The sequence below is a fragment of the Micrasema longulum genome, unplaced genomic scaffold (genome assembly GCF_059751315.1).
Source record: "Micrasema longulum isolate JH-2025_06_02 unplaced genomic scaffold, ASM5975131v1 h1tg000842l, whole genome shotgun sequence".
Taxonomy (NCBI): domain Eukaryota; kingdom Metazoa; phylum Arthropoda; class Insecta; order Trichoptera; family Brachycentridae; genus Micrasema; species Micrasema longulum.
The window spans coordinates 256,053-367,383 of record NW_028278034.1 but is presented as its reverse complement, the minus strand read 5'-3'; the positions used below and the strand labels follow the sequence as shown (position 1 = coordinate 367,383).

The window sequence follows — 111,331 nt, the reverse complement described above, 5'->3', positions numbered from 1 at the left end:
CTGTCCAAGGAAACCCTTGCTTTAATGTGTCAATCCGTCAAAAAATGTACCTACATATGGAATAAAAATAAAACTAAAGTGTTAAATATAGTCCTTAATATTTCGTTAATCGTACAAAAATAGACAATCACTTCATTTTCCCGCATACAGGATAGAACGCCACATTATTCTGTCTTTTCATGCGGAACTGCTTCTTTTATATTTATAACCAAATCGGTTCAGTTTTGGAGTGCGGAAAACGGGACAGTGAAACGATGATTTTGTCGGTTTTCGCTAGGCGTAATCAGTCCGCACAGTATCAGGGAGGCATTTGGGAGTGAGTGACACAAAAAACAATGGTCAAATGCCTGTTTATCAAAATTCTCAATTTAGAAAGTTAATTCCTGATACACCTGCTTTCTCCCTTCGTGTCAAGAATTTTTGACAACTGGAAACATTATTAGAAAATGACGTCTACTGTTATATTGGTCACTCTGCTAGCACATGATTTTTCGGTTGCCAGGTCTAAACTTTTATTTTTATTTTTATATTCAAACCTAATGGTACCTACGTAAACATTTTTTTAAATTATTTTGATTTTGAAATTGTTGTATTTCTTTATGCAAAAAATAATGAATAACGTTGTGATATTTCACAAAAGAAAAATTAATTCGAATCTCTGGCCTGCGGATCTGGAGTCTACGTCACTAGCGCCTCTATCACGGAGACTTTTTTTCCATATAAACGTATTCCCGTATTTTCTCCATGGATTAGGACACTATCTCCATTTTTTATATACATATATATTTTCTCCATGGAGCAGTGATTTTTTTACAAACTGCAGATATTCACGATTGACGTGTCTTTATGGTTCGTTTTTATTGTAAATGTTTTTTTATAGGAGCTTAGACTATCCGAAAACACTCCAAAACGTTTTGTTTTGACTGCAGTCTTTGGAGGTACATACGGTATTTAAATATGATGAACCATTTTTTTTAAATACGCCAACATGAAAACATTCAAGTTTTTGTGTGAAAATTCTTGGTTCAGACATTGAAAAGTGAATTCAACCATGTAACAGAGAGGGAAAACATTTTTCAGAAATAAATATGTAAGCTTTATGACCTAGTTGTCATTGGTTGGTTTGTGTAGCCACTTTACACTCAGAGTAACATTTACCATTCTGCCTATGTTTAAACATCCACCGCAACCTCTTCCATATGCTGACTTTTGTGAAGTAAAATAGCTGAAACACTTTACTGACGTGGGTGAGATCCATCTGGCTGAGTTGTTTTACCTACTAGGTAACGCCTGCAAACACTTTTTCAATTTTTATACCTGTAGCTTAATCACACATAATTATCGACGTGCTAAGCATTTAAACGATTACAATAAACAATAATGAATATACTTAAGTTGTCGCAGTCATAAGTCAACGCATGTGTAATCTCTAAGTCAACGCTCGTGTCGATGTGTTTTAGGAGTATCTAATACAATAAAGTGGAAATTAAATTACAATTACTATGGCGACTGCTTTTCTTGACATTTGGCTCGCCAACTGCCGACTAAGTGGAATAAATAGCGTAATAAATAAAATAAAAATAGGAGTTTAGGAATATTTTCCATATTTACACGGGGTAAATTCAAATATGTGATTGCGCAGCAGGATTACACGTCGCGAAACGTAAATATTTTGCCATTTAATATTAGTTGTTCACGGATGTTGCATTGTGATCGCGAATACGATAAGCAACCACCGGCACCGTGAGAAATTGTTATCACGTCGCTTATTGGCACGTCGATAGTTATTTGTGATTGAGCTACATTTAGCACATGTCAAAACATAGTTGACGACGCATATATTTATTTTTGTTATCATAATTCCGTTTCTTTTTCTTATGGTGCTTAATGCACTGTATTGGTACACCAATCGCAGCGTATTTTGATATTTTTTTGTGATGTAAAGGTAAGTTTATTAGCCTTACGCTTCCGTCCAAGGACTCTAGTATTGTAGTGTAAAAATGTTTTTTTATTTTTTTATTTTTCCATACAGATAAACTATAATACAGATAAATATAAAAATAAATACAGATAAAACATAAAATTTTAATTACAAAAATACAATTTAAAAAAAAAAAAACTTTAAAAAAAAAAGGAAATATTTGCGTTCTTATTATTTACCCAAATATTTCGTTTTTGGGGCCATTTACAACGACTTGTAAATAACTCACTATTAGAAAATGGAAATCAAGTTGGGGTAGAGTTGAATTCGAACCTCGGACTTCTGATCCGTGAGTCCGCAACACTAGACACGGGAATACAACCCACAAAGACTTCAGCGTCTGAGCGTGGGCCATTCCTTTTTTAATGATTTAAAAGTGTATGGCATACAAATCTGGTTTAATAAATGCTTCATGTCAATCATGTCGGGAATCGAAAACGAAACCTCTAACATGGTAGGCGAACGCGCTGATTACTACACCACGAGGCCGACATTTTTGTTAAAATTGCGAATTAATTTCGAGTCTGGCAACACTGCGCAGTTTTCCATGAGATGAGAAATGTCACAATAGGTTAGGTTGGGTCATTTGACATTTTCCTTCCTCGGGTCGAATTGCGACGGGAGTCCAGGATCGGCCAATTCTCTCGCCGACTGTCTGGAGATTCGTGAAATTATACGCGCAGGTGCCGCCCCATGAGTTTCAGGTGAGACGCGCGTGTTATGTCACCATCCGCCCCAGTTAGCGACCTGTTCCTTGCCAAATAGCCCGCAGCACAATGTAATTGCAATTGGGAAAATGTGAAATACATTCCTATCTTATTTATGTACACACAAGATTAAAAATAACATGTTATTCCATCAATTTCCCTGGGCAATTTTCATTCTTTCGTTCTTACTTATAATTTTCTGGACATTGCGAATTTTTACGAAGAATTTATATAAATTTCGTACTGTAAACAGCTGAAAAAGATCACTGGCCCAGTAATGATTTGTTTTTTATATGTTGATAGTAAATTGTTCGTAAAAAAAACATGAACACAACAAATTCAGTGCAATTTCATTTTTTATTTATTTAACTTTTTGTACATCATATTTATTTATTTAACTTTTTGTACATAATGTTATTTGTACATTGGCGGGCTTATTGCCAAATGGCAATTTCTTCCAACCAACCAATAAAATAAAAGTTTTATTTTTATAATTCAAGTTACAGAACATATTCATTAGACAACATTATTTTTGGTACGTGTATTTTGTACATACACAAATCTGGATTTCTCCCAAGGGGGAGTAGATATATATTTTTTTATTAATATCCCTACAGAGATGAGGTAGAATTTTTTCAAATTCAGGATTATGGATATTCGAGCGTTTACAGGGCTTATGACCTGTCATTGGCTGGGTTAAGGTCATTTAATAACATATATATACAAAAATCAAAAAAATGTTACCTGTGTCGATATTCACTAATAAGCGGAATGGGGAATGTTGTAATACGTAAAGTGGCCACTTAACCCAGCCAATGACAGGTCATAAGCCCTGTAAACGCTCGAATATCCATAATCCTGAATTTGAAAAAATTCTACCTCATCTCTGTAGGGATATTAATAAAAAAATATATTCATTAGAAAAAAAAAGATTAAAAAGCTAAAGATATATAAGTAAGTGTTCAGGAGGGTGCATCATTAAATAGTAAGTGGGATTGTATCGCAGCCAGAAATAATAAGTCTTAATTTATTTTTAAATAAATTAAGGGGCATGTAAAATATATCAATAGATGAAAAAAAAACATTATAGTTTGAGCAAGAATATATAGACAGAGGAAAGAGTGTTGTGCGTAGTTAGCGCTACAGACTGGCAGATGGAATAAATACTTATTTCTTGTCACGCGAAAGGGGACATTGAGATTAATTTTGGAGAGTAGGTTAAAAGAGTCTACTTTATTATTTAATAATTTATGGCCAAAATTAACGGTAACATGAGATGAGGACGACCGAGGAAGACGTGGAATGATCAGATTAACCAAAATATCAAGTCTGGTCATGTCAAAAGCAGGCAGAACCGAAGGGCGCGCATGACAAGATGTATGAATGTGGAATAAACTAGGAATGTATGCCAGGATAGACGTGTGTGGCGGTCCATTCTCTCTGCCTACCCCTACGGAGAAATGGCGTGATGGTAGTAGCAGTAGTAAGGAACCGGCTTCGATTGCAGGATACTGTGGCAGAGCCTGGGCAGGCGCTGGGCAGGGCGCCGGCGGCCGCCGGTGCCCCCGCGCCCGGCGCGCCGCGCCCCCCGGGCGCTCCTCCTGTCCTCGCTGGCCGCTGCCCATTCGGCGGCCGGCTGCGACATAGAAGACCGCAGAATGGCCGTAAGTACGGAAGACTTCATGCTGAAATCGAAGATCATCTTCATGCCGTCATTCGCTTCACATGTCCAAACCAACACTGCTTATCCAGAGACCGACATACGTATAATGAGTTAGAAACTACCTTAAATATATCTTCTCTTCGAGACCGTCGAAATAAATCCCTTCTTCTAGTCCTATTTAAGATGCGCCTAACTACTGAGCTCGATAAAATGAAACATCCCAACTAGAAACCTCAGACAAAACTGACTCTTTCACACCGATAACCATAGAACTAACTATGGTTTCCATTCCCCTATGCCCAGAGTTCTCAGGTCTGCCAACAAACATACCAGTCTTGATTTCTTTGACAACAAGTTGTCTTCTTTCAAAAGATCACTGAGTCAAATTCGATTATAAACGCCTCTCTCCCGCTTCCACTCCCACCGAGTCTACTATATACCATTGTGTCTTTCTACTTTCCTTTATAATCATTTTCCATGTGTAAATATGTCCTTAAAAATGCCCATTGGGCGTATATATAAATAGATAAATAAGTTTGATATGCGCTGTTCGATTGACATAAGTATTTCGGTGTTAATACATATGATTTTTCATCAGGAGTTAGCCAAGGAGATGTCAGATCTAGAAATGCTGAAATCTTCCACTCTGATATGCAAAAAATGCCAGAAGAGGTTACTCATAGACAAAGCCATCAAGAAAAGAGACTACTGCCAGTAAGTATAATCCCTTAAAAGCAATATTTTGAGTATGTCCAAATGTTTGCAGGCTGGCTGGATTTCCTCCTTAGGGAGTTATTGAGAGATCAAAATTTGTTGCAACAGAGTTGTAAATGCCTAGACTTTCATATTCTCGACTCAAAAATGTTTTTCCTCTCTGTTGCAACAAAGTAAGATCTTTTGAAAGAGTGAATTAAAAAAATTCTGAACGCAAAATACTTTTAATTATTAAATGCCACGAGGAAGTATAGTTTCCTGCTTCTGTAAATTGGTTTTTCAGCATCCAGTGGTGTACAGGGCACTGCATTTGTAAACTAAATGCACGTAGTTCAGTCGTCTGTTGCGTGGAGGTAATGTGATCAGTCTTACTCTTCAGTTGCCAGTCTGGAAACAGTGAAATATCGTCATCATCATCATTCCCTTTCCGCACCATTAGCATAGTGGCCGCTTAATGTTTGTGTAGCCACTTTACACTCAGATCCAGTGGTGTACAGGGCACTGCATTTGTAAACTAAATGCACGTAGTTCAGTCGTCTGTTGCGTGGAGGTAATGTGATCAGTCTTACTCTTCAGTTGCCAGTCTGGAAACAGTGAAATATCGTCATCATCATCATTCCCTTTCCGCACCATTAGCATAGTGGCCGCTTAATGTTTGTGTAGCCACTTTACACTCAGATCCAGTGGTGTACAGGGCACTGCATTTGTAAACTAAATGCACGTAGTTCAGTCGTCTGTTGCGTGGAGGTAATGTGATCAGTCTTACTCTTCAGTTGCCAGTCTGGAAACAGTGAAATATCGTCATCATCATCATTCCCTTTCCGCACCAATAGCAAAGTGGCCGCTTAATGTTGCCAAACCGCAAACATTGTATTATCATATCATAAAATTTTGTGTTTTACCACAAAAAATATTTTACTGACTGGACCATAAAAAAAACAGATTCTTTTACTAGGCAAATGTAAAAAAAAAAACATTAATTAATCATTTACTTATTAAGTAAAATGAATACAGATTAATATTATATTAAGGCTTTTTAATACAAAGCCGGGTGAAAAATTCGACTACCCTGGCAATACTAACAAAATGTCCGCCTCGTTTTATTTAAAATCTGACAGACGGTAAAATAATCGAATTCTGAAATTAAATGTGACGCTATTCCTTTTCAATGCCAGCAGTATTTTGACATTTAAAAGCGACTCAACACGGCGTAATTGAATTCAAATTGGCATCTACAGAAAAACTAATGACTAAAACGTAAAACTACTCATTGAATATGAGCAGTTTTATGAGTGTTTTGAAGTGACTTTTGCCTTGTTTAAATATGCAACAATGTTTGATTATGTCCAAATGCTTGCAGACTGGCTGGATTTCCTCCATAGGGAATTGTTCATATTTAAATTTATTTCAACAGAGAGGGAAAATTTTTTGAGAAGGGAATATGGAAGTCTAGGCATTTACAGGGCTTATGACCTGTCATTGGCTGGTTTAAGTGGCCACTTTACACACTGTAACATTCACCATTCTGCCCAAGTTTGAACATCCACATTTCCTCAACTCTTCCATCTGTTGACTTTTGTGAAGTAAAAGAGCTGAAACCTTTATCACGTGGGTGAGATTCATCCGGCTGAACTTTTTCATTGAAATTTTTCCCTCTCTGTTGAAATAAATTTAAATATGAACAACTCCCTAGGGAGGAAATCCAGCCAGTCTGCAAGCATTTGGACATAATCAAACATTGTTGAATTACTACCTGGTAAAAGAAAAAGTATAAAAATTGAAAAATTGTTTTCAGGCGTTGCCTAGTAGGTGATTTGGTTCAGCCGGATGAATCTCACCCGCGTGATAAAGGTTTCAGCTCTTTTACTTCACAAAAGTCAACAGATGGAAGAGTTGAGGAAATGTGGATGTTCAAACTTGGGCAGAATGGTGAATGTTACACAGTGTGTAAAGTGGCCACTTAAACCAGCCAATGACAGGTCATAAGCCCTGTAAATGCCTAGACTTCCATTTTCCCTTCTCAAAAATTTTTCCCTCTCTGTTAAAATAAATTTAAATGTTTAAATATGTTTCGTTTTCAGCCTAAACTAAAACATTCAGTTTTGATCGGTCATTCTTAATTGTTCAAATATTTTCTCGCTCTTTCTGAACTCATAATTTAGAGATGCCAGGCCGAGGAACCGATCGATAGCTATTTTCCATCTGGGTAATCGACCTGTTTCGTCCGCAGGTGTGAGAATAACAGGGCTGTGAAGGACGAAGGCAGCCAATGGCAGCCGTTCCTCGAGACCGATGATATTGTCATATGGAGGAGGGAAGAGAGCGATGGACTGTACTCCTACAAGGGTAGAGAACTATTTTTAATAAATGTTATTAAATATTTGTACATAACCACTTACCGACTTTTCTATATCTACCGGTTTCGAGACGTACCCGTCTCTTCAAACCAACATGCAAAACCTTCACCATTATTGTTGCACAAAAATATAAAACTAACACTAACTGCTTTCTTCTTCAATCAGACATTAACTCTTTTAACCGATGGTGTAAAGTCAATAAATTAGAACTAAATATTAAAAAATGCAAAATAATGTCATTTCATAGAACAAAACAACCAATTTTCTTCGAGTACCTATTAGAAAACTCCAAAATTGATGTAGTCAAGTCCATCAGAGATTTAGGAGTTGTTTTGGACTATAAACTGACATACAACGAGCATATAGATAATACAGTCAATAAATCACTGAAATTACTCGGCTTCATTAACAGAATATCCTCTGATTTTACTAATGTCCGTACAATCAAAACTCTTTATTGCTCGACTGTTCGCCCTCTTCTAGAATATGCCTCCTAGAATAGTGGTCTGGTCTCCATTCCATGTCAATCGCATAAATCACATTGAATCAGTCCAACATCGCTTGCTTCGAAAAATAGCGTGGATGCTCGGACTAGAGAGATGTAATTATTCTTACGCTGAAATAGAGTCAATGTTTAATATTTCTAGTCTACAAAAACGTAGAACTAATATTGACTCCATATATATGTTCGGCATACTAAATGGTATAATCGATGTTCCATCATTACTGGGACAAGTAAAATTCAATATTCCGACTTGTAGATTGAGAAACAATGAAGTACTGTTCATCGATCAGCATAGAACAAGCTATGGCCTTAATTCTGCTGTCGTATTGTTAACTCGAGACAAGATCACCTGGACTTTTTTGGCTTAAGTTTACAAGGATTTAAACGAGCACTAAATAAATAGTCCAGATCTTGTCTCGATGTCCCTTATGTTTGTCAATGCTTCTTTCTTTTTTCTTTAAATGTTTTAAACTACTCTTTTATTGTAATATTTAAACCTTATAAATTGTAATCATGGACAATGTCCGTTAATAAATAAATAAATAAATAAATAAATAACACGACATGCATTTTAATAAGCACATGCACTGATCAAATTATGAAAATATTCTTTTGTTTGAGAATTAATGAAAAAAGAAGAGGGGATGGAGGGAGGGGGTAAGCTTAATAGGTTGAATAGGGTGACCATTACAGTGGAACATCGTATAAAGCTGTTAAAGGAGTCAGTTTTCACAGGGAATTGATTCCCAATATTTTCCCATGATTTACATTGATTTTTGGCATTTGTTGTCCCGACACGTGTATTATGTTGCTTAAAAACTTTCCTTACATCAACATATTTACTTCACTACTACTACTACTACCATCACGCCATTTCCCCGTAGCGGTAGGCAGAGTGAATGGACCGCCACACATGTCTATCCTGGCATACAATCCTAGCCTCGTCCACATTCATACATCTTGTCATGCATGCCCTTCGGTTCTGTCTGCTTTTGACATGACCAGACTTAAGATTTTGGTTTATCTGATCGTGCCGCGTCTTCCTCGGTCGTCCTCGTCTCACGTCGCCGTTCATTTTCGCCATATATACTTGTTTCACCATTCTTTCGTCGTCCATTCGTTCCACGTGACCGAATCATTTCAGAGACCCTTTCTTAATTTTACCAATTATAATTGTCTTAGATTTTTTTTTTACATTTTTTTTTTGCACCCCAACAGGCCAGGAGGCCTAATTACAGTGGTGAATTACATCACAGAGCACCCAGGCTTGAGAAAAATCACATTTTAATTTTTGTGTTCTCACCGGGAATCGAACCCGGAACCTCCCGTGCGTGAGTCAAGCGTCTTGACCACTACACCACGGAGGCCGCCTGATTTACACTCTCGCCTGATTTCATAATTCGTAACCCTGTCATACATTGATTTCCCACACATTCGTCTAAGAGATCGCATTTCAACCGCGTTCACTCGGCTTTCATCCATCCTTCCTCTGCCAGTTCCATGTTTCACTTCCATACATAAGTGTCGGGACTAAAACTCCGTTGTGCACTGCCAGTTTAGCTTCGATTGGCATATTTTTATTAGAAATTACTGTGCTTAGTGCTCCGTTCATTTTGTTGCCCGCATTCACTCTTCTTTCAACATCTTTTTCTACTCTTCCATCTCTTGAAAACACGCTTCCCAGATACGCAAATTCTTCTACTTGCTCGAGACATTCGTTGTTTACATTTATTATGCAGTCAGTAACCTCACTTCCCCTTTCAAATACCATCACTTTTGACTTACTTTCGTTCATCGCCAATTCGCTCTCCAGGCATACATCATACATTCTAGAGACTATTTGCCGCAAATCTACTTTACTTCAGATACTATTTTTTCTCAATTTAAGGGATAAATTTGTGAATTAAAGTATGTTTACTGTTGATAATGACAGTTGATTACGGGCAATATGTCGGGGCCGCACTAGGCATCCATATTTGAGTCTTTATCGAGTAGAGGTCGATTAAAATTTTACTCGAAAATAGCAACAATAACCTTGAAATCGCATCTTAAATGACGTGTCCAAATTTCGGGCCGCTACGACTCGGCGTCTCGGAGATGTGACGGACAAACAAACAAACTCAACACGGGACTTTGGCTCCACGGAGTTGGGATTTATGTCTCAATAAATGTAACATAAGTATATTGTGAATAAAATTAATAAATAAATAAACACACACATGTATTTTCAGTTTTATAAAATAAATATAGGCGAATTATAGAAAAAATAAATTAAAAAATACACAGGTACATATTTAAAAGTATTTACAATGCAAATTAATATCCATTTGGCGATTCTCGACCTGAGTACGGCCTATTTTTTTGCTGCGAACTGTGGCTAATTTAACACCCAATAGTCATAGAATGGTTTTCCTACGTTTAGGCTTCTCTTTAGGTTACGCATTATTGCTCCGAGAACGAGTCTACTTTATTATTTGATAATTTAAGTAAATATGTAAATACAGTGCGTCTATTTTCAATTTCTATGATTTTCTCTGTCCGCAGTGTACGGGCGCTACGCGGAGGTGCGCGCGCAGGACTTCCTGGCCATGCACACGGACCTGGCGTACTGGCGCAGCTGGGACGACTCGGCGCTGGCGCTGCGCACGCTGCCGCCGACCGCCGGGCACCGCCAGCAGCAGGACGTCATCCACTGGGAGACCGAGTGGCCGGTAACAGATCGCAATTGTAATGAAGAATGCAGTTCTTAACTTATTACAACTGAGATGGTGAACGTTTGGAATCGGGTTGCGGTCCCGTGGCCAGCGTTGCCGACTCGCGGATCAGAGGTCCGAGGTTCGAACCCCGCTCTACCCCAACTTGATTTCCATTTTCTAATGGTGAGTTATTTACAACTCGTTGAAAATGGTCTCCAAAATTGAAATATTTCGGTAAATTATAAGAAAAATATTTAAGTATGTCCAAATGCTTGCAGACTGGCTGGATTTCCTTGTATTTAAATTTATTGCAACAGAGAGGGAAAACATTTTTGAGATTTTTGAAAAGTCAACAGATGGAAGAGTTGAGGAAATGTGGATGTTTAAACATGGGCAGAATGTCGAATGTTACACAGTGTCTAAAGTGGCCACTTAAACCAGCCAATGACAACGATGTATGCAAGAAAAGCGATTTGCTTATGAATGTTGATAAATCCAAAGTGATGGTTTTTGAAAGGGACAAATGTTTATCGCAGGGGGCTAAACTAGCAGTTCACAACGGAGTTCTAGTGCCGACTCTAATGTATGGGAGCGAAGCATGAAATTGGAAAAATAATTATGAAAGTAGGTTAAATGCCCTAGAAATGCGATCCCTCAAGTGAATGTGTGGCAAAACGATGTACGATAGGTGTACAAATGTCGAGATCCGTGAACTGTGTACGGCTGAGACATGCATTATCCACAGAATCAAGAAAGGGGCGCTGCGTCAGTTTGGACATGTAGAGCGAATGGACAGCGAAGGAACGGCTGAAAGGATCTACGATGCGAATGTTGATGGACGCAGAAGACGAGGAAGGCCGAGAAAGACATGGCACGATCGAGTCCATCAAATAGTTGAAGATGGACATGTCGAAAGTAGGAATGATCGGCGTGCGTACATGAGGAGATGTATAAATGTAGAGGAAGCGAGGTCTGTATGCAAAGATAGAGTGTTATGGCGTTCTATCTTCTCTGCCTACCCCTACGGTGAAACGGCGTGATGGTTTGTTTGTTTGTTTGTTGTATTTATACATCAATTATTTTAAAGGAAAGTAGAAAGACACAATTTTATGTAAAACAACTTTGACTTTGTTAAATAGCTAATCTAAGGCATGTTTCACATTTTGTAAAATGTTTCCCTCGGCACGGGACACCCCGCTGAGGGAACATTATTCTGTATAAAAAAAAAATAATACAAACATTGTTAAAGTATAAATAAATATAGTAGACTCGTGGGAGTGGACGCGGAGAGAGGTGTTTATAATTGCATTTGATTCAGTGGTCGTTTGAAAGAAGACAACTTGTTATCAAAGCAATCAAGACTGGTATGTTTGTTGGCAGACTGGAGAATTCTGGGCACAGGGTAATGGAAACCATAGTTAGTTCTATGGTTATCGGTATGAAAGAGTCAGTTTTGTCTGAGGTTTCTAGTTGGGATATTTTATCGAGCTCAGTAGTTCAGGCGCATCAAAGAGCGAGTTGTTCTATCCTCTCTGCCTACCCCCACGGAGAAACGGCGTGATGGTTTGTTTGTTTTGTCACGCTCGCAGTACGTTTCGTGTGTTCTTTCGCGCGCGTTGCGTTCGCGACTCGCGTCAGGGAGGGGGAGGTTCATCGGAATTCAAAACACGGACCGTAAATAAATGAAAACTGAATCGCGTGTGCATTTTGATTCCAGCGATTCTTCGCGAATCGGGACTACGTGTACGTCCGTCGCTACGTCCACCTCGGCGGCGACTGCGGCGACCGGGAGAAGCTCATCGTCATGAGCTCGCAGTCCTGCGACCATCCGGACGCCCCCGAGTCCGGGACCCGCGCGGTCAGGGTCAAGCGCTACTGGAGCAACCTGATCATCCGGCCGTTCACCGACTTCGACCAGGTAACGGGCACTCTCTCACCTCTTCTGGTTTCGATCCCAGCCCGGAAAACGCCCATAGAAGAGGGTTTGACAATGATTACTGGATCCTTTTCTAGTATAAAGGGCATTCCAAATAATATAGTTGATTCGCTATACTAGATTAAATTACCTTTTTTATGTACCAACTTGTAAAAACAATTATACCTCGAATTCATTCATTAGACGTGCCTGTAGAAATTATAACGGACTCAGTATTGATGTAGACATTTCTAACTGCACGTTGCATTTGTACAGAAAATTTCTTCATGGGGTCGATTATTTGGGATAGTTGCTGAATGTACATCTTGAGTGGTTTATGCTATGTATATGTGCCGCATGTAATGTATATGTTTGTGTTTGTTTTATATGTGCGTTCGTGTGTGTGCGTGGATGGCTCGGAGTGTACATTCGGTATTTTTATTTATTTTAATTTATTACCTCCATGGAAAACGCAAATGTTAACAATTATTCTTTTGTCACTTGAAATTCTTATTTATTTATTTTTTTTTTTTGTTACATTTAATGTTTATTATTATTTATTATTTAAATCTTAAAATAGGGCACACATATCATACATATTGTTATGTGTGTTCTAATAATAACATTGCAAATATATTTAATTTATAAATTGTTTATCACATATGTCTTGACCATTATTTTAAATTTTGATATGTTTTTTTCTTCATAAATATTTTTTTCCATTTCGTAATACTTTTTAATTGCTTTAAATAAAATGGAATTTTGTGACTTTGCCTTTTTCCTAAATGGAAGTCTAATTTTGTTATTTTCTAGTATTGTGATCGTGTTCACGCTGGTTCCGATCAATTTTTTTCCAAAATTCTGTTTTTTTATTAGAGTTTATAATTTTATGAACAAATATCATTGTATTGTAAAATATTCTTTGTTTATATGTTAATAATTTCATATTTTATATCAAAATGATTTATATAAAATGATGTAACCTTGTAAGAACGTCGTTAACAATTAGGTTTATTTTAGTTTTAAAGCTGATTTTATATATTTATGTTGATTTATATGTCAAGCATTGTATTAAATATCAGTCTCTCTCCTATGTCCGGTTCCTGGAGAATAGATGCATTCGTACGTCTGGCCGTCCACGGAATCCGCAGCACTCGCCGCTAACACCACATCTCGAAAGCTTCAAGCTTAAGCTTAACACATTGTCGTCGGGACACGGCATTTGCCGTTTTTCGCGGACTGTCGGTCAACCGCGGGACACGGCAAATGCCGTTTTTGTCGACTGTCGGTTGTTGGCGGGAAACGGCATTAAACGGGTTTGTTATCAGCGTGAAATAAAACGCCTTGAAGGGTGATTTGCTACCTGGGGTGCTAGGCGACAGTCTGTCGACGTTATTTGAGATGCCTTGTCCGGATTGGCTAGTGTGCCACTTGTAAAGGCGTCGCCAGAAATCTAGAGTTTTATGCGATCTCAATCTCCAGTTTAGTTTGAGTCATTTCACGTATTGGACTATTTTTCATACCGCTCGCACTGTTTTGTTTACTGTTTGGTATTTTCTTATTTGAATATATTAGCATTGTATAGGACGTTACCCCTACAAAAATGTCTTTACAAGCCAATGATAGTGACGATGAAGTGTATGCCGACAATTTATCTAATTGTTCATGGAATGATGACATTGAAGAGTTGTCAGACAAAGAACCGAGTGATGATGAACAAATACCAAGACCTAGAACGTTTCACCGTCGCACTATTGAAAGTGATTCTGATTCGGAGACGAGCTCAGATGAGGATGTGGACGAGTGGTCATCGTTTGATAATCCTCCAGTTCTGGAATCGTTTTTAGGCCGCCGCGGTTTGAATTCAAATGTCCATTGTCCTCAAACTGTAAGTGATGCCATAGAGTTATTTATCGGTGATGATTTGTTTGAATATTTTATAAACGAATCTAATAGATATTACCACCAAAACTCACATAATTACAAATTATATAAAAAATCGGGAAAGTGGAAAAATATTACTTTGAAAGAAATGAAAAAGTTTTAGGGGCTGATTATTTTGATGGGACAAGTTCAAAGGATATAAGGGACGAGTACTGGTCTACTGAACCAACAACCGAAACTCCTTATTTTGCTAAAACGATGTCCAGAGACCGGTTTCGGCAGATATGGAAAGCGTGGCATTTTTCTAACAATGAAGAAATCATAGATAGTTCCGACCGATTATGCAAAGTAAAACCAATTATTGACCACTTTTTACCTAAATTTATTTATTTTTGATGATCAAATGTCAAATATGATTTCTTTGAAAATTTCGATCGAAAATATTATTTGGTTTAGAAATTGTGTCAATTTTAAGAAAGCGATATATTTTTGCGCTAATCGCGAAAAACACCCGCTATAGGCTAGAGTCTATTGTTCGAAGCGCCCGACTACAATGTGTTAAGACAATTATTCACTAAAAATAAGACGTTAAATACTTTTTTTCATGAACAACATCAAAGGAATTATTTTTTCATTCGATCGATTTACATTGATCAATTTGTCCCCTCTCTAGCGTTTTTGCAAAATGATGTAACCTTGTAAGAACTTCGTTAATAATTTAGTTTATTTTAGTTTTAAAGCTGATTTTATATATTTATGTTGATTTATGTGTCAGGCATTGTATTAAAAAAATTAATTATCATACCAAATACAAATGATTTTTCGTGTGTCAATATAAATCACTCCTTAGACGCTATAACAAAGTTATGCTGTCACTTTTTCTGACAACTGTCATTCTAATCATGCTATATTTTAAGAACCAAAGCGATTACACACGCGTTGACTTATGGCTGCAATAACTTAAGCATGTTCATTGTGATCGCTCAAATGCTTAGCATGTAAAACATTTAAGTTTGTAAGTGAAAATTCTTGATGGAAGTTCATTGTAATTTATTATAGAAATAAACGCGAGTGATACTTTGATCCACAAATTTGGAATATCCAGTGACCGGTTTCATCGCTTTCGCGACATCTTCGAGACTGGTATCTTTATTAAAGAGTTAAATGTATTTATACAGAACAGAGGTAAGGATAGATAATTCAAAGTTATATGTAAGTAAATTAAATAAAGTTATTTTTATCTTAAGGATCATTATCAACAAATTTTCTATGGGTTAACTAATGAATTGATATAATGCTATTTTAATGAGTTTAAGTATTTTATTTTATTTTTGGTGTCTCATCCTTCGTGAGTGTGGTTTTGTAAATAATGATTTCTGAAAAACAAAGGGTAAAAAGTCATTAGTAAATTAAACTCATTAAAATAGCATTATATCAATTCATTAGTTAACCCATAGAAAATTTGTTGATAATGATCCTTAAGATAAAAATAACTTTATTTAATTTACTTACATATAACTTTGAATTATCTATCCTTACCTCTGTTCTGTATAAATACATTTAACTTTTTAATAAAGATACCAGTCTCGAAGATGTCGCGAAAGCGATGAAACCGGTCACTGGATATTCCAAATTTGCGGATTAAAGTATCACTCGTGTTTTATTTATATAATAAATGCTCGGCATGTTTTTAAGCACGTCGATAGTTATCCGTGATTGGGCTACAGGTAGCATTATATTCGCCGTCTCGTCCCCAGCCCGGCATCGAGTTCAGCCTGACGTACTTCGACGACCCCGGCACGGCCATTCCCTCGGCGATGCAGGCCTGGGTGGCCGGGCACGCGTGCCCCGACTTCCTGGCCCGGATGAGGACCGCGGCCGCCGGCTACAGGAAGGCCCACAAGCAGGTGGGCAGCTTGAACAGCGCTTATTTGGTAGTTTTAGCAATGTATTATAATTTTTAGAGTAATTAACACTATTGATGATTGTATTACTATCCAACATAACTTAAATAAACTATTTTCGTGGTGCTCAACAAATAAACTCCAACTAAATGTAAAAAAATGCCAAATCATGAGATTTCACAGGACTAAGTTTCCAATAATGTTTAATTATTCTATTGGCAATTCTGAACTTGTATCCGTTTCCGAAATACGTGATTTAGGTGTTATTTTCGATACCAAATTATCATTTATTGGTCACATTAAGAGCATTAGTAATAGATCTCTAAGAATGTTGGGTTTCATTATCAGAACCACTAAATATTTCAAAGATATTGGTGTACTTAAAATAATGTACACGTCACTTGTAAGAAGCATTTTGGAGTACAACTCTACAATCTGGGCTCCTCATTATTCTAGGCACCAATATTGTATTGAAAAGGTCCAAAATAAGTTTTTACGATTTATAAATTTTAAATTAGGTGTTGGTATTGAATTTTTAAATTATGATTTGTTACTGTTTATTTTGAAATTATTAAGACTAAGTGACAGGAGAGTTATAACTGATTTATTAAATTTATATAAAATAATCCATTCCATGTTTGAAACCCCTGCACTTTTATCACTAATTAGTTTTAATGTACCAAAAAGGACAACTCGGCAAACCTACCGATACAGTGGCAACAATACTTCGACATCATATGGTCAAAATGCAGTCATCAATAGACTTCACTCTCTAGGCAATGAGTACCAGGACATTGGTGACTCATTTCACATGAAATTTATTACATATAGAACAACGGCTCTTCTTCTTTATTTTATTGGTAATAGTTCTAGGTAACTATTTGTTACTTTTGTTAAAAATTTGTTTTAAACTTCTTTATTAGTGTTTTTTTTTTCCTTTTTTCGTTTCTTTTCTTAATTAATTTATAAGTAAAAAATATTTCTCTTTATCATTTTTTTTACATCATTATATATTTTTATACATAAACATATACTATTTACCTAAATATTAGTTTTCAATAATAATACATATATATATATTTTTTTAATGTTATTCAAAATTACTTCTTAGTTATTTTTTTAACTGGTTCAAAGTATTTCTAATACCAAATTATCTTTTTTTATCAATAATTCTACACAACATTATTTTTTGGTATGTGTATTTTTTTGTACATACACAAATCTGGATTTCTCCCGAGGGGAAGTAGGTATATATATATATATATTTTTTTTTATCATTGTCGATATTCGCTAATAAGCGGAATGGGGAATGTTGTACGTAAAGTGGCCACTCAACCCACCCAATGACAGGTCATAAGCCCTGTAAACGCTCGAATATCGATAATCCTGAATTTGAAAAAAAAAATTCTACCTCATCTCTGTAGGAATATTGATAAAAAAAAAAATATATAAATAATTCTACAACTGGTAATATTTTATTATTTTATATAGTTTATATTTCTTAGACTTTCTAAATTAATAATATTGTTTTAAATGCTCTGTATTACTTATAATTATGCTTACATGTATGTATATTTAATTGTATTTGTAACTAATATGTGAAAGGCACTAAGTGCCGTTTATTTCAATAAAATAAAAATAAAATAAAAAAATAATTAATGATCCACTAAAAGGCCATTTACTAGTAGACCATAGAATGGATATAACAATACTTTGTTTACAGATTATCGCTTTTTTAATTTCTAAGATTTCCAAGCTGTCTAATTTTTTTATTTTTTTATTAATAAATTTCATAAAACGTACATGTTGTGGGGGTGGTCTGCGGCCTTTGGCTTACCTGTCGGGGTCTCTGCACACGCTGTGTGTAACTTTTATACGCACAGGCGTGTGCGTGAGGTAGGATTAGGCAATCGTCCTTTTTACCTGCATCTGTCCGCTCGGGGCCTTGTGTCCCTTCTGGAGCCTGCAATCGGTCCCGTCGGTACCTTATGACCTCTCGCTCGACACCCTACTACGTTCTTTTCAGAAGGTGGCGGGGAAAAGGATTCACATATATATTATCACACAAGAAATAAGAACGGCTTACTTACACGGATAACACTATTTATTTTATGAGAAAACTGGCGTGTAATACAAAGATATTTTATTACACGTTCGATAAAATCTAACTTACTTCGAATTTATATCTAACACGTGTTTTGTAGAAGACTAATTTTATGTGAGGAAGTACTGCAGTCGAGTTTCGGACAAGGAGAGAAGGACGGGCCTTGAACTTCGCGCCTTTTATAGCCTTTGTTCTTGTCGCCCTCTACTTCCGGCTGGGTATCGAACCGCAGGCTGGTAACTTAACGAGTTGCGTTCGCTTGCGTGGTTTCGCTCCTCGGTAGGTCCTTGAGGATTGTTTATGACGGAGGCGCCACAATGTTTTTAAAAATTCTATACATATCTACTTTTACACATCTGGTAAATGTTATCACTGTAACTCTCCAAAAAAAGAGACTAACTCTTGCGCTTGGAGAGTGACTTACACTGTTTTAGTTGTTTATCCATAAGAGTTTATATAATTTCAAATACGAGTACATGAGAAAAAAAAAACAAAAGACATATAGACGATATTCCAACTTTTTTATACCATCTGAATAATACGATTTCGGGAACCTCTCAAAATACGCGTTAGTTTCGGTAATCGCTTCTTCGTTTGAGCTGAATCTTTTCCCTGCGAGCCATTATTTCAAGTTTGGAAACAGGAAAAAGTCACTAGGAGCTAAATCTGGACTATAAGGCGGATGATCAACCGATTCGAAGTGTATTTCACGTAATTTCAGCATCGTATCTAATGCTGCGTGAACCGGTGCGTTGTCTCGAAGAAAGAGCACTTTTTTCTCCTTTAAATGTGATCGTTTTTCCTTGATTGCATCATTCGATTGATCCAATAATGCGCGATAATACTTGGATACGTGGATCTTTTTTCGAGATAATCGATGAGCAATATTCCGAGTGCATCCCAAAATACAGAGGCCATAACCTTGCCAGCCGATTTCACTGCCTTTGCCTTCTTCGGAGCACTTCCACCAGCTTCCACCCATTGTTTGGATTGATTTTTGGTTTCAGGTGTACAGTGGTGCACCCACGTTTCATCGACAGTTATTAATCGACGCCAAAATTCAACAGGATTACGCTTTATCATGTCCAAACACCGCTGCGAAGTGGTCTCTCGAACTCGTTTTTGTTCGACACTGAGCAAACGCGGCACCCATCTTGCCGATAGCTTTTTCATATGCAAATGTTCATCCAAAATGTTGAACACACGCTCATATGAGATGTTTACCATTTCAACAATCTCACGCAACTTCACTCGGCGATCATTCATAACTATATCGAGGATTTTCTTGATATTTTCTTCAGTAACCACCTCCTTTGGCCTTTCCGTTGATGGTATTGTTGCAGTGCTCGTTCGGCTGCGTTTAAATTCAGCAATCCAATATTTGACCATGTAATCTGACGGAGCAGACTCACCGTAATGTTTATCGAGCTTTTCTTTTGTTTCTTTCGCCGTTTTCCCCTTCAAATAATCGTGTTTAATCACTGCACCAAATTCGCTTTTTTCCTTTTGTCAAGAAACACAAAAGTTGTTTACTTCAAACGACTACAACAAATAAACTAATCGATGAATTTGGGTGACATTTTAACAGCTGCCGTTTGACAGATCGCAATTTGGAAAAAAAAAATCTTTTTTGTGTTTGTGCTGCCATCTAGCGCTAGGTAGCTTCATTATCGATCCGCCCTCGCATGTATACTGTAAAAAAACAACAATACAAAGCTCACATGACACCTAACTTAGATTGACTCGAACAACATAATCTAATAAAGCCATAATTTCCTTACAGAATACTCCGTCACCAGCAAAGGTGGACGTCCAGATCACAATAACAGACCCTGCGCCACTTTCTGCCTTGAACCACTTTGCTACAGAAGTAAGTCAACCCATTTTAAAAATTATTAATAAAAAAATATTTTATCTTTTGATATATAATTCCTCTGTACATGTGATGTCACCATATTCCTAAACGGCTTAACCGATTTACGTGCGGTTTTCAGAGAAATATAGATCTTTGCGCTGTGCATGTTCGTAGATATTAAAATCTTTAATCAAACGTGTAAAAAGTTTACCAGAGTTGCATTCGAGGAGAACGCATTAGCAAAAAAAATTGAAAGATGTGTTTTTTTTGCGTATAAAAAAGTTTGTTTTTGAATGTTTACAAACAGCATTTGTTTTTTGTGGATCTCAATCAGATTCTTTTCTTAAATTCCTTATAATTTCTACCCATTTATATATATTTTTTGGATTTTCGGTAACACTAAAATAATATAAAATTCAATACATTTAAAACAAACCGCATTCCTACGTAAGTACACCCCTCTGTTGCTGAGAAGACCGGAGTTTGACGTTTGCAAAAAGAATGCCGTATTTGAAAAAATATTTATTTTATGTTTTGGAATTCAACCACAAACAAGTACCTACTTAAATTCAATATTTGTTTAATATCAACAATTTTTAGTTATGGAATCAAATCACAAACAAGTACCTAGATGAAAAGTTTAATTTTCAAGATAATAGCAGGCAAGCCAACGTTCGGGCAGGACAACGTCTGTCGCAAGTTTATTTATAAAAATTACATATTATAACAGCGATTGAAAACTTCTAAGAGAAGAAAAGGGAATTCTAGGCACTCACAGAGCTTGTGGCCTGCCATTAGTTTATGTGGCTAACAGTTTTGTAATCTATTACAACGGAGATGAAAAACATTTTAGAGAATTTAATACAGAAGTCATCTACAGGGCATTTACAGGGCTTATGACCTGTCTTTGGCTGGTTTAAGTGGCCACTTTACGCACTGTGTAACATTCACCATTCTGCCCATATTTGAATATCTGTATTCCTTCAATTCTTTCATCTGTTGATGTTTGTAAAGTTAAAGAGCTGAAACCTTTATTTATGCGGGTGAGATTCATCTAATTGAATTATTTCACCTGCATACTAGACTAGGCAACGCCTGAAAATGTTTTTTTTCCATTTCTATACTTCTTCATGGACCAGGTGGATTTCTTGACAATATTTTGAGTTTGTCCAAATTTTTGTAGACAAGGACTGGATTCAACTCCCTGGGGAGCTGTTAATATTAACATATTACAACAGAGATGAAGAATATTTTAGAGAAGGCAATATATAAGTCTAAACATTTACAGGGTGTATGACCTGTCATTAGCTGGTTTAAGTGGCCACTTTACCAACTGTGTAACATTCATCATTCTGTCTATGTTTGTACATCCACGTTCCTTCAATTCTATCATCTGAATGTACATTTCGCCACATTATTTCGCTGCCTTATGTTTGTCAACGCTTTTTTCTTTTTTAAAAGTGTTATTTTATTGTAATATTTTAGCCCTATAAATTGTATACATGGACACTGTCCATTAATAAATAAATAAATAAAATCGACAACTTACTTTCACTATCCATTAAAACCATTAAATTGAGAAAATGTTTAAAAAGGCTATAAAAAAATGGATAGTGGAGCTGGGTAGAAGTAAAATGGATTGTCTCATTCGCCCAAACCAATATTGAATCAACTGCTCCACAAGTGTATAGCTTATGTTAGGTTTTTTGTTCTTTCATTGTGCGTTTTGTAAATAAATAATATAGATGTACATAAATTAATTATTAATATAAATACGTAGTGTTTAAAACTGTCTGAACATTTTGTTAATTATCTCTGTTTATTAAGTTAGTCTTCTGTGTTTATTCTCAAATGTAAAAATATTTTTAAAAAAAGTATATTGTTAAGTGTCCTCGGCACGGGTAACCCCAGTGAGGCACATTATTTTTATTATTAACAAGCGGACCCGACAGACATTGTCCTGCCCGAACGTTAGCTTGCCTGCTATTAGCTGGTCGAACAAACATTTTTTTCGTAATTAATTACACACGATATTTATTTTGGACTTGTTTAAGCTATTTATGTATTCGTATGATTGGCTAAGAGGCCTCATCGCACTCAAATCAAAGTCGTGCAAAATCACTACTCTAGTGCCTAAATCTATGGATAAAATACGTGAATGCGTGTTGATGAAGAAAAGTCAGACAGCATTTTACCCTGAGCCTTTTAAAATTCACCTCATGCCCAACGCGAAATTAGTCATTCTTTAATCGCCAGCCGTGTTTTGATGTGAGCTTGACATTTAATTCGAAACCAAAACAAAGAACTAAGACAGACCAGATCTTGTCTTGTAGTAATTTATTTATTTTTTTGTCCTAGCTTTAATTTTATTTTGTTGTATTTTATTTCATTAATTTGTACCTGTATTTAGTATAAGAAAATGTGTTTACCATTGTGGAATGGACTGTATAAGTCCGTCAATACATAAATAATAATAAAATAAAAATGACCGTATCCTTAAAACGCGCAAAAACTTTCCGGATAAAAGGAAAAATACTTTTCATTGATATGTAAGTACCTAATTACTTGTTTATGATTGGATTCCAAAACGAAACATTTTTAATATTCAAATATTGGATTTAATTACATAGGTAGGTACCTTGGTACTTGTTTCTGGTTGAATTCCAAAACATGAAATAATAATTTTTCAAATAAAGAATTCTTTTTGCAAATGTCAAACTCTATGCCTGTGGTGCATTCCGTGTAAGAATCTGTTTTTCAAAAATGTCTCGAATGTCTGTTAAAATTGTTTAAACATTACTAAAAATCCATTAAAAATATGTTGATATGAAGAAATTGTTAGGAAATTAATAAATTCAGTATCCATTGAAAATGATTGATGTTTGAAAACGTTAAAATACAAAGTTTTTTAATTTACAAAAAAACAACATTCTCCAAATTTTTTGGAATTTGCATTTCAGTCGAATGCAACCCTGGAAAATCGATGAAAACACATATTTGCTTCTAACTTTTTTTCTACTCAATATATTGAAGATGTTATTGTTTGTAAACCTCGAGTATGTAAATTAGAAAATTTTGCAAAAAACCGCACGTAAATCTGTCAAGCCATTTTCGAGTTTTTGCGAGACACAACACGGCGATTCATTTATATATATAGATTATAGTTTGTAAGAGAAAAAACAAAGAATTAAGAATAGTCCATAAGGATCGTAGAATCATATTTGAATACATCGAACTGTGTCCAATAATTCCCCCACTTAGACACACTTTCGCCGCGAGTAATATTGCCAGATCGCGAAGAATATAACCATAACACAAATGCAAGGTAAAAAAATAAATATTTGTTAATTTTTCTAAAATTTTATTGTGCACTCGGAAAAATTGATTGACACAACAGAGTAGTTAAGTAAAGGGTCATTTAATAAGAGTAATTGAATTAATGAATTTTAAACTTAAAATATAAAACAAATTTTATTTTACATAAAACGGATATTTTTATATCATGTTAAATAATATTTTATGTTTTAAAGATAATGTCGGCCAAATTTCCACCACGGCGTTGTTTAATCCGAGGTTCAATTTTCATTATTTCTCTTATTATATGAGCAAAGTAGGGTTAGCATTTTTACTACCCTGGCAACACTCGCGAAATTTCCATTTTGTTTCTTCGACAATCTGACAGATGAAAAAATAATTAAATTTATAAAAATTAAGTAATGCATTTGTGACAAACACATTCATTTGATAATTACACGTGAAATGTGATTGCATCCTGTTTCTTTAAGATCCTAGCAGTATTTCACAACACGGCATAGTTGAATTCAAATCAGGAGTTGCGTACAGATCGACGTCTACAAAGAAACTAATGGGTCAAAACGTAAACCTACTCGTTTATGAGTAGTTGGGTTGCATTCTGTTTGATTTGCGTATGCGGTTTCTGGACTATTCTTAATTCTATGAGAAAAAATATGAATAAATAAATAAATAAATGTTGGTGCATGAGAAGATCTGCAAATGTAGAGGACGCAAAGTCCAGGTAAAAACAGTGGCATCTGTCTTCTCTGTCTTCTCTGTCTTCTCTGTCTTCTCTGTCTTCTCTGTCTTCAGCTCACGGAACAACGCAGTGGTTTTTTTTTGCGTATTTGGATTCAAAATATTAATTTTTTTTTCTAGGCACCGCAAGCTGATTTGGACCCGCCAATTATCACTTCGGAAACCGAGAATGATCTTTTTAAATTGGCGCAGTCGGATGAAGAGCATCCCGAATCTAAAGATGAGGTAATTTTTAGCAAGTTTCAACAGAGATGGAAAACATTTTATATAAGGAACAGAATGAAGCTATCGGACCTTTGTATAAGGGAAAATAAATGTCGAAGAAAATCGATTCAGGCAGAGGAAAACTTGTGAAAATCCAGCGCTCCCCGAACACTAGATTAGAATGACAGTTGTCAGCAGAAGTGACGACATAACTTTGTAGTAACGTCTAAGGAGTGATTATTGACACACGAAAAATCATTCGCATTTGGTATGTTAATTAATTTTTTTAATACAAAGCTTGACATATAAATCAACATAAATATATAAAATCAGCTTTAAAACTAAAATAAACTAAATTATTAACAAAGTTCTTACAAGGTTACATCATTTTGCAAAAGCGTTAGAGATGGGACAAATTGATCAATGTAAATTGATCGAATGAAAAAATAATTCGTTTGATGTTTTTATTTATATCACTACAGAGATGGGTAGAATTTTTGTTTCAAGATTATGGATATTCGAGCGTTTACAGGGCTTATGACCTGTCATAGGTTGGGTTCAAGTGGCCACTTTTATGTAGGTACTACAACATTCCCCATTCCGCTTATTAGCGAATATCCATATCGGTGACATTTTTGGTTTTTGTATATATGTCATGAAACAAGGAAAGCTTTCGCTAGCGCGTTTGGAGCGCCATCTATGTATTTGATATTGAGGTTAAGTATTAAAGCAAATTACTTTATTTATGTAGCTAAGACTCTATCCGAGTTAAATTAATTACTAGTAATCGCCTGCAGATGACTCTGCAATTTATTTTTACTTAATTTTTTGACCAGATCTTGTTTACACAATATTATTTTTGGTATGTGTATATATATTTACATATTTATACACACACAATTCTGGGTTTTATCCCAAGGGGGAGTAGGTATATTTTTATTTAGATCACTACAGAGATGGGTAGAATTTTTGTTTCATTTGATGTTGTTCATGAAAAAAAGTATTTAACGTCTTAATTTTTAGTGAATAATTGTCTTGAGCTTAAGCTTGAAGCTTTCGAGATGTGGTGTTGGCGGCGAGTGCTGCGAATTCCGTGGACGGCTAGACGTACGAATGCATCTATTCTCCAGGAACTGGACATAGGAGAGAGACTGATATCCATGTGCGAGAAAATAATCCTGCAGTTCTTCGGGCATATTTCCAGGAATTCTCCTGGGAAGTGTCGAAGGGACAAGGTCGCGTGGACGTCAACCGACAAGATGGAGCGGCACAGTCACCGAGTTATCAGAATCATCGCTGACGAATGCCTATAGAAGAGCACAAGACGTTCCAGATGGAGGGAGACTGTCCACAGACGAGCCGTGCCTGGAGTCAGGCGTAATCACCATCCTCAGACATGAGGCCCGGATTGAATAAAAAAAGAATTGTCTTAAACACACTATAATAGGCTTGTTTTAGCGTTTTTATATCAATTTATGAAAACAGAGTTTCATGTTTGCATAAAAAAAAAAACTGATTAAATCAATTTGATCGGTACAGGACATCTATCTCCCTTTGTTAACCATGGAGTTGAAACAGTGTTTGATTTATTTAGTTTTTTATTGCTTAATTCTTGGTATGAACACTTGACCAATTTACTACTATACTCTATTTTTTATAAATTTATTGATATTGTTTTAACTTTGCTGGAATTCCTCTCATCCATGCGCTTTGTAGCTGCACGATGATTGGTTATCTAGCTATCATTCATTCAACTTTAAAATACCTTAATTTTGTAAACGGGGTCTAGAATTTCAATCGTCTATGCGCTTAGTAGCAGCAAGGCGTGTTGTAATCTTACTCCTTTTTACTATTCATATTATTATTATTTTGTAATACACTAAATTTATTTGTCAATTTTTAAAATGTGTAAATGAGGGCTAAATTTCTAACTGTCTATGCGCTCTGTAGCTGCAAGACGTCCTGTAATCTAGCTCCTATCTATTATAATTTTTGATTGATCTTAATTGAAAACGAGGAACTAGAATCCCAGCCGTCCATGCGCTCTGTAGCTGCAAGACGTACTGGGATATTTATTAATTGTACAGCGCGCTTGAGGTGATTTTCACAAAAATGGCGCTTTATAAATTATCCAACTATATATATGATCAGTGATCAGTGATTTTGTCGCTGTCAATAGAAGCTCAGTTTGTAATAGTGACAAATAATGTTTGAATAAGTATAGATGTAAATATTGTGTTGTAAATATATATTAGACTATGTTAATCATAGAACTAAATAAAATAAATAATAATAATAATAAAAAAATAAGATCAAACTGATAATATTGTTATTTTTTGTTTCCAGCCCATCTCGCTCAAGTCCTACATACAATCGGATTCCGCGGTTCGTAAAGACGATTCGAAGTCAAAATCGCAGAGTGACCGACACACAGAAGAGTTCCTACGGCTTCTGAGCGGTCTGAAAGAACAGGAAATCGAAACGGCGCCCGGACAAGGCCAAGGAGCGTCGAAATCCGCCGAGAAGGAGCTCGCGGCGGGCGCGAAGGTCGCCGACCTCGACGCGGAGAGGCCGCGCGCGGGCGCCGGCGACCGGTGCCGGAACGTGGCGGCGGAGCGGACGCACGAGCAGGGCTACGAAGCGCCGACCAAGGACATGAACTACTGGCACATCTGGCCCCTGTACTACTTCGCGTGACCCGCGAGGAACGCGTGATTTGCACACGATTGACGCAGATTTCTCATGCAAGGGAACACAACATGCCACTGAAAACGTACCGGGATTTCATTAAAAAAATTAGTCCAAATTCCTGTAGACAAGGACTGGATTCGACCCTAGGCAGCTGCCAATACTAACATTTTAGAGACGGGAATTTAGAAGTCTTGGCATCTACAGGGCTTATGATCTGTCATCTTTATTTAGTTTTTTATCATTTACTTTTTGTGCTGTTCATGTTCACTTAATTGCCATACTTACTAGTTCTTTGATCGATGTATTATTATTGAATTTTTAAATTATTTATTTATGTTGTTGAAATTCCACTTGTCGATGCGTTTTGTAGCTGCAAGACTTTTTGTGATGCTAGCTATCATATTATGTAAATGTTATCAACTATCGAATATCTAAATTTAGTAAATGGGGTCTAGAACTTCAACCGCCCATGCGCTCAGTAGCTGCAAGACTTGTTGTAATCTAACTTCTATTTTTATAAATTTGCTTTTTATTTAGTTTTTTTAAATATCACTTAAACTCTAAACTTCATTGTCAAATAAAATTTAAAAAATGTAAATGGGGGCTAGATTTCTTACTGTCCATGCGCTCTGTAGCTGCAAGACGTGATATTATCTAGCTCTTTAAACCCGCCAACGACAGGTCATAAGCCCTGTAGATGCCTAGACTTCTATATTACCTTCTTTAAAATGTTCTTCATCTCTGTTGTAATATGTATGTGTTCATTGTTTATCATTTGTCAATGTCGAAAACATTCCAACTTTTGTGTAGATTTGATTATTCACACTTTTCACAAAGGCGCTATTATCTCAGTTTTATTTTTCTATCGCGCGCTGCTTTCCGCGTAACCACGTTCAATTGAAGGAATATGGATGTTCGAATATAGGCAGAATGGTGAACGGTACACAGTGACAGGTAGATGCCGAGCCGAGACTTTCGTCTCTCTAAAATGTTCTTCATCTCTGTTTGTGGGTCGAATGCGTTCCTCGTCTTCAGGAATTTGGACAAGCTGAAAACAAAAATATGTGTATTCTTTCGATTTACCCAAATATTTCCATCTTGGGACCATTTATAACGACTTGTACGAACGATGGAAGTTAATTTATTATAGAAAGCCGAGTGGTACATTAATCCACAAATTTGGAATATCCAGTGGCCGGTTTCATCGCTTTCGCGACATCTTCTAGACTGGTATCTTTATTAAGGATTAATTATCAATTCAAAATTGAACGGCAGTCAACAGGCCGTCCGTTCTTTGTGCCCTACATTGGTTTATTTCACCAATGTCCTGCACTAGCTTGACCACGTATGATACTACCTCTCGAGTGAGTTCTTTATGAACTATCACCGATGGAATATCGCGTAGATCTTCGGACAAAAGACAAAAGGCAGTTTTGACCTGGCGAGTGTGTTTTTTAACAATGCTTGATTATGTCCAAATGCTCGCAGACTGGCTGGATTTCCTCCCTAGGGAGTTGTTCATATTTAAATTTAATTCAACCGAGAGGGAAAACATTTTTTAAAAGGGAATATGGAAGTCTAGGCATTTACAGGGCTTATGACCTGTCATTGGCTGGTTTAAGTGGCCACTTTACACACTGTGTAACATTCACCATTCTGCCCATGTTTAAACATCCGCATTTCCTCAACTCTTCAATCTTTTGACTTTTGTGAAGTAAAAGAGCCGAAATCTTTATCACGTGGGTGAGATTCATCCGGCTGAACCAAATCACCTGCTAGGCAACGCCTGAAAACAATTTTCCAATTTTTATACTTCTTCTTTTACCGAATTTTTATGAATCTCACCCACGCGACAAAGGTTTCAGCTCTTTTACTTCACAAAAGTCAACAGAATCTCTTCGCAACAATAAAGGTTTCGGCTCTTTAACTTCACTAAAATCAACAAATGGAAGAATTGAAGAAATATAGATGTCGAGGATCAAAGTTCTTATGAGCTGTCAATGGCTGGTTTAAGTGGCCACTTTACACACTGTGTAACATTCACAGTGACATAAGTGTGTAAACAGCTCCCCAGGGAGTTGAATCCAATCCTTGTCTACAAAAATTTGGACAAACTCAAAATATTGTTGATAAATCCACCTGGTCCATGAAGAAGTATAGAAATTGAAAAAATAATATTTTCAGGCTTTGCCTAGTCTAGTATGTAGGTGAAATAATTCAATTAGATGAATCTCACCCGCATAAATAAAGGTTTCAGCTCTTTAATTTCACGAACATCACTAAAATCAACAAATGGAAGAATTGAAGAAATATGGATGTAACATAGGCAAAATGGTGAATGTTACACAGTGTGTAAAGTGGCCACTTAAACCAGCCAATGACAGGTCATAAGCCCTGTAAATGCCTAGACTTCCAAATTCCCTTATTTAAGGTATTCTCCATCCCTGTTGTAATTTGTTAATATTTCTTTTTACTCAAAACAAATAAGAATTATATCAAATATTTTTCATCATGTTATTTTTTAATTAGTGTGTAAATTATGAGTTAGTAACGCGTTCTCTACCCCCCCTAGAGAGTGGTTAGAATCATACTGCATGTCAAAAATATCTATACTAGCATCTTGAGAGTCTCAAATCTCGAATGGAAGCCTTTTTACTGTCAATATAAAATATGTTTTTTAATAGTTAATTTTAAAAAAAGAGGCTAATAAAATTATTTCTATAATTAATCAATTTTCAATATGCGCAGTGATAATATCACCCTCATAGAATTAAGATTAGTCCAGAAGGAGCGTAGAATCATATTTGAATACATCGGACTGCGTCCGAAAATCCCCCCACTATGCCCCACTTTCGCCGCGCGCATTCGCCAAGTCGCCGCGTAATGTTGCCAGATGGGAAAAAATATGATCACAGCACAAATGCAAGGTAAAAAAAAGCAATTTGTTAATTTCTCTCAAATTTTATTGCGCACGCGGAAACATCGATTGACACAACAGAGTAGTTAATTAAAGGGTCATTTAATAAGAGTAATTTAATTAATTTTAAACTTAAAATATAACACAAATTTTATTTTACATAAAACGGATATTTTTATATCATGTTAAATAATATTTTATGTTTTAAAGATAATGTCGGCCAAATTTCCACCACAGCGTTGTTTAATCCGAGGTTCAATTTTCATTATTTCTCTTATTATATGAGAAAAGTAGGGTTAGCATTATTACTACCCTGGCAACACTAACGAAATGTCCATTTTGTTTTCTTCTACAATCTAACAGATGGAAAAATAATTCAATTTTTAAATAATGTATTTGCTATTTACACGATCGTTTGCTAATTACACATAAAATGCGAACGTATCCTGTTTCTTAAAGATCCCAGCAGTATTTCTACACTTTAAAACTACACAACACGCCATTGTTGAATTCAAATCGAGAGTTGCGTACTGAGCGACATCTACAAAGAAACTATGCGGTTATGGACTTTTCTTAATTCTATGATCACGCTATTAATATGTTTGTTCTGTACCGATTCAATTGCATAATCTTTATTTAATTTTCTTTTTATATAATTGTTTTTATTAATTAGAAATAATTATTGTTAAATAATTGTTAATGTACATGATAAGAGATCGGCCCTTTGGGTTCGTTTAATCGGCCTCAGCCGACGGGTCGTTCATATGAAACAGTAAATTAAATACAATTTTTCACAATGTTTGATTATGTCCAAATGCTTGCAGACTGGCTGGATTTCCTCCCTAGGGAGTTGTTCGTATTTAAATTTATTTCAACAGAGAGGGAAAAAGTTTTCGAGAAGGGAATATGGAAGTCTAGGCATTTACAGGGCTTATGACCTGTCATTGGCTGGTTTAAGTGGCCACTTTACACACTGTGTATAAAGGTGACAAAGGTTTTCAGCTCTTTTACTTCACAAAAGTCAACAGATGGAAGAGTTGAGGAAATGTGGATGTTCAAACATGGGCAGAATGGTGAATGTTACACAGTGTGTAAAGTGGCCACTTAAACCAGCCAATGACAGGTCATAAGCCCTGTAAATGCCTAGACTTCCATATTTCCTTCTCGAAAACTTTTTCCCTCTCTGTTGAAATAAATTTAAAAACAATTTTTCACTGCCGCTTTATTGTTAAAATGCACCACTGTTAGAAGCTGTCACTGCCGTACTCGTGCAATAGAAATTAGTGTTGAGGCAGTGGCCTATGCACCATTAGACACAGATAAGGGTTAAAAGAATTGCTAGAATTTTAGCTCAAAATAAATGTATCCTCGAATAATCATAATAATCGTTGTGGCCGTGCGAAGGTCGTGAATCCGCCATTTTCACATGTGCGAATCGTGGGGAGCATGCGATTCGCACATGCGCATCGTGGAAAATAGTGTAATGTACGTCTCCGATTAGCCTATGCAGCAGGGGCGAACCGTGTATAGAAGCGATTATTCGCAGCTTGCCATTATATTTGACTAACCATAGTAATGTTTTACTGTAACTTTATTTACAGAAAAACAAATAAATAATTTTCATTAAATTCAAATCTTTTCGCCGTTTGTATTTTTATCCTAATCTAAATATTAATATTAATAAAGGGCGCCCAGCGCCTGCGGTGAGCCAAGAAACTAGCCGATTATTCCAGCTTATTTTTTCATACAAATAAGTATACTATATTTTGAATGTATTAACCCCAGTGCGGGTTTTTTCTCCTAGATTAAACTTGCAGATTACACAAATTATTTGAAGATTCTTGATTTGAAAACAGTATTTCAAACATTATTTCTTAAGGGCTATTTTTCCTTGAGATGGTACTTTTGACATAAGATCATAATTACTTTCATGCGTCATATTGCGGAACATATGGCGCTTGACGCGGCCGTTTTTAGCACTATTAATTTCTAGAACAATTCGGCCAGTTGACATTTCAATTGAATACCTAATATTGACTGAATGCACACTGTTATTTTTTATTGAGTTAAGTTACATATTAAATTAATGGATAATATATCTTTATAATAAAATACATCACAAAGTTTCATCGTTTGGATTGTTTTCGTTGTATCACACAGAACCACAGAAAAATATCAATTTATAGTATGTATTACTTGCATTATATTATGTACCTCCTATGAAGGTACAAAAATATGTTTTTTTTTTTAGCTTACCTGTAAATAAAATCACCATTCGCCACCGCTATGCAGATGACCAGACCTAATCTCTAGAATTGTCCCGGGGTCAAAAGATGATTTCTTAAAGCTTGAAATGCATCTAAGACCAAATATATGTTGGTGAGAAAGTCACAAATAAACTATTTGCAACAGACAATTGGCGTTGGGTCACACCGCATAGACAATGTCAACCCCTTTAAATAGTTAGGTACTGAAATTACTAATAATAACAATTATAGTACCGAGATCAGAGAAAAGCTATTGGCAGCAAACAGGTGTTATTATGGGATGTTTAAAAATCTGGGATGCAGAAAACGAGGAAGACCGAGAAAGACATGGCACGATCGAGTCCATCAAATACTTGAAGATGGACATGTCAAAAGTAGGAATAATCGGCGTGCGTGCACGAGAAGATGTATGAATGTAGAGGAAGCGAGGTCTGTATGCCAAGATAGAGTGTTACGGCGTTCTATCCTCTCTGCCTACCCCTACGGGGAAACGGCGTGATGGTTTGTTTGTTGCTCGTGTTGCATTTTGATTTCAAAGATATTAATACCATTTTGTTCTCCTGAACTCTTCACCATCATCATTCCATGTTCTCGTCCAGAAGTTCCGACATGTACTGCCGACGGACAGTCAGCAGCGGACGCCGGGAACCTGGTGCCCCGTAAAGTAGGCGAGCGCGGTTAAGGCTCTCAGGAGGCGTCTAAGTGAGGAAATTAAAAATGTATGGAAAACTGAAATTACATAAAAATATCATTATTGTATTAGACCATACTAAATATACGGCAGAAAAATTGTAAAAACTGTCATCATAGGAGATTGTGAATATTTACCTATGATTTAATTAAAAATATATGTATTTTTTTTTTAAAAACATGTATTAATAATTTTATGCAGGTAATTACCCTTAAAAACACGAAAATAAAAAATTCATACAATGATTTTTCCCCTAAATATTGGGAAATTTTATTTATACGGTATCACTTTTTTTAGTATGGCACCACAAAATTTCAACTGTCATTTACATCGCGGCAAAATTGTTTCACACTTTTATGATAACTGTTTGAACTATCTTCTTTTCACATTATGTTTAAAGCTTCAAATAATATTTGTATTGCCACCTTTTTAAACTTTCTGCATCCTAATTTATTGATGTGAAGACTCTATTCTTCCTAAACATGCGTAAACTGCACGTCACTATTTAGTAAAATGTCAAAATTAGACACTTAAACAAAAAGGTCAATTACACTGCACCTACTTTGAATTTAGTTTGAGACAATAATTCACACATTTTTTTATTTTCCTCGATTTTATTCTCCGTTCGCGCGGCGGCGCGCGGCTCGTCTTTTGACGGATCGAATGAGTTGTGAAAATATTTCGACGTAAAACCGGGGTTATGAAAAACGTAAAAAACGTTAATTGGGGGGAATATTTGAATGAGAATATTTGGAAAAAATGATAAATTCTGTTAAACGGGACTTTTGTGTACTAAAATGAGCATATATTTTAATAACATTATTTTGGTACGTGTATTTGTACATACACAAATCTGGATTTCTCCCAAGGGGGAGTAGGTATATATTTTTATTTATATCCCTACAGGGATGAGGTAGAATTTTTTCAAATTCAGGATTATCGATATTCGAGCGTTTACAGGGCTTATGACCTGTCATTGGCTGGTTGATGGTTGGTGAATGGTTTCTCGTTTTTTTTTTTATCAACATTCCTACAGAGATGAGGTAGAATTTTTTCAAATTCAGGATTATCGATATTCGAGCGTTTACAGGGCTTATGACCTGTCATTGGCTGGGTTGAGTGGCCACTTTACGTTTTTTACAACATTCCCCATTCCGCTTATTAGCGAATATCGACACTATATATACCTACTCCCCCTCGGGAGAAATCCAGATTTGTGTATGTACAAAAATACACATACCAAAAAATAATGGTTTCTCGTTTAATAACATATATACAAAAATCAAAAATGTTACCTGTGTGGATATTCGCTAATAAGCGGAATGGGGAATGTTGTCGTACCTACTTAAAGTGGCCACTTAACCCAGCCAATGACAGGTCATAAGCCCTGTAAACGCTCGAATATCCATAATCCTGAATTTGAAAAAATTCTACCTCATCTCTGTAGGGATATAAATAAAAATATATATTTTAATGTCTGATTCACTTCACTTTTCCACGGTCCGACGATGAAATAATAATTAGTTCTAGTCTCTACACAAGATAGAAGTTACCTCGTATGTTTGTTAGTAAATTTAGTTATAAAAAAATATATTTTTATCTTTTTTAATGTTGTGTTTGATTTGTAAATAAATTTACCGCATATAAACATTTGTTTTAATTTAATCTTGTATATGTATTTTCATAATTTTACATTTCAAATATTAGGTATGAGAATTTGTATATCTGGGTAGTATGTTTACTAGAGATGGAAATATGGACGAGGATATTGAAAGGAGGGTTAGTGCCGGTAACAGAGTTAATGGTGCCTTAAAGTCTGTCGTAGCAAATAAGTGTCTATCGCAAGAGGCTAAATTAGCAGTTCATAATGGAGTTCTGGTACCGACCCTAATGTATGGAAGCGAAGCATGGAGTTGGAAAAAAAGGGACGTTTTTGAAAAGAAGGTTTTTGGGTAGTATTAAGTTTAGTTATAATGAGTAATCTAACTGTCAGTTGCCTTCTGTACGCCGATGACGCAGTCCTCCTAGCTGACAGCGAAGAGGAACTGCAATCCTCGGTTACAAAGGTTTACGAAGTGTGCAAGGAGAGTGATTTGCTAATGAATGTGCAAAAGTCGAACGTCGTGGTCTTTGAAAGAAATGTAACTATGACTGAATGTAAGATTGTAGTAAATGGAGATAGTTTGAAACAGGTCGAAGAATTTGTATATCTGGGTAGTATGTTACTATACTAGAGATGGAAATATGGACGAGGATATTGAAAGGAGGGTTAGTGCCGGTAACAGAGTTAATGGTGCCTTAAAGTCTGTCGTAGCAAATAAGTGTCTATCGCAAGAGGCTAAATTAGCAGTTCATAATGGAGTTCTGGTACCAACCGTAATGTATGGAAGCGAAGCATGGAGTTGGAAAAAAAGGGACGAAAGTAGACTGAATGCTGTTGAAATGCGATCCCTCAGGCGAATGTGCGGAAAAACAATGTATGATAGGTGCCCTAATGTCGAAATTAGAGCAGAATGCAAGGCTGAGTTAAGCATTATCGACAAAATTAAGAAAGGTCTTTTGCGATGGTTCGGTCATGTGGAGCGAATGAATGATGAAAGAACGGCTAAAAAGATTTATGATGCGAATGTGACCGGTTGTAGAAGTCGAGGAAGGCCGAGAAAGACATGGCATGATCAAGTACAACAAATTCTTGAAAGTGGTCATGTGAAAAGTCGGAATAATCGACGTGCGTGCATGAGAAGGTGTATGAATGTGAAGGAAGCAAAGGAAGTGTGCCAGGACAGAGTGGTGTGGCGTTCTATCCTCTCTGCCTACCCCTCTGGGGAAATGGCGTGATGGTTAGTTAGTTAGTTAGTTAGTTATGGTATTTCCAGTTGGGGCCTTTCTTGTAAAACCAACATTAAAAAATCAGTCTTTACAAAACTCGGCTCTTAAATTGATCAACAGATCAGCTAGAATTGATAAGGAGAGGCACTCGAACTTTTTAAAAAGAAAAGGTAAATGCTATTCTATGGCTCAAATTTGTTACTAGATATTGATTTGACGGTAACCACCAGAAAAGGTATTTTAGTTTCAGTGCTGCAAAGCAGCGTTTATTTTATAATTAAAAAATACATATAACAATTTGTTACCCACTAAGTCTAAAGACTTTTCGGTGGGACATTTTTTTTTTAGACAGGTTTATATTACATTTATTTATATTTTACAAATTTATTTATAAACGGGCACTATAAAGTATCTAAAAATATTTCTTCAGTTCTTTTTTTTTCATTTGAAGATCTTTCGTGCTGATGATGCTTTGTGGGAGATCATTGAACAGTCTTGGAACAACGCAATTTAATGTTCGCTCTCCGAAGTAATTTGTAATTCTGGGAACAAACAGGGAGCCCTCAGTTTTCAATCCAGTGTCGTGAGTATGGGAAACTCTTTTTTTATATTCCGGATCAACAGAGTGATCAATTTGTAGTCACAAAGTTGTTTTACCGGCAGGACATTGCAGAATTTAAAACATACACCTTCGCCCATATGTTTCGCCTCACGGATTATGCTATACGGTACAATCCCCCTCGATAGTCTCACCTGAATATCATAAATTTTACCCAGATGAGACCGGAAGGTGAGACCCCAGGCCCAGAGCCCAGACACGCACTCCGTAAGATATAATGGATTCAATGAGCGAGGTATATATGTATCTTAACGTTTTGAAAGGGACTATGCTTTTGATTTCATAAATCACCTTAAGCCAGTACCTTAATCTATCGCAGATTCCATCAATATGAACACCCCAGCTTCGAGCCGGCGAACCAGATGGTCAAGTGCGACCCGCACCACGGCAAGTACATGGCGTGCTGCATGCTGTACCGAGGAGACGTCGTCCCCAAGGACGTGAACGCCGCCATCACCACCATCAAGACCAAGCGCACCATCCAGTTCGTGGACTGGTGCCCCACCGGCTTCAAGGTCGGCATCGACTACCAGCCGCCCACCGTGGTCCCCGGCGGCGACCTGGCCAAGGTGCAGCGCGCCGCCTGTATGCTGTCCAACACCACCGAAGGGAAGGACTACGAAGCGGTCGGCATGGACTCCGGAGAAGGTGAAGGCGAAGGTGCCGAGGAGTATTGAATGAATGGATGAATAAATAAATCGTCGCGTTGCAACCAATCTAATGTATTTTATAACAGTCTCCTTAACTCCCTTCATTACTTACACCGCTGGATGATTTCAATATCTACCAGTTTCTTTGTTTCTAAGGGAACATACGAGTCTGGGCTGGCTCTCGGCCGGCTTATGTGGCCCCTGCACACTGCGTGACGTGCGCCGTTCTGCCTGTATGAGCGCGGGCGGAGTGGCGAATGTTGCGCAGAGTGTAAAGTGGTCACTTAAACCAGCCAATGACATAAATGCCTCGACTTGTTTTTCCTCTTGCGATACTTAGATTTTGGCAACTCCCTGGGGAGGAAATCTGGTCTGTCTACGAGCATTTGGACATACAAATGTCTTACGTTTTGTCAAAATGAGTTAAATTATTTTGACTCTTGTACATTTTGTCGAAAATGCAACAATTAATTAATATTATTTCTATCAGTAGGGATAGCAATATTCTAAAATGGCCATCGAATGGTTCTAAAACATGTCTATGTGCCTGTCATTAGTTGGAATTTCTGTTTCAATTACCGCTGTTTTAAGTATGTCCAAATGTTTGTAGACGCGCTGGATTCTACTCCGCGCTGGATTCTACTCCGTTTCCAAATGCTTTGTAATGGCATACACAAGAGCATCCAAAACAATATGCTATCGTCATCTCATGGGCGGAGTGAGGCTTGGAAGAGCTTCAATGTCCAGAGATCTCGGGGTGTTGTTTGATGCTCAGCTATCTTTTAATTTATTTATTTATTTGTTAACGGACATTGTCCATGTATACAATTTATAAGGTTTATATATTACAATAAAAGAATAGTTTAAAACATTAAAAAAAAAAGAAAGAAGCATTGACAAACATAAGGGACATCGAGACAAGATCTGGACTATTTATTTAGTGCTCGTTTAAATCGCTGTAAACTTAAACCAAAAAAGTCCAGATCTTGTCTTGAGTTAACAATACGACAAAGGCGGGTCATTGGAGAATTTAGGCCATAGTTTGTTCTATGCTGATCGATGAACAGTACTTCATTGTTTCTCAATCTACGAGTCGGAATATTGAATTTTACTTGTCCCAGTAATGATGGAACATCGATTATACCATTTGGTATGCCGAATATATATATGGAGTCAATATTAGTTCTACGTTTTTGTAGACTAGAAATATTTAACATTGACTCTATTTCAGCGTAAGAATAATTATCTCTCTCTAGTCCGAGCATCCACGCTATTTTTCGAAGCAAGCGATGTTGGACTGATTCAATGTGATTTATGCGATTGACATAGAATGGAGACCAGACCACTGAGTTAATCTTCATATAGTTAATCTATGTAATGACTCCCTTAAAATGCTTGGTTTTGTTCTTAGAAATGCCAAGATCTTTTCTACGACTATGAGGACATTGTATAATTCCTCGGTAAGAAGTCGTTTGGACTTAAGTTCCATTATTTGGTCGCCACACGAGGCTCGATACTCTTTAATGGTGGAGAGAGTCCAGAAGAAATTTCTGCGCTATCTGTACCTAAAAGAGTGTGGATATTATCCTCGGCTCTTCCCAGCCGACTTTTTACTGGGGACGCTAGGCTATCAGTCATTATGGAGGAGGAGGGACGTTCATTTGGGTGTTCACTTTTTCCGGGTGATCGGTGGTCGCATACACAACTCAGAAATTCTGATGGATGTAGGTCTGTTCGTACCTGATAACTATCTTCGACAAAGACAGCGTCGATTGTTTTACCTACCACGATGCAGAACCAATCTGCCAATGGTTATGCCGGTCGGTAGAGCGATCTTGCTACTTAATCGCATCGCCTCGGATGTCGACATATTTCACGACAGTGGGCCTTCCCTTAGGAAAGCACTTTCTAACTTTTAATTTTTCTTTTTACATTTTGTTATGTTATTTTAATAACATAACTATCTGCTGTAATTTGTGATCTATTATTGTATTTAGAATGAATTGGATCTTTTTCTGTAATGTTCTAAATATCTGAATAAATAAAATAAATGAAATTCCTGTCTACGAAGATTTGGGCAAACTCGAAATATTGTTTTTATAATGACTTGAAATTGACACGCATACATGTCGAAGACTTTCGGAGCCGACGTAAAAATAAATAAATAGCCAATTATAAACAAAAATGCTGATGATGACATTTTTATAAGTCCGTTTTGATGGCATCGATTAACTCATAATTAAGGCACGCAATTTTTTCGCTTACATTTCAAATTTCAATTTGTATTTAAAAAACATATTTGATACCAAACAAGATTTATTTGCGAGCCTCTGCGAAAAGCCAATATCTCATTTCAACCCTTTCCAAGGCAAACGTTTTTACAATTCAACTAAATTTGTTTCAACAGAGGGAAAACATTTTAGAGAAGGCAATATTTAAATCCAGGCGTATACAGGGCTTATGACTTGTCATTGGCTGGTTTAAATGGCCACTTTACACCGTGTAACATTCACTATTCTGCCCATGTTTAAACATCCGCATTTCCTCAACTCTCTCATCTGCTGACTTTTGTGACGTTAAAGAGCTGAGTCGGCTGAACCCAATTTTTATACTTTTTCTTTTACCAGTTAGTTTGATCAACTTTTTCTTTTACCAGTTAAGTTGATCAACAATGCTTTGAGTATCCTCAAGATGTCCCTCACCTGTTGATGCATTGCCCCTTTTTCAGCTTTCAAAGACAACAGCTGGAGGCGCGATGCAGAGGCCTGGGTGAAGATCTATGCGACATCCCATCGGTGATAGGTAATAAAGGACTCACACGAGAGGTAGTATCATACATGATAAACATAGCGCAGGAAATTGGTAAAATAAACCAAAGTAGGGAACAAAATGCCGAACACTCCTCTAGTGGAACGGCAGGCCTGTTGACTGCTGACTGCTGCCAACAGGCCGGCTTCTCCTGAAGAGTTTTAAGTGGTTTCCTCTCCACGTGAGCAAATGCTGAGAAGTTCCTGATTAGCCCACATTAATATATCCCTCCTGATCCCAATAGTTTAGATAAATTTTAAGATATTTAATTGCAGAAAAATCCACTTTTTGAAATATAAACCTTGTATATTATAAGCAAGGTAAATAATAAAGCAACTCCCATATAAAAAAATAAAATAAAAATGCTTTGAGTATGTTTAAATGTTTGTAGACAGGCTGGATTTCGTCCCACCTCAATCCAATCACAAATAACTATCGACGCGCTTAAAAACATGCTAAGTATTTGAGCGATCACAATGAAGAATAATGAATGTGCTTAAGTTATCACAGTCATAAGTCAACGTGTGTGTAATCTCTAAGTAACGCTCGTGTCGGTATGTTTTTTGCTCTCCTCGTAAATAAATACAGTTCACTGGCGAAAAATCGGCGTTTACTATAAAAAATAATACAATATATCGCATTTGCAAAAAACTAAAAATTAAATTACAATTATTATGGTGACTGCTTTTCTTGATATTTGGCACGCCAACCGCCGACTAAATAAAAATAGCAGTTTTAGAATATTTGTGAAATTCAAATATGTGATTGCGCAGCAGGATTATACGTTGCAAAGCGTAAATATTTTGACATTTAATATTGGGTATTCACGGATGTTGCATTGTGATCGCGAATACGATAAACAACCATGGTGAGACATTGTTATCACGTCGATAGTTATTTGTGATTTAGCTACTGGAGAGTTATTTAGAACTAAATTTTTTCATCTGTTTTTATAAAATTCAGATCTAAATAATCATTGTGAGATTTGTAATAATGCTTCGCTGACTCAATGGAGAATGCTAAGTTTGCGGTGTCAAGTAATATAATTCAAATATTTTTTTGCAAGATTTAGAGACGGTTTTGAATTACGCTATTATTTAAAGTTTTTATGTATCTTTTATTTTGGCATCAATAACTAATTTTACGTTTTTGGTGGAGATTTCTAAGTTTTTTCCTAACACCCTCAAATATCCTAAATGACCTTCTATAGTTTCAGTGCAGTGCCTTATGCACCATTAGATGCGGAAAAGGAATGATAATAATAGGGACTGCTCATAATAGAGAAGTTTAATACAAGATTGCTTATAAAAATAATAAAATTTAGAAAGGGTTAAAAATGTGACAAAACGAATTTTATAGAATCTTTTAAAATATTTATAGATAATAAATATGGTATTTAAACTGTGCCAGTTTTTTTCTTGGGTTATTTGTGTGTCATTTATTGTAATAGTTATTTACAAAAGTTATCTGGGTCGAGTTATTTTCGTATGTGTATTTTATCATTGAAAATGTTAAAGCCAATGGTCTTATTGGCTATCTGTGCTTTAGCAATCACAGCTCAGGTATTAAATACTTATATTATTAAAATATTTCAACGGAGTTGGAGAACTATCTCAATTACTCCCTAGGGAGTGAAATCCAGCTTGTCTACAAACATTTGGACATGTTCAAAACATTGTTGAGTATTTTCCATCTGGCTGAATTATTTCACCTACTAGGCAACACTTTAAAACCATAGAATTTATTTATTTATTTATTAACGGACATTATATATATATATATATAGATGGATAATTTATATAGCGTCATTTTTGTGAAAATCACCCAAGGGCGCTGTACAATTATTAAATATCCCAGTACGTCTTGCAGCTACAGAGCGCATGGACGGTTGGGATTCTAGTTCCTCGTTTTCAATTAAGATCAATCAAAAATTACAACAGCTAGGAGCTAGATTACAGGACGTCTTGCAGCTACAGAGCGCATAGACAGTTAGAAATTTAGCCCCCATTTACACATTTTAAAAAGTGACAAATAAATCTAGTGTATTAATGATACTAAAAAAAATAAAATAATATGAATAATAAAAAGGAGTAAGATTACAACACGTCTTGCAGCTACTAAGCGCATAGAAGATTGGAATTCTAGACCCCATTTACAAAATTTAGGTATTTTAAAGTTGATATATGAAAGCTAGATAACCAATCATCGTGCAGCTACAAAGCGCATGGACGAGTGGAATTCCAGCAAAGTTAGAATGATATCAATAAATTTACAAAAAATAGAGCATAGTAGTAAGTTTGTCAAGTGTTTATGCCAAGAAGTAAGCAATAAAAACCTAAATAAATAAAGCACTGTTTCAACTCCATGGTCAACAAGGGGAGATAGATGTCCGAAGAGAAGCTTTTGTAGACAGTGGGTAGATACCGTCACCATGTGGCCCACTGGCTGCTGGATAATTTCTGGAAACGCACGTGTGTAGACTGGGGGATTATGCCTATTGTTCCAACGACTTGGTGTCCATTTTGGTCCGTATTATTTCATTTTATGAGACGCAACATTGTCCATGTATACAAGTTATAGGGTTTAAATATTACAATAAAATAATAGTTTAAAACATTTTAAAAAGAGAAAAGAAGCATTGACAAAAAGGGACATCGAGACAAGATCTGGACTATTTATTTAGTCCTCGTTTAAATCCTTGTAAACCCAAACCAAAAAAGTTCAGATTATCTTGTCTCGAGTTAACAATATGACAAAGACGGGTCATAGGAGAATTAAGGCCATAGTTTGTTCTATGCTGATCGATGAACAGTGCTTCATTGAAGAAAAATCGGAAAATTTACTTAAATAATAAATGGTACAAATTAATATTGTATAACTGTATAATAAATGAACTAGTAGGTAGTCGTGTTATTGTTTATTTTGCATAAAAATGTCTGCCTTAAAACAGGTTGTACCTAGTTAGGCTGACTAGACATGATGCAGAGAAATCTATTACTATTACATAAGTGTGTATGAAGTATTATTATTATTTATTTCTAGGTTAAGGGAGTTTTGGCTGATGGTGAAAAAATGGTTGAAGGTGATTTGAGAACCAAAGAAAATTTAGCAGCGTCAGTGAGATGGCTTCAGTCATTTTTTGACCTGTGGACTAATACTCCCAAATACTTCCGACCACATTCTCAAAGCAATTCGCCTCCAAAGATAAGCAAGTGTGACACAGATCCTGGAGCCTACGAGGAAGGCGAAGAAAAAATACAAAAAAGCAATAATATAACCGTACCAGATAGTGAGAATCGAAACACGTCAATTTTGCTCAAGCAATTGCAAGATCTGTTGGAAAAATGGTCTGATGAATCAAAATATAAAGGCGGAGGAGTTAAAGTAAAAGCAGACAAAAACAGTGAACTTAAAGATGAAGACAGCAAACATGTAAATAAAGCGAATAAACCTGCAGACAAAGACAGCGGAATTAGATATGAGGGCTGGGCAGACAAAGAAAGAACCAAACGCAAAATGTCAATCAATACGACTGCTGTGTTGGAAAAATTGAATGATATACTGGAGCAACAAAATGACGAATTAGAAGCTCTTAACGAAAGCAAGATCGCGGACTATGATGAAGATAATAATATTTCATCTAAATTTGCGAGATGTTTTCGCAAGAACAAGTTCGGACTGAAACTGCAGAACATGACAGCAGTTAGAAAGTTTGCTTGCCGCTGTCGACCCATTCATCGATCCGTCTGTCCTAAGTGTCTGCCACCCCCACTTCTTCCCCCAAGATTCGTATGTCCAACATGTCCACCAGTTACCGAGAGGCCTATTTTTTCATCATTATTGCCTGTTTTGTCACCAGGACTTACATTACCAACTGTTGCTTCAGCTGTATCAACCCCAAACTTAATGAAAGTTAATCAAACTGCATCTGTATCTTCGTCACCGACAAATCCAACTCAAAAAGTTATAAGTTTGGCTATCAGACCTTCGCTTTTTAAACAAATTGCAAAAGTTTTGACGGTAATAAATACAAATTCGTCAACTATTTCTCCCTTTTCATCTGATTTGTCATCAATTGCTGCTTCTCCAGTGGCCCTGCCGACCACTCAAATCACACCATCATTAGCAGAACCAATAGATACTCACCGAGAGATTTTACCTTCGACTATCAGAGCTTCACGATCAGAAGAAACTGATAAAAACGTTTCATTTTCTTCAAATGTTCTTAATTCTAAACCACCGACAACTCTTAGTCCTTCTTCTTTGTCAGTTTCATCTTCAACATCGGCTGAACCAACAGAGTCGTATGGAGGAACCATCAGACCTTCGACTGCACACACCGAACCACCACCGATTGTCTCTTCTTTTTCATCGCCTCCATCATCAGTGCCGCCAATTACTGCTTCTCCAATAGCTTCAGTAATCACTCAACCATCGCCATCTTCTTCATCAATAGAACTACAAGATCCATCTCGAAAAGTTTCACCTGCAATATCTCAAGAAATTGCGGAAAAATCTTCTACTGGACCAAATACCAAAGCACCAACAAACATTTCTTCTATATCAACTACATCGTCAGTATCACCAACTTCTGCTTCTTCACCATCCTCTTTACCATCAGCAGCATCAACTGATGTACCTCTAAAAGAAAAAACTATGAATGGTTCAAATGACGAACCGTCAACAAGTCTTCCTCGATCAGCTGCTTTGTCAATATCTCCAACCACTGCTCCCCCAATTGCTTTCACAACCACTCAAACACCTTCATCAACACCCCGAGGAATTACACCTTTGGTTATCAGACTTTCACTATCTGAAGAAACTGCAGACAATCCTTCGATGGTTCCAAAAATTAAACCAACAACAACCCTCGCGCCTTTCACATCAGCAGCTTCAGCATCGCCAACTGCTTTAGCTTTGGCGATTTTTCAGACTATGTGGCCTTCATCATCAACAGAACCCGCTTCGATTGTACCGAGGACAGTTCAGCTATCAATCGTTCCTCCGGCTTTGACTCAACCCATTCACCAATCCGCATCGAAATCAGTTTTAACACCTGAAAATATTCCATCTTCTGTACCCGATACAGCGTTACCACCTCAGCCAGGCGTTCCGCTTTATCTGGTACCAGTCACTTTGTCGATAGCTCGTACGCTCCCATCGCTGTCGAGGACCTTGAATGGTACACAGGAAGAGAATCTCCCCAAGCTGACAGATGTCCTTTCGCCGGATCCAGCCGGAACTGTCCAGTTGCCACCATCTCCAGAAGTTCGTGCAAACACAACTTTGCCACCAGCTGTGACTTTGCCAACTCCTCCTCCAGCGTCTTCTGCAGCAGCAGCTCCGAGTGCCGTTTCTTTAACACAGCCGGGTCGATGTCCACCTATTATGTGCCAGCCGAATCCTTGTCCGGTTCAGCACTACCAGTACCAATACCCTGGGCAGCCTTATCCTGTCTGCCATTGTGTTTCATCATCATAAGTTCCTTTGGAACAAACCTTTTAACTTTTAAAAAGATGGCGAGTGGTAATTAAACCTTCAATATAATTATTGTTTGAAACAGTATATTGTATACTTTATGATTTCCTAGCTATATTTTATTTGATTTTTAATCTTCTGCTGACTGTGTTATCAATTTTTTGGGTTTCATTTTTAGGGCAAAAAGTAATGTTTTAAAAAAAATAATTAAGCCAAATATTAACATTTAAATTTATTGCAGCAGAGAGGGAAAACATTTTTGAGAAGGGAATACGGAAGTCTAGGCATTTACAGGGCTTATGACCTGTCATTGGCTGGTTTATGGCAAGAAGACATATTGGCACATGAAAATATTTAGAACGACTAAAATCTTAAGAAAAAAATATGGAAAAAAAACAAATGGTTGCTTACTCCTGCAGGGGAGAAACGAGGAGGGGGAGGGGGAGTCTAAACCGCACGGCCGCGCCCCCCTCGCTTCTGCCCTGCAGAAGTAAGCAGCCATTTGTTTTTTTTCCATATTTTTTAGCAAACGAAGGAAATTTAAATAAACTAGAAATTTTACAAAATAAAGCGATGAGAATAGTTCTTAAGAAAAATAAATATAGCAATGTAAAAAAAATGAGAGATGAACTAAAATGGTTATCTGTAAGAAGGAGACTTAAATTTAATATGTTGATATTTATACATAATTTTTTTCACGATAAATTACCAAAATATTTTAAGGATAAAGTTGTCTTAAACAAAAATTGTCATGAATATGCTACCAGACAAAAGGATGAAATAAGACTACCATTATTGAAAAGAGCCGAGTCGCAAAATTGTTTGATGTATAAGGGTTTAAAAATGTATGATGAGATGCCTGAATGTATGAAGAATGAAAAGTGTCTGAAAGAATTTAAAAATAAATGTATAAGTTACTGTAAGGAAATGTAAATATATATGGATGGTGTAAATGTATATAATAGTTTATATTAGTTTTAATATAAGCTAACTTAAGAAATAAATAAAAAATAAAAATATATATATTTTTTTTTTTTTTCTTAAGATTTTAGTCGTTCTAAATATTTTTTTAAATATGCTAATATGTCTTCTTGCCTATACTGATCATCGTGGTTTTGGATGTGACAGGGTTTAAAGAACACCTGTATAAAGTGTTTGATAAATAGTCCCTATAACAAATTTATTGCAGAAAAACATTTTCAAAAAAAAAAAAACAGGTTACGCAGTAATGCGGTATTATAAATTAACATTATATAAATAAACTAGCAGACCCGACAGACGTTGTCCTGCCAGAATGTTGGCTTGCCTGCAATTAGCTTGAAAAAATACTTTTCATTGATAAGTAGGTACTTATTTATGATTGAATTCCAAAACTAAAAAATATTAATATTCAAATATTTAATTTAAGTAGGTACCTAGGTACTTGTTCATGGTTGAATTCCAAAACATAAAATAACTCATTTTCAATTTTGTAATTATTTTTGCGTATGTCAAACTCGGCATTATATGCGCGAATGCGATTTTCAAAAATGTATTTAACCCTTACGCTGCTACGCAGTTTTTCAAGAATCTAATAAGAAATCTTATTATTAATACATTTTTAAAAAATTTATCAAATACGTTGTTTTCCAAACACACTACTGTTTTAAAAATTAATAGCAATTCCAAGAAAAAGCTTCCATTTCATAAATATCTAATTCAAGCCCGGTGGAGTGAGCAAGATAGACAACTCGTGCCGCCCGCAACACATTCTCGTACAGCGGTTGTAAACCCTTTCTTAATCGAAAATAAAAACAAACAAAAATGATCTCGCACGGCAATCTCAAGGCGCATTGTTTTAATAGTTATTATTGAAACGACAGTATTATGATGGTTTTTTTGTTGATTGCGGGGCAAAGTGCCCTTATTATCAAACCTACCACTTCCATCAATGCATGCTTAGCAAAATTTGAGTAAAATATATCTTGGATGACTCATATGAAGAAGTGACGTCGTTCAAAGTAGTTCGTTTTTATTAAAATATTTTATATTATTTTTAATTAATTTTCAAGAAACTTTGCTGTACAATTTAATGTTCTAATTTTTACCGCGCGTAAGAAAACATTTTTTGTATTAATTTTCCGTAGGGCTGAAATAGGTACGAAACTGAATAATAACTCGTCGAATAAGTCATTTGTATGTTTTGAAAATGTTTTATACCACTGACGGTTAAGTGCAACAAGCAGTTCCCGAATTCATTTACCCTTTTGGGGATTATGACGTCAGCATCAGTCTAGTTAGAACTTTATGATAGGGATTAACAACAACGATATATCGTTGTTTAGCAGTCTAAGGGTTAATGCCAGTTAATATTATTTTAGTATTACCAAAAATCCAGTAAAAAGAAATTCGAATTTCAATAGATGAAAAAGAATCTGATTGGGATTTATAAAAAGCGAATGTTGTTTGAAAAAATTCAAAAACAAACTTTTTTTAATCACAAAAAAAACTACATCTTTCCATTTTTTTTGTCTATGCATTCTCGTCGAATGCAGCCCTGGTGCGTCGATGAAAAAAAGATTTATGCTTCTAACTTTTTTTTTACATCCTTTGGAAATTTGAATATCTACAAACACGCGCAGCGCAAAGATCTACATTTCGCTGAAAACCGCACGACAATCGGTTCAGCCGTTTAGGAGAAGTTCAGTGATATCACACGTACAGAAGAATTATATATATAAAGATATATTGCAAATGAAACAATTTTTTAATCTTAGCCTACAGTATGTATATTTTTTTTAATTTACACAGAATTCCTCTTTGATACAATAACATAATTTAAAAAAAGAAATGTATTCTTAAATAACGATTGCTCTTAAAAACAGTTGAAAAACAATAAATTCAAAATAATGTCAAACTGACAGTTGTAAAACGTTCCAAATTCCATTTTCAAAACCGAAATACAATAATTGAGGTCTTGACCACATAGATGAGTTATAAAAAAAAGGTTTTTTTCTGTTTTTGTTGAAAGAATTTCAAAGGGTCCAGTGCATTTTTTCTTTTGAAAAGGTGAGTTTTCTCTTCCACTATAGGGCAGCGATTAGCCGATTTTCCTCTGAAAGATAAAAAATAATTAAGTTTTTAAGTGATGCATTTAAATGTTACGGAAAATGCATGTCGCAGCTTTCAAAAATAATAAAAATAACACAACCTAAATCCAACTCAATGTTAAAAAATGTACAATTCATACAACAAATAATACGGGCCAAAATGGACACAAGTCGCTGGAACAATGGGCATAATCCCCCAGTAACACACGTGCGTTTCCAGAAATCACCAAGCAGCCAGTGGGCCACATGGCGACGCCGACGGTATCTACCTACTGTTTACAAAAGCTTCTCTTCGGACATCCATTTCCCTTTGTCGGGTAAAACGAAGACTGACCTCCAGACCAGCCCTAATCGCTTTAGAAAGAAGAAAAAGTCAATAAGATATTGTCTTAAATTGAATATTACAACCAGAACTATCTTCTTTTTCCAAAAAAAGATAATACAATCCTATACAAAAAGGTTTCAACTAAAGCATTCAATTTTTTTAAAGTATTACCGAAGGCATAATTTTGAGTAGAAATAAAGGCGAATGTCACAAAAATGTACGTGATTTAAAATGCTTGTATTTTATTTCAAAAACAAAAAATTAAAATTTGGCCGCGGCCACTTTAATGTTAAATGTATTATCTTCAAATTATTACACGAAATTTTTGTTCAATACTTAGTCTTTGTTGAGATCCCAGATACCCAAGTTTAGTCTAAATTTGAAAGGGCGTAATTTGCCGGTCTAAAGTAATTATATTTTTAAATTCATTTCAACAGAGAGGGAAACATTTTTGAGAAGGGAATATGGAAGTCTAGGCATTTACAGGGCTTATGACCTGTCATTGGCTGGTTTAAGTGGCCACTTTACACACTGTGTAACATTCACCATTCTGCCCATGTTTGAACATCCACATTTCCTCAACTCTTCCATCTGTTGACTTTTGTGATACTTCATATTAATGTTACTACATGGGTTCAAACATGGGCAGAATAGTGAATGTTACACAGTGTGTAAAGTGGCCACTTAAACCAGCCAATGACAGGTCATAAGCCCTGTAAATGCCTAGACTTCCATATTCCCTTCTCAAATTTTTTTCCCTCTCTGTTGAAATGAATTTAAATATGAACAACTCCCTAGGGAGGAAATCCAGCCAGTCTGCAAGCATTTGGACATAATCAAACATCGTTTAATTATATTTTACTTGCATAAAATTTTTAAGTATATTTTTTAACAGAAATACCTTTAAAAAATATTATTTTTATCTAATTTATGTTTTTTTTATTATTGCGCAATTAAAAAAAACATTCATTTTAAAATGGAAAAATCGTATGATTTCCTAATTTTGCGTTCGTTTACTGACTACAGCCTTAACCATGGAGTTGAAACAGTGCTTTATTTATTTAGTTTTTTACTGCTTACTTCTTGACATGAACACTTGACAAATTTTCTACTATGCTCTATGTTTACATTTACATTTTGTAAATTTATTGATATCATTTTAACTTTGCTAGAATTCCACTCGTCAACGCGCTTTGTAGCTGCACGATGATTGGTTATCTAGCTTTCATATATTACTAAACACACTAAACTTTCTTTTACAACTCATATTGAACATGTTATCAATAAATCCTTAAAACTCCTTGGATTTATCAACAGAAGCACAGCTGACTTCAAATATATCAATACCCTTAAAGCTCTCTTCTGTTCCCTGGTTCGCCCGCACCTAGACTATTCCTCTGCTATCTGGTCTCCATATTATGATGTTCACATCAAGAATACTGGATCAGTTCAACATCGATTTTTAAGAAAGATAGGCTGGAGGTTGGGCTTATCCAGAGACCAATATACGTATAATGAGTTGGAAACAAGCTTAAATATATCTTCTCTTCGAGACCGTCGAAATAAATCTGGCCTTCTAGTCCTATTGAAATTCTCAACTCACTCTTTGATGCGCCTGAACTACTGAGCTCGATAAAATTAAATATCTCAACTAAAAACCTCAGACAAAACTGACTCTTTCATACCGATAACCATAGAACTAACTGTGGTTTCCATTCCCCTATGCCCAGAGTTCTCAGGTCTGCCAACAAACATACCAGTCTTGATTTCTTTGATAACAAGTTGTCTTCTTTCAAACAATCACTGAATCAAATGCAATTATAAACACCTCTCTCCCGCTTCCACTCCCACAGAGTCTACTATATACCATTCTGTCTTTCTACTTTATTTATAATAATTTTCTGTGTCCATAAAAATGCCCATTGGGCATATATATAAATAAATAAAATATATAAACTTTAAAATACCTAATTTTTGTAAATGCGCTTAGTAGCTGCAAGATCTTACTCCTTTTTATTACTCATATTTTTTTTAAATATCATTAATACGCTTAATTTATTTGTCAATTTTTAAAATGTGTAAATCTAAATCGCTAACTGTCCATGCGCTCTGTAGCTGCAAGACGTCCTGTAATCTAGCTCCTATCTGTTATAATTTTTAATTGATCTCAATTGAAAACGAGGAACTAGAATCCCAACCGTCCATGCGCTCTGTAGCTGCAAAGTGTGCTGGGATATTTATTTATTGTACAGCGCCTTAGAGGCGATTTTAACAAAAATGGCACTATATAAATTATCCAACTATATATATATATATATATATACAGTTCTTCATATCGGCTCAAAAAACCCCAAACTTAAATATAGTCTAAATGGTGTAGATTTGAAATCTGTGAAAGACCAGCGAAGGTTCTAAATAAAAATCATACAAAATTGAAATAATAGGTATATGGTGTCGGCGATTACCTTCTACGGCCTTCTTCTTTTCCTCGGCGAGTTTGGCGTCGCGGATGACCTTGAGACGGGCCTCCTCGGCGCGGATGCCGACCTCACGCTTGGCCAAGCGGTTCTGGTGGAAGGCTCCGTAGGCCACGCCGAGTCCTAAGAAGCTCCATCGACCGAACTGAATAAATAAATAATATTTATAAACGTCGTGGGATCGGCCAGAGTCTCTTCAATAATAACCAGAGACGGATACAAATTATATTTATTATCGGTGACAACAATCTGTTCTAGTGAGAATAGATGGTGCCCAACATAGAATCAAGAATAGTCCAGAAACCGCATACGCGCATCAAACAGAAGGCGATTAAACTACTCTTAAAAGAGTAGTTTTACGTTTTGACCCATTAGTTTCTTTGTAGACGTCGCTCAGTATGCAACTCCTGATTTGAATTCAACTATGCCGTGTTGTGTCGCTTTAAACTTTAAAGTTTAGAAATACAGCTGGGATCAAAAACAAACAGAATAGGATCACAATTTATGTGTAAGTAGCAAATGCATTACTTAAAAATTGTTTTTTTTTTTTAAAGTAAATATGGAAGTCCGGGCATTTACAGGGCTTATGACCTGTCATTGACTGGTTTAAGTGGCCACTTTACACACTGCGTAACGCATTACATATTTCCTTTTCAATAATGTTTTCCCTCTCTGTTGCAATAGATTTAAATATGAATAACTCCCTAGGGAGGAAATACAGCCAGTCTGCCAGCATTTGGACATACTCTAACAAATTACAACAGGGATGGAGAATACCTTAAATAAGGGAATATGGAAGTCAAGGCATTTACAGGGCTTATGACCTGTCATTGGCTGGTTTAAGTGGCCACTTTACACGCCGTGTAACATTCACCATTTTGCCTATGTTTGAACATCCATATTTCTTCAATTCTTCCATATGTTGATTTTAGTGAAGTTAAAGAGCTGAAACCTTTATTGTTGCGAAGAGATTCATCTGACTGAATTATTTCCCGTACTAGGCAACGGCTGAAAACAATTTTTCAATTTTTAAACTTCTTCTTGGACCAGTTGGTTTCATTACAATATTTGAGTTTGTCCAAATGTTCATAGACAAAAGACTGGATTTCTCATAGGCAAAATGGTGAATGTTACACAGTGTAAGGTATTCTCCATCCCTGTTGTAATTTGTTAATGATACTGAGATGGTTAAAACTCTAGGAAATTCAAAGACGATAATTTTTTCACTGTCATGTATTAGAGGGCTTACACGCTATACTTGACCCGTCGTGTAGAACAAATTGATGGCAAAAGAATGGTGAAACAGATATATACGGCGAGAAAGAACGTCTCGTCATGGCAAGAGCGGACACAACCGAAAGGCACATACGACAAGATGTACGGATGTGGAAGAAGCTAGGGACGTATGTCAGGATAGACGTGTGTGGCGGTCCATCCTATCCGCCTACCCCGAGGGTAACGGCGTGATGGTAGAAGGTAGTATCGGCTAAAATTTGTAAAAACTATTCAGTTACATAATGACGTTTCGCAGATAACCTAAAATGGTACACTGCAAGGTTTTGACGGCGACGTTCTTAATTGAAAGGGTAGCAGATTATAACATTTATTTCTTACTCTGATTAAGGGCGAGACGCGGACGGGGGGTCCCAAGGGTAGGTCGGACATTTTTACGAAAATTTAGAATTGCCCAGAAAATTTGACAAAAACCTAGGCGAAGGCGGCCGATAACGATGTTACCAGGAGTAAAGAGTATTTTTTTTAAATCATAAAAATTATGCATAGGTAGATACTTAAATTTATTGACATTTTTGAGAAGGGAATATGGGAATATACAGGGCTCATGACCTGTCATTGGCTGGTTTAAGTGGCCACTTTACACGCCGTGTAACATTCATCATTCTGCCTATGTTAAAACATTCACATTTCCTCAACTGTTCCATCTGTTGACTTTTGTGAAGTAAAGTAGCTGAAACCTTCCCTTCTCAATAATGTTTTCCCTCTCTGTTGCAATAGATTTAAATATGAATAACTCCCTAGGGAGGAAATACAGCCAGTCTGCCAGCATTTGGACATACTCTAACATTGTTGTAGGAATTATCGGCGTGCGTACATGAGAAGATGCATAAATTAGAAGAAGCGAAGTCTGTATGCAAAGACAGAGTGATATGGCATTCTATCCTCTCTGCCTACCCCTACGGTGAAACGTCGTGATATGATGGAAGTCTAGGCATTTACAAGGCTTATGATCCGTCATTAAATATTAATAACTCCCTAGGGAGGAAATCCAGCCGGTCTGCAAGCATTTGGACGTACTCAAACATTGTTGAATTAACTACTTGGTAGAAGAAGTATAAAAATTGGAAAATTGTTTTAGTAGGTGATTTGGTTCAGCCGGATGAATCTCACCCGCGTTATAAAGGTTTCAGCTCCTTTACTTCACAAAAGTCAACATATGGAAGAGTTGAGGAAATGTGGATGTTTAAACGTAGGCAGAATGGTGAATGTTGCGAATGCGCGGTATGATCGATAATTTTGAGATTATGACGAGCATTGGTTTGTATGTTCCCGATAATTACCAAAAACAGCGTCAGCACAGATTGTTTCATATTCCGATAAACAGGACCAACCTGCCGTAGGAAGGGCTAGCGCTACGCGGAACAACATCGCTCTTGATATTGATCTGTTCCATGTATGTAGGTAGGAAGGTGAAAAAGCAAATGAACAAAGAAGAAGAAGAAAATTTATACTAAAGTTATTGATGGCAACACTGAATCCCAGAATTTGACGTTTTACCTTATTTTTAACAATTGCATAACCTCAAATTGGAGCTCGTAGTTACTGGGTTTAATTTCATCAAGAGGACGCTTAAATAGCGGCAGAATGTCTAACTCCCGCTTGTTTTTGCAGTCCGGCTTCTTGAGAGCTCCGCTGGAGAACGGCGTCGGTAGACACGTGTGTCAATTGCAGAGAATCGTGATAAAATTTTGTAAAAATCATGGTTCCAGTCGAGGCGTGCGGTGAGTTAAATTAACTAACTAACTAACTAACCATCACGCCATTTCCCCAGAGGGGTAGGCAGAGAGGATAGAACGCCACACCACTCTGTCCTGGCACACTTCCTTCGCTTCCTTCACATTCATACATCTTCTCATGCACGCACGTCGATTATTCCGACTTTTCACATGACCACTTTCAAGAATTTGTTGTACTTGATCATGCCATGTCTTTCTCGGCCTTCCTCGACTTCTACAACCGGACACATTCGCATCATAAATCTTTTTATCCGTTCTTTCATCATTCATTCGCTCCACATGACCGAACCATCGCAAAAGACCTTTCTTAATTTTGTCGATAATGCTTAACTCAGCCTTGCATTCTGCTCTAATTTTAAAATAATAATTTATATTTATAACCCTCGGGTGAAAGGCGGTCTGACTTTTTATTTATTTTATTGTTATAAACGGCAAATGTGCCTTTTACAAAAAATTATAATACTAATATTTGGCTTAATATATTTTTTTATTTTATAAAAACATAAATTTCCCTATACCCAAGATTTATAAAAAAAATCAATATTTATATTTTTACTTTATTAGAATTCAATTATTTTTCCCCTCTCCTGCATTCATAATAAATTAGTGTGAAATCTGTAATTTTTAATTATTCTTTTGTACCTTGTTTTATATAAAGATTGTATGATTTCATTAAGAAATAAATAAAATATAAATATATTATGTTTGAAGTCCGAATCGATTCAATGTTTTTAAACAGGTCACCTGACTATGAAGCTAAAACCGACAAATGTCAAATGTGACCTGTTAAATTGGCCTACTATACAGTCCTTAAAATATAGCTTGATTAGAATGACAGCTGTCAAACTAATTTCATTAGTGATGGGAAATTACTGATCACTGATCAAATCGATTTTATCAGCAAAAGTTTTTGCACAGGATAAAACACATATTTTAAAGACTAGTGGCATACTTCGCACGATTTTGAAAAAAAATATAATTGTCGTTGCACTGGATGAGCGGCTTGTTTAATTTTTTTTTTTTTTTAATTTCAGGGAATTCCTGGAAAACGACCTCATAAACTTTGCCAGGGATCAGCCCGGCGTCGCCGTTTATGTCAAACCGAGGAGACATCGATCGCCCGTCTTGGTAGGAGAATACTGTACGTATTGCAAATGTCCTTACTTTAAATTAGCCTGTAACTTTATTTTCTTTATTTATTCATTTAAAGATATGTATTACAAAAAAATAAATCATTAACAACATATCCCTATTTTTTATGAGGATACAACATAATAGAAAGTGGAAGCATGCATATTATTAAAGAACATAATTAACATACTACAACAGAGATGAAGAACATTTAAAAGAAGGTACTATAGACGTTTAGGCATCTACAGGGCTGGTTTAAGCGGCCACTTTACAGACTGTGTAACATTCACCATTCTGCCCATATTTGAACATCTAAATTTCTTCAATTCTTTCATCTGTTGATGTTTGTGAAGTTAAAGAGCTGAAACCTTTATTTATGCGGGTGAGATTCATCTAATTATTATGACCTGTCAATGGCTGGTTTCAGTGGCCACTCTACACACTGTGTAACATTCACCATTCTGCCCATATTTGAATATCTAAATTCCTTCAATTCTTTCATCTGTTGATTTTTATGAAGTTAAAGAGCTGAAACCTTTATTTATGCGGGTGAGATTCATCTAATTATTATGACCTGTCAATGGCTGGTTTAAGTGGCCACTTTACACACTGTGTAACATTCACCATTTTGCCCATATTTGAACATCTATATTCCTTAAATTTTTTCATCTGTTGATGTTTGTAAAGTTAAAGGGCTGAAACCTTTATTTATGCGGGTGAGATTCATCTAATTATTATGACCTGTCAATGGCCGGTTTCAGTGGCCACTCTTTTATTTATTTATAAAGGTTTCAGCTCTTTAACTTCACAAACATCAACAGATGAAAGAATTGAAGGAATATAGATGTTCAAATATAGGCAGAATGGTGAATGTTACACAGTGTGTAAAGTGGCCACTTAAACCAGCCATTGACAGGTCATAAGCCCTGTAGATGCCTAGACTTCTATATTACCGTCTCTTAAATGTTCTTCATCTCTGTTGTAAAGTGTTAATATAAACGGCTCCCCAGGGAGTTGAATCCAGTCCTTGTCTACAAAAATTTGGACAAACTCAAAATATTGTTGATAAATTACCTGGTCCATGAAGAATCATAGAAATTGATTAAATAATATTTTCAGGCGTTGCCTAGTCTAGTATGTAGGTGAAATAATTCAATTGGATGAATCTCACCCGCATAAATAAAGGTTTCAGCTCTTAGACTTCACAAACATCAACAGATGAAAGAATTGAAGGAATATAGATGTTCAAATATAGGCAGAATGGTGAATGTTACACAGTGTGTAAAGTGGCCACTTAAACCAGCCCTGTAGATGCCTAGACTTCTATATTATTGTTTCTTCATCTCTGTTGTAAAGTGTTAAGTAATCCTGTATGATATATATCTATATGGTTAAAAAAGCTGTCAAAAGTGGCACACGATCTGTGTTAAAACTAATTCTGACAATAGTTCGTATTGGCGCTAGGTATTCGAAAGGTCGGGTGATTTCGTAGGGCACGTGATGGACAGTTAATTTGAATTTTATTTAGGAGCTGGGACAAATCAGTAAGACTGTTAATAATTTTGTACGGGAAAATGAGGTTTATTAATGTTCTTCTTTTTTCAAAGTTAATAAGTTTGTGAAAGTTTGTAGGACATTTCAAAAGTGTCATTATTCAATGGATAACCCTGTCGTGATCGACTGGTTGGCCACTGCTCCACAAAGGGTCTAATAAAATGATAGTCCGGGGTATTCATTCCCTTTATTTTTAGTGAACGGGGACCGCAAATGGCTCAGCCTCAACAACAAAGACCGCGGAGAGGTCGGCGGCTGGATAAACAACCTCCTCGGCGCCCCGGGCGACGACGCCCTCCGCTGCCGCAAGCCGTCCGCCACCGGCGCGCCGTCCGTGCAGGGCCCCTGGCTGCCCCGCCAGAACCTGGCCGACGGGACCGCCCCCCGCCGCAGCACGCACAGCCCGGCCATGAGGAAGCTGGAGGCGCTGGCGAAGGAACAGGGGATCCCGGTGCCGGAGGAGCTGAAGAAGATATTCGCGCAGTAGCATCCGCGTTCAATAATGTATAATGTTTGAGTTTGTCAAAATACTGTCGGACGGAAGACTGGGTTTTACACAATATGTAATTATTAAGATTAACAAACTAGAACAGAAATGGATAGCGTTTAACATAAGTATCATAATTTCCTTTCCACACTTAATAGTGCATAGGGACTGCATTGGTTCACCAACTCCAGCGTATCTCGATCATTTTTACTACATGAAGGTACGATGATCAGTCTTGCGCTTCGGGTGCCAGTCCTGGGATTAAAAAACATTCTGGTGTAAAAACACATTTTTAAATATATTTTCAATCTCGACCATCTGGGGAATTGAACCCGAGACCTCTTGCATGGTAGGCAAACGCGTAACATAAGTATACATTGAAATAACAATAGTTTATTAACAAAAACAACAATTATTTTATCTAAAACATTTAAGTTTGTAAGTGAAAATTCTTGATGGAAGTTCATTGTAATTTATTATATAAATAAAACACGAGTGATACTTTAATCCACAAATTTGGAATATCCAGTGACCGGTTTCATCGCTTTCGCGACATCTTCGAGACTGGTATCTTTATTAAAAAGTTAAATGTATTTATACAGAACAGAGGTAAGGATACATAATTCAAAGTTATATGTAAGTAAATTAAATAAAGTTATTTTTATCTTAAGGATCATTATCGACAAATTTTCTTTGGGTTAACTAATGAATTGATATAATGCTATTTTAATGAGTTTAATTTACTAATGACTTTTTACCCTTTGTTTTTCAGAAATCATTATTTATAAAACCACACTCACGAAGGATGAGACACCAAAAATAAAATAAAATACTTAAACTCATTAAAATAGCATTATATCAATTCATTAGTTAACCCATAGAAAATTTGTTGATAATGATCCTTAAGATAAAAATAACTTTATTTAATTTACTTACATATAACTTTGAATTATGTATCCTTACCTCTGTTCTGTATAAATACATTTAACTTTTTATTAAAAAACCAGTCTCGAAGATGTCGCGAAAGCGATGAAACCGGTCACTGGATATTCCAAATTTGTGGATTAAAGTATCACTCGTGTTTTATTTATATAATAAATTCCAGATTTAAAATTGAGGGTATGATAGTCTAAAGAAGTGGGATTTTAATTGGGATCTGAACTGACTGGGACTGTCGATGATTTGCAAGTTTGAAGGCAATCGGTTCCAGGCAGAGGGGCCGGCGGCGGCAAAAGCGCGATCTCCAAATCTGGCGTTTGGGGAGCGCCGGATTTCGACAAGTTTTCTTCTCCCCGAATCAAATGCTGACCTCAGAGTAGATTTTCTTTGCCATGTATTTTCCCTAATACAAAGCTCCGATCGGTATTTCGGAGCCATTTCATGAAGGGATTTGAATGCTGTCCAGCACAGCTTGTATTTTATTCTCTCTGGGCTTTTGACCAGTGCAAATCTCGAAGATGTCGCGAGATGTGATAATATTTGCTTACTCCCGTAATAAGCCTCGCCGCTGCATTGAAAACAGATTGAAGTTTGTGTATTAAATAAACTTGTTAAAATTGTTCTTGTATAGAATTTTGCCATTATATTTGTGTTCATTTTAGGCCGGCGTCAAACTTCGAGGTTTAAATTAAAAACACAGATACTCAAAAAAATATATTTATATTTAAAATAAATTAAAACAAAATATTTTACAATTTAAATAAAAAAAGTACTTAAACATATTCAATGCATTTTTGTAATTTTTTATACAAACTAAAGTATGTCGGATGATTTGTCTTATTCCTAATTCAGCCTACTTTTACGCAAAGTAAGATGGATGACTTGTCTGGTTATTCCCCCGGTGAGTCGACCCACATATCGCACTCCGCCCCCGTCAAGGGTGCTATAAGATATTTAAAAGAATTCAGAATGCAGTACACTGCGCCAAACTGCCATAGCTAAAAAGTTCATAACAACCGCATACAGAGTGGATAATGTCACTCTGAAGTGATATTTATCTACATATAATGTTTTGCAATTCCGTAATACGAAATTTTTGTATAAAAACGCACGGTAAAAATTAGAGCATTGAATTGTACGGCCGAGTTTCTCTAAAATGTATTGATAAATATATGATAACAATGTCAATACAATGTGGAAGTTCAGTGCCTAGGGAAATTGGATATAAAAATGTTTTCTTGAAAATAAGAGCATTTAATTGTATGAAAAATTAATCAAAATAAACTACGTCACAAGCTCTTCTGAATCAAATAATGTTTTGCGATAGATCACCGGTTTGCGGGAAGCCAACTCAACAATCAGGACAACTCACCGAAGAGAGCATGCGACGTCACACGCGGGGTAATTTCAAAATTACGAAACTTGGAGCTGATAATGATGCATAAAAAATTTTGGACCTTTTTCATTACATAGAGTAAATTGTTTTAAATTGATCTGTGGTCAAAAATTGTTAATGTCAATATCTTCCAAGTAATTTTTTTTTTTGGATTGACGCATTTAGACTTGTGGCACTTTTGACGGGGGGGTGCGATATTATTTTAATATTCCCATTCTCCTGGTAAGTTGACCTGTATCTAATTCTAATTCCCGTTCTATAAAAACAATCTCTTGTGCCCGATTCCCTTTTTTAAAAAGTACAAATGGTGACTTCTGCGTGCTTTTGATTCTCGTTCGGGGGACACAATGGAATGCTAAGGAATAAGTAGACTCGTGTATGTTCCTAATCCCCCCTCTGTTACATAAAGTACAAATAATGACTTGTGTCTGATCCCAATTCCCATTCTCCCGAGTAAGTTGACCCGTAACTGATTCTAATTCCCATTTTCCTGTAGTCCTTAAAACAAAGCTCGATTAGACTGACAGTTGTCAGCAAAAGTGACGACGTAACTTTGTAGTGACGTCTAAGGAGTGATTTATATTGACACACGAAACATCATTTGTATCTGGCGTGTTCATTTATTTTTTTAATACAATGCTTGACATATAAATCAACATGAATGAATCAAATCAGCTTTAAAACTTAAAAAAAATAAAAATTAAACCTAATTATTAACATTTAAGTTTGTAAGTGAAAATTCTTGATGGAAGTTCATTGTAATTTATTATATAAATAAAACACGAGTGATACTTTAGTCCACAAATTTGGAATATCCAGTGACCGGTTTCATCGCTTTCGCGACATCTTCGAGACTGGTATCTTTATTAAAGAGTTAAATGTATTTATACAGAACAGAGGTAAGGATAGATAATTCAAAGTTATATGTAAGTAAATTAAATAAAGTTATTTAACCCATAGAAAATTTTAGTTAACCCATAGAAAATTTGTTGATAATAATCCTTAAGATAAAAATAACTTTATTTAATTTACTTACATATAACTTTGAATTATGTATCCTTACCTCTGTTCTGTATAAATACATTTAACTTTTTAATAAAGATACCAGTCTCGAAGATGTCGCGAAAGCGATGAAACCGGTCACTGGATATTCCAAATTTGTGGATTAAAGTATCACTCGTGTTTTATTTATATAATAAAAAACTAATTATTAACGATGTTCTTACAAGGTTACATCATTTTGCAAAAACGTTAGAGATGGGACAAATTGATCAATGTAAATCGATCGAATAAAAACTAATTCATTTGATGTTGTTCATGAAAAAAGTATAAATGTCTTATTTTTTGGTGAATAATTGTCTTAAGCGCACTATAATAGGCTTGTTTTTGCGTTTTTATATCAATTTTCGGAAACAGAGTTTCATGTTTGCATGAAAAAACTGATAAAATCGATTTGATCAGTGATCAGTAATTTCCCATCACTAATGAAATTAGTTTGACAGCTATATATATATAGTTGGATAATTTATATAGCGCCATTTTTGTGAAAATCACCTCAAAGGCGCTGTACAATTAATAAATATCCCAGTACGCCTTGCAGCTACCGAGCGCATGGACGGTTGGGATTCTAGTTCCTCATTTTCAATTAAGATCAATAAAAAATTATAACAGATAGGAGCTAGATTACAGGACGTCTTGCAGCTGCAGAGCGCATAGACAGTTAGAAATTTAGCCCCCATTTACACATTTTAAAAATTGCCAAAAAAGTTTATTGCATTAATGAAATTTAAAAAATATGAGTAGTAAAAAGGTGTAAGATTACAACACGTCTTGCAGATCACTGGTGACATCAGTTTAACAGCTGTCATTTTAATCACGCTATATTTTAAGGACTAAATAAGTAGGATCAGACTGTATTTTTCACCTTCCTAGCAAGCTGACCTGTATCTGATTCCAATTCCCATTCTCCCTAGTAAGTTGACCCGTAACTGATTCTAATTCCATCCTAATTCCATCCCATTCCACGACCCGTACTCGAATCTACTTTCCGACCCCCAGTAATTTGACCTGTATTTCTTTCCGATTCCCCCCTCCCCAGTAAGTTGACCTGTATCTCATTCCCCTATATAAAGTACGACGGACGTCCCCCATATGATACAGACGGTGTATGAAGCTAGCGGCGTATATACAGTGAAGAGTGATCGCGCCCGTCCCTGTCCCCCGTTTCCAGTTTTGTACAGTGCGAGAAAGAGACCGGGAGACCAACAGAGTGCGTCCTACTCCCCCTTCAGCCTCCGACTGAACTCCTCTTGCTGCATCTCTTTCCATTCCTTTTTCGCCTTCATTCTCTTCAGCTGCCCGTCCCTGTAAGAAAAAAATTCACAAATTAACGAACGGCACGCTATTTTTATTCAGTCTATTTACAAATAACTTCCTCATTTGACCCCATATTATTTATGTAATAGCTGTAAAAATCTCAAATAAATAAAAATATATTTAAAAAAAAATATTAAATAGAATATTATTGCAAAAAATTATTTTTTTTATTTTTTATTTATTTAATTTTACAATACGCCCGAGGGGCATTTACAAAAAATATACAGGTAAGTACAAAACTTAGTAAGTAAAAATATAAAAGATAAACAACGCTTTTTTGTATACATGTAAAAACAATAAAAAGCATAAAATAAAATTAAAGATTTTAAACCAAGAAAGGAAAAAATTACAATGTACGAAGCCTATGTCAAAAGTAAATTGAGTTACATGATCGCCTTCTGCGGAACTGGCAACAAGACAGACATAACAAGAATACAAAGACAACAAAATAAAATTCTTAAACTAACATACAACCTACCCTACCTGACCTCTACGACTGAACTGTACAAAAAAACACACCAGTTTGACATAAACTACTTGACTAAAATTGTGCACAAAATAACACTGGGAAACATACAAGACGACGACATAATATTAGTCAAAAATGCTGACATACACAAATATAACACCAGACAACAACAACACTATCATATTGAAAAAGCAAAGACAAACACAGGGCAGTCAAAAATACTACATAATGGACTTAAACACTACAACGACCTACCTTACTACTTGAAAACTTTTAATGGAGACAAATTTAAAATCAATCTGAAAAAGCACATTATGACTGAACTAACTAGACTAGACGAGACATAAAATGACTAGACAATATACAATTTCTAATGTAACCCTAACGGGTTTTTTAAAATTGTAAATAAATAAAAAAATATATATATGGATATAAGAAAAGTAATTGAATTAAAAAGCAAATTGTCAATTACTTGTAAAGAATTTAAACAAAAAAATAATTATATTTACATATACTTATAAGTATAAAAAAAATGGTACCAACAAATTATTAACATATTACAACAGAGATGAAGAACATTTAAGAGAAGGTAATATAGAAGTCCAGGCATCTACAGGGCTTATGACCTGTCAATGGCTGGTTTAAGTGGCCACTTTACACACTGCGTAACATTCACCATTCTGCCTGTATCTGAACATCTATATACCTTCAATTCTTTCATCTGTTGATGTTTGTGAAGTTAAAGAGCTGAAACCTTTATTTATGCGGGTGAGATTCATCTAATTGAATTATTTCACCTACATACTAGACTAGGCAACGCCTGAATATGTTATTTTTTCCATTTCTATACTTCTTCATGGACCAGGTAATTCATCAACAATATTTTGAGTTTGTCCAAATTTTTGTAGACAAGGACTGGATTCAACAGAGATGAAGAACATTTAAGAGAACTTTAACTTCTTTAACTTCACAAACATCAACAGATGAAAGAATTGAAGGAATACAGATGTTCAAATATAGGCAGAATGGTGAATGTTACACAGTGTGTAAAGTGGCCACTTAAACCAGCCAACGACAGGTCATAAGCCCTGTAAATGCCTAGACTCCCATATTCCCTTCTCAAAAATGTTTTCCCTCTCTGTTGCGGTAAATTTAAATATGAACAACTCCCTAGGGAGGAAATCCAGCCAGTCTGCAAGCATTTGTGCATACTCTAAACATTGTGAATTAAAAAGCTAAAAATATATAAACATAGATATAAATGTATTTGTTTATAAATGACCTTAAATAAAAACTATGACTCAATGGGAAAAGGGAAAAAACAGGAAAGAGGAAAGGAGGAGAGGTTAAGGAAGAGAAAGGAGATGTTTCTTCAGACGTGATTTAAACAGAGATAATGTAGTAACATCTTTGATGGTGGTTGGGAGATGATTCCACAGTGGAGCCGCATGGACACTATATGAGTCAGAGAAGAAAGAGGAATTGTGGATGGGTATTAAGAGAGTTCCTCGAGAATCAGAACGAAGAGGTAAACCATGAACTGATAAGCGTTGAAATTTTTCACGCAGGTATATAGGAGCGTTAGGACTATAAAGTACATTGAACAGAAGTGAGTCTAATTTTGAGCCATTTCAATTGCCTTTTCATTTTTTTCATTACACTATTTTTGCATTTCACTAAAATCTACTTTGGCAAACAAATGTTTATCGCAGGAGGCTAAACTAGCAGTTCACAACGGAGATCTAGTTCCAACTCTAATGTATGGGAGCGAAGTATGGAATTGGAAAAATAATGATGAAAGTAGGTTGAATGCTGTCGAAATGCGATCCCTCAGGCCAATGTGTGGCAAAACGATGTATGATAGGTGCACAAATGTCGAGATCCGCGAAGTGTGCAAGGCTGAGACACGCATTATCGACAGAATCAAGAAAGGGGCGCTGCGTCGGTTCGGACATGTAGAGCGAATGGACAGCGAAAGAACGACTAAAAGGATCTACGATGCAAATGTTGATGGATGCAGAAAACGAGGAAGACCGAGAAAGACATGGCACGATCGAGTCCATCAAATACTTGAAGATGGACATGTCAAAAGTAGGAATAATCGGCGTGCGTGCATGAGAAGATGTATGAATGTAGAGGAAGCGAGGTCTGTATGCCAAGATAGTGTTATGGCGTTCTATCCTCTCTGCCTACCCCTACGGGGAAACGGCGTGATGGCTTGTTGTTGTTGTTGTTTGTCAATTGCCTTCGATAATCAGAAATGTGGTCATATTTCCTAAGACCAAAAATGTACCTTATGCATGTATTCTGAAGTCGTTCAAGTTTATCGAGATGCTCACAGCTTAAATCAGTCGTGGAAACATCAGCGTAATCCAGAATGTTATATTACGATGTTCACATCAAAAATATTGAATCAGTTCAACATCGATTTTTGAGAAAGATGGGCTCGGGAGATTGGGCCTATCCGGAGACCAATATAGGTATAATGAGTTAGAAACTGGCTTAAATATATCTTCTCTTCGAGACCGTCGAAATAAATCAGACGTTCTAGTCCTATTTAAAATTCTCAACTCACTCTTTGATGCGCCTGAACTACTGAGCTCGATAAAATTTCCGAGCCCCTCAAAATTTCATTGGGAGTACCACAAGGATCGGTTCTCGGACCGGTTTTGTTTATTATATACATAAATGATATTGTCGAAACATTATAATATTCAAAAATAAGACTCTTTGCAGACGATGCCTTAATATATATATCGGGAGAAAATTATAAAACAATTATGGACAGACTAAATCATGATCTTAATAGTGTATCACTGTGGCTAAAAATTAATAAATTAAAATTAAATGTTAACAAAAGTAAATATATGAATATAGGAAACAAAAGAATAGAAATTACACCATCAATTGTAATAGAAAATGAAAAACTTAATGAAGTCACTGAAATTAAATATTTAGGTGTAATGTTGGATTCAAAACTTACATTTCACCAAAACGCTAAGATGGTAATAAATAAGATTGCAAAAACAATATCAACTTTGGGAAGGATCAGAAGATTTATTGATAAGGACTCCTGCAAAACTATTTACAGAGCAATTATTGAACCACACGTTAGCTACTGTAGTAGCATTTTATTTTTATCAAACAAAGAAAACATAGATAAACTAACTGTATTACAAAATAAAGCCTTTAGAATCATTTTGAAAAAAAACAGATACACGAGGGTAAAGTCGATGGTAAATGAAATGAAATTATTAACATATAAACAAAGAATATTTTACAATACAATGATATTTGTTTATAAAATTATAAACTCTAATAAAAAAACAGAATTTTGGAAAAAAATTGATCGGAACCAGCGTGAACACGATCACAATACTAGAGAAAAGAACAAAATTAGACTTCCATTTAGGAAAAAGGAAAAGTCACAAAATTCCATTTTATTTAAAGCAATTAAAAAGTATTACGAAATGGAAAAAAATATTTATGAAGAAAAAAACATATCAAAATTTAAAATAATGGTCAAGACATATGTGATAAAAATTTTATAAATTAAATATATTTGTAATGTTATTATTAGAACACACATAACAATATGTATGATATGTGTGCCCTACTTTAAGATTTAAATAAAAAAATAAAAAAATTAAATATCCCAACTAGAAACCTCAGACAAAACTGACTCTTTCATACCGATGACCATAGAACGAAGTATGGTTTCCATTCCCCTATGCCCAGAATTCTCAGGTCTGCCAACAAACATACCAGTCTTGATTGCTTTGATAACAAGTTGTCTTCTTTCAAACGATCACTGAATCAAATTCAATTATAAACACCTCTCTCCGAGTCTACTATATACCATTGTGTCTTTCTACTTTTTTTTAACAATTTTCAATCTATAAATATGTCCTTAAAAATGCCCATTGGGCGTATATATAAATACATTTTATCGATAAATTAAAAATCCATGTTTGGGCGAACAAAAAACACAGATGTGCGTGTGAAATAGAACCAGAAAAAAATCATTCCTCCTCGTAGACTACCGGGTGTGGACAAGGGTGCAGAAAATTCGGCATCCGTCATCCGTCAGGTGAAGGTAAGGTGGTCAGTCTTACGCTTCAGGCACTCACCAAACGAGGTCGACGAGCCCGCCCTGCCGCGCGATGACGGCCTTGACGCGGTTGGCGAACTCGATGGCGCCCTCCGCGGGCCGGCGGTGCATGGGCGGCAGGTACCACACGTCGCAGACGATGGCCCAGGAGGTCATCATCATGTACAGGTACTGCAGCATGGAGAAGCGGGACGAGTTCCAGAAGGCGTCGCCAAACTTCGGGTCGTACCTGGAGACGGACGTTATACGATAGACATTAACTTGGGTATATTCATATTTTTTTTTATTTTTATTTTATTCAGTAAACATACAGTCATACAAAATAAGTATTAAAAACAACAAAGAATTGAAGGAATATAGATGTTCAAATATAGGCAGAATGGTGAATGTTACACAGTGTGTAAAGTGGCCACTTAAACCAGCCATTGACAGGTCATAAGCTCTGTAGATGCTTAGACTTCTATATTACCTTCTCTTAAATGTTCTTCATCTCTGTTGTAATATGTTAATATAAACAGCTCCCCAGGGTGTTGAATCCAGTTCTTGTCTAAAAAAATTTGGACAAACTCAAAATATTGTTGATAAATTACCTGGTCCATGAAGAAGTATAGAAATTGAAAAAATAACATTTTCAGGCGTTGCCTAGTCTAGTATGTAGGTGAAATAATTCAATTGGATGAATCTCACCCGCATAAATAAAGGTTTCAGCTCTTTAACTTCACAAGCATCAACAGATGAAAGAATTGAAGGAATATAGATGTTCAAATATAGGCAGAATGGTGAATGTTACACAGTGTGTAAAGTGGCCACTGAAACCAGCCATTGACAGGTCATAAGCCCTGCAGATGCTTAGACTTCTATATTACCTTCTCTTAAATGTTCTTCATCTCTGTTGTAATATGTTAATACAAACATAAGTTGCTCTTAGAAGATACTATTAATTTATATCGCACTCACTTGATGGCGACGGGATATATGACGCCGCCGACTTCGAAGCTGCCCTTCTTGAACTGCATGACCGAGGTGTTGTTGATGCAAGTGCCTTCGGGGAATATCAGGATGGGAGGGTTGTTAGGATCGGACACGTGCTCTTTTAACCTGAAAAATGACTTAAATTCATACGGGAACAGAGATTCGAGGGTGCAACCTCTTAGTGTACAATTTTGCTTCCTCCATTGTAAGCAGTGGTCGAAAAATAAGTACAGTAAAACCTCCTCATTTTTATATTTTCCCGCTTTTCACACCGAAATGTTCAGGACCCATTTTTCTTCACACATTCTCATACAAATATTCCCCACAATTAACGTTTTTCATCACCCCGGTTTTACGCTTAAAAATTTTCGGAATTCGTTGGATGCGTCAAAAAAGCCAAAATTATGCCGTAATAATGATGCCGCGGCGCGCGCGGTGGCGAATGAATAATATAAACAGATAAACAGTTAATAAACGATAAATTATTGTCTGTACCTAAATTCAAAGCAGGTGCAGTGTAATTGATCTTTTTGTTTAAGTGTCTTCTTTTAGGGTTAATCTCAGTTTGCATTTGAACAAAAACCTCACATTGACTTATACAAATCATGATACGCAGTTGACAAACGTTTGGAAATTTAATATCATCGAATGGCTATGGTAAAAACATAATAGAAATATTTAAAGTCATGAAAAAGATGGTTTAAAAAGTTGTCATAAAAGTGGAAATAATTTGCCGCGATCTACGAGGGCGGATTGATAATGAAGCTACCTAGCGCTAGATGGCAGCACAAGCACAAAAAATATTATTTTTTTCCAAATTGCGATCTGTCAAACGGCAGCTGTTAAAATGTAACCCAAATTCATCAAGCTACCTAAGTAGGAAAAAACATTTTTTTTTTTCAAAAACCATTTATTTCTCAACATTGTCTCCTTTTACTTCGACACGCTTAGTAAGACGATATTACAACTTGTTTATACCATCTGAATAATACGATTTCGGGAACCTCTCAAAATACGCGTTAGTTTCGGTATCGCTTCTTCGTTTGAGCTGAATCTTTTTCCTGCGAGCCATTATTTCAAGTTTGGAAACAGGGAAAAGTCACTAGGAGCTGAATCTGGACTATGAAGTGGATGATCAACCAATTCGAAGTGTATTTCACGTAATTTTAGCATCGTATCTAATGCTGCGTGAACCGGTGCGTTGTCTCGGAGAAAGAGCACTTTTTCTCCTTTAAATGTGGTCGTTTTTCCTTGATTGCATCATTCGATTGATCCAATAATGGACGATAATACTTTCCTGCGATTGTGGATCCTTTTCGAGATATTCGATGAGCAATATTCCGAATGCATACCAAAATACAGTGGCCATAACCTTGCCAGCCGATTTCACTGCCTTTGCCTTCTTCGGAGCACTTCCACCGGCTTCCACCCATTGTTTGGATTGATTTTTGGTTTCAGGTGTATAGTGATGCACCCACGTTTCATCGACAGTTATTAATCGACGCCAAAATCAACAGGATTACGCTTTATCATGTCCAAACACCGCTGCGAAGTGGTCTCTCGAACTCGTTTTGTTCGACACTGAGCAAACGCGGCACCCATCTTGCCGATAGCTTTTTCATATGCAAATGTTCACGCAAAATGTTGAACACACGTTCACATGAGATGTTTACCATTTCAACAATCTCACGCAACTTCACTCGGCGATCATTCATAACTATATCGAGGATTTTCTTGATATTTTCTTCAGTAACCACCTCTTTTGGCCTTCCTGTTGATGGTATTGTTGCAGTGCTCGTTCGGCCGCGTTTAAATTCAGCAACCCAATATTTGACCATGTAATCTGACGGAGCAGACTCACCGTAATGTTTATCGAGCTTTTCTTTTGTCACTTTCGCCGTTTTCCCTTTCAAATAATAGTGTTTAATCACTGCACGAAATTCGCTTTTTTCCATTTTTCAAGAAACACAAAAGTTGTTTACTTCAAACGACTACAACAAATAAACTAATCGATGAATTTGGGGGACATTTTAACAGCTGCCGTTTGACAGATCGCAATTCGGAAAAAATAATCTTTTTTGTGTTTGTGCTGCCATCTAGCGCTAGGTATCTTCATTATCAATCCGCCCTCGTAAGTAATAGATTTCTCTGGATCGTGTCTAGTCTGCCTAACTGGGTACAACCAGTTTTAAGGCGGACATTTTTATACAAAAATAAACAACTACATGACTACCCACTAGTTGATTTACTATACAGTTGTACAATAATAATTAATCTTCTTCTTCTTTTTATGGTTCCTCTCCCCGATGGAGGTTGGAAATCATCATTGCGATTCTTACTTTATTGGCAGCTGCTCTGAACAAGGACTGAGTGCTGCAATGGAACCAGTCGCGCAAGTTTTTAAGCCAAGAGATGCGCCTTCTACCTGCACTGCGTCTCCCTTCAATCTTTCATTTATTATTTAAGCATGTTTTTGAGTTCATTTTCCGATTTTTCTCGACCTAAACCCAGTAACCAATTTTTTACAAATTTATTAAATTGAATCCCGCTTCAAATTAGTCCGCGTTCCTTACGTCATTGACATTTAAAATAGTTCTCGTTTATATTTTAAATAGGCTTCTTTGATATATCAAAAGTGCTCACTTCAAAGCGATTATAAACTCCGATAAATCCCAATTCATGCTACAAATGCTCGCTTGAACATGATTTTTATATGACTTTTATATGACCATCGCCAAAACGATATGCTTAACGATCGTCATCATTTATCTACCGAGGTAGCGATTACAAAGCCGGCTCTCGATACGTTCTCTCAGAAAGATACTTAAACAGATGGAAAAAATATAATATCTACAATATTTTTTTACAGTGGTAACTTTCTAACTATAGGACAGAACCTAGCGAGATTATTTTTGCATCTAGCCGCTCGTTTCTCGTAATCTGACAGTTATGTCGGAATACAATTTTACTTCAAAATTGACTTATTTCTATCTCATATTTTTAATAGGCTTTAAGAAAAAAAGCGCCATCTTTAAAACGATTAATTTTTTTAATAAATGATAATTAAAAGAAAAATTGCTCGGTGTAACAAAACTTTTGTCACTTTTAATGCGTAGATAAACGTATCGAGGGGTTCTAGACCCGTCGGTATAAAATGATGTACTTACATCAAAACTTGATGGTGGGGGGTATCGATACTACACCATTGTAGTCGGTCGGGAGACTTTTATCTTCAACTATGACGTTATACTGAAGCTTTATCATTTTAGAGCGTAGATATGTGTACCGTGACGTACGCTTCCCTTTGATTCATATCGATGTACCTACCCAAAATTTGAAGGCGGGGGTCGGTAGTGTATCTTAATCGCTAGAGGGAATTAATTTTTTTTATTTAAGTGACAGTTATATCGGAATTCAATTCGACTTAAAAACTTACTTATTTCTATCTCATATTTTTAATAGGCTTTAAGAAAAAAAGCGCCATCTTTAAAACGATTAATTTTTTTAATAAATGATAATTAAAAGAAAAATTGCTCGGTGGAACAAAATTTTTTACACTTATGCGTAGATAAACGTATCGAGGGGTTCTAGACCCGTCGGTATAAACCGATGTACTTACATAAAAACTTGATGGTGGGGGTATCGTAGTATACCTTTATAGTCGGTCGGGAGACTTTTATCTTCAACTATGACGTCATACTGAAGCTATGTCATTTTAGAGCGTAGATATGTGTACCGTGACGTACGCTTCTCCTTGTTTCATATTGGGGGTCGATAGTATATCTTTGTAATCGCTAGAGGGAATTTGTCTTCAACAATACCGTCAAGGTGAAGGTATGACGTCTTTATCTTCCCATCATAATCGAGGCCCCGGTCGTATGAAACCTTTTACATGCCCGGATATTCAATATGACTATTTTTTAAAATATATAATTTACCTGTTAGTGACAGCGTTCCTGTCTTTGACCTCCGACCTCTCGAACCAAATGTGCGGCGAGGCCCGCGCGAGCGCTCTTTGTAAAAGGCCGAGGAAACCTCCATGCCTCTGTCCAATCTAAACATTGAAAAAACGATAAGCATATAAAAATACGTCGTAACAACGGATGAGCACCCCATTACAATGCTCGCGCGGACTACTAGTTGTGCAGGGTGTAAGATATAACTTAATCACATTACAAATTCGAACGCGTTTTAAAACTACCGAAACGCAAAAAGTTTACACTCCGCGCAACTGATACTGTTGAGCGCCTGGCTAATATTGACGAAAACAATGGCGCATTAAAACAACGCTACGCATTTATTACAAATCAAAGTGAGACTCAAACCCTTGGATGATTATTTAATAAGGTTTAATGCACATTATAAAATTTAATTTGACTGATTTTCTTACTTCACCCTTAGACTGCTAAACAACGATATATCGTTGTTGCTATTCCCTATCATAAAGTTCTAACTAGACTGATGCTGACGTCATAATCCCCAAAAGGGTAAATGAATTCGGGAACTGCTTGTTGCACTTAACCGTCAGTGGTATAAAACATTTTCAAAACATACAAATGACTTATTCGACGGGTTAATATTCAGTTTCGTACCTATTTCAGCCCTACGGAAAATTTAATACAAAAAATGTTTTCTTACGCGTGGTAAAAATTCGAACATTAAATTGTACGGCAAAGTTTCTTGAAAATAAATAAAAAATAACATAAAATATTTTAATAAAAACGAACTACTTTGAACGACGTCACTTGTTCATACGAATCATCCAAGATATTTACTCAAATTTTGTTTAGCATGCATTGATGGAAGTGGTAGGTTTGATAATAAGGGCACTTTGCCCCGCAATCAACAAAAAAACCATCATAATACTGTCGTTTCAATAATAACTATTAAAACAATGCGCCTTGAGATTGCCGTGCGAGATCATTTTTGTCTGTTTTTATTTTCGATCAAGAAAGGGTTTACAACCGCTGTACGAGAATGTGTTGCGGGCGGCACGAGTTGTCTATCTTGCTCACTCCACCGGGCTTGAATTAGATATTTATGAAATGGAAGATTTTTCTTGGAATTGCTATTAATTTTTAAAACAGTAGTGTGTTTGGAAAACAACGTATTCGATAAAATATTTTTTAAATGTATTAATAATAAGATTTCTGATTAGATTCTTGAAAAACTGCGTAGCAGCGTTAGGGGTAACTAAGCAAAAATATTTTATTTTTTTCTTGCGTTATTTACAAAGATATGATTTTTGAAAGTTACATTTATCAAATACGGCGCCAAATGACTGTAATCAGTGTGTCACTTTTCAGTAGTGACGTCATTAAACGGTTGGCGTTCTTACTTTCACTGACCTGACAAGAATCTATGGAATATTGCTTTGATTACTTCATTTAGTTGGTCGTAATTCGCTCATTTCTGTGTTATGGCTGTTTTTACGAAAGTTTCGATTTAGAAAAACCTAGATCGAATATTTTTTTTGATATTTTTTGCATTCCGAGTAATCCAAAAGGCAACTTTTTAGACCCCTTTCAATTCGAAATTCGGAAAAAAAAATGTCGGCCCACCTGGTGCGAGACTACGTCACGATTTACGATTTGATTTTTTGAAGGTTTTTTCTAAAAATAGTTTTTGATTTAATTATTTTTTTAATACTGAAATATGTCCTCTTGTACCGATCATTGTCGTTTCGGATGTAACAGAGTAACAAATACCCTGTTTAATAAAAATAAAAAAAAAATGCTTGTCACAGAGGCAAAATTGGCAGTTCACAACGGAGTCCCGGTCCCATCCCTGATGTATGGGAGCGAAGTATGGACTTGGAAAAACAGGGATGAAAGTAAGCTGAATGCTGTCGAAATGCGATCTCTCAGGCGAATGTGTGGTAAAACTATGTACGATAGATGCACAAATGTTGAGATCCGTACATTATGTAAGGCTGAGACAAGCACTATCGACAAAATCAAGAAAGGAGCTCCGCGCCGGTTCGGACACGCAGAACGAATGGACGGCGAGAGAACGGCTAAGAATATTTACAATGCGAATGTTGATGGATGCAGAAATAGAGGAAGACCGAGAAAGACACGGCATGACCGAATCCAACAAATACTTAAAGATGGACATGTCAAAAGTCGGAATGATCGGCGCGCGTGCATGAGAAGATGTATGAATGTGGAGGAAGCGAGATCTGTATGCAAAGATAGAGTGTTGTGGCGTTCTATCCTCTCTGCCTACCCTCACGGGGAAAGGGCGTGATGGTTTGTTTGTTTGTTTGAATAAAAAAAAGAGAAATACCATTTTTTTACAAATTAAAATTAATAATATTGTTGAGTAAAAAATAATATTTTTAAATTGCCCCGAAAATGGTCATCGCATTGGCCACGCCCCCAATACGTCACGATTCATGTAAAATTTAAACTTTTTTGTGACCGTTTAAATAGAACATCGTCACGTACCTTCATATCACAATGGGGAAATCAGTGCCTTTTATTTATTTTTATATTTCGTATTATCAGCGCTTTGATTTTATTGCATTGAAAGTATTGTACTTCTGAAATGATTCCGCGTGTGACGCGAGAGGTTCTTCTCCGTCAGGTCTCCCGATTGGTTCATTCACGGTGAGCAAGCCGGATATCTTTCACAGCTCTCATATCATTGGCCGGTTCGTACGAACCAGTGACGTCGTTCAAAGTAGTGCTTCATTTATTTATTCATATTTTTTCCATTACAAAGAATAATTAATAATAAAAATAATTTGTGACCATACTGGGGTTACTCGTGCCGAGGACACTTAACAATATGCTTTTTTAAAAATATTTTTACATTTGAGAATAAACACAGAAAACTAACTTAATAAACAGAGATCATTAGCAAAATGTTCAGACAGTTTTAAACACTACGTATTTATTGTTATAATTAATTTATGTACATCAATATTATTTATATTATTTATATTACAAAACGCACAATGAAAAAACAAAAACATAACATAAGCTATACATATCACTACAGAGATGGGTAGAATTTTTGTTTCAAGATTATGGATATTCGAGCGTTTACAGGGCTTATGACCTGTCATAGGTTGGGTTCAAGTGGCCACTTTTATGTAGGTACTACAACATTCCCCATTCCGCTTATTAGCGAATATCCATATCGGTGACATTTTTGGTTTTTGTATATATGTCATGAAACAAGGAAAGCTTTCGCTAGCGCGTTTGGAGCGCCATCTATGTATTTGATAATGAGGTTAAGTATTAACCCATCCCTTCTACCCATCTCTGTAGTGATATAAATAAAATATACCTACTCCCACTTGGGATAAAACCCAGAATTGTGTGTGTATAAATATGTAAATATATATACACATACCAAAAATAATATTGTATAAGCTATACACTTGTGGAGCAGTTGATTCAATATTGGTTTGGGCGAATGAGACAATCCATTTTACTTCTACCCAGCTCCCCTATCCATTTTTTTATAGCCTTTTTGAACATTTTCTCGCTACTAATTGTTTTAATGGACAGTGGAAGAAGGTAATAGATTTTAATTGAATAATACTCAAAATCCCTTTGTCCGAAAGTGGTATTAGTTTGTATTTGTTAAGGTTGTCTTAATATCCCCAAAATTATTTACACTTGCTCTGGAAGATGTCTTCAAAACTCTTGACTGGAACGACAAGGGTATTATCATCAACGGCGAACTCATTAGCAATCTCAGATTCGCAGATGATATAGTCCTATTTGCTCAAGATGAGCAAGAACTCTAAAACATGATAAACGAAGTTGATACAGCATCCCTGAAAATAGGCTTGAAAATGAATGCTTCAAAAACTAAAGTAATGAGTGATGCAAACCAATCATGTAACATCTTAGTAAATGGAGAAATAATTGAAAAGATTGATAGTTATGTATACTTAGGACATGAAATAAAGCTCGGCAAAGATAATCAAGAGGTAGAAATAGAAAGAAGGCGAGGTTTAGCATGGACCGCCTTTGGTAAGCTCTCATATATCTTAAAATCTCCGAAGTATTCACATTACTTAAAGAAGAAACTTTTTGATGCTTGTGTTCTCCCTGTACTGACATATGGCTGTGAAACTTTTGTGTTCACGAAAAAAAAATACACAAATTATCAGTGACACAGAGAGCCATGGAAAGGAGAATGCTGGGTATTTCATTGAGAGACAGAAAAACCAATACATGGATTAGAGCGAGAACAAAGATCGCCGATGTGGTCCATAGGGCTGCCAACCAGAAATGGAGCTGGGCTGGTCATATAGCCAGAATCACAGACTCTAGATGGACCAAAAAAGTCCTGGAATGGCGACCCAGAACGGGTAGAAGTGTCGGCAGGCCTCAGACAAGGTGGTCTGATGACATAAGACGAGTGGTTGGATGCGGTTGGCTCAGGATAGGGAAATATGGAGACTAAAGGGGGAGGCCTATGTTCAACATTGGACAAGAGATGGCTGATGATGATGTAGGTTGTCTTTGTGTTGAGGATATAGCAAATCTATTATTTGTATGTGTTGTATTGTGGGGGTTATGTCTTTCATTTGAGTGAGAGCAGTTTTTGAATCTGTAAGCGAGTATTGTTTTAGCGTATAATTGTTTCGGTGTCATAAGTTGCGATTTGTGGAACATTGAAGGTATTTTGTGAAAGGATAAATTGGATCGCCTGTGCACATCGACTTAATTCGTTAATTTATGTGTACTTGAATGTCTCGCTGAGAGATGGCGGGATCGTTTTCGCTCGGTCGGCAATGTCGCATGATTCGCGGCCGACCAGACAAAGTTGTGATTTGTGGAATATTTCTTCAGTAGATGTCTGCATCGGGACTCTAGGTATTATTTTTGTGCAGCAAATACACTATTTAAAACTGTGTCACTCGCACCACCCCATCCCATTATGTATGAAAACATTTCTCCAAAATATCTATAATGAGATGTCTGTTAAAAGCTTTATTACCACACCGTGTTAGTTTGAAACGATAGCGTAATAAAAAAAAAGCAGTAAAATGTTAATTAAAGCAGAAAAAAAAAGGAAATATTTTACCAAAATAATTGTTCTAGACAAAGTGTTAATTCCGAACAAATTTTTATATTTTCCACACATTTCTACTAGTTGATGGCTCAATCCAGTCCTTGTATGAGAATATTTGGACGCACTAAAACTACTGTCGACGAACCAATATGTCATCAACATACCCTTACCGCAGATAGTGGTGCATGAATGACCAGAATCTGATACGAACATCGAATGTTAAGGATCTGGGCGTTAGATTTGTAAGCACTCTGACATTTCACAAACACATAGAGACAATCAGTGGTAATGCATTGAAGATGTTAGGATTTGTTCTGCGTACTGCCAGGGTTTTTGAAAATACCCGCGTACCGAGAGCTCTTTACAAGTCCTTGATGCGAAGTAGACTCGAGAGTGGCTCGATGATTCGGGGGCCACATGAACTGAAGTACTCTCTTATGATAGAGAAAATCCAAAAGAAGTTTCTGAGATATCTCAACATGAGAGAGTGCGGGTATTATCCTCGGCTCTACCCGACCGAGTTTCTCCAGGGTATGCTCGGCTACAACAGTTTAGAGACTAGAAGGAATGTGTATTTGGCTACACATTTTTATCCATTGTTGCGCGGTATGATCGATAATTCTGAAATTATGGTGAGCATTGGTTTATATGTTCCTGATAATTGAGTAAATGCGGAGAAGCTCCTAAAGAGGCCACAGCTGAAACTCCCACCCGATCTTCGCATATATTACAAACTAAGCAAGTTTTTCATTGAAGTAAATTTAATTATTTTTTTATTTTTTTAAAGTAATCTTAAAAATTTCCATCCTTTTGAAGTAAATATAGATCTTGTACATTACAAGCAAGGTATAAAAAAATGCAACCTACATATAAAAAAAAAAAAAAAGGTTTCCGATCTTTTACTTCGCTAAAAATCGACAGATGGAAGAATTGATGAAATTTGAATGTTCAAACATAGACAAAATGGTGAATGTTCCAGTGTGTTTTAACACCATTTATGGTCACTTAAACCAGCCAATGACAGGTCATGAGCCCTTTAAATGCCTAGACCTCCATCTTCCTTTCTCTAAAATGTACTCCGTCTCTGTTGATAATTGTATTGTCTACAAACATTTAAACAAACTAAAAATATAGTAACATTAAATAGTGTTAGGTGAAAAGCAGAAACATAATATTTACAAAGTCTAGTTGGCTAACAGCAGAATACTTTCACTACAGTTGTTAGGTAGCGGCATGCACACACACGAACAAAAGACAGACCAGCGAATAGCAGTTGTCGCACATCAGCACAAGCACGTCGATCGGCGACGTGTGGTTGGCCACGCAGATGCCGCGCGGCGGCGGCGCGCCCTTGTACGTGATGACCGCCGACAGCGAGCGGCTGAGCAGCGAGAAGCACGCCGCGCTCAGGCGGCGGTTCAGCCGGCGGCGGGCGGCGCCCTGCGGCAGGCAGCCCACCATGGCGGTGCACGTCGTGAGCAGCACCACCTGCTCCCAACACTCCAGCGGTGAAAAAATGGCCTTGGAATGATGGCGCCCAACGTGGGGCCAAAACATCCTGTTCATAGAATGACCTCGAACTTGTTCACAGTTTAAAACATGGCTTAAATAATCTGAAGCGTAGACATCATCCAATATAAGCGTATACCAATACGGACCACCTGCACCCAACACTCCGACGGTGAAAAAATGTCCTTGAAATAATGGCGCCCAACGTGGGGCCTAAACGCCTTGTTCAAAGAATGACCTTGAACTTTTTTACAATTTAAAACATGGCTTAAATATTCTGAAATAAAATGAAATTTAAGGCGAAGCGTAGTCATTATCCAATATAGACGCATACCAATACGGACCACATATAATTATTTATACTTGTATGTAAACCAAACCGAGACAGTTACAAATTAGAGTGCGCAATGCCCTGATACTTTTTAAATACATACGTTGAGTCCCATAGAATTAGGAATAGTCCAGAAACCGCATACGAGCATCAAACAGAAGGCGACTAAACTACTCATAAATGAGTAGTTTTACGTTTTGACCCATTAGTTTCTTTATAGACGTCGCTCAGTACGCAACTCGTGATTTGAATTCAACTATGCCGCGTTGTGTCCTTTAAAAGTGTAGAAATACTGCTAGGATCTTAAAGAAACGGGATACGATCACATTTCATGTGTAATTAGCAAATACATTACTTAAAAATTGAATTATTTTTCCATCTGTCAGATTGTTGAAGAAACCAAATCGAAATTTCGTTAGTGTTGCCAGGGTAGTAAAATTTTTACCCTACTTTGCTCATCAAATGAGAGAACTAATGGAAATTAGACCTCAGATTAAACAACGCTGTGGTGGAAATTTGACCGACATTATCTTCAAAACATCAAATTTAACATGATATAAAAATATCCGTTTTATGTAAAATAAAATTTCGTTTTATATTTTAAGTTCATTAATTCAATTACTCTTATTAAATGACCCTCTACTTATCTACTGTGTTGTGTCAACAATATTTCCACGTGCAGAATAAAATTTTAGATAAATTAACAGATTTTTTTTCCTTACATTTGTGCTAAAATTATATATTTTCCCATCGTGCAACATTACGCGGCGATATCACGAATGCGCGCGGCGAAAGTGGGGCATAGTGGGAAGATTTTCGAACACGGTCCGATGTATTCAAATATGATTCTACGCTCCTTCTGGACTATGCTTAATTCTACGGTGAAGTCCATTCAAATATTTAATACCCTCTGCTTACTCCTAAAGCGTCAGGTGAGTAGTTCAAATAGCTTATTGTGCAGAGTTATGACGATGTTTTTTAACTTTGACACAGAAAATATTGTATGCTGATCGTATCAAGGCATTGCGTTCTCCGGTTACAATGTTTGATGTAGTGAAATGTTGGTGCAACCATGAACACATATGTATGGAGTCGATGTGGCGATATTCTGTTATCATTCACCAAAGTCCGGAGTCCTCCCGGCTTTAGTCACAAACACAGTTTTAAACGTGAACTTTTAACCGATTCGTAATGGAGATCCAATCAAACGTCCATCTACACATCAATTATTTTACTATGCTAGGCAAGCCCTTATCAAGTTACCTCTCAAAGCCGTGAATGAATTTTTAAAGCAGGAACTGCTGACGCTACATCCATTTAAAGTAACAAATCCAATAGCCTGATCCATCGAGATAGTCAGTGCCAAGTTTGAGCAAGTTGTGACTTGTCAGTTACAAGCAGATTCGAGTATTTGAGTAAAATGAGAGATATGTAAACAGCCGAATGATTGGATCGGAGTGTGACGGGTCGAAGGACCAACCAGGCTGAAGCAAGTCTCGGTGGAGAGCACGACCACGTCGATGGGCGAGGTGTGGTTCGCGACGCAGAAGCCGCCCCTCTTCGGCTTGTACTCCAGCATGTGGAAGGTCGGCACGCAGGACAGGCTGCGGGCGAGGATGCGGAAGGCGATCCGGTACGAGGCGTTGCTGACGAAGCGCTTGAAGCGCCCCTGCGGGAGCGCGCCGCAGACGCCCAGGGCCGTCACCATCCAAAACACCTAAGTACACGCGCAGCCAACAGCTTCGTTATTTTTTGAATTATTTTATTCTTCATTCATCTTGGCGCCCAATGAGGAGCCATACACAAACATCATCATCATATTTCCCTTTCCGCACCTAATGGCGCATGGGGCACTGCATTAATACACCAATCGCATCGTATTTTGATCTTTTTTCTGTTACATGAAGGTAAGATGATCAGTCTTACGCTTCAGGACCAGTCCAGGGACTATGAAGTATTCTAGTGTGAAAGCATCCTTTTAAATAAATATTTCATATCAACCATGTCGGGAATCGAACCCGGTACCTCTCGCAGGGTAGGCAAACGCGCTGACCATTACACCACGAGGCCGACATACACTCAATCGCCCTCTCATTTTCAGACAACTGGAACACCAATTGAAGCGTATCTTCATTTTTGTTACATGAATGTAAGATGATCCGTCTTACGCTTCCAGGGACCATGAAATATTCCAGAGTTAAACGCCTTTTTTGATAAATGTTTCATGTCAACCATGACGGGATTCGAACCCGAAACCTCTTGCATGGTAGGCAAACGGCAGCGGACTAGTTAGTTATTTACAGCTCGTAACAATTTGGAAGTTCACTAAACTCTTATCCGCGTTCAACATTTGCTCACAGTTAGTAGATAGAGATGTAATACGTACCCCTATGAAGCAGATGAGTATCCTCAGAGGAAGTAGGAAAAAATATCTGACGAAAAATCCCATCACCCATATGACGGTCAGGCGCCAGGACACGAACTCGTAACGTCTGCAAAATTACAATTCCATCTAATACAACGATTAACACTTTTTACAGATTTTTTTTAAAATTATGAAGACAGAAGATTTTGACGGTAAAAAGGAGAATGAGGAAGTTCAGCGCTACGGGAACGTGGATATAAAAAATGTTACCAGTTTCGTTAGGACACTCACTACACCATCATGCAAATGTGAGGTCCGTAGTCCATAATCGATGACACACACACATGTTAAATTAGTTCACTTGAAATAGACTAATGACCGATGATGCAATGTCATAATTTTCTATCGAATCCAATACATTCGTATGATGCAACTGTTATAGTATTGCACGTTAAACCGGAAGCATTGTTTTGTACATTCTCATCGTCCATGAAGAAATTAACTACAAAGGAACGTCGTCTATAAAGAGACCACGGGACGCAACGCTAGTCAGTCAGCTCAATCAGTCAGTCAGCCCAACAAGTTCGATTCGCTCAGCTCCAGCGTGTAGTTCAAGTGCAGTCTCTTCAACTCATCATCGCCGCTACGCTCGCGCTACACAGCCAAGTGCTGTATCTTATTCGCCATGTAATAAAAACGCATTAAACAGCAACCTCGTGTCTTCTCTGTCAATCTCCAACTGGGGTAGGAACTCCAACCAACACTCGACTACCTAAATCCTACACAAATATTGATTAGACAACTTAGAAATCTTAGTAATTAAAAAAGCGATTCATAATAAGACGTTTGTTAAATCAATGGATTTATATGGCACATTTTTCTTACAAATTGTATTTGTTTTGGACGCGTTGAAGTACGAAGCCCAGTTTGGAACCGCGGTATCAATTAGCTAAGTGCTGGACCCTCAATTAAAACAAAAGTTCTGATTTCGGTATTTATTCACATCGCCGATGCGTATCTTACCTATTGGTTCTGGTGAGGAGGTTCCAGCTTCTCAACTCCTCGGCCTCGAACACGGAGGTGACCTGGTCCTCGATTATGGACTCCACGCCGGCCTTCACGTAGTAGAAACACGAAGACAGGTCAAAGTCCAGATTGGGTGGTCCGTTCTCCTGAAACATACCGTGAATTAAAAGCCTGTTGGATCGGAATCAACATTTGGAATAAAATTTATAAATAAAACGTCGATATTATATTAAAACTATGCGGCAGACACAAGAAGCGCTATTTCATATTAAACTCTTAGACTGCTAAACAACGATATATCGTTGTTGCTAATCCCTATCATAAAGTTCTAACTAGACTGATGCTGACGTCATAATTCCCAAAAGGGTAAATGAATTCGGGAACTGCTTGTTGCACTTAACCGTCAGTGGTATAAAACATTTTCAAAACATACAAATGACTTATTCGACGAGTTATTATTCAGTTTCGTACCTATTTCAGCCCTACGGATAATTTAATACAAAAAATGTTTTCTTACGCGCGGTAAAAATTAGAACATTAAATTGTACGGCAAAGTTTCTTGAAAATTAATAAAAAATAATATACAATATTTTAATAAAAACGAACTACTTTGAACGACGTCACTTCTTCATATGAGTCATCCAAGATATATTTTACTCAAATTTTGCTAAGCATGCATTGATGGAAGTGGTAGGTTTGATAATAAGGGCACTTTGCCCCGCAATCAACAAAACAACAACAACAACAACAAACCATCACGCCGTTTCCCCGTAGGGGTAGGCAGATAGGATAGAACGCCATAACACTCTATCTTGGCATACAGACCTCGCTTCCTCTACATTCATACATCTTCTTATGCACGCACGCCGATTATTCCTACTTTTGACATGTCCATCTTCAAGTATTTGATGGACTTGATCGTGCCATGTCTTTCTCGGTCTTCCTCGTTTTCTGCATCCATCAACATTTGCATCGTAGATCCTTTTTGTCGTTCTTTCGCTGTCCATTCGCTCTACACGTCCAAACCGACGCAGCACCCCTTTCTTAATTCTGTCAATAATGCATGTCTCAGCCTTACACACTTCACGGATCTCGACATTTGTGCACCTATCATACATCGTTTTACCACACATTCGCCTGAGGGATCGTAATACTGTCGTAATAACTATTAAAACAATGCGCCTTGAGATTGCTGTGCGAGATCATTTTTGTTTGTTTTTATTTTCGATTAAGAACAACCGCTGTACGAGAATGTGTTGCGGGCGGCACGAGTTGTCTATCTTGCTCACTCCACCGGGCTTGAATTAGATATTTATGAAATGGAAGATTTTTCTTGGAATTGCTATTAATTTTTAACAGTAGTGTGTTTGGAAAACAACGTATTCGATAAAATATTTTTAAAATGTATTAATAATAAGATTTCTGATTAGATTCTTGAAAAACTGCGTAGCAGCGTAAGGGTTTTTCAACAATTTTTCAAATTCTCGCGATTACGAACGTCGACTACGGAAGGCGGCCTTCCTTAGGACCGCCATCATGTTAGAATATTTAAGACAATTAGAGACCTCGGTATGTGTTAGAAATGTGCTGGCCACTCAATAGACTAGTATTTGTTACCCACTGACCTTTTCCATATCGAGGCATACACTAGAATATGATTTCAACTTCGATAGTATTCATCATCATTCCTTTTCCGAACCTAATGGTGCATAGGACACTGCATTGGAACACCAACTTTAGTTCCACATTACAACATTATTTCCATATAAACGCTTATCGTACGAAAATAAAATAACATAGTTTGAAAGTATTTTGAACGCTGTAATATGCAATTTGCCTTGGCATCCAAACTTAAGAAGCTCATAGCTCGGCAACCAAACGTCCTAGGACAAAAATGCATAGAATTAGCACAATCCCCACAAAATCACGATTTTAATAAGGAAACAAGAGTAAAAAATTTACATTCAAATAATTTATTATATAAATAAAACACGAGTGATACTTTAATCCACAAATTTGGAATATCCAGTGACCGGTTTCATCGCTTTCGCGACATCTTCGAGACTGGTATCTTTATTAAAAAGTTAAATGTATTTATACGGAACAGAGGTGAGGATACATAATTCAAAGTTATATGTAAGTAAATTAAATAAAGTTATTTTTATCTTAAGGATCATTATCAACAAATTTTCTATGGGTTAACTAATGAATTGATATAATGCTATTTTAATGAGTTTAAGTATTTTATTTTATTTTTGGTGTCTCATCCTTCGTGAGTGTGGTTTTGTAAATAATGATTTCTGAAAAACAAAGGGTAAAAAGTCATTGGTAAAATTATATTACAATGGGTAAATACCTCAGTTCTGTATAAATACATTTAACTCTTTAATAAAGATACCAGTCTCGAAGATGTCGCGAAAGCGATGAAACCGGTCACTGGATATTCCAAATTTGTGGATTAAAGTATCACTCGTGCTTTATTTATATAATAAATTACAATGAACTTCCATCAAGAATTTTCACTTACAAACATAAATGTTTTAATCAAATTTTTTTTTAAAAAAAGGGAATATGTAAGTTTGGGGATTTACAGGGCTTATGACCTGTCATTGGCTGGTTGGTTTAGTTTAGTGGCCGCTTTACACACTGTGTAACATTCACCAGTCTGCCCATGTTTAAACATCCACATTTGCTCAACTCTTCCATCTGTCGACTCTTGTGAAGTAAAGGAGCTGAAACCTTGATCACGCGAGTGAGATTCATCCGGCTGAACCAAATCACCCACTAGGCAACGCCTGAAAACAATTTTCCAATTTTTAACTAACTAACTAACTAACCATCACGCCATTTCCCCGGAGGGGTAGGCAGAGAGGATAGAACGCCACAGCACTCTGTCCTGGCACACTTCCTTCGCTTCCTTCACATTCATACATCTTCTCATGCACGCACGTCGATTATTCCGACTTTTCACATGACCACTTTCAAGAATTTGTTGTACTTGATCATGCCATGTCTTTCTCGGCCTTCCTCGACTTCTACAACCGGACACATTCGCGTCATAAATCTTTTTAGCCGTTCTTTCATCATTCATTCGCTCCACATGACCGAACCATCGCAAAAGACCTTTCTTAATTTTGTCGATAATGCTCAACTCAGCCTTGCATTCTGCTCTAATTTCGACATTAGGGCACCTATCATACATTGTTTTTCCGCACATTCGCCTGAGGGATCGCATTTCAACAGCATTCAGTCTACTTTCGTCCCTTTTTTTCCAACTCCATGCTTCGCTTCCATACATTAGGGTTGGTACCAGAACTCCATTATGAACTTTATTTATTTTTATACTTTTTCTTTTACCGGGTAGTAATTCAACAATGTTTGAGTGTGTCCAAATGCTTGCAGACTGGCTGGATTTCCACCCTGGCGAGTTATTCATATTTAAATTTATTGCAGCAGAGAGGGAAAACATACATATAGTTGAGGAAATGTGGATGTTTAAGCATGGGCAGAATGATGAATGTTACAGTGTGTAATGTGGTCACTTAAACCAGCCAATGACAACAATAAGCCCTGTAAATGCCTAGACTTCCATATTCTCTTCTCAATAATGTTTTCCCTCTCTGTTGCAATAAATTTAAATATGAATAACTCCCTAGGGTGGAAATCCAGCCAGTCTGCAAGCATTTGGACACACTCAAACATTGTTGAATTACTACCTGGTAAAAGAAAAAGTATTAAACTTGGAAAATTGTTTTCAGACGTTGCCTAGTGGGTGATTTGGTTCAACCGATGCTGGTGTAGTGAGTGTCCTGACGAAGAGACAAGAGAAAAAATTCTTTCGAATGACGTATTATCTTTACAATTCTAATCGACTTTTGGCGCTCATTTGTAAATCTGGAAAAAACGGACACAACACCCAATATTATGATAAATAACCACAAAATTGGTACTTCGATACTTGCAAGTTTGAAAGTAGACAAGTTTGGCTCACCTCGAGCGGCGAGACAGCGTCCCCGTCGGCCAGCGGAGCCCTGAGAGGGGGGCCATCGCAGCCCTGCGAGCGCTCCTGGGTGCCGTCAGGCGCCAGGAGGTTCTCTCGGTGGATCACTTGGCCCCCTGTCAAAAGAAATATTATGGAATAGGAGAACAGAAAAAAATGACACAAAGAAAACCGCACTACGTACCTATCCGAGAACTGGTTACATAACAGTAGCTCAATCACAAATAACTATCGACGTGCTAATTAGCGACGTGATAACAATTTCTCATCATGGTTGTTACTGTATTCGCGATCACAATGCAACATCCGTGAACACCTAATATTAAATGTCAAGATATTTACGTTTCGCGACGTATAATCCTGCTGCGCAAACACATATTTGAATTTCACCGGTGTAAATATGGAAAATATTCCAAAACTGATATTTTATTTATTTATTTATTATTTATCATTTAAGAGAAGGTAATATGGAAGTATAGGCATCTGCAGGGCTTATGACCTGTCAATGACTGGTTTAAGTGGCCACTTTACACACTGTGCAACATTCACCATTTTGCCTATGTTACATCCCATATTTCTTCAATTCTTCCATTTGTTGATTTTAGTGAAGTTAACTAAAGATTAATTAACAATATTTTGAGTTTGTCCAAATTTTTTCAGACAATGACTGGATTCAACTCCCTGGGGAGCTGTTTATATTAACATATTACAACTTGTCTACAAAAATTTGGACAAACTCAAAATATTGTTGATTAATTACCTGGTCTGAGATGGTTCGGTCACGTAGAACGAATGGACGACGAAAGAATGGTAAAACAAGTATATATGGCGAAAATGAACGGCAACGTTAGACGAGGACGACCAAGGAAGACGTGGCATGATCAGATAAACCAAAATCTCAAGTCTGGTCATGTCAAAAGCAGACAGAACCGAAGGGCATGTATGACAAGACGTATGAATGTGGAAGAGGCTAGGATTGTATGCCAGGATAGACGCGTGGGGCGGTCCATTCTCTCTGCCTACCCCTACGGAGAAATGGCGTGATGGTAGTAGTAGTAGTAGTAACTTACACTAACTTAATTAAATTAACTTAAATACAAACATAGATTTAAGAAATAATTTATTTATAATTTCGCCTCGTAGTTGATGGTTGATAGAGGTTCCTGGACTGGAACCTGAAGCGTAAAGCTGATCGCCTTACCTTCAATGTAACAAGAGAATCTTAACGAACTGATACGGTGCTATATGCACCCCCGAGTGCGGATAGAGAAATGACGATGAATAAAGATATACATGTCGAATAAAACGTCGGGTTCGATTCCCGGCAGATGTGAAATATTGATCTTTAAATTTAATTCTTCGCTGCAGTGTTTATATAGTTCCTCGACTGGAACCTGAAGCGTAAGGCTGGTCGTCTCACCTTCATACATACGAGTGACCGGAATATCTGTCGACCGCGTTAGTGCCCTATGCATCTTTCAGTACGCAGATAATCCGGGCAAAGTTTCTCACGTTCCCGAAATGGAAATTTTTACATTTTACGACGGGGTAGAATTAAGTCCGGTGCTTTGGAAGAATTTCGGGGTTTACTCCGCTGGACAGAGTCGTGTTTTATTGACCCCTGTTATAACTTACATTTCACCAAAACGCTAAGATGGTAATAAATAAGATTGCAAAAAAAATATCAATTTTGGGAAGGATCAGAAGATTTATTGATAAGGACTCCTGCAAAACTATTTACAAAGCAATTATTGAACCACACGTTAACTACTGTAGTAGCATTTTATTTTTATCAAACAAAGAAAACATAGATAAACTAACTGTATTACAAAATAAAGCCTTTAGAATCATTTTGAAAAAAAACAGATATACGAGGGTAAAGTCGATGGTAAATGAAATGAAATTATTAACATATAAACAAAGAATATTTTACAATACAATGATATTTGTTCATGAAATTATAAACTCTAATAAAAAAACAGAATTTTGGAACAAAATTGATCGGAACCAGCGTGAACACGATCACAATACTAGAGAAAAGAACAAAATTAGACTTCCATTTAGGAAAAAGGCAAAGTCACAAAATTCCATTTTATTTAAAGCAATTAAAAAGTATTACGAAATGGAAAAAAATATTTATGAAGAAAAAAACATATCAAAATTTAAAATAATGGTCAAGACATATGTGATAAACAATTTATAAATTAAATATATTCGTAATGTTATTATTAGAACACACATAACAATATGTATGATATGTGTGCCCTATTTTAAGATTTAAAAATAAAAAAAATAAATAAATATGTGCCAAACCCAAGTATTTAACCGTGGCTAGTTGCGAGGAATTTACTTTAGCTTTCAAAATTTACCAAAACCCACGTGTATGATTAATTAATTTTGCCAGCATCCTTATTTAAAACCCAATTTTAATAGTTACTTATTTTTGCCAATGGTTTTATTGGTAAACACCGCTTTGGTGTTTTTCCATACATCACCCTTATTTAAGGTATTCTCCATCCCTGTTGTAATTTATTTTATTTTATTTATTTATTTATTTATTATTTACATACGATATTACATTTTAGTTATTTTAAGACATTTTTGAAAAATTTTTTTTTTTTTACAGGACTCACCAAGCCAATGAATATGGCTTGTCGGTAAAGATCCTTTACAATTAATCGTATGATAGTCCTACGTGGTTTTATAATAATAATTACTACTAACTTAGATATAGGGAGCGAAAAAAAGTACATGTAATTGATGCTTTCAAAAAAAATATTTAGAAGATGCAAAAAAAAAGCAAAAAATAAGTGAATGATCACGCAATTTTAAGATAAAAAATAAATAAATACAGAACCGGAGTACCAAAATTTTAAACAGAAGTGTGTACATATTTAATAATTTGTTAAATAAATAAATAAATGCTACACTGAGATGCTTCTATCAGATTACCAACGATATTTTTCACAATACACTTTGATCTCCCGATGTTATGATTGTGTCCTAAGGCACATGATCCGAATTAAGATATTAAAATAATATATAAATAGATTATCCTTATCAGAACAAGCCAACAAGATAATGTTAATACATACTGCAAAATATGTTTTTTTTTATTTTATTTAAATCTTAAAGTAGGGCACACATATCATACATATTGTTATGTGTGTTCTAATAATAACATTGCAAATATATTTAATTTATAAATTGTTTATCACATATGTCTTGACCATTATTTTAAATTTTGATATGTTTTTTTCTTCATAAATATTTTTTTCCATTTCGTAATACTTTTTAGTTGCTTTAAATAAAATGGAATTTTGTGACTTTGCCTTTTTCCTAAATGGAAGTCTAATTTAGTTCTTTTCTCTAGTATTGTGATCGTGTTCACGCTGGTTCCGATCAATTTTGTTCCAAAATTCTGTTTTTTTATTAGAGTTTATAATTTCATGAACAAATATCATTGTATTGTAAAATATTATTTGTTTATATGTTAATAATTTCATTTCATTTACCATCGACTTTACCCCCGTGTATCTGTTTTTTTTTCAAAATGATTCTAAAGGCTTTATTTTGTAATACAGTTAGTTTATCTATGTTTTCTTTGTTTGATAAAAATAAAATGCTACTACAGTAGTTGACGTGTGGTTCAATAATTGCTTTGTAAATAGTTTTGCAAGAGTCCTTATCAATAAATCTTCTGATCCTTCCCAAAATTTATATTTTCATAAAAGGCATTCCGCGTAAACAATAAAAATTATGTGAATTTTTATTGTTTTTTGCCCGACAAAGCTTTTCCATTACTAGATTTGAGTACACACTAGCGTCCTTAAAATAAAGCTCGATTAGAATGACAGCTGATATCATTTTAACTTCGCTAGAATTCCACTCGTCCGTGCGCTTTGCAGCTGCACGATGATTGCTAATCTAGCTTTCATATATCAACTTTAAAATACCTAAATTTTGTAAATGGGGTCTAGAATTCCAATCGTCTTAGTAGCTGCAAGACGTGTTGTAATCTTACTCCTTTTTATTACTCACATTATTTTTTTAAAAAATATCATTCATACAATAAACTCATTTGTCAATTTTTAAAATGTGTAAATGGGGGATAAATTTCTAACTGTCTATGCGCTCTGTAGCTGCAAGGCGTCCTGTAATCTAGCTCCTATAACATGGTGACGATATCTACCTACTGTCTACAAAAGATTCTCTTCGGACATCTATCTCCCTTTGTTAACCGTGGAGTTGATACAGTGCTTTATTTATTTAGTTTTTTATTGCTTACTTCTTGGCATGAACACTTGACAAACTTACTACTATGCTCTATTTTTTATAAATTTATTGATATCATTCTAACTTTGCTAGAATTCCACTCGTCCATGCGCTTTGTAGCTGCACGATGATTGGTTATCTAGCTTTCATATACCAACTTAAAAATACCTAAATTTTATAAATGGGGTCTAGAATTCCAATCGTCTATGCGCTTAGTAGCTGCAAGACGTGTTGTAATCTTACTCCTTTTTATTATTAAAATATTTTATTTTTTTTAGTATCATTAATACACTAAATATATTTGTCAATTTTTTAAATGTGTAAATGGGGGCTAAATTTCTAACTGTCTATGCGCTCTGTAGCTGCAAGACGTCCTGTAATCTAGCTCCTATCTGTTATATTTTTTTATTGATCCTAATTGAAAACGAGGAACTAGAATCCCAACCGTCCATGCGCTCTGTAGCTGCAAGACGTATTGGGATATTTATTGATTGTACGGCGCCCTTAAGGTGATTTTCACAAAAATGGCGCTAACTAATTTCATTAGTGATGGAAAATTACTGATCACTAATCAAATCGATTTTATCAGTTATTTCATGCAATCATGAAACTCGGTTTCCGTAAATTAATATCAAAAAACGCAAAAACAAGCCTATTATAGTGTGTTTAACACAATTATTCACCAAAAAATAAGACATTTATACTTTTTTCATGAACAACATCAAATGAATCATTTTGTTATTCGATCAATTTACATTGATCAATTTGTCACATCTCTAACGTTTTTGCAAAATGATGTAACCTTGTAAGAACGTCGTTAATAATTAGGTTTATTTGATATACAAAACGCAAAAACAAGCCTATTATAGTGTGTTTAACACAATTATTCACCAAAAAATGAGACATTCATACTTTTTTCATGAACAACATCAAATGAATTATTTTGTTATTCGATCAATTTACATTGATCAATTTGTCACATCTCTAACGTTTTTGCAAAATGATGTAACCTTGTAAGAACGTCGTTAATAATTAGGTTTATTTGATATACAAAACGCAAAAACAAGCCTATTATAGTGTGTTTAACACAATTATTCACCAAAAAATGAGACATTCATACTTTTTTCATGAACAACATCAAATGAATTATTTTGTTATTCGATCAATTTACATTGATCAATTTGTCCCATCTTTAACGTTTTTGCAAAATGGTTTATTTGATATACAAAACGCAAAAACAAGCCTATTATAGTGTGTTTAACACAATTATTCACCAAAAAATGAGACATTCATACTTTTTTCATGAACAACATCAAATGAATTATTTTGTTATTCGATCAATTTACATTGATCAATTTGTCCCATCTTTAACGTTTTTGCAAAATGATGTAACCTTGTAAGAACGTCGTTAATAATTAGGTTTATTTGATATACAAAACGCAAAAACAAGCCTATTATAGTGTGTTTAACACAATTATTCACCAAAAAATGAGACATTCATACTTTTTTCATGAACAACATCAAATGAATTATTTTGTTATTCGATCAATTTACATTGATCAATTTGTCACATCTCTAACGTTTTTGCAAAATGATGTAACCTTGTAAGAACGTCGTTAATAATTAGGTTTATTTGATATACAAAACGCAAAAACAAGCCTATTATAGTGTGTTTAACACAATTATTCACCAAAAAATGAGACATTCATACTTTTTTCATGAACAACATCAAATGAATTATTTTGTTATTCGATCAATTTACATTGATCAATTTGTCCCATCTTTAACGTTTTTGCAAAATGGTTTATTTGATATACAAAACGCAAAAACAAGCCTATTATAGTGTGTTTAACACAATTATTCACCAAAAAATGAGACATTCATACTTTTTTCATGAACAACATCAAATGAATTATTTTGTTATTCGATCAATTTACATTGATCAATTTGTCCCATCTTTAACGTTTTTGCAAAATGATGTAACCTTGTAAGAACGTCGTTAATAATTAGGTTTATTTGATATACAAAACGCAAAAACAAGCCTATTATAGTGTGTTTAACACAATTATTCACCAAAAAATGAGACATTCATACTTTTTTCATGAACAACATCAAATGAATTATTTTGTTATTCGATCAATTTACATTGATCAATTTGTCCCATCTTTAACGTTTTTGCAAAATGGTTTATTTGATATACAAAACGCAAAAACAAGCCTATTATAGTGTGTTTAACACAATTATTCACCAAAAAATGAGACATTCATACTTTTTTCATGAACAACATCAAATGAATTATTTTTTTATTCGATCAATTTACATTGATCAATTTGTCCCATCTTTAACGTTTTTGCAAAATGATGTAACCTTGTAAGAACGTCGTTAATAATTAGGTTTATTTGATATACAAAACGCAAAAACAAGCCTATTATAGTGTGTTTAACACAATTATTCACCAAAAAATGAGACATTCATACTTTTTTCATGAACAACATCAAATGAATTATTTTGTTATTCGATCAATTTACATTGATCAATTTGTCCCATCTTTAACGTTTTTGCAAAATGGTTTATTTGATATACAAAACGCAAAAACAAGCCTATTATAGTGTGTTTAACACAATTATTCACCAAAAAATGAGACATTCATACTTTTTTCATGAACAACATCAAATGAATTATTTTGTTATTCGATCAATTTACATTGATCAATTTGTCCCATCTTTAACGTTTTTGCAAAATGATGTAACCTTGTAAGAACGTCGTTAATAATTAGGTTTATTTGATATACAAAACGCAAAAACAAGCCTATTATAGTGTGTTTAACACAATTATTCACCAAAAAATGAGACATTCATACTTTTTTCATGAACAACATCAAATGAATTATTTTGTTATTCGATCAATTTACATTGATCAATTTGTCACATCTCTAACGTTTTTGCAAAATGATGTAACCTTGTAAGAACGTCGTTGATAATTAGGTTTATTTAATATACAAAACGCAAAAACAAGCCTATTTTAGTGTGTTCAACACAATTATTCAACAAAAAATGAGACATTTATATTTTTTTCATGAACAACATCAAATGAATTATTTTTTTATTCGATCAATTTACATTGATCAATTTGTCCCATCTCTAACGTTTTTGCTAAATGACGTAACCTTGTAAGAACGTCGTTAATAATTAGGTTTATTTGATATACAAAACGCAAAAACAAGCCTATTTTAGTGTGTTCAACACAATTATTTAACAAAAAATAAGACATTTATATTTTTTTCATGAACAACATCAAATGAATCATTTTGTTATTCGATCAATTTACATTGATCAATTTGTCCCATCTCCAATGTTTTTGCAAAATGATGTAACCTTGTAAGAACGTCGTTAATAATTAGGTTTATTTGATATACAAAATGCAAAAACAAGCCTATCATAGTGTGTTTAACACAATTATTCATAAAAAATAAGACATTTATACTTTTTTCATGAACAACATCAAATGAATCATTTTGTTATTCGATCAATTTACATTGATCAATTTGTCCCATCTCTAACGTTTTTGCAAAATGATGTAACCTTGTAAGAACGTCGTTGATAATTAGGTTTATTTAATATACAAAACGCAAAAACAAGCCTATTTTAGTGTGTTCAACACAATTATTCAACAAAAAATGAGACATTTATATTTTTTTCATGAACAACATCAAATGAATTATTTTTTTATTCGATCAATTTACATTGATCAATTTGTCCCATCTCTAACGTTTTTGCTAAATGATGTAACCTTGTAAGAACGTCGTTGATAATTAGGTTTATTTAATATACAAAACGCAAAAACAAGCCTATTTTAGTGTGTTCAACACAATTATTCAACAAAAAATGAGACATTTATATTTTTTTCATGAACAACATCAAATGAATTATTTTTTTATTCGATCAATTTACATTGATCAATTTGTCCCATCTCTAACGTTTTTGCTAAATGACGTAACCTTGTAAGAACGTCGTTAATAATTAGGTTTATTTGATATACAAAACGCAAAAACAAGCCTATTTTAGTGTGTTCAACACAATTATTTAACAAAAAATAAGACATTTATATTTTTTTCATGAACAACATCAAATGAATCATTTTGTTATTCGATCAATTTACATTGATCAATTTGTCCCATCTCCAATGTTTTTGCAAAATGATGTAACCTTGTAAGAACATAGTTAATAATTAGGTTTAATTTTCATTTTTTTTAAGTTTTAAAGCTGATTTGATTCATTCATGTTGATTTATATGTCAAGCATTGTATTAAAAAAATTAATTAACACGCCAGATACAAATGACAATTCGTGTATCAATATAAATAAGTCCTTTGACGTTACTACAAAGTTATGTCGTCACTTTTTCTGACAGCTGTCATTCTAATCATGTTACATTTTAGGGACTTTAGTCCATAGGTTAAATGAACACAATCGAAAGTTTGATATCAATAATTATTGTATTTAGTCTAAATTAGATATTTATAAATAACTAGCGGACCCGACAGACGTTGTCCTGCCCGAACGTTGGCTTACCTGCTATTAGCTTGGAAAAAGACTTTTCATTGATAAGTACGCACCTAGATACTTGTTTATGATTGGATTCCAAAACTAAAAATAATTAGTATTCAAATATTAAATTTAAGTAAGTACTTGTTTATGGTTGAATTCCAAAACATAAAATAATTCATTTTCAAATATAGAATTCTCTTTGCAAATGTCAAACTCGGCTCTTCTCACCAACAGGGGTGCAGTTTAATTATTAATGCGATTTTCAAAAATGTATTTTTTTATTTATTTATTTTTTTTATTTAAATTTTATTGATAAACCCTTACGGGTTACATACATTTAACAAAATTATTTCACTTTTAAAATTCACATTCTACTGTTAATAATAATATTTTTAACATCTTTTGTAAAGGTTGCCTGAGTCTTTTGTTTAGTTTTGTCTGGTAGTTTATTGTATAATTTCAGTCCATGGTTTATAAGTCTCGATTGTCCTTTTCTCGTTTTAAAAGATTGTATATGATATTTTTCTGATATTCTCGTATTGTGTTCATGTTTACTACAATTTTTTTCAAGTTTTAATTCTTCGTCTACAATTACATCAGTGGCTAATTTATGAATAAATTTTAAAGATTCTAGTTTAAAGAGTTCAGTTACGTTTAATTGTTTAGTTTGTTCAAAAAGTTCTTTAGTTGCTGTTAGATAGGGAAGGTCATATACTAACTTTAATATTTTATTTTGCTGTCTTTGTAGTCTGTTTATGTCATTTTGATATCCTGTTCCCCATAGTAGTTGTATATAACATATTTTAGTTTTTACATATGCTTCATACATTAAAAAATTTTCCTTTATTGGAACAAAGTTTTTGATTTTAAAAAATAGACTCGATAAAGTTGCCAATTTGCTAATTACATTGTTGATATGAATTGTCCATGTCAATTGTCTGTCTATTGTTAGTCCTAAGTATTTAACATGTTCAATTTCAGTTAGTCGTATTGAATGTCAGTTGATATTATTTTAGTATTACCAAAAGTCCTGTAAAAATAAATAAATAGGAAGACATTAAAAGGAATGTGAGGAAATAATCTGATTGTGATCCATAAAAGCAAACGTTGTTTGTGAACATTAAATTTATTTTTTTTAACATAAAAAAAAACAACATCCTTCAATTTTTATTGTATGTTCATTCTCGTCAAATGCAACCCTGGTAGGTCGATGAAAAAAGATTTATACTTCTAACTTTGCGCAGCGCAAAGATCTACATTTCGCTGAAAACCGCACGTAAATCGGTTAAGCCGTTTAGGAGTTCAGTGACATCCACACGTACAGAGGAATTATATATATTAAGATGTATTGGTAAGAATACATAAATAAATGTAATTTATTTATTTTTATTTATTTATTTACACTCTTTATCAAAATAAAATTTTACGTTCGCTTTGCCCAGCTAACAAGGGTACATACCCCGTTCCAAGCTAGGCAATTACATTCCAATATATGATAATAGTAAACAAATTAATAGAGAGCGCAGACAAATAAAATATAAACTTATTCGTATACACATTTTGATACATATAACTAACTAACTAACTAACCATCACGCCATTTCCCCGGAGGGGTAGGCAGAGAGGATAGAACGCCACACCACTATGTCCTGGCACACTTCCTTTTCTTCCTTCACATTCATACATCTTCTCATGCACGCACGTCGATTATTCCGACTTTTCACATGACCACTTTCAAGAATTTGTTGTACTTGATCATGCCATGTCTTTCTCGGCCTTCCTCGACTTCTACAACCGGACACATTCGCATCATAAATCTTTTTAGCCGTTCTTTCATCATTCATTCGCTCCACATGACCGAACCATCGCAAAAGACCTTTCTTAATTTTGTCGATAATGCTTAACTCAGCCTTGCATTCTGCTCTAATTTCGACATTAGGGCACCTATCATACATTGTTTTTCCGCACATTCGCCTGAGGGATCGCATTTCAACAGCATTCAGTCTACTTTCGTCCCTTTTTTTCCAACTCCATGCTTCGCTTCCATACACATATATATACACATATTTACATTCATAAAAACATAAACAATTTATTTATGCGAAACTTCATGGTTGCCATCTATAAATATATTTTTTTAAATTATTCCTTATTTTCATATTTTATTTTCGACATCCAGTAAGAATCTCCAATCCGCGGCGTGCATCAACTTTTCTGACTCCCTACGACCAAAGTAACGAAAGAGCGAGTTTCCGCAACTTGACGACACTCCCGTCTTTCCACGATTCTGGCGAAAGGTTATGGACCCTTTTGCCTACGTAATAGTGTTGTCTCGATGCCAGAACAGTGTTGACCCCTTCACTTAGTATCAGATCCCTATTAGAGTATCTTGTATTATGGTTGTGGTTGACGCTCGGGTAAATGTCTCTATTGATGTGTGTAAATACATAAAATTTCAAATATCTGCCTTCTAATAACATACAAAATGATAAATCAAACTTCTATAACTAACTTATACAAAAAAATATTCATTTAAAAATGTGAATTGAACAGGAATGTTGCGTCTCATAAAATGAAATAATACGGACCAAAATGGACACCGAGTCGTTGGAACAATAGGCATAATCCCCCAGTCTACACACTGCGTTTCCAGAAATTATCAAGCAGCCAGTGGGCCACATGGTGACGATATCTACCTACTGTCTACAAAAGATTCTCTTCGGACATCTATCTCCCTTTGTTGACCATGGAGTTGATACAGTGCTTTATTTATTTAGTTTTTTATTGCTTAGTTCTTGGCATGAACACTTGACAAACTTACTACTATGCTCTATTTTTTATAAATTTATTGATATCATTCTAACTTTGCTAGAATTCCACTCGTCCATGCGCTTTGTAGCTGCACGATGATTGCTTATCTAGCTTTCATATACCAACTTAAAAATACCTAAATTTTATAAATGGGGTCTAGAATTCCAATCGTCTATGCGCTTAGTAGCTGCAAGACGTGTTGTAATCTTACTCCTTTTTATTATTCATATTATTTATATTTTTTTTTAGTATCATTAATACACTAAATTTATTTGCCAATTTTTAAAATGTGTAAATGGGGGCTAAATTTCTAACTGTCTATGCGCTCTGTAGCTGCAAGACGTCCTGTAATCTAGCTCCTATCTGTTATAATTTTTTATTGATCTTAATTGAAAACGAGGAACTAGAATCCCAACCGTCCATGCGCTCTGTAGCTGCTAGACGTACTGGGATATTTATTAATTGTACAGCGCCCTTGAGGTGATTTTCACAAAAATGGCGCTATATAAATTATCCAACTATATATATAACCACTACCGTTCTCAATATATACCGTTGAATAATATTCGGTACTCTGAATTCTTTGAAGAGCAAGTCACTTGAATAACGATTTTTTTTTTAAATTGCACTTACCGTCCGCTTCTTGGGTTTCCCACACCCCTCCCTGATCATCGTTAGACTCCACCCTTTTAAGTTTCTTGGCCACTTCAATATGTTGACGCCCATACTGCAAATTAAAAATTAAAAACATTGAATTAAAATCGTTTCATTACAAGATCAACATGTCTCAACAGACATCGGTAACATTTAAGATAAGAGAATCTTTTTCTAACCCATATCTAAACACAGGCAGAATAGTTAATTATTTTTATTCGATTGAATTAATTAATCAAATGCACTAGATTATTTTCATCAGATCGTTATTAGTAATCGAATACAATCGAATATTTTGATTTGAATTAACTCCCCCTTCCCGGTGATGTGTAGCTATAGTCCTTAAAATACAGCTCGATCAGAATGATATTATTTGTAGTAACGTGAAAGGAGTTATTTATATTGACACACGAAAAATCATTCGTATCTGGCGTGTTTGTAATGATATTTTGAGTTAGATTATCAGATTTTGAGTTAACATCAACATCAACAGATGAAAGAATTGAAGGAATATAGATGTTCAAATATAGGCAGAATGGTGAATGTTCACAGAGTGTAAAGTGGCCACTTAAACCAGCCATTGACAGGTCATAAGCCCTGTAGATGCCTGGACTTCTATATTACCTTCTCTTAAATGTTAATGGAGTTCTGGTACCAACCCTAATGTATGGAAGCGAAGCATGGAGTTGGAAAAAAAGGGACGAAAGTAGACTGAATGCTGTTGAAATGCGATCCCTCAGGCGAATGTGCGGAAAAACAATGTATGATAGGTGCCCTAATGTCGAAATTAGAGCAGAATGCAAGGCTGAGTTAAGCATTATCGACAAAATTAAGAAAGGTCTTTTGCGATGGTTCGGTCATGTGGAGCGAATGAATGATGAAAGAACGGCTAAAAAGATTTATGATGCGAATGTGTCTGGTTGTAGAAGTCGAGGAAGGCCGAGAAAGACATGGCACGATCAAGTACAACAAATTCTTGAAAGTGGTCATGTGAAAAGTCGGAATAATCGACGTGCGTGCATGAGAAGATGTATGAATGTGAAGGAAGCAAAGGAAGTGTGCCAGGACAGAGTGGTGTGGCGTTCTATCCTCTCTGCCTACCCCTTCGGGGAAATGGCGTGATGGTTAGTTAGTTAGTTAGTTAAAATAAAGCAGTCAAGAAAAATTATGAAATCGTAACAATTAAAATTAAATCAAGTTTTTGTCTAAAGAACGTGTGTCACCGAACACAACCAAAACGCTTCTCGTCCTGTCCGTCGCTCGGACCTGGCGCGCCACGTCGCGTGTGACGTCTTTAGTGTTGCCACACAATGCTTGACACATAAATCAATATTAATATATAAAATCAGCTTTAAAACTAAAAAAAAAACAAAAATAAACCTAATTATTAACGACGTTCTTACAAGGTTACATCATTTTGCAAAAACGTTAGAGATGGGACAAATTGATCAATGTAAATTGATCGAATAACAAAATGATTCATTTGATGTTGTCCATGAAAAAAGTATAAATGTCTTATTTTTTATGAATAATTGTGTTAAACACACTATGATAGGCTTGTTTTTGCGTTTTGTATATCAAATAAACCTAATTATTAACGACGTTCTTACAAGGTTACATCATTCTGCAAAAACGTTAGAGATGGGAAAAATTGATCAATGTAAATTGATCGAATAACAAAATGATTCATTTGATGTTGTTCATGAAAAAAGTATAAATGTCTTATTTTTTATGAATAATTGTGTTAAACACACTATGATAGGCTTGTTTTTGCGTTTTGTATATCAAATAAACCTAATTATTAACGACGTTCTTACAAGGTTACATCATTCTGCAAAAACGTTAGAGATGGGAAAAATTGATCAATGTAAATTGATCGAATAACAAAATGATTCATTTGATGTTGTCCATGAAAAAAGTATAAATGTCTTATTTTTTATGAATAATTGTGTTAAACACACTATGATAGGCTTGTTTTTGCGTTTTGTATATCAAATAAACCTAATTATTAACGACGTTCTTACAAGGTTACATCATTCTGCAAAAACGTTAGAGATGGGAAAAATTGATCAATGTAAATTGATCGAATAACAAAATGATTCATTTGATGTTGTTCATGAAAAAAGTATAAATGTCTTATTTTTTATGAATAATTGTGTTAAACACACTATGATAGGCTTGTTTTTGCGTTTTGTATATCAAATAAACCTAATTATTAACGACGTTCTTACAAGGTTACATCATTCTGCAAAAACGTTAGAGATGGGAAAAATTGATCAATGTAAATTGATCGAATAACAAAATGATTCATTTGATGTTGTTCATGAAAAAAGTATAAATGTCTTATTTTTTATGAATAATTGTGTTAAACACACTATGATAGGCTTGTTTTTGCGTTTTGTATATCAAATAAACCTAATTATTAACGACGTTCTTACAAGGTTACATCATTTTGCAAAAACGTTAGAGATGGGAAAAATTGATCAATGTAAATTGATCGAATAACAAAATGATTCATTTGATGTTGTTCATGAAAAAAGTATAAATGTCTTATTTTTTATGAATAATTGTGTTAAACACACTATGATAGGCTTGTTTTTGCGTTTTGTATATCAAATAAACCTAATTATTAACGACGTTCTTACAAGGTTACATCATTCTGCAAAAACGTTAGAGATGGGAAAAATTGATCAATGTAAATTGATCGAATAACAAAATGATTCATTTGATGTTGTCCATGAAAAAAGTATAAATGTCTTATTTTTTATGAATAATTGTGTTAAACACACTATGATAGGCTTGTTTTTGCGTTTTGTATATCAAATAAACCTAATTATTAACGACGTTCTTACAAGGTTACATCATTTTGCAAAAACGTTAGAGATGGGACAAATTGATCAATGTAAATTGATCGAATAACAAAATGATTCATTTGATGTTGTCCATGAAAAAAGTATAAATGTCTTATTTTTTATGAATAATTGTGTTAAACACACTATGATAGGCTTGTTTTTGCGTTTTGTATATCAAATAAACCTAATTATTAACGACGTTCTTACAAGGTTACATCATTCTGCAAAAACGTTAGAGATGGGAAAAATTGATCAATGTAAATTGATCGAATAACAAAATGATTCATTTGATGTTGTTCATGAAAAAAGTATAAATGTCTTATTTTTTATGAATAATTGTGTTAAACACACTATGATAGGCTTGTTTTTGCGTTTTGTATATCAAATAAACCTAATTATTAACGACGTTCTTACAAGGTTACATCATTCTGCAAAAACGTTAGAGATGGGAAAAATTGATCAATGTAAATTGATCGAATAACAAAATGATTCATTTGATGTTGTTCATGAAAAAAGTATAAATGTCTTATTTTTTATGAATAATTGTGTTAAACACACTATGATAGGCTTGTTTTTGCGTTTTGTATATCAAATAAACCTAATTATTAACGACGTTCTTACAAGGTTACATCATTCTGCAAAAACGTTAGAGATGGGAAAAATTGATCAATGTAAATTGATCGAATAACAAAATGATTCATTTGATGTTGTTCATGAAAAAAGTATAAATGTCTTATTTTTTATGAATAATTGTGTTAAACACACTATGATAGGCTTGTTTTTGCGTTTTGTATATCAAATAAACCTAATTATTAACGACGTTCTTACAAGGTTACATCATTCTGCAAAAACGTTAGAGATGGGAAAAATTGATCAATGTAAATTGATCGAATAACAAAATGATTCATTTGATGTTGTTCATGAAAAAAGTATAAATGTCTTATTTTTTATGAATAATTGTGTTAAACACACTATGATAGGCTTGTTTTTGCGTTTTGTATATCAAATAAACCTAATTATTAACGACGTTCTTACAAGGTTACATCATTCTGCAAAAACGTTAGAGATGGGAAAAATTGATCAATGTAAATTGATCGAATAACAAAATGATTCATTTGATGTTGTTCATGAAAAAAGTATAAATGTCTTATTTTTTATGAATAATTGTGTTAAACACACTATGATAGGCTGGTTTTTGCGTTTTGTATATCAATTTTCGGAAACAGAGTATATATAAAAAAGAAAAAATAAAAGAATTTGAAATGAATAAGTCACTCAGATTCGAGTACCAACATAATATCAAAATTCCTAAATTCCATACACGTCATCGTCAAAATGGCTTAGTCTTCGAAGGTGTAAAAAATTATAATAATCTTCCTAATGAACTAAAAACTATTAAAAAGAATATGTCGATAAATAAATTTAAAGTTAATCTAAAGAAATTTTTTGAACTCGTGTAAAAACAACACTAAATTTTAATTAGTATGAATGTATTATTGTTTTATGTTTATTATTTATATATCCTATGTTTTTATTTTTCTTTTCATGTACTCGTATTAAAATTATATAAACTCTTATAAATAAACAACTAAAACAGTGCAAGTCACTCTCCAAGCACAAGAGTTAGTCTCTATTTTTGGAGAGTTACAGTGATAGCATTTACTAGATGTGTAAAAGTAGTTATGTTTAGAATTTTACAAAAACTTGTACTTTTTATTAAATTTATGAATAAAAAATATTTTTTAAAATTTTAAAAATGTTGTTCACGAAAAAAGTATAAATGACTCATTTTTTGTAAATAATTGAAGCAATTGCCGATGAATATTACACTTTTACCATTTAAAATATTTCATTTTTTTCATGTGCAGTGACTACACAGCACCGTAGTGCGCGGATGTTTTTAGGACAGTAAGGGAAAGGTTAAGTATGATTTTGGTGGTTTATATTTATGAAATTTACTGCAATGTAATTTAATTTTCTCATTATGGTCTCAACATGTACCGTATCGAAAGCTTTTTTAAAATCTAAAATTACCGCTACTTCATTACGCTAATTTCGGCTACCATTGCAGGAGCCATCTTCAGGGCAAACTGAGTGTTGTGTAGATTCAGCCAGTAGCTCAATCACAAATAACTATCGACGTGCTAACAATTTCTCACCATGGTTGTTTATCGTATTCGCGATCACAATGGAACATCCGTGAACACCTAATATTAAATGTCGAGATATTTACGTTTCGCGACGTATAATCCTGCTGCGCAATCACATATTTGAATTTCAGCGGTGTAAATATGGAAAACATTCCAAAACTGATATTTTTATTTATTATTTATCACGCTATTTATTGCATTTAGCCGGCGGTTGGCGAGCCAAATGTCAAGAAAAGCAGTCGCCATAGTAATTGTGATTAATTTTTCACTTTTTTGTATTAGATACTCCTTACTATTTTGCAAATGCAATATACAGGGTGTTCATTAAACCCTTTCACATCCGAAACCACGATGATCAGCATGACCAAGACATATTGGCAAATTAAAATAATTTTTTAAAACGAATATTTAAAAAAAATATATATATAAAAAAAAGCAAATGGTTGCTTACTTCTGCAGGGGGGAAACGAGGAGGGGGAAGGGCGAGTCTGATACTGCGCCGCGCTCCCATCACTTCTCCCCTAACAACTATTTTTTTTTAAATACATTAAAAAAAAAAAATTGTTCTATTTTTTTTTTTTAAATATGCTAATATGTCTTCTCGGCCATGCTGATCATCGTGGTTTCGGATGTGACGGGGTTTAAAGAACACCCTGTATTGTATTATTTTTCATAGTAAACGCCGATTTTTCGCCAGTGAACTGTATTTATTTACGAGGAAAACAAAAAAACAAACCGACACGAGCGTTGACTTAGAGGTTACACACGCGTTGACGGCGATAACTGAAGCATGGTCATTAGGGTGGGGCGATAATTTTTTTTCCGAATTTTGAAATGAAAGGGGTCTAAAAAGTTGCCTTTTGGACATGGGGGTGCTTCATGACATACTTAGTAGACGCCTTGATAGTCCGGCTCTTTTGTCGGAGTTATCATTAAATGTCCCCGGCTACCGCACCCGTCACACGTCGAGCTCTCTATTTCATCTGCCAGCAGTTCGTACGAACTATGCCCAGAACCCTCCACTTATACGTTTTGTTAGTGAATATAATTTGAACTTTCCCCTTATTGATCCATTTGCTTGTAAAAAAATAACATTTAAAATGCGCGTCTTAAAACATACTTTTTTTCTTATACTTAGTTTCAATAATAAAGTCTTATTTTATTATATTTTATCCCTAATTCTTAATATATTTATATTTTCGACACTCGACACTTGTGCAATATTTACACACATGTCCACCCTCATTCCAATATAACACCCACCCTCTCACTTACTTACACTCACACAAACACACTAGTATGTATTGTACGTGTATTTAATGTATTTCTGTGGATATCTGTCATTGGTTTTATTCTCTGTATATTTTATTTGTTGTATTTTTGTTAAATGTATTACTGTGATATCCCCAATAAATAAAATAAAATAAAATAAAAAAATACAACGCTTGACATATAAATCAACATAATTATATAAAATCAGCTTTAAAACTAAAATAAACCAATTATTAATGACGTTCTTACAAAGTTACATCATTATGCTAAAATGTTAGAGATCGGACAACTTGATCAATGTAAATCGATCGAATGAAAAAATAATTCATTCGATGTTGTTCATAAAAAAAAGTTTCAATGTCTTATTTTTGGTAAATAATTGTCTTAAACACACTATAATAGGCCTATTCTTGCGTTTTTATATCAATTTTCGGAAACAGAGTTTCATGTTTGCATGGAAAAACTGATAAAATCGATTTGATTGGTACATGATCAGTGCTCAGTACTTCCCCACCACTAGTTTTTTTAAATATTCAAAAAAATATTCGATACTACTTTTAGCCCTCAACCAGAGCTTGAAGTTTTCGAAGAGGTCCATTTTTTGGAGTTAACCAGCTGTCATTTCGTATTTAAGTAAGAAAATCAGTCGAATTAAATGTTTTAATGTGCATTAAATCTTATTAAATAAGCATCTAAGGGCGTGAGTTGCACTTTGTTTTGTAATAAATGGGTAGCATTGATTTAATACGCCATTGTTTTCGTCAATATTATCGAGCCAGGCGCTCGACGGAATTAGTTCCGCGGAGTGTAAACTTTTTCCATTTCGGTAGTTTTAAAGCGCGTTCGAATTTGTAATGTGATCAAGTTATTTCTTCAATGTTTGATTATGTCCAAATGCTTGCAGACTGGCTGGATTTCATCCCTAGGGAGTTGTTCATATTTAAATTTATTTCAACAGAGAGGGAAAAAGTTTTCGAGAAGGGAGTATGGAAGTCTAGGCATTTACAGGGCTTATGACCTGTCATTGGCTGGTTTAAGTGGTCACTTTACACACTGTGTAACATTCACCATTCTGCCCATGTTTGAACATCCACATTTCCTCAACTCTTCCATCTGTTAACTTTTGTGAAGTAAAGGAGCTGAAACCTTTATCACGTGGGTGAGATTCATCCGGCTGAACCAAATCACCTACTAGGCAACGCCTGGAAACAATTTTCCAATTTTTATACTTCTTCTTTTACCAGGTAGTAATTCAACAATGTTTGATTACGTCCAAATGCTTGCAGACTGGCTGGATTTCATCCCTAGGGAGTTGTTCATATTTAAATTTATTTCAACAGAGAGGGAAAAAGTTTTCGAGAAGGGAATATGGAAGTCTAGGCATTTAAAGAAGTATAAAAATTGGAAAATTGTTTCCAGGCGTTGCCTAGTAGGTGATTTGGTTCAGCCGGATGAATCTCACCCGCGTGATAAAGGTTTCAGCTCTTTTACTTCACAAAAGTCAACAGATGGAAGAGTTGAGGAAATGTGGATGTTCAAACATGGGCAGAATGGTGAATGTTACACAGCGTGTAAAGTGGCCACTTAAACCAGCCAATGACAGGTCATAAGCCCTGTAAATGCCTAGACTTCCATATTCCCTTCTCGAAAACTTTTTCCCTCTCTGTTGAAATAAATTTAAAGTTATTTTTTTACTAACACAAAATAATTTTATCAATATAGATAATTAACAAAATGTTCAGACAGTGATGAACTTCAAACGTCGGTTGAAGGCCAAAAGTAGTATGGAATGTTATTTTAAATAATTTATACGTTTGATGTGATCCAAAATGCAACTTTTTAGACCCCTTTCACTTTGATGTCTTAAAAAATAAAAAACCTCATACATCATCCGCCCACTCTGATGTTCATCATCGTTCATTGTGATCGCTCAAATGCTCGGCATGTGTTCAAGCACGTCGATAGTTATTTGTGATTGAGCTACGGGTGAGCTACCGATGGCGGCGACCGTGAAACTCTACACAGGTATGTAAAGAATTGCAGTGGTTAGCACTGACCCACAGATCTTGAACTAAAAATACTATGAACAATTCTCATTTACATAACTTCTATATAAGATTAAACTCTTGACCCATTCAGATCTAACAATGTTTGATTATGTCCAAATGCTTGCAGACTGGCTGGATCTCCTCATTTTTTTATTTCCTTGTTTAATTACTATAAAATAAAAAAGTACCTTAAAATCTTTTACAAAACATTTTTTTTTCTCTTATTTTACACACAAATATTATAACTTGTCTATTTATTGTAGATGCAAAAATTCATTAACATTTTCTTGTATACCCACGAACAGGCTGTGCCTTTGTGGGATTTTTGTTTACTATTTTGACTATTAATATTTTTTTTTATTTTTTTATTTAAATCTTAAAGTAGGGCACACATATCATACATATTGTTATGTGTGTTCTAATAATAACATTGAAAATATATTTAATTTATAAATTGTTTATCACATATGTCTTGACCATTATTTTAAATTTTGATATGTTTTTTTCTTCATAAATATTTTTTTCCATTTCGTAATACTTTTTAATTGCTTTAAATAAAATGGAATTTTGTGACTTTGCCTTTTTCCTAAATGGAAGTCTAATTTTGTTCTTTTCTCTAGTATTGTGATCGTGTTCACGCTGGTTCCGATCAATTTTTTTCCAAAATTCAGTTTTTTTATTAGAGTTTATAATTTTATGAACAAATATCATTGTATTGTAAAATATTCTTTGTTTATATGTTAATAATTTCATTTCATTTACCATCGACTTTACCCTCGTGTATCTGTTTTTTTTCAAAATGATTCTAAAGGCTTTATTTTATTTGACACTTTATATACACGTACAATATACATATATACATATAAGGGCAGGCATATTGCCTTAAGGCAATTTCTTCCTACGTACCCAAACCGTTCAGTTTGAGAAAATTATAAATACATGGACATATTGAATCTTACAATTTTATACAAAAATTAAAAACAAAGATTCACAAAATAAAAATATATTTAAAAAATTAACACAATACTATGAAGAGAGGAGAGGGGATGGGAAGGAAAGAAGAAGGATAAGGGAACAATTTAAATATTTAGATAGTGACATTTTAATCTTGACTTAAATGTAAATAAAGAAGGGGAATCTCTAACATTAGTAGGTAGATTATTTCATAATCGAGCGGCTACGGCTACTACTGTGAAAGAGGAGGCAAGAAAATTAGAGCGATAACAGGGTATTAAAAGGGTTCTCTCGTCACTAGAACGAAGAGATAGTCCGTGTTGTGAAAGAGGTTGGATGAGCTCTCTCAGATAAACAGGCCATGTGGGATATTGTGAAGAAGTGATAGAATGTGAATGTTTCTTCTATGCCTGATGCTGGGCCAGTGTAGTTGCGTGCGGTACTCGGTTATGTGGTCAAATTTGCGAAGATCAAAGATATAACGAGTACCAATATTCTGCTATCGTTCTAACTTATCAAGATATTCAGAGTTAGCATCTGGATAACATACGTCAAGGAGTGGAAGAAGTAAGCTCCGAACTAATGTTTGCTTAACATTAATTGACAATAAATTCTTTCATCTTTTAAGTGAGTGCAAACTGCTATAGAGTTTACGACTAACTTCGCTAACCAAATAGATGATACAGATATTCCATTTATGACTACAGTAAAAAACTTAGGTATTATCAGGTTAACGTGTATGATCAGGTTAACGAAGTTAGTCGTAAACTTTATAGCAGTTTGCACTCACTTAAAAGATTACAGAATTTCTTACCAATTAATGTTAAGCAAACATTAGTCCAGAGCTTACTTCTTCCACTCCTCGACTATGCGGATGCATGTTATCCAGATGCTAACTCTGAATTACTTGATAAGTTAGAACGACTGCAGAATATTTGTATTCGTTACATCTTTAATCTTTGCAAATTTGACCACATAACCGAGTATTGCACGCAACTACACTGGCCCAGCATCAGGCTTAGAAGAAACATTCACATTCTATCACTTCTTCACAATATCCCACTTGGCCTGTTTATCAGGGAGAGCTCATCCAACCTCTTTCACAACACGGACTATCTCTTCGTTCTAGTAACGAGAGAACCCTTTTAATATCCTGTCATCGCTCTAATTTTCTTGCCTCTTGTTTCGCAGTAGTAGCCGCTCGATTGTGGAATAATCCTCCCACTAATGTTAGAGGTCAGATTAAAATGTCACTATCTAAATATTTAAATTGTTCCTTTATCCTTCTTCTTTCCTTCCCATCCCCTCTCCTCTCTTCAAAGTATAGCGTTATTTTTTTAATATATTTTTATTTTGTTATTCTTTGTTTTTAATTTTTGTATAAAATTGTAAGATTCAATACGTCCATGTACTTGTAATTTTCTCAAACTGAACGGTTTGGGTAGGTAGGAAGAAATTGCCTTAAGGCAATATCCCGTCCTTATATGTATATATATTGTATATGTATGTAAAGTGTTGAATAAATAAATAAATACTACGCATATTTATTTCGTGACACCGCTACTTAACCTCAAAAAAAATCCAATAAAATACGGCGTAGCGTGGATAATTTAAAGCATAATCTTCCGTTTATCTCAGATTCAAATAGATTGACGTTTTAAATGCCGGGGATTTGCGGCAGGTGAAAACTTTGAACGCTTTTATCTCGCTTTAAGTCAAGTGAAGTAGTGACTCAGCCTGACAGTTGCGAGCGACTTTTGAAATAAAATGCGGCTGTCGTGGAAGGACTCACCTCGAACAGCTTCAGCAATATGTTCACGTACAGTCTCCGGACGCCCAGCGACTTGCCGATGGAGGCCAGGAATATTACACAGAGTATAAACAATAAAAACGGAGTAAAGAACAGTGACCATATGACGGACGCAACCGTCGACACGACCGCCATTATGAAACTAATTCGTTATCAGTAGAGATGGGCGTCGGCGATTAATCATTCGAATCTAATCTATTCGATTATTTTATCAGTGAGGAAGTTCAGCGCTACGGGAAATTGGGTACAAAAATTGTTTTCTTGGGAGAATGCGCTAATTTTTACCACGTGCACGTGGTAAAAATTAGAGCATTTTATTCTACTGCCAAGTTTCTCTAAAATTACTACTACTACTACTACTACTGGACCGCCAAACGCGTCTATCCTGGCATATATTCTTAGCTTCTTCCACATTCATTTATTTATTTATTTATTTATTTTATTTAGAAAACATACAGTCATACAAAATAAGTACTAAAAACAACAAATTTTTAACATAAAAAGACCAATTAAGTTTTCATAAATTAAAAAGATATAAACATTAAATGTGACAAAAAATAAATAAGAATTTTAAGTGAGAAAAGGATAATTGTTGACATTTGCGTTTTCCATGGAGGTAATAAATAAAAATACCGAATGTACACTCCGAGCCATCCACGCACACACATGAACGCACATATAAAACATACACAAACATATACATTACATGCGGCACATATACATAGCATAAACCACTCAAGATGTACATTCAGCAACTATCCCAAATAATCGACCCCATGAAGAAATTTTCTGTACAAATGCAACGTGCAGTTAAAAATGTCTACATCAATACTGAGTCCGTTATAATTTCTACAGGTACGTCTAGTGAATGAATTCGAGGTATAATTGTTTTTACAAGTTGGTACATAAAAAAGGGAATTTAATCTAGTATAGCGAAGAGGACAATGGAAACCAATATTTTGTAAAAGATACGGCGAATCAACTATGTTATTGAGAATTTTGAAAAGAAAAATTAAATCATATCTAAGGCGCCTTTTTTGTAGTGATTCTATATTAAAATTGATCAAAGATGCGCCGATCATACATCTTGTCATACATGCCCTTCGGTTCTGCCCGCTTTTGACATGACCAGACATAAGATTTTGGTTTATCTGATCGTGCCACGTCTTCCTCGGTCGTCCTCGTCTCACGTTACCGTTCATTTTCGCCATAAATACTTGTTTCACCATTATTTTGTTGTCCATTCGTTCTACATGGCCAAACCATCTCAGAGACCCTTATTAATCTTATCAATTATACTTGACTAAGATTTACACTCTCCTCAATCATTCATTACCCTGTCGTACATCAATTTCTCACACATTCGGCTAAGATATTGCATTTCGACAGCGTTCACTCGGCTTTCATCCTCATTCTGCCAGTTCCATGTTTGACTTCCATACATAAGTGTTGGGATTGAAACTCCGCCGTGCACTCCCAGTTTAGCTTCGATTCACATACTTTTATTAGCAATTACTGTGTGCCGTTCATTTTGCTGCCCGCATTCACTCTCCTTTCAACATCTTTTTCTACTCTTCCATCTTTTAAAAACACGCTTCGCAAATACACAAATTCTTCTACTTGTTGGAGACATTCGTTGTTTACATTTATTATGCAGTCAGTAACCTCACTATCCCTTTCAAACACCATCACTTTTGACTGACTTTCGTTCATCTCCAATTCGCTCTCCATACATCATACATTCTAGAGACGGTTTGTTGGTCTTTCTCGGTCTTCCTCGGTCGTCCTTGTCTCTCTTTACCGTTCATTTTCACCATATTTATTTATTTATATACGGC

The 111,331-nt window shown here is 35.4% G+C and overlaps 5 protein-coding genes across 8 annotated transcripts; 3 read left to right on the top strand and 2 right to left on the bottom strand.

Moving 5' to 3' along the window:
- Nucleotides 1-2,513: 2,513 nt before the first annotated feature.
- LOC148278692 (uncharacterized) lies at nucleotides 2,514-27,825 on the top strand. Of its 2 annotated transcripts, none has more exons than XM_088231036.1 (10): nucleotides 2,514-2,685; nucleotides 4,196-4,352; nucleotides 4,950-5,065; nucleotides 7,296-7,411; nucleotides 10,472-10,638; nucleotides 12,341-12,541; nucleotides 16,180-16,329; nucleotides 20,214-20,300; nucleotides 24,459-24,563; nucleotides 26,889-27,825. In XM_088231036.1, exons 1-10 carry the CDS (start codon nucleotides 2,675-2,677, stop codon nucleotides 27,237-27,239), a joined length of 1,461 nt encoding a protein of 486 aa, XP_088087162.1. In that variant the 5' UTR covers nucleotides 2,514-2,674; the 3' UTR covers nucleotides 27,240-27,825. The 2 variants fall into 2 exon arrangements, with proteins under 2 accessions (XP_088087162.1, XP_088087161.1); XM_088231035.1 differs by having other exon boundaries at nucleotides 2,543-2,685; nucleotides 16,180-16,356; nucleotides 26,889-27,390.
- Nucleotides 27,826-36,336: 8,511 nt separating this feature from the next.
- On the top strand, nucleotides 36,337-39,433 carry LOC148278691 (tubulin alpha chain-like). The gene has a single exon (XM_088231034.1). The coding sequence runs from the start codon at nucleotides 36,919-36,921 to the stop codon at nucleotides 37,231-37,233; it is 315 nt and encodes a 104-aa protein (XP_088087160.1). The 5' UTR covers nucleotides 36,337-36,918; the 3' UTR covers nucleotides 37,234-39,433.
- An 8,102-nt stretch (nucleotides 39,434-47,535) lies between these two features.
- LOC148278690 (ATP synthase F(0) complex subunit e, mitochondrial-like) lies at nucleotides 47,536-53,112 on the bottom strand. The gene is made up of 3 exons (XM_088231006.1): nucleotides 52,998-53,112; nucleotides 51,372-51,528; nucleotides 47,536-48,586 (listed from the first exon to the last, which is right to left on the bottom strand). The coding sequence occupies exons 1-3, from the start codon at nucleotides 53,046-53,048 to the stop codon at nucleotides 48,558-48,560; spliced, it is 237 nt and encodes a 78-aa protein (XP_088087132.1). The 5' UTR covers nucleotides 53,049-53,112; the 3' UTR covers nucleotides 47,536-48,557.
- Nucleotides 53,113-54,161: 1,049 nt separating this feature from the next.
- On the top strand, nucleotides 54,162-57,696 carry mRpL43 (mitochondrial ribosomal protein L43). The gene is made up of 3 exons (XM_088231032.1): nucleotides 54,162-54,400; nucleotides 55,450-55,556; nucleotides 57,298-57,696. The coding sequence occupies exons 1-3, from the start codon at nucleotides 54,264-54,266 to the stop codon at nucleotides 57,585-57,587; spliced, it is 534 nt and encodes a 177-aa protein (XP_088087158.1). The 5' UTR covers nucleotides 54,162-54,263; the 3' UTR covers nucleotides 57,588-57,696.
- A 3,223-nt stretch (nucleotides 57,697-60,919) lies between these two features.
- Nucleotides 60,920-109,637, bottom strand: Gpat4 (Glycerol-3-phosphate acyltransferase 4). 3 transcript variants are annotated; one of them, XM_088231031.1, is made up of 11 exons: nucleotides 109,476-109,631; nucleotides 98,387-98,480; nucleotides 86,112-86,236; nucleotides 82,118-82,266; nucleotides 81,116-81,221; nucleotides 80,210-80,446; nucleotides 78,150-78,377; nucleotides 71,789-71,904; nucleotides 67,836-67,976; nucleotides 66,898-67,107; nucleotides 60,920-62,286 (listed from the first exon to the last, which is right to left on the bottom strand). In XM_088231031.1, the coding sequence occupies exons 1-11, from the start codon at nucleotides 109,626-109,628 to the stop codon at nucleotides 62,199-62,201; spliced, it is 1,647 nt and encodes a 548-aa protein (XP_088087157.1). In that variant the 5' UTR covers nucleotides 109,629-109,631; the 3' UTR covers nucleotides 60,920-62,198. The 3 variants fall into 3 exon arrangements, with proteins under 3 accessions (XP_088087157.1, XP_088087155.1, XP_088087156.1); XM_088231029.1 differs by lacking the exon at nucleotides 78,150-78,377 and having other exon boundaries at nucleotides 109,476-109,637; XM_088231030.1 differs by lacking the exon at nucleotides 80,210-80,446 and having other exon boundaries at nucleotides 109,476-109,637.
- Nucleotides 109,638-111,331: the final 1,694 nt, after the last annotated feature.

Bases quoted from the DNA above. Each gene is read 5' to 3' on its own strand.
- Gpat4 (XM_088231031.1), bottom strand. From the start codon at position 109,628: ATGGCGGTCGTGTCGACGGTTGCGTCCGTCATATGGTCACTGTTCTTT. The intron at 71,905-78,149 runs GTCTGTCTTTTG...TTCAATGTTTAG, and splicing joins GCGACAACTGCTATTCGCTG to ATTGGACAGAGGCATGGAGG. The intron at 62,287-66,897 runs GTGAGTGCCTGA...TTTTTCTTACAG, and splicing joins GGGCTCGTCGACCTCGTTTG to GGACGGGCAGCTGAAGAGAA.
- LOC148278691 (XM_088231034.1), top strand. From the start codon at position 36,919: ATGGTCAAGTGCGACCCGCACCACGGCAAGTACATGGCGTGCTGCATG.
- LOC148278690 (XM_088231006.1), bottom strand. From the start codon at position 53,048: ATGTCCGACCTACCCTTGGGACCCCCCGTCCGCGTCTCGCCCTTAATC. The intron at 51,529-52,997 runs GTAAGAAATAAA...TTATTTATTCAG, and splicing joins GCGTCTCGCCCTTAATCAGA to TTCGGTCGATGGAGCTTCTT. The intron at 48,587-51,371 runs GTAATCGCCGAC...TTTATCTTTCAG, and splicing joins AAAGAAGAAGGCCGTAGAAG to AGGAAAATCGGCTAATCGCT.
- mRpL43 (XM_088231032.1), top strand. From the start codon at position 54,264: ATGTCTAACTCCCGCTTGTTTTTGCAGTCCGGCTTCTTGAGAGCTCCG. The intron at 54,401-55,449 runs GTGAGTTAAATT...TTTTAATTTCAG, and splicing joins GGTTCCAGTCGAGGCGTGCG to GGAATTCCTGGAAAACGACC. The intron at 55,557-57,297 runs GTACGTATTGCA...CTTTATTTTTAG, and splicing joins CGTCTTGGTAGGAGAATACT to TGAACGGGGACCGCAAATGG.
- LOC148278692 (XM_088231035.1), top strand. The intron at 5,066-7,295 runs GTAAGTATAATC...TTTCGTCCGCAG, and splicing joins AAGAAAAGAGACTACTGCCA to GTGTGAGAATAACAGGGCTG. The intron at 24,564-26,888 runs GTAATTTTTAGC...TTTTGTTTCCAG, and splicing joins ATCCCGAATCTAAAGATGAG to CCCATCTCGCTCAAGTCCTA.